We start from the raw sequence: 115,971 nt of genomic DNA, 5'->3' as shown, positions 1-115,971 counted from the left end.
CGTGCTCCGCCTCGCCTGCCACGTCACTGACTCTCGCCGCCGGCAGGAAGTGGCGTGTGTCACCTGCGGAAACCCCCGCCGTCGGGAACGTCACCGGCCGGGGCCGGCGCGGAGGGCGGTCGGGGCTGCGGGAGCCGGTTTCGGAGGCGGCGCTGACAGTTCCTCTCGGGTCTCCGTGGGGATGACCTGACCCGACGGGCGTCAGCGTCCCGTGCACAGCCAGCGCCTCTGGCCGATGAGCAGATCCACGTTTATCGTAGTATTTCGTTGCATGTTTCGTCATCATATTCCAGCTGTAAATTGTGAGGGCATGTTTTTAAAGCGGTGGTTCATACTGCAGGTGTGTTTAAAGTGTAAATCCAGTCGTGGAGGGGGACTCAGAAGGAGTTTTCATTTTGAAACTCGCTGATTCATGGCATAGTCACGCTCAAGTTCCCTTAACAGCGTACTGACAGCGCATTTAAATGGCAGTTTTATTTCCTCTTTAAAGAGTTTACAGTACGGTAAAACATTCAAATTTCCTTTCAGGGCAAGTAGGTTTGTTTGGGTTTTTTTTTTTTTTTTTCAGGTAGATTTTTTTTTTTTTTTAAAGGTCAAGGGAAAACGAGTGATTGGTGCATAGGGTGAATTGGAGTGAAAATGAAGTTTAGAAAACATAGCTTATTAACAACCTCAGTAATCATCACAGCTACCTCCATGCTACTGAAGTTTTTCCTGCTCTGAGCTGATGCTAAAGCTCTTGTTTAAATCACAGATCTGTACTCATGATTGAAATGTAATGCCTAGGGTTTCTTAGCCATGAAAGTATCGTGAAGGTTGAAGTACATTAGTCAGATGCCTGTTATGAAATGTTACATTAAAGAAACACAAAGCAAAACTAACCCACTGTCAGGTAAGAAAAACAAATGATAAGAATTCAGATAACTAAGTGTTACGTTTTTTCCTAACCCTGTTTTTATCATTAACCTCAGAATCTTACAGAAAAGTTATTATGTATTGATTCAACAACTCTTTAGTACGAGATAAAAGGACAAAGGGTTCTTAGGATGAACATATTTTCAGTCAAACTGTTTTCAGCTTAGTGCCCCTGTAACAAAATTCCAAATCATATCTACCAAGAAAACAGACCTTTGGATGTTTTGAGGAGAAAACTGACCTCAGAGAGAACTAAACGGTCACTTTTCAAAGGAGCAAATGTTTTGACCTGTTCTCAAATTTGCATTAGTTTAATTCTTTTTTTAATGCATCTCTTTCAAGATTGTGGTTTGTTGAACTTGGCATAGGAGTTTAACTTGTCTAAATCAAGCTTTCTTTGGACTTTGTTCTATTTAAGCAATATGTGTGCAAAGAAAAAATAATGGAGTCAGGCATTTTAAAAAGTAAATAATAAATTGATTAATCAGGTTAAGCCAACATAATTTGCTAATAAGTAAACAATGCTTTTTCTAAAATTTATTTTACCCCAAAGTGTCTCTGTTGCTATTATTTCCCCCCAAAATATGGTTATGTCTTTCTTTTTTATTTTTTTAAAGATTTTTTTTTTTTGCATACAAGAACTGGGGTACAGGCCAGAGGTGTGGGGGTGAGAGGATTCACCAGAGACAAAGTGGGGAACAGAACAGGCAGACTGACTGAAGTATACTGCTGAGGGGGGCAGCGGGTCAGTCAGGGGAGGTCTGCTGCGCCATGTGGGTCACCTACCTGGCTGGAGATAGAACTCGGCTGCAATGGCTGAGGATAGCTTCATAGTGCTGCGTCTTAACCCTATGTGCCACCAGGGAGGTCCTCTTTTTTTTTTTTTTTTTATATTTTCAGTGTAGTCATCTTTGAAACAATGAGAAGAAAAGGCAGCATTTGTCTTCTGCCCACCCTCAGGAGATAGTAGGAAGGTAAGTTTAAGTAATTAAAATAAGACAATATATTTTTTAAAAATGTTAAATAATTTTTCGGGCCTCCTTGGTGGCTCAAGGGGTTCAGTCTCAGCACTATGAAGCTATCTGCAGCCACTGCAGCACCAGTTCAATCCCCAGCAAGGAAGCTGACCCACATGGCGCAGCAGACCTCTCCTGTCTCACCGGCTGCTCCCCTCAGCAGTGTACTTAAGTAGATCTGCTGTTCTCCTCCCCACTCTGTCTCTGGTAAATTTTCTCACTCCCCTGTACCTCTGGCCTGCACCCCACTTCTTGTGTGCATAAATAAATAAAAATGCATCTTAAAAAAAGAAAATAATAACAAAATGTGATACGAAAGTGTTTCAGTAAGGAGAAAAAGCTATACAAAGACTTCCAATAAATTTGGTTATTGAGGCCTTCCTGGTGGCACAAGGATCCTATTTCAGTAGATTTAAAAATAAATAACAAATAAATTTGATTATTGATTACACTCCAAAACAGACAAGATTTCCTAATAAAATTTGCGGAGATGCAGAAGTGGAGTGATAGGTTCACACGAGGAACCTCTGTCTGCATGCTCATGGCTGTTGAATTGTCAGCTGATAAACAGGTTCAAGTCTTTTCGGTATGGCTAAAATTATTTAATTTTTTTCTATTTCAAACAAACAAAAAAAGGGTTTCAATTATAAACAGGTTTGTTCTGAAACTCTCTTGTGGTTCTATTTTAGGAGTAGTTCCTTTGGCCTCATTTGCCTCTGACAGGACATCTGCTGTATTTGAAGTTAGTAGCTCTGAAGCTCCATCACAAGTACACTCATCCCACACCAAACCAAGAACCCTTTGCTTTCTTTGAAAATTTCTCATCTTTATGTATTTCTTGCCATGATCACAGCCTACTCATCATCTTGCACTTGAACTATTGGAATAGTCTTTCTGGTTTCTCTTTACCCATCCAACAGGTTGAATTGGGCACCTAAGTAGTGACTCTAATTATCTTCCCATACCTATAAACTTAGAATTGCTAGCTGCCCTGTGCCTGCTCCATTAAGTTACTCTGCATGGCTTTTCCCTATTCAAACTGAGTAAATTCCAATGTCCTATTGACAGCCTTCAAGACCCCTCATCACCTAGCCTTGCTACTTCCCTGTCCTCATCATTTTCCACATTTCCTCTTACTTATTCCACTCCAGACACACTTGCTGTTTCTCCATGGTCCAAGACAAGACTGCCTTTTACACTTCCTCCCATGATCTGTAATGCTTTTCCCCAAAACACCCAGTTAGCTCAATCTCTCACTGCTTCAGCCTTTATTCAAACATTACCTTATCAATGGGCCTTTTGTGAACATACTATAGGACAGCTTACCCTCCCCACTCTATCTTCTCACCAGGCATATTTTTCTTTCATAACACTAATTATTATACGTTTATGTCTATATTTTTCTTCAGTGAAATAAAAGTCTATCCTACAATTTTAAGGTATTCAATTTGATTTCATGCATGTCTCCTTGTTTAGACTGTCAGAAAGCAGAGACCAGGGACTGTGTTCTCAGCAATCAGCTTGGAGTCTCACACTTACCACATATTCAATAAACATTTTTGAATGAAGAAATTCAGTGTCATCTCTTCCAATCTTCTTTTTCTTAAGATTTATTTATTTATGCATACAAGAACTGAGGTACAGGCCAGAGGTCCAGGGGGTGAGAGGATTCACCAGGGACAGAGTGGGGAACAGAACAGGCAGACTGACTGAAATACACTGCTGAGGGGAGCAGCGGGTGAGACAGGAGAGGTCTGCTGCGCCACGTGGGTAGCTCCCTGGCCAACATGGGATCAAACTCGTGCTGCAGAGGCTGTGGATAGCTTCATAGTGCAGTGCTTAACCCCTTGCACCACCAGGGAGGCCCTCTTCCAATCTTCTATTTTGACTATTTGACCCTCATTATTTCACTAATACAAGTTTATACTGCACTGATATAAACATATTACTACCACTTATTTCTAAACTATGCCAAATCTCTGATTCTTTGAGGTTCTCGATCATTGTGCTACAGTGTGTTTGGCATCTGATATGGACCTAATGGTATAGCAAAATAAAGTCAGCCTTTGGTCAGGCCCTCTCTCCACTGGACAGCACTAGAAGTACAACATCAAATGCTAACTCTTGTTCTTTCCTAATCCAAAATGAGTCCCTCTGCTCCTACCCACTCTACAAATACCCTCGTACCATCAGAGATATAAGATGCAAATTCCCCTCTAAATCTGTCTTTTCATCACACTTTCTGATGTGATAAATATCCTCAACAACTCCTTTATTGATTGATTAATTTGTTCATTCAATAATTAAATGGCTTCCATATGCCAGACACTGTGCAGAAGCAGAATAGGATAGACAGGTGTCTTCTGTAGAGTTTATAGTGGAGAAAACAAAGAAAAAATGTAATTTTTTTTATTTTAAATTTGGAAAGTGCTATAGAGGAATCAGTTTTGAAAACAGCAGTCAGGGACCTGATTTGGACAGAATGGTTAGGATAGGTGACATTTAAGTTGTGATCTAAAGGATGAGAAGATTTCTATACAAAGACTATGAGAAAACTTTGCTCTGAGCAAAGCAAATAGCACCTGTAAGTTGCAGAGGCAAGAATGAGTTTAGTGGGCTTCCCTGGTGGTGCAAGGGGTTAAGACACAAACTATGAAGCTATCTGCAGCCTCTGTAGCACAAGCTCAATCCCCGGCCAGGGAACAACCCACATGGTACAGCAGACCTCTCCTGACTTGCCCACTGCTCCCTTCAGTGGTGTACTTCTCTCAATCTGCCTGTTCTGCTCCCCACTCTGTCTCTGGTGAATCCTCTCACACCCCCACACCTCTGGCCTGTACCCCAATTCTTGTATGCATAAATAAATAAATCTTTAAATAAAAAAAGGATGAGTTTAGTAGGCTGGCTGGAGATAAGAATGAAAAATAGAGGGGCCCAGCATCAAGAGCCTTATAAGGCATTGTAAGGAGGTTATTGACTTTGAAAAGGAGTTGAAGAATTTGGAAGAATTATAAATAGATGATTAATTTGACCCATGTCATGCTTTATTTGATTATTTTTATTTTTTTTTATATTTGATTATTTTTAAAATCAGTCCAAAAGCTGAGAAGATAATTGATTAGAGGGCAAAGAATGGAGTTGATGCTATAATGCAGGCCATCCAGGATGATGGTGGCATGTAGTAAGGCAATCGAAATGGTAGAGATAAATGTAGACTCACTAATCCAACTTAAAACTTTGGACTTTGCTATCTCTTTTACTTCTGCTAATAACATGTCATCAGTTATGACATTTTCTAGGTTCCAACCTTTATACTTTTTTACACATGACTCCCTATTCTCTGTTCCCACTGACCCAACCCATGTTACCTCTCACCTACATGACTGCCGTGGCCTCATTACCAATCTCAACTTTCAATCTGACCTGTTCCAATGTAACCTACATGCTGTTGCTAGAGGACTCTTTCAAAAACACAGCTCTGACCATGTTTCCATTCTGCTCAAAGCCTCCAAAAGGCTCTATAATTTGGGAGTCAGGGCCCCTAATAAGTCCAACTTAATCTACACACACATTTTTTTTTTAACTCTGTTATCCATCAGTGGTTATTTAGGTTGCTTCCATGTCATGACTATTACAAATATTGCTGCAGTGAACATGGGAGTGCATTTACCTTTTTTTTTAAGATTTATTAATTTTTATACAAGAACTGGGGTACAGGCCAGAGGCACAGGAAGGTGAGAGGATTCACCAGAGACAGAGTGGGGAGCAGAGCAGGCAGACAACCGAAACACACTGCTGAGGGCAGCAGCGGGTGCGACAGCAGAGGTCTGCCACACCATGTGGGAATCTCCCTGGCCAGCCAGGAATTGAGCCCGTGCTACAGAGGCTGCCGACAGCTTCACAGCACTGCGCTCAACCCACTGCACCATAGGGGAGTTCTGCATTTACCTTTTTGAGTCAGATTTTATAAGTAGTTCTCTTTTTTTTAAAGATTTATTTTACTTATTTATGCATACAAGAACTGGGGTGCAGGCCAGAGGTGCAGGGGTGGTGATAAAAGAAAGCTTGACAGTGCTGAGACTTTAACCCCTGCACCACTAGGGAGGCCCTATGGTAATTCTATTTTTAAAAAGATTTATTTATTTATGCATACAAGAACTGGGGTATGGGTCAGAGGTTCAGGGGGTGAGAGGATTCACCAGAGACAGAGTGAGGAATAGAACAGGAGGACTGAATGAAATACACTGCTGAGGGGAGCAGTGTGCGAGACAGGAGAGGTCTGCCACGCCATGTAGGTAGCTCCCTGGCCAGCCAGGGATGGAACTTGTGCTGCAGAGGCTGCAAATATCTTCACAGTGCTGTGCTTAACCCCTTGCGCCACCATGGAGGCCCCTTCTTTTATTTTTTTTAAAGGTTTTTATTTTATTTATGCATACAAGAGCTGGGGTGCAGGCCAGAGGTGCGGGGGTGGGGAGGGGTGTGTGTGAGAGAATTCTCCAGAGACAGAGTGGGGAGGAGAACAGGCAGAGCTACTGAAATACACTGCTAAGGGGATCAGTGGGTGAGACAGAAGAGCTCTGCTGCGCCATGTGTGGGTTAGCTCCTTGGCCAGGGATCGAACTCAGGCCATAGTGGTGATAGTGCTGAGATTTAAACCCTAGGCCATGAGGGCAGTGCCTCCGTTGTGCCAATTTAAAGTCCCACCAGCAATGCACAAGGTTCCCCCTTTTTCCACCTTCTTACCAACACTTGCTGTTTCTTGTCCTTTTTGAAAAGAATCTGTCCTCAAGTTTCATTCCTGTTGTCACAAATAGTAAGATATCCTTCTTGTTTTATGGCTGAAAAAATAGCCATTGCCAGGGGCACCATATTAGAAAGACTATCCAGGATGATCTGTAATTTTGAGTTGTCCGGTGAAATGCCTCAGGCCACTTAAATGTGTTTATTAGACCAAACTGAATTCCAGATTAGGTGACTGGAAAAGAGAGTAGAAGGGAACCCAGACTGGAACAACAGGTTCCTCCAACTCAGACCAAGAGTCTCTAGGGAGATTCTTTCACTCTTTGAGGACAAAAATATATCTTCATGCTATGAATAGATTTTATTGGGTACTGAAAATGGATTCAAGGACGGAAAAGGCAGGTATGATTCTTGACATCAGGAAACCGATGGAATGTCTACTGGGGGAAACTTTAGAAAAATAATTGTACATAGTTAATTGTACAATTATATGCAAAATAATGTCAATGAGAAGGCAAATTGTATTGATACTGGGGGAACCAGTAATAGAGGGCTTACCCAAGTCTGGGAGGGAGACTTTGAAGAGAGAGGGCTATGTGCACTAGACTCAGGGTATAAGAGTAAACTGATTAGAGAGAAGAGATCTGAAGAAATGTTTCTGGCAAAAGGACGAGGAACTGAAGGATGAATGGAGTGAGGCTTTTCCTGAGGTGCAAGCAGGGAGGGGGTAGTTCCAGCAGAACCAGTTACAGGCTTTGTTGAGGCTATAGAAAAACATTTGCTTCAATCTTTAAACAGCTCCTCCTGTCCTTACTAAGAATACTAGGCGCGAGAGCTATCTTGGAAACACTAATCTTGCTTCCATTTAAGACATACAAGTATTCCCACTTAAACACACTCAAGGCTTTCTCTCCCCTTCTCCACCACCCATCATTCTGCATGAAGTTAATCATTCCCCACCATGTCTTCTAACAAGATTTTCAAGTGATTCCTGATCAAGAAATTAAAGCAGAATTATCCCTAGTGGATTTGTATGAAAACTGGGAATAAAATCAGATACAATTCCAAGAGGAGACACTGGAGAAGACAAGCTGCGTCTTTAGGGAATCCCGCATAAAGTGACACACATATTAATGCTATTATCAGGGTCACTAAGCATCTGTCCATATCATGCTGAAAACATTGCTACTATTAGGGCATTTTATTAATAAATGATTTTTCTCTCTGTATACTTCTGCACTACTAGGTTAGTTCAGTAATATATATGGGAGACCTTTTTGAAAAATATAAACACATGCTAATCCATTAGCAAAGAACAATGGAATCTTCATACCTAGCACCCAACACACATGGCACATAGTTTCATTTTATAAGTTGTGAATTCAAGAAACAGATGGCCTTTAAAGTGCTTTCGAAAGACATGTCAGAGGTAATTTCCCCAAACTAGGGACCAGTATTCCCTTCTTTGCATAGGTCTGTCGCCACCTAAAGACCCTTCGGGCAGGTGCCCAGGGATTGGCAGCGGAACCTCGAGGAGGCGGAACTGCCGACGGGTAGCTCTGACATACCGGGGACTATCGCCAGTGAGGCACCGCCAGCCCGGAAGGAGCTGAAGCGAGTTGGGGCCGCGGCAGCCATCGCGCTTTATAGTTCGATCTCAGAGGGTGAAGGGCCGACACCAAGCAAGGAATTACGTTCTCTCCAATCCCAGGTGAGTGGTGGCCTCGCTTCCAGGACAAGGGGCGAGCGGCACTGTGACCTCCGGGAAGGCACGCTTCGCGAACCTGAGCCCCGCCGGCGTCCCTGCCGTGGCCGGACCAGGAAGGGGCTCCTGTTCTCCGCCCTGGAATCGGGCGGCGCGCGGGCTCCTTTGCTGTTTTGCTGGGGGCCGCTCAGGTGATCCACGGGGCATGACACCACTGCTGTCAAATGGTGGGTTATTCCAGGAAGGAACAAGATGACTCGAAAACTGCAGGCAAGCCCTTCCTTCCCCTCGGTTTCCTCAGCCAGTAAGGTGAAGGCGGTGGGGATCATTGACAGCACAGGAGGTTGTGACGCGGTGTGTGGTTTTCAGTTCTCCCAAATAACGTGGGGCACATGAGCTCCCTGAGTGGTTGTTAACGTCCTGCCACTGCCCAAGTTTCGGTTGAGTGGGAAAAAGATGTACTTCTGGTGGGGAACTGCAAGGATTTACAAATTGCTTAAAGATTTTTCCAATAAGGAGTTAGTTTTGATAACAACTAGAACTCTGATATTGTTGTACCCCAAAAAGAAAATCTCCAGGAATTTAAGGTATTTGGTATGGGCAGAATGAGGCGAAGAAATCCTTTTAACTTGAAAGGTAAATCCAAAAATTACCGACATATTCTCTTTTAAAGTTCTGTATTACCACTTATCTTACGAGAATGTTCAATGCTCAATGTTAAAATACCAGTTAGAGTAAGTCACGATGAAGCAAATAAGGTAAGGAAAGGAACCTTGGTTTACTATGTATAAGGGGCTAGCTGTGTATGCAGCAGTCCACTGAAAAAGGTAGTAGTAAAACCTATGTTTTACAGATGAAGAATGAAGACTTACAACTTGTCAGTATTAGTGTTGCTGATATATCAAAACAACGTGACTATCCTGTATTGTTTTAGTGGATTTGCATTCCTCACCAAAATATTCTGAACTTTAAAAACTTTCAGACAGTCCTTTGGCATTTTTGGAGTTTGCTTCGAAAAAGGAAGGTGTTAGCTTCATTTTAGGAATGTTAGGGAAGCATTGTCAATAATAATGTCAGATTAGCAGTTTAAATAAGGTACATTTTGGGCCTCCCCGGTGGCGCAGCGGTTGAGCGCTGGGTTGCGAAGCTGCCCGCGGCCTCTGCGGCGCCGGTTCGATCCCCAGCTGCTCCCCGGCCACTGGAGGAGGGTCCCACATGGCGCGCAGACCTCTCCTGCCGCCCACTGCTCCCCTCAGCAGTGTACTTCGGTCCTTCTGCCTGCTCTGCTCCCCGCTCTGGCTCTGGTTAATTCTCTCACCCTCCTGCGCGTCTGACTGTATCCAGTGCATGTATAAACAAACAAACAAAAAAAAACCAAAAAACAAACAAATAAAAAACATGCCTCTATTAAAAAAAAAAAAAAGACTTAAAAAAAATAAATAAATAAGGTACATTTTAACCTTCCTTTGCCTTGACCTTCAAGCAAGAATTGAAACAAAAGATTAGACTATCAGAAATGAGCATCACTGCCACATCATTTGAAGCTTACAAATCAGAATTCTACAGTAATGATTCATTATTTCTCCACCCTCTTTAAGTACACCTGGCTGAAACTCATTTTTTTTCCCACAAGACATTACTGAGCAAGTAATTTTAAAATCAGTGTTGGAAGGTTTCTTTTCTTTCTGTATAGCTTTTATTTTTTTTTTATTTATTTTTTCTTTTTTGGTCTGTATAGCTTTTAGAACGATTTCTAAAGTATTGTAAGGATTGAATTTGTCATTGCTTGTATTGATTCTTGTTTTCTTAATTCAGAACTCAGATTCACAACACTTTTATTTTGTCATATAGAGGATTTTCCCCTTTTAAAAAAAAAAATTCTATTGGTCACAGATTTATCCTTCTGTCAGTGGAGTGTCACTTTTTCCTAAGGGAAATTTGAGTATGTACTTTTTGATTATAGGGACCAAAAGGTCTAGTTCCATTGCTATGAATTCAGTCCCAAAATGTTTTCTATTTGTATCACTGCTTTAAAACTTGAAAGCTAAAGAAAGAAAATCTAATAATATTAGGGGAGAATATTTATAAAGCACCGTTGTTTTGAAGCATTCAACAGTTACTGTCAGTCCTTAGTAATGCACAGTGCCTTGCCAAAATTCTACAAAACGTGGCTACCAGTGTTTGGCCTTCTTTATATTTCTAGTACTATTTGAGTTTGAGAAAGAGGAGTGCATAATTCCTAAATAACCTTACAGACAGCTTACATACCTTATGGTGTTTGTGCAAGGTTTCATCATAAACCTGAGAATGCATATTAAACCTACACTTTTTTTTTTTTTTTTAAAATTTATTTATTTATTTACACAAGCCCTGGGTACAGTCAGAAGCGCAGGAGGGTGAGAGAATTCGCCAGAGCCAGAGTGGGGAACAGAACAGGCAGACTGATGAAATACACTGCTGAGGGGAGCGGTAGGAGAGGTCTGCGCGCCATGTGGGACCCTTGCTGGTGGCCCGGGGATCGAACCGGTGCTGCAGAGGCTGCGGGCAGCTTCGCAGCCCAAGCTCAACCACTGCGCCACCAGGAGAGGCCCTTAAATTTAACTACACTTTTTATAGTCTAAGTTTAAGTACTCCTTGGATATAACCACAGTTCTACCACACTTTGCTTCCCAAAATTATTAATATATTGATTCTGTAATCCTAAGCTGATGTCAGATTTGCCTCTTTAGAATATTATAGCTTTTACTTTATCCCAGCACTACTTTGGAGTACTTCTATTTTTTTATTTTTAATTCTCCCCCTTTCCCCCATACTTTATCTTGCCATCTTACGTATTTTTTTTAGAAGTTCATACCTAAATAGTTCTGCTAATTACTATCTAAATAAGTTGTAAATTTATAATTATTTTATAATAGTAACTAAATAGATAAATATAATTATACTTGTAAAGTGTTCTTAGTGTTTTTAGCATAGTCACAATGTTGTGCTGTCATCGGCACTGTCAAATTTCAGAACATTTTCGTTACGCTTTAAAGAAATTTGGTACTCATTAGTAGTCATGCCGCATTTCCCCTCCCCCCAAGTCTCATGACCACTAATCTACTTACTCTAAGGGTTTGCCTTTCTGGACCTTTCATATAAATGGAATCATCCATATAAGTTAAATAGGACAAGGCTTTAAGAAGTTATTTGTAATCTGAGAGGTTCTGTTCCATTACATCCTTTGCACTGATTTTCACGTTACTTGAGTAGATCACTTTTCTAATCTGCATTGGGACTTTTCCTGTTTGGTGTTCATGCAATAAATAAATCTGCTGACGTGTATATGTTTCCTTGTTTCTTGACCTTTGCTCTTTGTCAGTCTTAGTGTGTTCGTGGTGTTGTGTAACCTGTTCTCAGAACTCAGGTATCTGCTTGTGGCTAAATAATTTTTATTCTTAGTTGGGCATTTTTGCTTTTACTCTAAAATGACTAGTGACTTGTAGCTTGTTTTAAGGTTCCTAGAAACTGTGACTTTATAGATCTATTAATATCTCATTATCTTCTAAAACAGAAACTGCTCTGCTCTCTTCCCCCCACCCCCCCACCCTTCACATTCTATGTAATTAGATTGTTTTTCAGGGCACAAATTTTACAACAATAAACTGGGACTATCTTTATGCAAAATTCCCTTTTCCTTGCTGCATTCCACCCTCTCCCAGTCCTCTTAGCTCTCATCTACCACAGTCACCTTCAGCAAAGACTTTGTATCTTCAGTCTTGCTTTTTATAGCCATACTTTCTATTCTTCTAGGTGATTCCACTGCCTGTCATTGTGGACCTTGTACCCTATAGCCAGGCTTCCTAATTCTTTCATCTCCAGTTCTCTTCTGTTCTGCATGCCACAATCACACCCTGAAACTTTGAAACTTGCCACCTTCTGATCATCATCTTTTTTTTTTTTTTTTTTGGATCCAATTTATTTTGGGGGGGGAGCTATTTACTTTTTCCTCTCTTAAATTGTTGAACTCGTGTTCTCCACTTTGCTGGCACAATTCCTGACCCACCTTTTACTTCTCTCATCCTTTTACTACATTTATATCTGCTTCTCTGCTCAACACTTTTTATATATATGTAAAGGGAATAGTACTGTGGGCTCTATAGGAGGAATAATAGCAGCTAACAGTGAATTGTTACTCCATGCCAGGTGCTAAATGTTTAGTGTGTAGTAATTTAATCTTTTTTTTAAAGATTTTTTTTTTTAAAGATTTACTTATTTTTATACAAGAACTGGGTACAGGCCAGATGTGCGGGAGGGTGAGAGGATTCACCAGAGACAGAGCAAGGAACAGAACAGGCAGACTGATGAAATACACTGGGGAGCAGTGGGCAAGAGAGGAGAGGTCTGCTTTGCCATGTGGGATTCTCAAGGGCCGGCCAGGATTGAATCCGTGCTGCAGAGGCTGCGGGCAGCTTCACCGTGCGGCGCTCAACCACCTGCGCCATCAGGGAGGCCCCTAAAGATTTATTTATTTATGCATACAAGAGCTGGGGTACAGGCCAGAGGTGCGGGGGAGGGGGGTAGTGATAATGAGAGGATTCACCAGAGACAGAATGGGGAACAGAACAGGCAGACTGACTGAAATACACTGCTGAAGGGAGCAGCGGGCAAGACAGGAGAGGTTTGCTGTGCCATATGGGTAGCTCTCTGGCTGGGAATCGAACTTGTGCTGCAGTGGCTGTGAATAGCTTCATAGGTTGATTTTTTTTTTTAGATTTATTTATTTATTTATACAAACACTGGGTACAGTCAGAAGCACAGGAAGGTGAGAGAATTCACCAGAGCGGGGAAACAGAACAGGCAGACTGACAAAGTACACTGCTGAGGGGAGCAGCAGGTGGCAGGAGAGGTCTGCGCGCCATGTGGGATCGAACCAGCGCTGCAGAGGCTGTGGGCAGCTTCGCAGCCCAGTGCTCAACCGCTGCGCCACCGGGGAAGGCCACATAGGTTGATTCTTTTTTTTTTTTTTTTTTTATCTTTAAATTTTATTTATTTATTTATTTATTTTTGCAAGCACTGGGTACAGTCAGAAGCACGGGAGGGGAGAGAATTCACCAGAGCCAGAGCAGGGAGCAGAGCAGGCAGAAGGACCAAAGCACACTGCTGAGGGGAGTAGCGGGCGGCAGGAGAGGTCTGCGTGCCATGTGGGACCCTCCTCCGGTGGCCGGGAGCAGCCGGGGATCGAACCGGTGCTGCAGAGGCTGTGGGCAGCTTCGCAACCCAGCGCTCAACCGCTGCGCCACCGGGGTGGCCCCCCCATAGGTTGATTCTTAACCCCTTGCACCACCAGGGAGGCCCAATTTAGTTAATCTTGACAATAACCATCTCAGGTAGCTATTATTATCCCTATTTTAGAGATGAGGAAAGTGAGGTAATTTGTGTAAGTAAGTGATAAAACTCTGGCTCCAGAGCTCCTGCTCTTTAACCTCTAGACAAAAATGCCCATAGGGGTTCAATAAACGATAGCTAGTATTTTTTGTAGGTTTTATGAAATCGGAAGACTGGTTCAGTATTGCTTTTTATATCCAAATATATAGGTAGCAAGCATGAAAAACAAATGCCTAAACCTGTTTTTCTTCTCAAACAATCTAGCAGCAAATAAACAAAGGAAGGTACTTCACTTGGCAGATACAAAATGACTTTTTGTCCCTGTGTCTGCATTTAAAACAGATTTAGGTTCCCCATTGGAACAAAAGGAAAAATAGACCAAAAAAGGAAGGGGAATCCTTTTAAACACATGCCCCTTTGCTACAGACCTGCAACAGATTTTTTTTTTTTTTTCATTTTTAATGCACTACACAAACTGTGATCAGGTTAGAAAAGGGACAAGGGCTCCTCTTGCCTTTTTTTAAACCATTAAAGTAAAATCCATATTTTTCTACACAGTAGAACACAAGTTCACATAAATGAAGACATTAAAAAAAATCAAAACAGAAAGGAAAAGCTCAAACAAGATAAAGGAAAAAGCACTTCTACCAGTGAATCTAGACTTTGAGTTATTGAATCCCAGTGCTGCTGGAGAACAGACTGTCAGATGCCTGGATTTAATCTCAGGTTTGTTATCACTCTGGCTCCTACCTCACTGTTTAGCACCCACTGACTTTTACTCTGTTTGCAGCCTCCTCACCCCAGCTTTATCATCTGATAGTACCTGACCTCTTGTATTCATTTGCTTTCCCTCCTCTGCTTATGGTATGCCCTTCACAACCTTCTGGCAAATTCTTAATCTTCAAGAGTCTGGCTAAACGTCATCTAAGAAACCTTTCCTCATCTTCTTGCCACTTAGAACTATGGAAGTAGGACTTCGGATGTAGAGATAAGCAGGACTGGTTTTCTCTATTTTTACACATGATATATAGTGCATTTGTGAGCATGTCATACCTCTTCCTGTTGCATTTTTTATATTGCTTTTATGTTTTTATGATTATTAAACCCCTAGTAGCTTATGATACACAGTATAGGCAATTTTTTTCTTTTGTATTTGTGTAAGTCTTAAAACTCTAATGGGTAAGTCATTACCATCCTAGATAACATACTACTCAGTTTTAATGTTTTTTAGTAATACTATATTTGTGTGAATAACTTATTACTCTTGATTATGACCTTTCTGAAAGAGTGAGCTGTGTTTATCATCAATATTTGTTTTCCATCTGAGTCTTCTACCTCAGGCCCTTGGACATAATATGAGTTCAGTAAATATACATTGACTTGAGTAAACTATTTTAGCACACTATTGCTCTATTTGATTCTCTACAGTAAAAATTAACAATTCTTTTTGAAAAACATACCATACTTAAAAGTCTTCAGAAAAGATGAGCAGGTCCCTTGTATATATTTTCTCAGACTACAGGTTTTAATTTCTACATGACCTAGAATGATAATAGATGGTATCATTTCCCATGAATAAAATAATACCTTCTTAGATATGAGATTTGTGTACATATGTTACAGTTATATACTGACACAAGAAACTGTTTATAATTTGCCACTCTTTTAATCATTAATTACTGGTTGCAGGAACAAAATTCTGCCCATGCTAGTCAAAAAAAATAGTGCGAGAAAAGGGGAGAAGGCTAGTGCCAGGATCCGGGGAGTTTCCTACTAAATACTGCTAGGCCTTGTACAGTCTGGAAGTAGGCTGTCTCTTTCTCTCAGTGAGTATCACAGTGACAGTGACACCTTATCTTCTAGGAATTCAGAGTATGGTGGGCCTAGCTTTGTCAACCTTGGCACCCTACTGGAGTGAGAGGTTGAACAAAGAAGTATTGTATCATACTGTCTAAAAACTATCAAACTAGCACAACCCTTTAAACTCTTTGGACTTGGTCCAAATTTTGGGCCTGGGTGCTTTTGTTTAGCTCTAGAAAATGAATTTAGTTGATTTGAATGTCTGTTTCTATATATATATGATCTTTCTTTTCTTAAGAAGTTTTTTTTTTTTCCCTTATTAACCCTATTTATTTATCTGGCACATGTCAAGTAAATCCTGAATTGGACTACAGTCACACAATACTTTAACAACAGAGATATATTCTGAGAATTGTCTCATTAGGCAAAATCATCATTGTGGGAACATCATAGAATATATTACACAACTTCGCTGGTATAGCCCACTACACACCTAGGATACATGGTGCTTCCTGTTGGGATCACGATTGCGTATGGGGTTTGTCGTCGACCCAAACACTGTAATTTAAGAAGTTTATTTTTAAGAGATTTAAAAAAAACATCCAGTAATATAAAATTTGAAAAAACTAGGGCCTCCCGGTGGCGCAGCGGTTGACCACAGGGTTGCAAAGTTGCCCGCAGCCTCTGCAGCGCCGGTTCGATCCCCGGCTGCTCCCTGGCCACCAGAGGAGGGTCCCACATGGTGCATAGAACTCTCCTGCCGCCCACTGCTCCCCTCAGCAGTGTGCTTTGGTCCTTCTGCCTGCTCTGCTCCCCGCTCTGGCTCTGGTGAATTCTCTCACCCTCCCGTGCTTCTGACTGTACCCAGTGCTTGTATAAATAAATGAATAATAAATAAATAAATCTTTTAAAAAAAATTGAAAAAACTAGAAAGATGACAAACCCATAAGTTTCCACTGGGTACCAACTACAAAAGACTGGAAGGGGGAAAAAAAGGAAAGAAAAAGGGGTTTTACTCCACATGGGTGTTATTAGACTTGGAAGCTTATTATTTCATTATCATAATTTTCCTTTCTTCTCTCTTCCCTCTGTTCTTACGCTTACCCTACTGAAGGATCTGGTAAGCCATATATACTATAATTTATTTAGTTTATTGTTGAACAAAAGTTATTTCCAACACTTAAGTAACACTTCAATACACGTTTTTATACATAAAGATTTTTCATACTTAGGACAGTTTCTAAAAGTAGAATTCTTGGGTCAAATGGTATCAACAGATATATTATTACCAATTTGGTTTTGAAAAAGAACTGGGCAATTTTGTTGTCATTAATAATGCCCCCCTCCCCCTTTTAACCTCTAGCCATGGCTCTTTTTTTTTTTTTTTTTTTTTTTTTTTTTTAATAGAGGTATGCTTTATTTATTTGTTTGCTGGTTTGTTTGTTTGTTTTGTTTATACATGAACTGGGTACAGTCAGAAGCGCGGGAGGGTGAGAGAATTCACCAGAGCCAGAGCGGGGAGCAGAGCAGGCAGAAGGACTGAAGTACACTGCTGAGGGGAGCAGCGGGCGGCAGGAGAGGTCTGCACGCCATGTGGGACCCTCCTCTGGTGGCCGGGGAGCAGCCGGGGATCGAACCGGCGCCGCAGAGGCCGCTCGCAGTTTCGCAACCCAGCGCTCAACCGCTGCGCCACCGGGGAGGCCCTAGCCATGGCTCTTTTAATTCCTTTTCATGTTTGCTACTTTAATGGGTAAAGCATGGTCTCTACTTGATATTCCAATCACTTTTTAATGGTCAATATAAACCACTTTAGATCATCCTGGATAAGAATGTTTAACTCTTTGCAATAAGACTGTTATAGGATTAGTTAGACTTAGTGTTTGATGTTGATTACTAAACTCAAAATACTTTTTTTTTCCAGACACTGTAAGATTTGGATATGTCCTTCATATTTGACTGGATTTACAGTGGTTTCAGCAGTGTGCTACAGTTTTTAGGTAATGTTGGCCCTATGTTCTCTATTATCCCATTTAATGTTATTTTAGTAGTGCTTATTTGTCTAGAGCCTCTTTTATATAGAAACAGTTATAAACATGGGCTTTGAAATCATACAGACATGTTCAGTTACTCATGTATAGGGAATTAATTATGTTAAATTTTGTAATCTTAGGCAAGTTACTTTTTCTACCTTAGCCTTTATTTCCTTATCTATAAAATGGGAATTGATTCCTGTATCATAAGGTTAATAGGACTATTACTAACAGGAATAGCTATCATTAGCATGCAGCTGAAGTGTACCCAGGGACTCGAAACTATTAAGGGGTACAGCTCTAAAAGGAATTTGACCATCTGTGTGCACAAAGGCAAAGGAAGCATATTCAATGTGAAGGATTTTTAATAGAATTAGTGTACACAGACATAAGCAAAGGAAGGATATGCACTGCTGGTGGGAGTGCAAACTGGTCCAACCACTATGGAAAACTGTGTGGAGATTCCTCAACCTACTAAAGATAGAGCTTCCATATGATCCAGCAATTCCACTCCTAGGTATTTACCCAAAGGACACAGAAGCATTAATTACAAAGAGCACCTGCACCCTTATGTTTATAGCAGCACAATTTACAATAGCTAAGCTTTGGAAACAACCCAAATGCCCAAAAATAGATGACTGGATCAAGAAGATGTGGTACAGGGCCTCCCTGGTGGTGCAGCAGTTGAACGCTGGGCTGCGAGGCTGCCCGCAGCCTCTGCAGCACCAGTTCGTTCCCCGGCCGCCAGTGAGGGTCCCGCAAAAAAAAAAAAAAAGATGTGGTACATATACACAATGAAATATTACTCAGCATTCATAAAAGATAAACACATGCAATTTGCAGCAACATGGATGGAGCTGGAATGGATCATGCTCAGCGAAATAAGCTAGAAAGAAAAAGAAAAATACCGGATGGTCTCACTCATAACAGGAATCTAGAAAACCTAAATAAGGGACCGGAAAAAGAATAACTATAAGAAAGAAAAAAAGTCAAAATCAACAACTATGAACCAGAGACACACTTGGGGGGGGGGGTGGCGGGGAAAGGAGGGATTGGGGTCAAAATCGGGGTTGCAATTGTATGGGGAATATAAAAATTTTTTAAAAAAGGTATTTTACTTTATAATAAAACTATCCAAAAATGATATTAAAAAAAAAAGAGAAGGAAGGATATTCGTAACACAACTCTGAAAATTACCCATCTCCTCATGGGCATATGGCCAGCTAAATCAGTTCAGCCCAAAGCAGGGCCATTGAAACCTGAAAGCTTACCACAAGTCTGAGTTACCTTCTGGTAGGGAAACAAAAGAAAGAACTTAGGCAGGTCCCAGAGAACTGGGACAGAAGGAAAAACACAAAATTCAAAAAGTACAAATTGAGGTAATGGCTGCCACTGTCTCTGCAAGGGACAGCTTCCCCACTTGTTTCTTTAACGTGCGTCTTTTCCAAGTATTTCTTCCAAGAGTCTCTGCAAGTCTCTCCTTCACGTGTCTCCTCCAATCTCCTTCCCAGCAGTAACAGAGATCAAATAGGGTGCAGAAGCAAAAGCGAGATGGGCCTGCCTCCTGCCTTTCATGTTATAGGTCCTCTTGGCCGCTCAATTCCTTCCTAAGTTCCCAGTAGCTCCCCTGTTCAGGAAGTCTGGTGCAAGGCACACTGGGACTTGTAGTCCAAGGCAGCTGCATGTAAGTGAAGGCAGGAAAGATACATCCATTCTATCCTCCTTCTTGTAGCACTACCATTTATTAATCAGTTTACTTAAGTCCTGCACAGTCTGTATTGGAGTCTTGCAATATACTTACAACATGAGTGTGTGGAGGCTTCCCCACACCAATAGGTATGGTGTCCTAGAATTTAATTAAATTCTGACACTGCCTACCCAAAGGGAGGGTTAGATTCCACAGGTTCCAGGTTTCTCAAACTCCAAAGGTCTCACTTCATCCTCCCTGGGGTGTTACTTGGACTTCTGGTAAGCCCTTAATAGGCTGGAGGTTACCATGACCTCTTCAGATTTCAGATACCAGCAGTAAGCCCACGGTGTTACCTGTGCTTCTGGTCACTTGGTTAGAAGTCAAGGGTTTCCATGAACCCTTCCTCAGGCTCAGTTAATTTGTAGGAACAACTCAACTCAGTTAATTTGTAAGTAAATAGGAGACCTATTTACTTACTGGATCCCCAATTTATTTCAAAGGATATTATTCAGGACAGATGGAAGAGATGCATAAAACAAGGTATGGGAAAAGGGTCCATGCCCTATTCCAGCATGCCCTTCTCTTCAAATCTCTACATGTTCACTAACTTGGAAACACTTTGACCCTCCTTTTTGGAAGCTGCAGTATGTAAGCATGGTTGCTTTACTCGCTGACCATTGGGGCCATCTGCAATTGAACGCAACCTCTATCTAACCCCTCTCCCCTCTCCTCCCTCAAGCACTGAGTGTTGGGATGTGAAATTCCAATTCTTCAATCCTAAGGGTAGTTCTCCAGGCCACCTTCTTAAGTACTTTCCAAAAAGCCACTTTCATTAACATAACTCTTCATTAACATATCACTCTCAGCACTTAAGAACTGCCAAAGCTGGGGCCTCCCCCGTGGTGCAAGGGATTATGACACAACCTATGAAGCTCACTGCAGCCACTCCAGCACAAGTTCGATCCTGGCCAGGGAGCTAACCACATGGCGCAGCAGACCTCTCCTGACTTGCCTGCTGCTCCCCTCCGCAGTGTATTTCAGTCAGTCTGCCTGTTCTTTTCCTTGCTCTGTCTCTGGTGAATCCTGTCACGCCCCCAAAACTCTGGCATATACCCCAGCTCTCCTATGCATAAATAAATAAATCTTTTTTTTTTTTAAAGAGGCATGTATATTTATTTATTTATTTGTTTGTTTGTTTGTTTGTACATGCACTGGGTACAGTCAGAAGCGCGGGAGGGTGAAAGAATTCACCAGAGCCAGAGCAGGGAGCAGAGCAGGCAGAAGGACCAAAGTACACTGCTGAGGGGAGCAGCGGGCAGCAGGAGAGGTCTGCGCGCCATGTGGGACCCTCCTCCGGGGCTGGGGAGCAGTCGGGGATCGAACCGGCGCTGCTGAGGCTGCGGGCAGCTTCGCAACCCAGCGCTCAACCGCTGCGCCACCAGGGAGGCCCAATAAATCTTTTTTAAAAAAAAAAAAAAGAACTGCCAAAGCTTTTGGGAACTGTGATCCAGGAACGGAATGAAGGCCAGATACGTAATATGAGAAACACAGTCTGGTTATTTGAATGACCAAATTTTTTCTTATAAATCACAATATTGCACATGCTTTATCAAATTTAATCTTCACAGAAATCCAGTGTATTCTTTTTATTATAAAAAATGCATGTTCCATAAAATACCTTGATAATATAAATGGCAATTTATAATATGCTAAATGAGACTTGCTCATCCAGCAATTCGGACTGGTGATTTTCTTCTGTAGGCTTTAAAGATAGGAAGATTCTTAGCTTCTCATTGTTTTACTGAAACCATTGATTTGTGACACTTTTCAGTGAAACAAGCTTTGGATTGGGATCTACACATTATTGCAATACTTAGTGAAAATATTCCCTTCTTCCTGGCTAATGTTGTCCTTAGTTTAGTCTCCATGTGATCATCATGTAGTAAACTGGCAGAAAAAGCATTCATATACTTAAGAGTGATCAGCAATTATAAACTGACTTACATCTGTACTCCTTTAATTAGTATTTCTTGCACTACAAATATAATCTTGAGGCCTCCCTGGTGACCTAGGAGTTAAGTCTCAGCATGCTGACATGGTCCACTGAACTGGCCTGAGTTTGATCCTCTGCCAGGGAGCTAACCCACATGGCTCAGCAGACCTCTCCTGTTTCACCTGCTGCTCTCCTTAGCAGTGTATTTCAGTAGATCTACCTGTTCTGCTCCCCACTCTATCTCTGGTGAATCCTCACATCCCTACCACTGGGCTACTCCCTAGTTCGGTTTTTTTTTTAAAGATTTATTTATTTATTCAAGAACTGGGGTACAGGCCAGATGCGCAGGAGGGTGAGAGGATCAGCAGAGACAGAGCAGGGAACAGAACAGGCAGACTGACGAAATACACTGCTGAAGGGAGCAGCGGGCATGATAGGAGAGGTCTGCGCGCCTTGTGGGACCCTTGCCAGCCAGCTGGGATTGAACCGGTGCTGCAGAGGCTGCAGACAGCTCCACAGCGCTGCACTGCACCACCAAGGGATGCCCCACTCCCTAGTTTTTCTAAGCAAAAATAAATAATTTTTTTTTTAGAGGCCTATTTATTTATTTATTTGTTTGTTTGTTTGTTTGTTTATACATGCACTGGGTACAGTCAGAAGCGCGGGAGGGTGAGAGAATTCACCAGAGCCAGAGCGGGGAGCAGAGCAGGCAGAAGGACCGAAGTACACTGCTGAGGGGAGCAGCGGGCGGCAGGAGAGGTCTGCGCGCCATGTGGGACCCTCCTCCGGTGGCCGGGGAGCAGCCGGAGATCGAACCGGAGCCGCAGAGGCCGCGGGCAGCTTCGCAACCCAGCGCTCAACCACTGCGCCACCGGGGAGGCCCAATAATTTTTTTTTTAAAAAAGGACCTTCCTGGTGGCGCAAGGGGTTAAACACTGCACTATGAAGCAGTCCACAACCTCTGCAGCACAAGTTTGATCCCCAGCCGGCCAGGGAGCAACCCACATGGCACAGCAGACCTCTCCTGATTTGCCCTCTGCTCCCCTCAGCAGTGTACTTCAGTCCATCTGGCTGTTCTGTTCCCCACTCTTGTCTCTGATGAATCCTCTCACCCCCGCATCTCTGGTCTATACCCCAGCTCTTGTATGCATAAATAAATAAATCTTTAAAAAAATTAAAAACAGGGGCCTCCCTGGTTGCACAAGGGGTTAAGTCTCAGCATTATGAAGCCATCAGCAGCAACTGCAGAACAAGTTTGATCCCTAGCCAGGGAGCTAACCCACATGGCGCAGCAGACCTCTCCTGTCTTGCCCATTGCTCTCCTTAGCAGTGTATTTCAGTCAGTCCACCTGTTCTGCTCCCCACTCTGTCTCTGGTGAATCCTCTCACACCCCACACATACCTCTGGCCTATACCCCAGTTCTTGTATGCATAAATAAAATTTTTAAAAAGTACCATTTCAGTGAGAGACATCAGTAATGGGACGCTGTACATGTGTAGGGATGGGATATATATACACACATATATATATGAGAAAACTGCTCTTTAATAAATGGATTTGAAAAATTAAATCTTGATAGGGAATTTTACAGTTCAGTACCAGTCTGCTGTAAATCAGTCAGTGCTGTCTTTTCTATTTATCAATTTATCTGTCGGTGCCTGGTTAGTATGTCTAAAATTATATGCTTGTTTTTTTATCTGTTGTTGTCATTTAGTGTTATGCAGTTATGTGAATAGTTTAACCTTATTCTCAGGCAAATTTGACAATGAAGCAAATTATTTATTTATTTTTTTTAAATTAATAAATTTTATTTTTATATTCCCCATACAATTGCAATCCCCCCATTCTGACCCCAATCCCTCCCCTCCCGCCCCCCACCCTCCAAAAAGTGTCTCTGGTTCATAGTTTTTGTTGATTTTGATTTTCACTTTCTTATAGTTACTCATTATTTCTGGTCCCTTATTTAAGTATTCTAGATTCCTGCTATGAGTGAGACCATCCGGTATTTTTCTTTTTCTTTTTGGCTTATTTCACTGAGCATGATCCCTTCCAGCGCCATCCATGTTGCTGCAAATTGCATGTGTTTATCTTTTTTGAATGCTGAGTAATATTCCATGGTATATATGTACCACATCTTCTTGATCCAGTCATCTATTTTTGGGCATTTGGGCTGTTTCCAAAGCTTAGCTATTGTAAACAGTGCTGCTATAAACATAGGGGTGCAGGTGTTCTTTGGAATTGATGTTTCTGTGTTCTTTGGGTAAATACCTAGGAGTGGAATTGCTGGATCCTGTGGAAGCTCTATGTTTAGTAGGTCCAGAAATCTCCACACAGCTCTCCATAGTGGTTGAACCAGTTTGCACTCCCACCAACAGTGCAGAAGAGTTCCTTTTTCTCCACAACCTCGCCAACATTTGTTGTTGCTAGTTTTTTTAATATGTGCCATTCTCACTGGTGTAAGATGGTATCTCATGGTAGTTTTGATTTGCATTTCCCTGATTGCAAGTGATGTTGAACATTTTTTCATATGCCTGTTGGCCATTCGCATTTCCTCTTCAGAGAAGTTTCTTTTTAGCTCCTCTGTCCATTTTTTGACTGGATTATTTTCTTTGTTGTTGTTGAGTCTCATCAGCTCTTTGCAGATTTTTGTGATCAGTCCTTTATCATTAGTGTTGGGTGCAAAAATGTTCTCCCAGTTGGTGGGGTTTCTCTTTGTTTTTGTTATTGTCTCTTTTGCTGTGCAGAAGCTCTTTAATTTGATGTAGTCCCAGCTGTTTATCTTTGCCTTCACTATCACTGCTTTGGGTGATGTGTCTGTAAAGATGTCTTTGATATGCAAATCACGTAGTGTTTCGCCTATATTTCCTTCTATGTGTTTTATGGTTTCAGGTCTTATGTCTAGTTCTTTAATCCATTTTGAGTTGATTTTTGTATATGGTGTGAGGTAGTGGTCAAGCTTCATTCTTTTGCATGTAGCGACCCAGTTTTCCCAGCACCATCTATTGAACAAACTTTCTTTGCTCCAATGCATAGTCTTTGCTCCTTTGTCAAAGATTAGTTGACCATAAATCTGTGGGTTTATTTCTGGATTTTCTATTTGATTCCATTGGTCTGTATGTCTGTTCTTGTTCCAATACCATGCAGTTTTGATGATTATGGCTTTGTAGTAGAGTTTGAAGTCTGGGAGTGTGATGCCTCCATTCCCTTCTTTTTTTTTTCAGGAGAGCTTTGGCTATTCGGGGTTTTTTGTGATTCCATATGAATTTCATCAATAATTGTTCTATTTCTTTGAAGAATGACATTGAAATTTTGATTGGAATAGCATTGAATCTGTATATTGCTTTTGGTAGGATGGCCATTTTAATAATGTTTATTCTCCCAATCCATGAGCAGGGGATGTCTTTCCATTTCTTTGTGTCTTCTTCTATTTCTTTTAACAGTGTTTTATAGTTTTCTTTGTATAGGTCCTTTACCTCTTTTGTTAGATTTATTCCCAAATATTTGATTTTTTTTGTTTCAATAATAAAAGGGATGGGTTTTTTTATATCTTCTTCTTCAGATTTATTGTTTGTGTATAGGAAGGCTACTGACTTTTGCGTGTTGATTTTGTATCCTGACACTTTACTGAACTGATTGATGAGTTGAGTTAGTTTTTCTGTGGAGTTTTTAGGGTTCTCTATGTATATTATCATATCATCTGCAAAGAGTGATAGTTTGACTTCTTCTTTTCCTATTTGGATTCCTTGGATGTCTTTCTCTTGTCTTATTGCTCTGGCTAGGACTTCCAGTATTATATTGAAAAGCAGTGGTGAAAGTGGACATCCTTGTCTTGTTCCAGATCTTAATGGAATTGCTTTCAGCTTTTCACCATTGAGAATGATACTGGCTGTTGGCTTGTCATATATGGCCTTTATGATGTTGAGGTACGTTCCTTGTATCCCAAGAATTTCAAGGGCTTTTATCATGAATGGGTGTTGCACTTTGTCGAAAGCTTTCTCAGCATCTATTGATAATTATCATATGGTTTTTATATTTCTTTTTGTTGATGTGTTGGATAACGTTGATTGATTTTCGGATGTTAAACCATCCTTGTGTCCCTGGAATGAATCCTACTTGGTCGTGGTGAATTACCTTATGGATACACTGTTGGATTCTGATAGCTAAAATTTTATTGAGGATTTTTGCATCAGTGTTCATTAGGGAGATTGGCCTATAGTTTTCTTTTTGTGTGTTGTCCTTGTTCGGTTTTGGTATTAGTGTAATGTTGGTGAAGCAAATTTTTTATTAAAAAATATGGTAGACTTTTATTGTTGAAAACAATTTATATTCACCCATGAGAAATCTCTTTTAATTTTTCTTTTGGTCTAGCTTCATTAATACATGGTATCAGGTAACTTGAGAGTGTTTATCTAATATTAGTATAGCACAGTCATTTACCCTAAAGAGTCAAGGAAATCAGAGTTTTGGCATTATAGATAAGTTAGGTAACATATATTCTGTTGATTGAGGCAGCATTTAGTTGTATAATGACTTAAATTTTAAAATCATATTAAAGTTAAAATAGCTCTTCAAAACTGAAAATAGATTAGAAATTCAAGCTTATTCAGGCCTATTAAAAAAATTTCAGAAGTCCAAAAGTTCAATAAGGGTTTCTTTATCAAAAATCTAGAGTAAGTAGGAAATATATATATAACTAAATGGTAAATATTATTTTATACTTTTATTTAAAGTAATTTTTATTTGGGTAATCTTTGTCAGATATCTCGTTGACTAACTGTAGCTTACTTTGCAGGGCTATATAAGAAAACTGGTAAATTGGTATTTCTTGGATTGGATAATGCAGGAAAAACCACATTGCTACATATGCTAAAAGATGACAGACTTGGACAACATGTCCCCACATTACATCCCAGTAAGTATATTCCTGGATGCAGTGTACTACTTTATCGGGTGATACTGATTATCAAGTGCTAATCAAAAGTTTTCTGTTTGAGACTTTTTATTGGTAGACCAATGATGATCGGGTAGTCTGACCTGTTCTGAAAATAGTACAGTAAAATAGTAAGTGATCCAACTCATAGGGAACATATCTATATCTTGAAATAATATTCATGTCTTCTTTTTTTTAATTCAGTATTCCCTTCTCCAGCTAGAAAAATTAAAAAATTAATATCTGAGGAGTTATGACATGATTGAGGTCTACCCAATCAGACATTGCTTAGGGTATAGTGACCATCCATTACCTTATTTATATAGCCTGAATTTTTTTCAAATTTTCAAATTGCTATTTTAGTTATTAATTCATAGGACTGGTTATTGTCTTACAGTTCATTGGATATTCTCAAGTTACTAGTTTTTTTTTTAAGTTTTAAAAATTGTTTTCTTATTTTTCTAGTCCTGATAACCTAACCAATATCTAGTATAGAAACTAAAGAATTATTTCAAAAAAAAGGGTAAACATTGATACACTTATAGAAAACTTTGTAAAAATTAAAAGTAATCTGATGTACTTTAAGAAAGACCACTTGGAAGACACTAGAAATCACTTAATATATACCATCCTGTGTATAAAGTTGTAGAATATATACTGTTTGAGAAAGTAAAACTAGTGTTAAAGGGCCTCCCCGGTGGCCCAGCTGTTGAGCGCTGGGTTGCGAAGCTGCCTGCAGCCTCTGCAGCGCCAGTTCGATACCCGGCTGCCAGGCGAGGGTCCCACATGGCGCGCAGACCTCTCCTGCTGCCCGCTGCTCCCCTCAGCAGTGTACTTCGTCAGTCTGCCTGCTCTGCTCTCCCCTCTGGCTCTGGTGAATTCTCTCACCCTCCCGCGCTTCTGACTGTACCCAGTGCTTGTATAAATAAATAAATAAAAATCTTAAAAAAAAAAAAGGCTAGTGTTACAGTGACAAAGTTATAGAAACAGACACATATCTTATAAATGACCTTACTTTACAGCTGAACACTACAAATCTGATAGGCACAGAGTTTACAGACAAGTTAATCCTATTTATTTATTTATTTATTTATTTATTTATTTATTTATTTATTTATAGAGGCATGGTTCTATTTATTTATTTATTTGTTTATTTATTTATTTATTTGTTCGTTTTGTTTTTTTGTTTTATACATGCACTGGGTACAGTCAGAAGCACGGGAGGGTGAGAGAATTCACCAGAGCCAGAGCGGGGAGCAGATCAGGCAGAAGGACCGAAGTACACTGCTGAGAGGAGCAGTGGGCGGCAAGAGAGGTCTGCGCGCCATGTAGGACCCTCCTCCAGTGGCCGGGGAGCAGCCGGGGATGGAACCGGCGCCGCAGAGGCCGTGGGCAGCTTCGCAACCCAGCGCTCAACCGCTGCGCCACCGGGGAGGCCCAAGTTAATCCATTTTAATTTTGAAAAAATAGTGCGGCCTTATTAAATGAGTAGAAAATAGAATTAGACCAAAAAGTAGGTAATATGACAATTATTCAGCAAATAGTCTAATAAAAAACAGAAACGATAAAACAAAGTAGCATTTATTCTATGAAACTACTAGTAAGTGAAGTTGGAAAGCAAAATTGATAAAATTGATTTTTTTAATATTAGAAGAGAATGGGGCTTGGCATGTTAAGATTCTGACACAAGAACAATACTATTAAAGGAAAAATGATCATATATGAAATTGTTTGCAAAACAAGCAGAATTGGAAGATACCACAAAGTGGTCTTATATTAGGTGTTAGTCATCTTTTAATTTTTTAAAGTTGCTTCCTTTATTCAGTCAATAGTTATGAGCACCTTCAATATGTCAAGCCTTGTTCTAAGTACCAAAAGTAAAATCAGTGGCACAAAATAAATGCTTTTTACCTTCTGACAGTTTGTACCCATTTCAAGTTACATTTTTCAGTTAATCAAAGCACCCTATGATGTGGTCATTCCACTCCTAGGAATTTATCCAGGAGAAATGAAAATGTGTTCACCAAAATTCTTGTACAGTAATGGTCATGCCCCTTTATTTGTAATAGCCCAAAACTGGAAATACCTCAGATGTCCATTTAAAAAATAATTCATAAACAATGGGATTCTACTCAACAAGAAAAAAGGAATAAACTCTTGCTTAAAAAAACTTGATGCATACTATACATTGCATGTAAGAAGCTGCTAAGAAAATTTACTATTTGATGCTATTTACATGAAATTATAGGATTGGCAAAACTACCATGAGGTGACAGAATTCAGATCAGTGGTTGCTTCTGAAAGTGGAGGGGGTGACAGACTGGGAAAGGGGAAGAAGAAATTCCTGGGATATTAACAGTGTTCTTTATCTTAATCAAATTGGAACTTTTTTTGTAAATCAGTGGGGATTTATAACTATAAAGGTAGTTTACCAATCACATATAAGCATTGTTTTTTCCTTATGAATAGTGACTTGGAACATAAATAATACTATTCATTCAGTTGTCAGGCCTGCATACAGATTTTTTTTTTTAAAGATTTATTTATTTATACAAGAACTGGGGTACAGTCAAAGGCGCGGGAGGGTGAGAGAATTCACCAGAGACAGAATGGGGAACAGAACAGGCAGATCTACTGAAATACACTGCTGAGGGGAGCAGCGGGTGAGACAGGAGAGGTCTGCTGTGCCATGTGGGAATCTCCCTGGCTGGCTGGGATCGAACCCGCGCTGCAGAGGCTGCGGACAGCTTCACAGTGCTACACGCAATCTGCTGCACCACCGGGGAGGCCCTGCATACAGATTTTTTTTAACAAGATAAATTATTCTGGGGCCTCAGGTAATATTGAATAGTTAACAATTACACTGAACTTTTCATTGTAGTTGTACGGCCTCTCACTTTTGGCCATGTATGATTGTAACAGAGTTTGGAATTATCCTCCCACTGTAAATGACCAGAAAACTAGACAAAAATACATACACAACTATTTTCAGATATTGGTAGTAGCTAGCATAGGACTGTTACTCTGGAGAAAAGGAAAACAAACCTTTCTGTATTCAAGCTTTATCACAGGAAATAATTTTCAGACCATTGTGCAGGGAGGAAAACCCAAATATAACCCAGTTGTCTTGATCAGATGAGATAGAAACTAGAATTTAGGGATATTGAAGTGATTATAAGTGATTGGGCTGGGTAAGAGAGGAAGGAGCTCTGCAGAGAAAGAACTCCATAAATTTATGTGACTGAAAATCTATGCATGCATAGGGTAAAACTCTACATGATCAGTCATAGAACAATTTCTGGAAAAAGATTAATTACAGGGAACATGTTAGCCATATAATTCCCAGAGCTCACATAGAACTGGGAATCATTCTCTTCTCACCAGCCAGAATGGAGAGACCTATTTGAATACATAGCATTCAAGAGAGAATCCAAAAGTACCCTAATACACTAATGAGGCTAGAATAACCTCAAAATAAAGGCTATGTTAGATTTGTCCTGAACTACAAATTTTACTACCTGACAAAACAAAATTAATCCCTCTTCAAAAGAATATAACAAAATCTATTATCAATCAAAAAGTACTAGACATGTGGGCCTCCCCAGTGGTGCAGCTGTTGAGCGCTGGGCTGCAAAGCTGCCCACAGTCTCGCAGCGCCGGTTTGATCCACAGCTGCCCAGCAAGGGTCCCACATGGTGCGCAGACCTCTCCTGCCTTGCCCGCTGTTCCCCTCAGCAGTGTACTTTGTCAGTCTGCCTGTTCTGCTCCCCACTCTGGCTCTGGTGAATTCTCTCACCCTCCCGTGCTTCTGACTGTACCCAGTGCTTGTATAAATAAATAAATCTTTAAAAAAAATAAAAAAGTACTAGACATGGGCCTCCCTGGTGGCACAAGTGGTTAAGCACAGCACTGTGAAGCTATCTGCAGCCACTACAGCACAAGTTTGATCCCCGGCTAGCCGGGGAGCTACCCACATGGCGCAGCAGACCTCTCCTGTCTTGCCTGCTGCTCTCCTCAGCAGTGTATTTCAGTCAGTCTGCCTGTTCTTTTCCCTGCTCTGTCTCTGGTGAATCTTCTTACCTGCCGCAACTCTGGCCTATACCCCAGTTCTTGTATGTATAAACAGACAGATATTAAAAAAAAAGTACTAAACATGCAAAGAAGCAGGAAAATGTGATCCATAACCAGGAGAAAAATCAACCAGTAGAAGCAGACCCAGAATTACAAAGATGATGGAATTAGCAGATATGTTAAAGCAACTGTGTATTTCAGAGGATCCACCTGTTCTGCTCCCCACTCTTATCTCTGGTGAATCCTCTTACCACCCCAGCTCTTGTATGCATAAATAAATATAATAAATCTTAAAAAAATACAAACTAGTATGTATATTGCTCAAGGATTTACATGTACATAATGAGAGAAGATATAAGACCAGAACAAAATGGAACCTCTGGAAATGAAAATACAGTATCTGACATGAAATTTTCATTGGTTAAGATTAATGACCAATTAGACGGTGCAACAGTACAGAAGGATAGGCCATTGAATTTCAGTGGTGATAATGGAAGCTATTTGGAATGAAGCACAGAGGGGAAAATGACAAAAATGAACAGACTCAGTGACTTGTGGGATGATATCAAGCAGTCTGACAAACTTAGTTTTGAAGTTCCGGTGGGGATTGGCAGAAAAAATATTTGAAGAAATAATGGCCAAATCTTTTATTATAACTGTCTTTAAAGGCTATCACCTGTGAAAATTGATAGCCATGAGAGGAAACTTATTTCATTGAACCTTTCATTGTAATTATAGATTTCTGCTTTTGGCCCTGAGGAAGTAACAGTCTGGAATTAACCTTCCCACTGTAAATGACCAGAAAACTATACAAAAATATATAGAACTGGGCCTCCCCGGTGGCGCAGCAGTTGAGCGCTGGGTTGCAAAGCTGCCCGCAGCCTCCGCAGCACCAGTTTGATCCCCAGCTGCTCCCCGGCCACTGGAGGAGGGTCCCAAATGGCGCGCAGACCTCTCCTGCCGCCCGCTGCTCCCCTCAGCAGTGTACTTCGGTCCTTCTGCCTGCTCTGCTCCCCGCTCTGGCTCTGGTGAATTCTCTCACCCTCCCACGCTTATGACTGTACCCAGTGCTTGTATAAATAATAAATAAATAAATCTTTAAAAAAAAAATATATAGAACTCTTTTTGATATTGGGTAATAGCTAGTGCGAGACTGTGATTCCTGAGAAAGAAAACACATCCCCCTTCACACAAGCTTTATCATTGTAAATATCATTATTTTTGCATCATTTCAGATGAAATACATGAAAAAATATTGGATTGGGCAGTTACTTGAATTCACAGCAAAGATTTGTCTGAATAGATTAACATTTCAGCAGGAGAAATAGAGAAGGAAAAATAAGTGTTGGATTTGTGGTAGGTAGTGAATGTTATTACTTGTGTTATAGTGTCAATTTGAATTAGAATATATTTAATAAAAAGAATTCTGAATGTTTGATTTGATCTTATTTGCAATTAAAGCCAAATATTAAATTTATATACCATGAATGAATTTCTGATTTTCATATTATAAATATGTTTGTATTATTATTTAGCTTCAGAAGAATTAACCATTGCTGGCATGACCTTTACAACTTTTGATCTGGGTGGTCATGTTCAAGGTAAGATTCTATTACTTTTATGGTTGCTTTTATTTCAGTAAAAAAGTGGCCATTATGATCCAGTGCTTGAAATCTCATTCTAGTCAATGAAGACCAGAATAGCCTTAAAATTTAGGATTTATTATTGCCTCACAAATGCTTTAGAAAGCAAAGATGATTTTCATGACCATCTTAGTCATTTTAAGTCTGAATTGCTTTTGGTGGTCAAATATTGAGTAAAATTTAGTTTTCACTCTCGACTCCCAATCTACCACTCACTTGTCATAATCTTGTTATGAACATATGTGCTCCTTATTCAAAACCTTCAGTGGCTAACTTATCATCTACAAAATAAAAACCAGAGTTACTGACCTGGCATTTGGCATCCCTATGATCTAATCCCAGTTTACTTTCAAGTCTTTATTTCCCATTGTTCCCCTTCCTATTCTCCACCGAAACCAGACCCTCTTCTTGTCTTCCATAAGCTCTTTGCTTTTGCTCATTCTAAGCCATCTGCACGAGTAACCCAGCTGCTGGGCCAGGGGCTCCCTCTCCTGAGAAGTCACTCCCAGCTATGAGTGCTCTCAGCTATATTTCTGTAGCACTCACTGTTGTGTGCACATGTCTACAAGTTGGGAAAGACCCCTATACTAAATTTTCTGGCACTAAAATCTTAATTATTTTTTATATTCCCAAAAGGACTTGATAGTAGCTAGCATGTAGTAAGTCATAACTATTGAATATTACCAAATTGGTGGGCCTTCTAAAAACCTAGTATTAGTTGAAAAGATTTTAAATTTAAATGGTTATGGCTAAAGCATGAGACATGTAATTATAGTTTGAAATAAACATAAATTTCTGGAATTAGCAATCAATGGAATGTGTCTGAGGCTTCATTTCTATATTATTTTTAGCACTGCTCATAAAACTCAAGTTAGAGAAAAAAATTGTTTTCCACTGGGGTACTCATAAAACTCTTTTCTCCTCTAACCAAAAAAAAAAAAAAAAAAAAAAAAAAAGGTGGTCATGGGGAAAATTACCTTAATGGTTTCACAGACTTTAATTCCTGTCATGAGTACAATCATTTGCTTTGATTATCTTATGTAACACACATGCACTTGGTAATAATTTCCTTCTGCCACTGACTCTTAAGTTTATCTGCCCCAAAACTGATAAATGAGAAATGTGGAAAAATATTTCTAGAGTGATCCTCCAACAATAAACTTAATATGCATCATCATCCATTGGCAGCAAATATTGTAACATGGGAAACTAGGGCAGAGTAAATTATTTGATCTACTTATAATTAAGGGAAGCCTGAAATTTCTTCTGGGAAGATTTTGCAATATTGGGTAAAAGATTAGCTATTAGTATGTATTGATCCTTCACTACATACACAAGTTAAAGGATAACGACATCTTATTGAACTCTTCCATCAAACCATCTACTAGGTTTGACCAGCAAATAAAATCTAACTCCTGATTGTTTTTGTTAGCTCGAAGAGTGTGGAAAAACTACCTTCCTGCTATCAATGGCATTGTATTTCTGGTGGATTGTGCAGACCATGAAAGGCTGTTAGAATCAAAAGAAGAACTTGATGTAAGTTAACTAATTAAAACTAAACAAAGTTGAATCACTCTGATAAGCCTAATAGGTTGGAAATAGTTTGGAGCTCTATCTATAGGATTGCAGTGTTTCTGCAGGCTTAATGTAACTCCTGGCAATTTGTCTACCTCAGTGATTATGTAGAATACAGAGGAGTAGCTTGGAGTAATTATAGCTATTGAGGAAGTGCAAACAGTCTTCCTTCCTGAAGACTTAAGGAGCTCACTCTGCAAGTGCACCCTTGAGGTAGATTTCATGTCTGCTCCATCCCTCAGTGATTGGTCTTGAGTCCCTGGTCATCCTAGGATGCCAGTTTCTTCAGGAGTTGGCCAGGACTTGGAAATCTTTGTAACAAACCATCTTTGTGAATACTGTCAGAAGACAACAGGGCTATGTGGAAACACCGCCTCTCCTCTCCCAGGTCAGGTAAAGGGAGCATCAGGCAAGGCCAGTGTTAGAGCTGAGACTACGGAAAAAGTTGGTCCATTATTTGACTGAAGTTTGGCCTGATCATGCCTCTGTCCATAGGAGATAAATACTGTTTCACTTGGAAAAGTCCAGGTAGGTTCTGTGGTCATGAACAGGGTTCAGGTTGTTCCTGAATTCTTAGTGTATACCAGGCACCGTGCAGTTTACCTATTTTAATTCTTGAGTTAGCTCCATAAAGTAGGTGCTACTATTCCAAATTCTCTCCCACCTCTAGTGAAAATTAGGTGTCTTACGATCTTGCAACTTGGTAGCAGCACAAGCAGAAATGAAACCAGCTCTGCCCACCTCCAAGGTGTTGGTTCTAGTCACTGTACCTCACTGATTCAGAGTGAGCATTTACAGATGGAGCCTTAGGCAGGAGAACTGTGTTATGTCTGCATTGGACTCACTTTAAAATGTAGGGAAAGTATGCCAGAGGAAGTTGGTAAAACTGACATAATTATAGGGCCTCCCCCGTGGCGCAGTGGTTGAGCGCTGGGCTGCAAAGCTGCCCGTAGCCTCTGCAGTGCCGGTTCGATCCCCGGCCACCGGGCTCTGCCTGTTCTGTTCCCCATTCTGGCTCTGGTGAATTCTCTCACCCTCCTGCGCTTCTGACTGTACCCAGTGCTTGTATAAATACATAAATCTTAAAAAAAAAAAAAAACCAAAAAACTGACATAATTATAAAGTAATTGATGCCCATTTGGTATCCCGTCAGATGGTTTCAACCTCTAGATGGTTTCTTATCAACACCTGCTCTTTCGCTTTCAGTCACTAATGACAGATGAAACCATTGCTAATGTGCCTATACTGATTCTTGGGAATAAGATCGACAGACCTGAAGCCATCAGTGAAGAGAGGTTACGAGAGATGTTTGGTTTATTTGGTCAGACAACAGGAAAGGTAAAAAGAAATTTTGCTTTTGACAAATGTATTTCCTCCAGTAGTACAAATGTCTTTTAAAATCACTATTGTTCATTTACAAAAGCTCACTACCTTTTTCTTTAAAACAAAGAAAACCAAAAACTGATTTATACACTTGGGTCTTTATGTCCTAATTTGTTTTCTTTTTCCCACTTTTGAAGCCTTTTCTTGATTCTAAAATGTCAAAGTTCATGCTTAAGGTTAACTTAATGAAAGCTTTCAAAGTTTCATTTTTCATAAATCTTCAGAATTAGCTACCAAATGGTATACTTTAATCATAGCAGTATTTATGCCACAAGCTCTGTATTTAGGCACTGAGTTCACCAGAAATATAAATGCAAAAATAGGAGTGGGAGGGATTTCTGAAACTTTATATTAAGTTCCAAGATACATTTTCTTTATTCATTTTTACTGGGACTTGTTTGGGAAAGGCCCCTCAGTGTATTGAAAAATCCCAGATAAGCAGTGGAAGAATTAAAGTTACAACAGATTTTCTGTGGTCTACATACACTCTCCGAGGAGAAAAATTCTGCAGCCAGGACACTCTTCTTTAGACGAGGTTGACTTTGGTGTGTTTTCTGTCTTCTTTTTAATAAATCAAACACATTATTTTTTGGAATTGCCTTTTAGTTTAGCATAGACTTACTCAGAGAATGTGAAGCAAGTCTGTGGACTTTAAATTTTTCTGAATCAAAAGTTAATTTTGTTCTTGTTGCCTCACAAGCTCACCTCTTTCCCACTGAGTGGACATCTGACTAAGAAAGAAGGCGGCTTTTTATGTTTAGGGGTCTTGGATGCAAGATAGCCATGGCTTTAACATAGTCCCCATGTGTTCTAAGATGTATGAGCTGTGATTCTACTGGAATGGAGCTTTTATTTCATAAGAGGGCGATCCAACATCATGTCTGTTTTCTTTTCTAGGGCAGTGTATCTCTAAAAGAACTGAATGCCCGACCCTTAGAAGTTTTCATGTGCAGTGTGCTCAAAAGACAAGGTTATGGAGAAGGCTTCCGCTGGATGGCGCAGTACATTGATTAACACCTACTGGCACTGGTTCCAGGGCTCACCGTTCAGGCCTACTCAGAGATTTGATCACTCAACATGTGTAACTTGAATTCATAGACTTTGGTTGGTTAGAAAACAAATGTTTTTTAGATTATTAATATATCAAGTTAATTTGAGTGAGAATTGAAAACTGATTCAAAGAAGTGTGAATATCATAATGTTAGCTTTCTAATTCCATAAAAATAATTAGTTTTTACAGTTTATAATCTGATGTGACCCCAGCGCCATTCATGAAGAGCAACTTTCCAGCAGTACACTTGAAGCACTTTTTAACAACATGAAACTACAAATATGAACCATATTTCAAAGCTCATCATGTTCAATTTTTTATGTACTTTTTGGGAACTAGTTTTTAAATTTTAGATTATATGTCCACCTATCTTAAGTGTACAGTTAATCAGCTTATTGATGATTGCATGATGCCTTACAGTTTCCAATTAATATTTTTTCTTATGCAAACGTCATGCAATAAAACAAACCCTAATGTTTGGCATCCTTGTTGGGCAAATGTTTCATTTTAATGTGTCTTATCTAGCTAGTTTGATCTGGAATTTTGAGTATTTAATATTATACATGTGAGGGTGTTGTTGGGAAAAGATACTTACTTCAGAATATTTTGACTAATGTTTAAGTCCCCAGAGGCTTTTGCATTTTCCAGGAGACAGTTGTGTTTGGTTGCACCTTATACCACATTTATCTCTGAATCATGTGTATTTTTATCAGTAACACTATCACCAGAGCTGATGGGGTCCATTTCCTAGTCCCCGTAGGATCAGCCTTCTAAAAAACAGCATGTCTCCTGGTACAACACAAGACTGATCTTTGTTTGGTAGGCACTGTAGCTCCATTCCAGGATTCTAAAGTGCTCCAGTCTTGTGCCTGGGTTGGCAATATGTGTGTCTTTACCAAAAGTAGTGGCAGGTACCAGTCTCCCCACATTTAGAGGTACTTCCCAGGGCAAGCAACAAGTAGGATTTTGTGAGTTTCAGGGTAGAGACCTGCATATCTGAGGAAAAAGCCTATTCTGCTTCAGTTGTCACTGAGACGTGCGGATTGTGCTGCTATTATTTAGTAGGAAGAAAATGAATGCTTATATTTACATTTCTTTCCTTTTAGTTGCTTTAGCTGGCTTTTACTTTACAGTATACACAAAGACTGTTGTCTTTAGGTACAATGCTTGCCATGTGATAGTGTCTACAGCCTTATTGATAAACTTACTAATAAAATTTTAGCTAACTTTTTAAGTATTTTAATTTCCTAAGAAATTTTCTTTTTTCTCATGTTGGAGAATCCCATAATTAAAATAGTAAAATAAAAAATAGTAAAATAAAATGAAAGATAAGTGCCAAATATGTATTTTTAAAGACCTTCAAACTTGGTCATTAATCAAACTTTTGTAGTTTATTTTACCAATTCCATTGGATTGTTGCAATTCCATCAATAATTTTACTATCAAAATTAGTGTTTTCTTTAGCCATTGTCCAAATCAGAGTTGTTATTATCCACTCTGTCATCAGTAATGTAACATACAGAGCAAATAAGGGTCGAGGAATATTACTGCCTCTAGTTGATGGTATCTGTCTGCAACACCTTGGGTATTTCCTAGTGTATCTATTGTGATACTTGAGAAGTTAAATATTTGTGTCATAAATTGGTACAAAGGAACTGGTTTCTCTAGAAGGGAAAAATGCTTTGTAAGACAAAATGATCTTACTCCAGAATTCTCATTCTAGTTCTGACACTGAGATCAAAGAAACAAAGTTACTTTGTGGACCACAGCTGAACTGTGGAGATTTTCCCAATTATTTATAATTCTCATGGCCTGAACCTTTAGAAATGAAGCTGCACTTAGCTACGACCAGCTTTCCTCCAGGGAGATGGGCCAGTAGAGTTCCCCAACCACTGGGCTTGCGCTGTGGTTCTGAGGGCTTCTCAGAGCACATGCACTGAGTCATTGATCCCTTCAAAAGAAGAAAAGTAAGAAAACGTCAAGAAACAGAAGCTCTCGGAGAGAACATCTACCCTGTATGTGCCTGTGAGTATGTGGACCTGCGGGTAAACATTAGTGTTGGGGACATAGGTTAATTTTGTACCTTTGAGACTGTAAGGTGTGAAAGTGTAGCTGTTAACACTGTTGTATACAAGTGAAGATTGGATTTCACATAAATCAAGTAGGCACTGTTGTTCAAAGATATCTGAAAATCTTAAGTCCATACCTATTTCAATGACTGCTGTTAATTGTAATTTTGTATAACTAGTTAATAGACTGCAGGTTATCTCAGTGAAATTTTGTAATGACGGTAACAGCATTTAAGAAGATTGGGGCATAGACATATCCTTAAGAATATCCTTAGGATATGACAAATCCTAAGACCCTGGCTTAGTTGACCCAGGGTCTTTGAGTGCCAAAGATGTATGAATTCAGATATTGCCTACACAGATCTAAATTTTAGCTTTGTGTGCCTATGTACATAGATAAATTCACTGTGGCTCACAATACATAAGCAAACTGCCCCCCCACCCCCAGTTTGCACACTTCTCTTGTGCTTTTCAGCACTATTGGAAACTTATTTGTAAATCATTAAAATAGGGTAGTCACTATAAAATAGGGCATGTCCTGCCTTCTGCAAAATGATTGATCAATCAGTCACGTTCAAAACCCAACATTTTCCAAGTTTCATCATAGAAAACAGTACATAGCTCTAGTTGACATGATTTGAGAGTTTCAGGAAAAAGGTTTACATTTTCTGAAATTGTATTTGATATGTGACTCAATATTGACATTTCAATCTCTACATGACGGATGTTTTGAAGGATTTATTGCCAAATAAATTTTGACCAGCATAGATAATTTTGACTGGGCATAGATAATATAAAGGGGAGTCTCTCAAAAATATCTTGTGTTCATTTTATTTAGAGTATATTGTTTGGATTATTTTAATGGGACAAGTTAGCGAAGCTTCAAAAAAATCTCTCAAAAAATCTCTCACTCAAAAAAAAGACATTAGCAAATAAAAAGTCTATAATTTAAATTAATAAGGAATTCATCATTTTCTGTAAGCCTTTAATTTTTTGGCTATAAATATAAGAATTCAGGAAGCAGTATTACTGTCTTCTATCAAGGACTAAATGTTCAAAGCTATATGTCAATGCTTCTGGGCATTTCTATCATTGTCCATCTCCTTTTGAAATGCAAGGTAGTTACTTTTAACAACAACAAAAAACAATTATGGAATATAGGACTAAGCCCTTGTGGCTGGGATTTTATTAAAGCCATTTTTCCACTCCTAAACCCTGCAATTGTGCCTCTCACACCTCCACCCAACACCGGGATAACAAGATCCCCTAAGTACACAGGGAGCCTACAGTCTATTAAATATTAAAGATGCAGTTCTGAATCAACTAATTTTTGCCCTTATAATTTAGAACATAAAGTAGCTAATACATTTCATAACACTGATTTTTCAGGGCTTGACCACATTTTTAAATAGCATCCAAAGTAAGCAAAATAAGCAATCTTATCCAAAGTAAGCTGTTTCAGGAGTGTCTCCCATTCCAAACAAATTTTAGGGCAGAAATGGGAAAGGATTTTGTGGGATTTCATGCAGAATTAGTTTTGGAAAAACTACACTGCTGTGGATGAATTCTTCAGCGTGCATGGGAAGATTTGATTTTAGTTTGAAATATTTCATTGAGTAAGAGGAGTGACACTTCTACAGTTACAGACATACAGGTTGTCTTCATCATCAGGTATAAAGAATCACATCAGAATGGCCAATGTCATGTGGGTTTCTGGTACTGCTCCTAACCTGAACTCGTGAGCAGTTCCCACAATGAGTCAAGAACACTCGGGGTGAATGTGGTGAAGTTAGTTTTAAAGGTGAGCAAAGTATTTTTCCATGACGCCTTCAGTATTAGGCTGAATGCAGAGTATGTTGAAGTGGTAAGTTGGTGATTTTCGTCCTAACCTTATTTGCACTTTTGTACACCACTGCTTGCACTAGCATCTTAGTGCAAATTTTAACAATTGTTTTACAGTGTATACACATTGTTAAACATAATTTATATAAAGATGTTTCTGTTTACCTCTATGTATTTTACAAAGAACAGCTACAATAGGTGGTTAAATGTTCTTGAATTGTTTGTATGTTATTTTGATTATGTTCTATTTTTTGCCCCCTATGAAACTGAGTGTCAGGATTAGAAAAATAAAATGCTAACCTGGTCTTTGAAAAATTCTCATGTCGAGTTCTATTCTTACCCAGTTATAATTTTCTTTTGCTCATTACAACTTTCTGGGATTTCAAAATCACAAAAAGAACACAACTTCCCATTTGCACAAGGATTCCAAGGAACCTCTGCTTAAGGCCTAATTTGCTCTTTAAGACTGAAAACAGGGCCTCCCTGGTGGTGCAGGGTTAAAGTCTCAGCGCAGTCAAGCTATTGCCAGCCACTGCAGCATGAATTTTATCTCCAGCTGGGGAGCTGACTCACATGACGCAGCAGGCCTATCTCCCATGCTGCTCACCTCAGCAGTGTATTTCAGTAGATCTGCCTGTTCTGCTCCCCATTCTGTCTCTGGTGAATCCTCTTACCCCTGGCACCTCTGGCCTATAGCCCAGTTCTTGATTGCATAAGTAAATAAAATAAATCTTTAAAAAAATGACTGAAAACAACTTCTAGGCAAACTGAAGTGGGACTTATATGTTCCAACACAGCTGAAATGTGAAAAATAAGCTGTCAGTTTGGCTTTATCTACATTTAAGGTTCTCTAGTTTTAGTATACATCATAATCTTCTGGAGAGCTTTGAAAAGAAAAAGTCACCAAAGACTGATTTAGTAGATCTCACCTTGGGGCTAGAGGGCAAGAAATGCAGTATTTATATAAGCTCCTGAGGTTTTTCTGTGTCAAAGTGTGTGGATTTTTCATGAAAAAACAGTATGTAACAACACTACATACCAATAACATTACATGATCAGTAGCCAGTAGAGGGAAAAAATGATTCATTTTATGATTCTCAAGCTACTTTTTGAGCCTTTAACCATCCCACTCCCGATATACAGAAAGAACATAAACTTTGTGTTTAGCTCTTTTAACATAACCAAATCATGTTTCTTTTACAATTGGACCCATCAACAGATTATCGACAAATTATCTGAGTTGAAACTAAAAAGCAGAGAATGGTGAATGCACTGAAAGGATAAAGGAAAAGAAAATTAAGTCCAGTTTATGTAGTTAATGTTCTTAAATTTACTTCCAAAAACTTTTATTTGTACTGAAAGGTACAAGAAATGCAAGAATTGTGGTGCACAGTCAAGGTGAAAGGTAGGGACATCCCAGGAAACATGAAAATGAAATTTGGGTGGTGGCCGCAGGCCTTCCACTGAAAGATGAGAAAAAGCTGAGAAACATGATTGAAAATAAACGTCCTAATACAGGCCCCTTTTCGCCTCTAGTCCCTTATACAGGATTCAACTGGGGATTCAATTAAGTGGCAAAGATTAGGGCTTATGTTTACAAAGCCTCTTCACTCAATTTATTTAAAATTAGACACCAAACTCAATGTTGGTGCCTATTATTTAGTAAATAAGCCTTTGGAATGTGGATTTTGATTTGGGAGATTATGGAGAACAATTTAGTATGTTTGATGAAAGTCTCCATGACTTCAGGGGTGGCAATTTGCCACTATAAACAAGAATATGTTGCAAAAAGAAACTGAGTTTTCTTCCTGCATTGTACTGAAAGGGTTTGACTAATGGGTAACACAAAAAGCTCTGTATGAGCCATATTTTGTGCTGTTTAAAGAAAGGGACAAAATAACTGCAGGTGAGGTACAGGTGAACTGAGAGAGAAACACTTGGGGGTTAAGACAGATTTTTGTTCACTGTTTTCTTGAGCCAAAGGGAACCGAATGTGACATCTGACAGAAGTATAGTCCCATTTCATGCAGGATTAGCAACATTTCTGAAACTAGAGCCATTACAAACATTACCAAGTTACAGTGCCACCTTTAGGGTTCTCACCTAGCCCTCCGGTTTGGGCAGCAATCTCTAGACATACCTCCCATGTGGGAAACCAAAGCAGATCTGCAGACTAGGGAAGGCAAGTTGACTTTCTTCCAGAGACTAGGGGCTTCTCTTTGAAGAGACTGAGGGCCAAGAGCTTCTCTTTGGGTCTGGGGCCTAACAGAAGAGCACTAGCTCTGCTGTGAGTGTGAAGCAGGTGGGAGCTGGTCGGTAACTCAGGACTGCCCTGTGCAGGGACATGTCCCAGGCAATGCAGCTTTCTCTCCTGACTGCCTGGCAGCAGATGGCAGGACATGAAGCTATTTAGAGAACAGCCTGAGTTTGTCTCCACCTCAGCTTCTATTTGGAGCTGGGCTCAGCTCAGAATCATCAGTGCTCTGGCAGAGAGTGGGTAGTGCATTCTCTGGGGTCTCAACTGGCCTTCCTTCTTGCAGATCCAGAGCCCTGACCCAACCAACTACCTGAGAACTGGGCTGCCTTTGCCCATCACCCCATATGCAGGTGCTCTGTGGGGCAAAAGGGGCAGCACCCTACTCGCCAAGGTCTCTTTTTTATGTCTCACACAAAGCTTTACGAAACTGTTAGCACCAGGCACTTAGCTAGTATGCTGGGGTTAGGTTCAGATTAGGGCACCTGGCCTCACTTTCCATGCATTTTTCCTTCAGTCAGTTCTTGTTCAGAGTATCATTTGGAGCTCTTAAATATTTACACATTTCATGTATTTCAATTGTTATCTGTCATTTTTCTTTTTGATACTCAAGTTTTTCCCTATTTGGACAGAGGAATCTTTTTCAAGTTAGCCCCAGTTTCCTTTTGACATAACCCTACTAGTCCGATTATTTCCTTACTTTCAAGCATAAAGTCCAGTCCAAATAATGTGTTTAAATATCACTTTAAATAATTATTCTCGGGCCTCCCTAGTGGCACAGGCGGTTGAGCGCAGCACTGTGAAGCTGTCCACAGCCTCTGCAGCACAGGTTCGATCCTGGCCGGCCGGGGAGATACCACATGGTGCGGCAGACCTTTCCTGGCTCGCCCTCTACTCCCGTCAGCAGTGTATTTCAATCTGCCTGTTTTGTTCCCCACTCTGTCTCTGGTGAATCCTCTCACCCCCTGGCCCAACACCTCTGGCCTATACCCCAGTTCTTGTACATATAATAAATCTTTAATAAAAAATAATTACTCTCTGTGGTTAGGTCACTCATGTGATACTCATTTTTGTTAGCTTTCAATTTTTAAGAATTGCTCTTTTTGGGGCCTCCCCGGTGGCGCCGCGGTTGAGCACTGGGTTGCGAAGCTGCCCGCGGCCTCTGCGGCGCCGGTTCGATCCCCGGCTGCTCCCCAGCCACTGGAGGAGGGTCCCACATGGCGTGCAGACCTCTCCTGCCGCCCGCTGCTCCCCTCAGCAGTGTACTTCAGTCCTTCTGCCTGCTCTGCTCCCCGCTCTGGCTCTGGTGAATTCTCTCACCCTCCCACGCTTCTGACTGTGACCAGTGCATGTATAAACCAAACAAACAAACAAACAAACAAATAAATAAAAACATGCCTCTAAAAAAAAAAATTGCTCTTTTTCAAATTTCATTTTCAAGTTATATAGAGTATATGCATAGTTTCAAAGTTGGAACTATAAACCAAGGCTTATTTAGATAGGTCGAGTTCTTCCATAGTCTCCCCTTTTCCAGAGGTAACCGTTTTTATTAGATTTGGTATATTCCTCTACTTTTTCAAAATGTTCAGTCAGTAGGCATTTCCTGAACATATGCCTGCTGGGGACTGGCATTGCATGACACAATGGGGTGAAATCTGTCCAAGGCACCAAGGGAGAAGAAAGGAAAAGGCTCCCCAATACCACTGAGGTTTCCAGGAAGGAGACACCAGAGCTGGAACTGAAGGCCATGAGAAGAGGATATTTTAAGTATACAGCTCAGCAAAGACAACCATGGAGGCAGAACAGGGCACTCAGCAATTTGGGGGGCAGTAAGAGTACAGAGCCTCTAGAGCACTAGAAGGAGGTGAGAGTGGAGGATGACAGGATAGCATGAGGCCTGAACAAGGGTAGAGGCAAGAGAGCAAGGGCGCTCTTCCCCCATCTTTCAGCCTGTTTCTCACTCATAATGTGAAGTAGGTTTTATCCAATTGCAATGCTAACATTTCATGATGTCGACGGTGTTTTCCAACCCATCGCAGTAACTCACCAGGATAGGTGAGTTACTGCTCATAGGACCATCTAGCTAGACATGTGTCCTCCAAATGCCACACTGACTATGGAGCACGTACCCCAGAATGTGGACACTGACAACAGGGAAGATGCTGGTTCAGAGTAAAACTAAAAAACAGGCCCAAACCGTTGAAAACAGCAGGTTTGCCACCCTACAAAGCACCTGGCTCAGCACTGGGGTATGGGACTCACAGAGGACCCTGATGGGAGGGGTAGCTGGCCAGCCTCTGTCCCCTCTCTCCACGAACTTCTGACCTGGGCCTGGCTTTTCCTGAACTGTTTGGGGATCTGGTGGTAAAGAACAGAGGAGGGAGATACCCTACATTCTGAACCTCTAGGGAAGTGCTGAACTTGAAAAGCCAGGCAGACAGGGTATCTTAATTCATCAGATAGCCCACTGGCCACCAGTAAACACAAGACTGGACTTGATCTCTGTGGCTGTAGGGCTCGAGTGGACTAGTGGTGGTATCAAGTTTTGAGGAGACATGTACAGTTAAATTTAAGGAGACCTTTCAACACAATGTATCAGCACTGTTGCTTTAAAAAGAACAGGCTGACTGTCACTGGCATTTGGAGGCTGTCCTAGATAAGGTGTCTGGGTAAGATGAACTTTCTTGCCCTCCTCACACCCTGCAATCCTATCACTCGAGCAGGAATCAGGATTGTGGTGCAGGTTGGGGCCAGTCCCACAGCTTATCTCAACTAGAAGGAGGTGCTCCTGGAGGGGAGGGGGCCCCAAGATTTGCATTCTTCTTGAGCATCCCCTCTAATTCCTGATTCCTCTGTGTGTGAAGGGGGGGGTGTCACTGTCCATTTTGATACTAGCTCCTCTGTGAGTCTCCCAGTGGATGAGTGGACATCAGCCTGCCCACCCAGCCTTCCGCCCATGGCTCCTGGGCTTCCTTCTGGAAGCTGACAGGCATTGATATTTAGACTGCCCTCTGGGAAGCAAGACTTTGTACACCAAGCACCTGTCACTAAAGTGGACAGTCACCCAGATCCTCCAAATAGCCAATGGGATCCACAGATGGTTTATTTTGCTGAGTCACTTTTCCCCTTTGGTTTCACCTACAAACCCTGCCTGCTCTCCAGACTCACCATTATTACAACACTCAATGCTAGCCATGGACTGTTTCATCTTGCAAAAGCGGGTGGGTGACAGGTCCTTTCCAGCTACCTGCAGGCTCTTAGGTAAGGTTTTAAGTGTACAGGGTGGACACAGAAAAGGGACCCAAGTAACCCAGAATGCTGACAAGTTGGGAGTTTTCCAGGCCCAGGTGGCTGACTTAGTGACAGGTGTCATTTGAGCTGCTTCCCTGAAGACCACCAGGTGCTGATAACCGGTTCACCCCAGTCCCTGCCCTGCCCCCAGACCACTGCTATCCTGGCTGGATGTTGGCAGGCCCCTGAGAACATGTAAACAGACAGACAGGGCTTTGCAGGCTCAGATTCCAGAAAGTGACATTAGTAAACAAATCCCTCTGGCCTCCTGCCTCTGGTCAGTCTGCCAGCGCTAGAGGTTCTCAGACCAAACCCACCGCCTACCTTGTCCTCCACTAATGCTTTCAGGGGTTCCTCACTTGACCACCTCATACCCATGTCCACCTTGTGGCTCTCAGTCACCCTGCATGGTGGGCCCAACAGGAACTTTCAGCCTCTTTCACACGAGGAAGCTGAGACTCAGAAGGGGCCAGAATATAGGTTCCACATTATCTTGAGGCCCACAAAATTCCATTTCTAGTCACTTTCTCCTTCATAATGCATTTATGAATGAATTCTCTGGGTCTGATACTAATGTAAGCTGAGGATGGAGGCAAGAACAAGGCAGGTCACCCACTAAACACAAGCTCCTAGATCTGAAGCAAGCCCATCCTGGAATTGATATTACCCAGAACACAGAAGCCCCCAGTCCTGTTGCAGGGCCCAGGACACATCCCCAAGCCTAGAGGTTCGGGAGTCATGGGTGCCCCAGGAAAGGCAGAGGCCCAAAGTGATTTTATTTATTTATTTTTATTCTCCTGATGCCACTGCTGTGACTTATTTTTAATGTCTTAGAATGACTTCTTTTTTGCTCAAGATTATATTTGTTGCTCTAAAAAAAAAACCATTGTATATTATTGAATATAGCAGGGTTTTTTTCTGTACAGGATTTGTTTTCAAAAATTGTGGCCAAAAAAACCTATAATATAAATTTTAGCCTTTCAACAATTTCTAAGCATACATGTCTACTGCTTTTGTGCATCAAAAAACCCTGAGCTGGGCCTCCCGGCTCAGGTGGCGCAAGGGGTTAAGCACAGCACTATGAAGCTGTCTACAGCCTCTGCAGCACAGTTCGATCCCCGGCCAGGGAGCTCCCCACATGGTGCAGCAGACCTCTCCTGTCTCGCCCGCGGCTCCCCTCAGCAGTGTATTTCAGTCAGTCTGCCTGTTCTGTGCCCCACTCTGTCTCTGGTGAATCCTCTCACCACCCACCACCACCACACCTCTGGCCTGTACCCCAGTTCTTATATGCATAAATAAATAAATCTTAAAAAAAAAAGGATCTTAAGGAGGATATTCAGAGTCTTTGTCTGAATAAAAAACAAGCCCTGAGTCCCCCAGCCTAACTCTGTACTCACCAATACCTCCTACCTCTCTGCCCCCAGACCCCAGCAACCACCACTCTATTTCCTGTTTCTGTGAGTCTGACTACCTTAGATATCTCATATAAGTGGAATTATTTCACTGAGCATAAAGTACTCAAGGTTTTTCCATGCTGAGCATGTGTCAGAATTTTCTTCTAATACAGGCTGAGTAATATTCCACTGCATGTATTTACCACCCTGTCTTCATCCATTCTCCTACTGATGGACACGTGGGTTTCTGCCCCCTCTTGGCTGTAGTGCCAACCAACTCCTTAAATGCTGACCTGAGACAGTCAAGAAACTGGAAGAGCTTAGGGAGGAGGAGCTCTGAAAGGACACCTTGGAGCTCTGTTCAGCCTTGGGTTGTGATGTGAGATGCAACAGGGGCTGCTGCAGCTAGGAAGGTTGGGCTCTGTGTGTCCCGGCTCATGGCTGCAGCCCCCTTTCCACTGCTCCCTCATTGCAGGCATGAGCTGTCAGGAGGGTCTCAGATCTGCTCCAGTTTACACAGCGTAAATTGTTCACCAGCACCAATCCTTTGCACTAGGCCCCCCACAGGAATACCAGGTAGAATACTGGATATGACATTTGGAACATACATATACTGAGGAAGACTTTGTCTCTTGCCTGAAATTCTAATTACACTGTATCCTGTATTATTATTTGCTAAATCTGGCAACCCACCCTTCTACTCACTGAAGGTCTCACTCGCCAGCCAGCACCAGAGCCTCTGCAATCTGACCCAGGTTCCCTCAGATAGAGCTGGAGTGGGCACTTCTGAACTCCAGTCTGGCGTGGTGCACCCCCTGCTGTACTGAGCCTGCTGCTCTAGTCACCTCTCTGACAGAGCCGCCACGCACGCGTTCCTCTTTCCCTTTGACTCTTGGCAGTGAGTCTGCCTGAACCTCAAAAGGCTGCCCTAAAATCTGTATTTTATAATTGCCTTTTCTTCTATCAGGCATCTCCCAAATGTTTACCCAGAAGCCTCTGCCTATCTCTCATCAAGGGAATGAAGAATGGGAAGCTAAGGTTCAGCCCCCACAGTGTCAAGGGGTTAACTTTTTTTTTTAAGATTTATTTATTTATGCATACAAGAACTGGGATACGGGCCAGAGGTGTGGGGAGGGGGCAGTGAGAGGATTCACCAGAGACAGAGTGGGACACAGAACAGCCAGAATGACTGAAATACGCTGCTGAGGGGAGCAGCGGGCGAGACAGGAGAGGTCTGCTGCACCATGTGGGTAGCTTGCTGGCCGGGGATCGAACTTGTGCTGCAGCGGCTGGCGATAGCTTCAGAGGCTGCATCTTAACCCCTTAAGCCACCAGGGAGGTCCAAGGGGTTGACTTTCAAGGATGTCCTCAAATATCCAACCAGATGAGGTTGAAATGTTGGGGGTTGTTCTGGCAGGGGGAGTGAGGGTAGAGACTGCTTTGAGCAAACTGCCTCTCCTAGCTGTGGTCATTGGCACCTCTGAGAGATGTGAAAGCCTTATCTCCCAGAAAAGGGGTCTTTGCTGTCTCCTCTGGCAGTCTGGGGATAAACAGAGGTGCAGTGAGAGACTGAGGATGGCTCAGCAATACTCCCAGCCAACTCACCCTTGACTTCCTCTCTTTGTATGCCAGTTTCCAGAAAGCAGGGACTACATCTCCTTGGCCTATCCACCCCAATCTGGGCCTACCCACCCCCAGCAGTCACCAGCCAATGCCTTATTCTCCCAGGAGGCCTTTTGTCCCTTAACTGCCACCTGGTTGCTGAGGGCTGACAGAGAAGAGTCTTTTCTAGGCTGGCTGGCAGAGTGCCAGGGGGAGGGAGGTGCTGGCATGTAGGGGTATCAAGGAAGACCCCGAACAAAGGAGGTTTGTGTTCTGAGGCTGTTATAGGGCAACCCCGATATTGAACGGGTTGCCTGGCTGTGGGTCCTCACCCGCGTGCTTACAAGGGACTTATTAATACTCCACTACAGGCATACACAAAAGGTTAATAAAAGGTTTATTTACAAGAGAAAAGGAAATAAGGAAAATGTACAACTCAGGGAGAAAATAGGGAAATAAAGTCTTTAATGCGTCCTACCAGATCCGCCGACCTGGAAACCCAAAAAGCACTCTCAGAGCTGGCTGGACACTGCGAGCTGGCGGAGAGCCAAAATGGGGGGGGCCCTCCAAAGCCCACGTGTCGGCTTTATACCAACCTGGTTGCTTAACCCCACCCTCAGGTCCCAGCCACCTTCCCTTTGGTGGTGATGGGATTTGGAGTTACCAATGTCTTTGGCTTTGGCCTGGGGTGGGGGTAGAGTCCATAAAGCCTGTACAGAATTAGCTTTAGGACATCCTTTTCCCCCTAACAATTCTGGGGAACACAGGGTTGGCCCTGGCCTAGTGGGCCTCGGCACTGGAGTTGGAGGCACCTGAGCTGGCAGCAGATGGCGCCCCAGGCTCTCCTTTGCAAAAGTTTAGCAAAAATGAGAGTACAGGGCCTGCAGGGGACACCTCCACCCAGCAGCTCTGCACTCACAGGCAGCTCCGTCTCAGTGTGTGAAGGCACACTGTTCCTGGATTATCTGATTAAAGACTGTCTCTGTCTTGGGCCTGACCTCTCCATGAAGGACATGTGTTCATCCTGGTGTCCTCAGTGAGTGCTGAATCAATGCAGGCAGGACGGCTGGTGGGGAGGGGCGTGGGACAGAGGGTGAGTGGACACTCCTCTCCTGGAAATGCCCACACCTAGCCTCCCCTGGGATTTCTGTGCCATTGGCTCATTCACAATTATTTTAGATTGCTTAAATGTTTAAGTGATTGTATTTTGGATGTAATGCAGTAAATAAAATATCTTATGAACTCATTTGATCTGTTTCTTTTTACTTTGTAGACATGTGGCTACTAGTATCATGTGTGTGGTTCACACTATTGACCACACTATGACCCTGAGGACCTTGGCCTCACCTGCCTGACACTCATTGGCTGGGCCAGCTCTGCAGCTGCTGGTGCTGCAGTGGGGGCCTCACTCTCCTGGAACCACTGAGGACACGCGGGCCTGGCTTTGGCCATCGAGGAGGGAGAGGCTGATGTGTCCAGCCAGGGCAGCTGGCCCAGACAGCTGACAGTTTCAAGCCAAAGCTAGGTGGGCTGACCTCACAGGAACCTCTCAGGCCTCTGATTTCTACCAGCACCTTCTGCAGACCCCACAATTGAGGAAGAAAGCCTTTCCAACTCACAGCTGAGCTGCTGGATCCCTGGGGGTGTGAAGCTGGAAAGAAAACCCACATTTTCATCAATCAAAGTTCCTTGGTTCCCTCAGCAGGATATGGCCCATTAGTGAGGTAAAACTTCCAAAGGGGGGCCTCTCTGGTGGGGCAAGAGGTTAAGACGCAGCACTATGAAGCTATCACCAACCACTGCAGCACGAGTTCGATCCCCAGCCAGGGAGCTGACTCACAAAGCACCACAGACCTCTCCTGTCTCGCCTGCTGCTCCCCTCAGCAGTGTATTTCAGTCAGTCGGCCTATTCTGCTCCCCACTCTGTCTCTGGTGAATCCTCTCCCCACATCTCTGGCCTGTACCCCAATTCTTGTATGCATAAATCTTTTTTTTTTTTTTTTTTAACAAACCTTCTTCCATAGGCGTCCAGAGCGCAAACACTCCACCCCACCTTTATTTTCTATGCCTCTGCTTCAGGGAGTGTGTAAGGCAACTGGCAGCGCAACTCCTGTTGTGTGTGGGGCCTCCTCACACCATCAAGCAAATCCTAGACACCAGCAGGCTGTCCAGAATACAACTCAATTCAGCTCCACTCTGACACAATCTACCCGAGATAGCCTCACCTTCCACAGGTAAAGGGCTGTCTCCCAGGTCTACCTTCCACTTACACGCCAGCCTCAAGCCCGGGGTAACCACCATGCCCCACCCCATCAGTTTCCCCTAATCTCCTCCTCCGACTCCAGGCGCTTCTCAGAGGAAGCCCACCTCAAGTTCAGTCAATTTGCTAGAGCGAGCGACTCACAGAACTCAGAAAAGTAGTTTACTCACTAGATACTCAAGAGGCAGATGAGAGGAAACGTCTTGAACCAAGGGAGCGTTTGCCTTCGACGAACTCCACACGCAAAGCGGCACGTGACAGCGCGGAGGCGCCCGGCCGGAAGCTCCCTGAAGCCCCGCCTCTTATGGAGACGTCGTTAAATCATTGGCCGAGCCGCGGCCCCGCCCAGGAAATAGAGGGGCGGGACTGAAAGCGCCTTGCCCTGTTCAAACTGGCTTCCCCGCCCAAAGCCTCCAACCCCGGGTCTGTGTGAAATTACCTTTACTGACCTAAGAGGAGACGCCCGTGAACACTCTACAGGCACTACCAGCGCTTTTGGTAGCTGTGAGCTGGGAACTATGAAATATTTATGTGGAATAGATTTTGGTCATCTAAGTGATGAAATCACAGGGCCTCCCCGGTGGCGCAGCAGGTTGAGCGCAGCGCTGTGAAGCTGTCCTCAGCCTCTGCAGTGTTGGTTCGATTCCCGGCCGGCGGGCGAGAATCCCATATGGCTCGGCAGACCTCTCCTGACTCGCTCGCTGCGCCCCTCAGCAGTGTATTTCGCCAGTATGCCTGTTCTGTTCCCTGCTCTGTCTCTGGTGAATCCTCTCACCCTCCCGCGCCTCTGGCCTGTACTCCGGTTCTTGTATTAAAAAAAAAAAAAAAAAGATGAAATCACAGTATCGCATGGAGTCTCAGAACCTCGGATCTGGAGGTGCCCTTGGAAACATACCTTCTATTGCACAGATGAGGAAATGGAACGATTCTCAGGGGGTAAAGTGATAGCAATCATTAACTCCAGAAGAGACCTTGACTTCCTGCCCCTTTCCACATCCTGAGGCTCTCAGGGTCCCTTCAACCACAGCTTGCTCCATCTTTGCAGAGGCCCAGCTTTCTACCAGGGAAACGATTGTCGTTCCTCCCTCCTATCCAGGTCCCACTGGGCAAGCTTCTATATCCATCCCCTGACATCTCTTGGAGGCAGGGGTCTGGGGCCATCACGGTGTGCAACATACAGGCAGCATACAGGCAGAGCAAGACTATGGTCATAGGCTCGTTAAATGAGTGAATGGAGCTTTTCCTCAGAGAACTCCTTCTTGAATACTCCCACTCCCAGATCAGTCCAGGCTTCCACAAGAACCCCATTTTTTCATTGTCTGTGTTCTTGCTGAACTGAGGGCAGGACTCAGAGACTGGCACAGAATAGGGATTCAGGAAATAATAGAAAGCAAACCTGGGCCCAAATCTCCCCTCTGGACAGATGCCTGCTTCTTCCCAGTGTCCGGTAGGTGGCTCAAGTTGTGGGAGGAATCCAGCAGGACTGCCTTTGATACTGACCTTCACCTCTTACCAGAAGTGTGGTTTTGGTTATATCCTTCACCCACTCTGAATTCCAGGGGATGACAACAGTGACAAGCACACACAATCCTGCCCTTAAGCACAGCCCCCAAGCCCATCGCTGTTACATCTCCCTAGGTGGTAACAGCAGTTTCCTTGGGATACTGAGGAAGCACTTGCTGCTGTTTCATGGAATCCATAGCTGGGTGTGTGCAGAGAACAACCCTGAACCCTTACCCCATTCAATGCAACAGTCTCAGGCCAGCCAGCACAGAAAACATTGCTTTATTGACTGCGTTTGCCAACACACGAGGAGTACAGGGCTCCTTAAGACACAGGCCCGTTAGGGGCCAGGGTCCGGAACCCCCATGAGTGAGCAGGACAGGATGGGACTGGGAACTACGCAGCAGTGGCAACACAGAATCATGCAGGGCACAGCGGGCACTGGCCACATGAAGAGGCCATACATTCTATTGCTCGTTAAGGGTAGCGAACATGGACAATGTACAAAAAGGAGAAATAGGTCTTTGCGGTAATGAAAAATACATTTTTTTTCTACAAAGGAATCTTTCTAATACAAGAAAATAAATATTGCAACATAAGCCAAAAATAATTTAAAATTGCTCTTTTCAATATATTTTCAATATTTCTCTTGTATATTAACAAATGGCACATCACTTTCTTTGAAACAAAGACAGAAGGTGTCTCCTCCTGTGACATTCATATCATCCCCCCACCCCGAGCCGATGTGGAGCACAGAGTGCAGTGCGCCTGAGGGACTAGGTGGCAGGAAGCGCCTTAAAGAACAACCAAAGCTCCCAGACTCCAGCCCTGGCTCTTTGGCCAATGTGGCCAGCTGGGCCAGGCGCATGGCAAGTGGCCTCCCTGACAGCTTGGCTACAGGCATCCAGACCATTCTGCAGAGCTTCAGGCATGGACAGAGGTTGGCCACATCTGGCTGTGGGCAAGGAAATGCCAAATCCAGCCGCTGCCAAAGTCAGAATTGGGCAGATGATTTTCTAGGAATTGCCCCAGCAAGTCCCGTAGCGTGCCCATACACAACACACACAAACATGCATGCACACGGACACAAGAGATGTGCCCTGGCACACACCACACATCCACAGTGCAACACCTGTGTCTGGAAACCTGGGTGGCTTCTCCGAGGAAACCGAGAGCCTTCCATAGCAAATGTTTATACACTGTCACAGAGCCGGAGCTCATTTAGTAAAATAAACCCTCTACCTTTCTTCTCCTTATTTGTTTTAAAATACATTTACAATCCATAAAAATACTATCCTTGCACATTATCCTTTTCTCACTGTGATGAGGGGAAGAGGTGACGGGCAGTCAGGATTGGGAAAATGGTGGTGACAACCAGAATGAATTACAGAGCAGCTTCTCCCTCCCAAAGGAGGGTCAGTGAATGTGGGCAGATGGGGTTAAGTGAAAGGTTGGCCTCAGCCTGGCCTGAAAAGGTCATCTACCTTTTCCCCTGCTTCTTGCCTTAATCTTGGGGGTGGCAGACCTTCTACTCTGTGGACTCTATAGGCAAGAAAGGGAATAAAGGGACTGTGGCTAAGGGGGAAAGGACAGCGGCAGGAACCGGCATTCTTGTCCTCCTTGCAGTCTGCTGGGTGGACATCCTGGAGGTGGACAGCTGCTGGTGAGGACAATGCTGGAGCCTGGCCTGGAAGTGACGGGGCCGCAGCCAGCTAGTCTAATGAACACCTGAGCTCCATGCTGGACACAGGCCCCAGGGACAGCCCGGTCCTTAGCAAGAGCCGATTCAGAGAATGGCGGGAAGCCAGAGGCCCACGTGAGCAGAGGGCCGTGAGGAGCGCCGGCTACCCGTCTGGTCTGCCCGGTCCAAAGCCTGGATGGACCCACTTCTCCCTGGTTTCTTGCCTCACTCCTACCCCTCCCAGGGGGCCCAGACTCTGCCTCAGGTCGGACGAAGGGGTAAAGGGCCAGTGCCCAGTCTACCAGAGCTGAGCAACACCCAGCACTTCCTCCCCACCCCATCCCAGGCAGAGTTGGTTGTTCTTTAAGCTCATCCCTTTGTTCCCTCTTCCAGTGAGGTCAGACCAGGCGATCCAGCATATAAAGGTTGTGACCCGAGGTGACCTGAAGTACGGAGAAGGAAGGGCTGTTCAAGGCAGTAAAGAGAGTGGGGTCAGGACGCCACCACTGCCGCTGCACTGGCCACTGCTACTAAGGCGGGCAGCTGGACTGAGCTCTACATGTGGCTCAGGCCATCCCGACGCCCCAAATCCTTGAAATCCAGGCCAAGTCCACTCCGACTGGACACATCTGTCCGATCCTCGGAACTCAGCCATTATCTTTGTTTCCTGTTTTACTAAAATTCACATGAAACTGAGTGTTGATGACAACGCCACTGTCGTACCTTGATAATTTCGTTGGAGTCAGTTGGAGGGGTGTGTCAAGCTGCACCCCATCCCACTTACTTGCGCTTTGTGTTTTGCGTGGGGGGAACCACATGGTAAAGACTTGCCATGCTGGTTTCGCTGTCAGTGTTCATCCGTGAGACTCAGAGTTCAGGAGATCTCACAGTGGGCCCAGCCCAGAATCTGAAATCCAATGCCCGGTTCCCGGTCCCAGCAGCTCAGCAACAGGACAGCCTCCTCTTTCAAGAGCCTGGGTTTGCTCTGTGGGTGTGTGCAACGCGCTCCATGGGTGTGTGCAACAGACGTGTTTCTAGACTTTGTTGCTAAAGAACTCCATGAAGAAAAAGTCCAAGTGACAAGTTGTCGGGTCCAGGCTGTGCTGTGTTATGGTCAAAATATTCTTTGGCATCCATAGAATGATTCGACTGATACACTGGACTTTTGCAAGGTTCTTGTTGGAGAAGTTCTAGCTTTACCAGTGGCGGAAGTGACCCAGCAGTAATTCATAAAAGAAAAAAAAAAATGCTTTCACTGAATTCCTTTTTGTTTGTTCCCTGAGCTATCACCCTGGGGCCACTCCACTCAAACTTTTTAGAGCAACTATCTTGGACCTGGGGGGTGGAGGGAAAGGCAGGACGGAGTGGTGGGGAAGGGAGTGGCACAGCTGGGAAAGGGATTAAGGCTTGAAGGGACGGAGAAACCAGGAACATCCAGCAAGACTCAGAACAGCCCCAGCAGGCCACTGCTGGCCCACTTTGGGCCCCGGGATCCCACCGCTTGTTGGAAGGAAGAGTTTCCAGAAGGAAACTGAGGAAGAAGCTCATCTCTTTGCAGGACTGGGAAACTTGAAAAGGCAAACGGTCTGGCCTGGTCAGCTGTCGGGAAGTGACCAGACTTTGGCCGAGACTGGCCCCGAAGGAAGGAAGTTGGAGCCCCAGAGTGATTCTCTGCAGTGGGCGAGTTTGAGCCCCACGCCCCTGTCTGGGCACTGGCCCTCCCTTGCAGCCCTCCGCCGGCACTGGCGGCTGGCTGTTTGGGAGTCCCCTGAGTAAATGGCACTGCTCAGGAAGGATTCTGGGAACCCCTTCCCAGAGCCGCCGGGCTGGGCGCTGGCAGGGGAGGAGCAGCAAGGGAGTAGAGGGGCGCGGGGTAGGCGGGCAGGCCTCGGATGATGTGGGTTATCAGCAACCGCTAAGGTTCCCCTGGAACCGGCGGGCCCTCAGCGCCCCCTCAGTGCTTTCTTGTATAAGCTCGTTGTGCTTGTGACAGTGAGTAGACTCTGGCTGGGTGTCACTTATTATACTTCCTTGGGGATCAGTGGAGTGCAGCAGGACCCCCCAAATGGACCCCAGTGGGACTTGGGGCAAGGCGGGGCAGGCCCTGGGCTGGCCCATCTGCCATGAAATAATGCCCTAACGACAGTCTGTGTCACCCAGTGGCAGCAGGCTGGAGTCCTGAGCGCTCCTTCACCTCGCCTACATCGAGCCAGGAGCCCAGTGACGCTGCTTGGGCCGGGCAGGGATGCTGCCTTGGTGGGGAGGCTGCACAGGACCTGGCGTAGTCCTTGTGGCCAGAGCCGTGGAAGGAATCCTAATGTCCTAGGCCAGCACAGAGGAAAGACAACAGTGTGGAATTCAAAACTCTCTCTATATTAAAAATAAAACCACAACAGAGTGGCAGCCTTGAGGGTCTGGGACACTCAGCAAAGATTGGAAATGGCAGTTGTGACTGGGCTGAGGCCTTGTGGGGGAACCAGGGCAGGGCCCGGGACAGGGATAGGGGCGACTTAGGAGGCCAGAACCCCCATGCGGACCACCTCCTCAGCCCCTGCTTCCCGGGGACCCCGCTGTACCCCACTGTCCTCGGCCTCCACGTCTGAGTCGCTCATCTCCCCATCAGAGAAGTAGCCGTCAGTCTCGGTGTCAAAGTGCAGGCTGACCTTTGGTCTCTCGGCCACAGCAGAAGGCGGTCCTGTCCCAGCATCAGGCCTGGTACCCGGTGACCTCCGGGTTCCCTTGTTCTCTCGAGGCAGCCGGAGCCGGCCTGAGGGCTTGGGGCTCGCCGTAGGGCCAGGCACTTGGACATTCGAGTCGGCTGTCACTGGGGCTGCCTCGTCCAGGGTCTCAGGGGCCAGCGGTGGGGGGCTCTCGGGAGTGGCTGGGATGGGGCAGTCCCCAGCTGTAGGACTGGAGAGCAGGTGAGAAGGTGTTCGCCTCGGTGGTTTCCTGGCAGGTGGCCCTTGACCCCCCTTGCCGCTGCCTGCATCCTGGCCCCAGGGCTTCTTGGGGAGTTTGTCTGGAGTCGTCCGTGAACCGGGCCCATCCTGGGGTGGTTTCTTCTTGGCTGGCAGGCGGGTGCGGCCTCGGGCCTTCCTGGCAGGGTCACCAGGTCGTAGTGAGGGGTCCCGCATGAAGCTCAGCAGCGTCTCCTCATCTTGTAGCAGCTCTTCCGACAGCAGCCCCGGAGCAGGGTCTTCACGGTGCCCATTGTTCAGTGACCACTCGCTCATGGCCATGTTCTCCGCTGTGATCTGCACAGACTGCGCCAGCCAGCTGTTGAAGAAGGTGCCATCGATGGGGAAGGAGGTGGACAGGCCTGGCAGAAGGGAGACAGGAAGCAGGTGAGATGCCAGCACAGCCCTCTGAGGAAGCACCCCCCAACACACCAAGGTGTGTCTTTTCCTCCCACTTGGCCTCTGTGCTAAGCCCAGTTGAAGTTATGTTGTTTTGTCCAAGCCAACACCACCTAAGAGTGGAGGCCACACCACTTGTCCCTCCCCCTAGAAGGATGTCCTCTCCTAGAAATGGCTTCAGAATTTGTGGAGTAGAGCACAAGCTGATAATGCAGGCCCCCTGTTCAAAAATTATTTAAGAATTTCAAAGAGGCGACAGTAGAATATTAAACCATCGGGGTCCTTTGAGTCAGCATGGGTGCAGAAGCTGGCCCTGCACACCCCCCAGCCCCCCATCCTAGGGTCTCAGGGTATCAAGAACGGAGGAAACCGCCCCTGGCCACAGGGGGAGCTGGATTTTTATGAGCATAGCCTGCAGAGCAAGGAGGCAGGAAGGTTCCTCTCTTGGGAGTCAGGATCAGCTCAGCTCCTGCCTCTTTCTCCTCTGTGGGAGGTTGTGGAGGGGGCAGCTGGCAGGACTGGGTCTCCCATTACACACCCAACATTGTCCTCTTCTCTCAGACAAAGGAAAATAAAGGATGACCTGGGGCTTCTGTGCTAGAGAGGGGTTCTGGAAGGGAAATCCACCACAGTCCTTGAGGAACACTTGAGAGGACACGTGACCTCCTGGGAAATAGTCCAGAGCTGGGGCCCCTCAAGTGCTGCTCTGCTTACCGCAGTGGCACTGCACAGGTCTGTGACAGCGAAGACAGGGTGGCCAGAGCCCGTGGTCACTCTTGGGTCTCCCTGGATGACTTCAGAAAGAGTCCCTGCCCATTTGAGAAGATTCCAGCCAAATGGGACAAGAAAGAATTGACAGATCCTTACCTCCCAGCACAGGAATGGGTTACTGGAAAGGCCCAGATGGCCTAGAGGTCTGTTGAAGGCCTCTGGGAAAATCTAGCATTCAGGACCTTGGCCTGGGGAATGACAAATAGTTCCTGAACTCCTAAGCCCAGCTTCCACATCTATAAAAGAAGATGCCAGGTGGGGCACCCTCAATCTCCTTTATGGTTAGTACTTGGGCAAGGGTCTGATCCGTCCTCTTGGGTGTCGTCCTCTATGCAGCAGGGGTGCAGGTGGACCCTGCCAGTCCTACATAGAGGGCTTCAAATGGATTGATGTCGCGAGCCCCCAGCATGTCCTCCAGGCCACCACGGCCACTCACCCAGCTGCCCCAGGACTGAGTCTGGTCCTGCCTTCACTTTCTCTTTCTTTTCAGGACTGCCTTTCGGGCCCTCGCGACCTTTCCTTTTTGAGTCGCTCTTCTTGCCCTTTGCTCTCCTTCCAGATCGTTCTGTGTCAGGGAAAGAGAGAGCAGGAGGTAGGTGTTTACCAGTGCAGCCTCAGCCAGAACCAAGATCACTGCATGTCATCCCAGGACCCCCTCACCACCCAGTGCCTCAGCCCCCAGGCTCAGAGCTGGAGGGAACAGGGTAAGTGGGGTACCAGTGGATCAAGGGCAGGACAACTGTGGAGTCACTGCCCACTGCTGCCTTGGAGGAGCCTGGGAGGGCAGAAGGCTATGTGGAGGATGAGGACCACTTCCCAGGGCCAAACTGCAGTCTGCTCTTTAAGGCCTACAGATCTGGGGAGTCCTGGTGTGTGGGAGCGCTGTCTGAGGGTGAGGGTGCTTAGGTCAGGGCCTTGAATTCCAGGCCAAAGAGGTCTGCATGAAGGTGGAAAGCACACCACGTGAGGCGTCAAGAGGCTTGTACTCCACGCCAGACACGGCGCTCAGTCCCTTTGAACAAGCCTCCTGGTTCTGCTTTCAGACCAGAGAGCAGATGGGAGGTTTTGTACACACCTGGCCCTCATTTCCTTTCAGTGCGTGATCACATAGGTGTAGGGAGCCACAGAGGACACTGGAGCTGGGGAGGGAGGTGCGGTGGGGGAATTCCAGCTGCCAAGAATCTTTTCCCACATCCTCAGTGAAAAACTGGGGCTTGGAGGGCTTCCGGGATAAGGGTTTAAGGAAAGGTTGAGGGGTGTGTTTCCAGTTTCAGTTATCTTCCCAGCTCTGCTGTTTATTCTTTCTGCAACCTCAGGTCAGGCAGCATTTCCTCCTCTGTAAATGGGACCACTGCCTAGATACCCTGGAGGGGGGTGTGGCGAGCACTGCCCTTAGGCTGGTCTGGGCTCCTTCCGCGGTACGAATATCCGACCCTCCCCACTCTTCAGTCTCACTTAGACTCCCTTCTGCTCTGGTGCAGCTGTACCAGTGTCCTTCCAGCTTCTCTAACAAAACATGCTCTGGCCTCTAGGACTCCAAATATGTTCTTTCCTTGTCCTTCACCTGTTTCAGCCCCCAGGCCAGAGAAGAATTTGCTCACGATACAAGTCTCATCGCAGGGACGATGCATCACAACTCTGAGGGTATCAGCTTCTGGCAGACGCAAACAACTCATCTCTCCAAGTGCCCCAACCTGAACAAAGGACCACCGGAGCTGCCACGCAGGTGGTGCTTCGTATGTCACCAGACTCAATGTAGGGCTGTGGACCACCAGAATCTTGACCAAGTTTTTGGTATCCTGTGCCCAAGGACACTCTAGACCTTGCCACTCTCTACTGTCTCAACTGTGGGCCTCTTCTGCAGCTGGATATGTGGCCATGTGAGGTCCTAGGAAGCCTGTCTTGGCTCCAAAATCAACACCACTGGGAAGCCATCCCTGATACCTTTCCCTGAACTGGCACCTACTGTAGCCCCTTGGGCACCACTTTCCTTTGTCTTTCAAATCAGATGGTGAACTCCTTGAGGGCAAAGCCTTGTGCATTCCGTCCACAGTACTGTGCCCTGCAACGCCCAGGATCCTGTCTATGCTGTTACTGCTCACTGTGTGAATCAACAGATGAGAAAATCTGACAAGCCCTGGCAGCCAGAAGTTGCTACAGTCTTGGGGGTGATGGCTGTGACCCACTTACCCAGGACCTGTACTTGGCAGTGTTGGTTTTTGGGGCCAGAGTGGGTGGTGATCTCAAAGAAGGTAGCTCAGTGCTTAGGCAGGTGTGGGACAGAACCAGGACCCCAGTGCTCCCTCCCTCCATTGTTGGCCCTGCAGCTGTCCTTCCTGTACAATCCAGGCCCAGCCTGATTCAGAACAGAGGGGAGGAGCTGCAAGGGGAAGCCTCTAGCTCAAAGTTCTCTTCATTGATCTCTTTCTGCTGCATGTAAATCGGCATTAGAGCCCCATTTTGGAGTTTAAGTGTTGCAATCCTCAACATTCAGAAGATGGTCCTGTGTCCAATAACAACTTCACAACTGACAAAGAGCAATGTCACAACTGGAAAGAGCAATGTCAGAGCTTCCTTGGCCTTTGATTTCCAGGTATATTGGTGCATGTGATGGCAAGAGAAGAAAAAAGGAAAAATTGTTGCCACGGAGCCTGAATCCTGCCAGGCCAGAAGAACACACTGGGACCTCTTTCATCACAGGAGCAGCAGCCTTCTTTAGGATCAACACGCAGCAACAAAGGGGATCAGGGAAACCTGCCAGTTTCAGGTCTTTCTTGCCTCAGGCTCTTGTTTATTTTGCTCAATGTTGTTTTGTTATAAATTTGATGAAAAAAGCAAAAAAAGCAACAACAAAAACATCCCAGGAGGGGTTGGAACGATGTCCTAGGACCTGGCTTCATGGTACGTCATTCTGTTTAAAGCGGGTTTCCGAGAATGTATCGATGATGTCAGATAAGGACTCACTGGACTGGCATGGAGCCACTAGGACTTCTGGTCTGCACCTGATACACATGCTATTTGCACCTGAAGTGCTGTCGTCCTGGCACTATCTAGATGGCTCCAGTGAACTAGAAAGCTCCCTGAGGGCAGAGTGATGCCCAAATTCCAATCTCTGGCTCCTTGCCTACCAACACACAACTGGGACCCTGGGGTGTCCCCATTTTGGCCAACTAACCAAATGACGGCGGGGAGGGCTGGGGGCCAGTGGCCCCTGGCCCCATATACATGTCCCCACCGGGCCCCAAAGACATACCCTCCTTGGGACCCAGCCCCGCAAGTGTGTAACTGAGAGGTAGCCGGCGGCGGCAGGGAAGCGCCTACCTCGACACAGATCCTGTTCAATAAGTTTCATCTGCAGGTGGAATATCTGCTCCTGGAGTTTGCAGATGGCGTGTTTCGTTCTCTCGCGCCTTGTCACCATGCAGCACAGATTTCTAACCTGAGGAAACACAAGAGAGATTTTCCACCTTACTCATAAGCAACCATCCCTGACTTCCCAGCTCATGTCGATAGTGAAGACAGCGCCTGGGGGAAGGCCCCACAGCCACTACTGCCTAACCTGCCCAGGACATCCGGGAATCAATTCCCAGATCCCGAGTGTGTCCTCAGCCCTCAGTCAGATTCTCTGAGCCAAAACATGAGGCCAAGCACAGCCTTGCACTGCAGCCCCTGCAGGGCCAGTGAGCAGGACGACCAGCTGGCCAGCTTAGGCCGGTGACTCCACCGTTAACTTCCTGGTCAAGCAGCCACGCTGCCTCCCAGATCCTTCCAATGTGGCTGCTCTTCCCTGTATACACAAGGACCTCATGAGGAGGCCCAAGTCTGTGGACACCACGGACACCAAGTCCACGCCGCTACCCTATCCAAGGCTCTTTCCCACCAAAGAAACTCTTCAGCCACCGGCACCATGGCAAAAAGCCAACTTCTCTCCTCAGCCATGAACGGCCGTGGTACTGGAGCAGCCAGCACTCCAGCACGACAGCTTCAAGCAGATAGGCAGTCCCCGACCACCTGGGTCCGGACTGGCTGACCCCTGTCTACACGCTGCACTGGGACCTGAGCCAAGACAAGCCTGCTTTGGTCAAGACCCCAAGTTTCTCAGTTACTCAGCCAGACAGAACTCCGCAGAAGAGGGCAAGGTGCTAGAACTCCCCTACGCTAGCTAAGAAGTGCCTCTGAGATTAGTTTGCTCAGCCCGTGGGACGTAGACCCTCCTTGCATCTGGTCTGGAAGCATCTGGAGATGGACCATGATGCTTCCTGTCTAACTGGCATCATTCCAGTCCGGCTGCTTTCAGGGTGCATCATGCTCTGGAGTGAAAGACACTTCCTTGTTCCCCCAGCATCTTTAGCTCAGGTGGGAGCCTCCAGCAGCAAGGACAGTTGGCCAGGAACACCAGGTCCCATCAGGTCTTTCCAGCTGAGGCTAGTACCGCTGTGTCTTGCTGGGCTCCATTTCAAAGCAGAGTTCACTCTTCATATTCTTAAGCTGCTCGGGGCTGACCTGTGGGTTCCAGGGTCGCCACCTGCTGTCTTGAAGACCATTTCTTCAGGCCGGGGTTAGTAGTGAACAGAATTTTCTGCAGGCGTGGGCATCCTCCTCTCTTTCCTGAGGGGAGCACTGAAGGAGCTCTCACAACTCTACCTCAGTCTTAGGCCTCACAGGATGGCTCTGCATGAACTTCCAGTGGCACTCCATTCTGGACACCAGGCCCCCTGGGGCCAGCACCACACAGGCCTGAGTCCTTGCTCCAGCATCCCGGCACCGTCAGGCTCCCTTCCCACACATCCCAAAGCACAGGGCTGTGGCTCTGTGAACACATGTTGGGTGAGACCTTGGGCTCATCAGTGAGCAGCACCTTGTGGGCCCCTTTCTCCTGAGGGCTCGCTGATAGAAGCTGACAAACACTGATAGGGCCAGGCAGCCTTGGCCCAGACTTGGGGACGCTGATGAAGACTTCCTGAAGAAAAGGGCAGCTAGACCACAAGCTGGGGACAAGGACACAGAGTAAGACCAGGCCCAGGTGGTGTGTGGAGGGACTTGGGGAGGGGCTGGTGGTGTAGGGTGTGTTTAAGTGTTGAGACCTGGGAGTCACCCTTAGCACCCACTTTCTTATCTGACCCCATAACTGATCCACCAGAATGGTCCATCAAGTCCTTCCATCAGCTCCCTTCACCTCCCAGTCAGCCCATCATTTTCACCTGGACAACCAGACATTCTGATCCTGTTATCTCAGAATAATCTTCCTGAAACGTAAGTGTAAATCCTTATTCCCTTAAAAACTTCGATGGCTTCTGTACCAGTCGAAAAGGATCCTCATCCAACTAGAACATCAGGTGTAATTAAGATGAGGTCACACTGGATATAAAAGAGCCCTAAATCCAAGACTAGGGCCCTCACAGGCCATGTGAAGACAGAGGCAGACACAGTAGTGAGCCATGTATCATGTATGAACCAGGGAGCTGCCAGGCATCCCCAGAAGATAAGAGAAGGGCCCGGGCCACGTTCTCCCTTGCAGCCTTGAGGCGGCAGCACCCTTGCCAACACCGTGATCTTGGACTTTCTCTAGAACTGAAAAAGCAAATTTCTGTTGTTTAAAGTCACTAAGTTTGTGGCTATAATGTAGTGCTAGGAAACAAATATACAGCTTCCTTCCCATTACACTTAAAAAACCTGAGTCACAGTCCAGTGCTTTGTCCACCCTGGCCTCCCACGGCACCTCAAAGCGCACCTCATCCTGCCCTCCAGCACCCTTTGGCCTGTGTCTAGCCCCTTCTGCCTTGGGGCCTGGGTCATATTCACTCTTGCCCTGGACTTCTTCACCCCCGGCTTCCCAAGGCTGCATCTCCCTCAGGCCTTGGCACCAGAAGGCCTTCCCTGTACACCACATCTAAGCAATAGAGCATCATTGTCCCTGTATCTTGGTTTTTATTCTTCCAGCCGTGACATGGCCTAACGTGAGGACAGAAGGGATGAAGAGAGACGGGTGGATTCATGGCAATTGTGGAGGCTTCAAAACAAAACAGTCAATGTGTCCAAATTAAACAGTCTGTCAAGGCCCAGCTTTTAAAGAATTTCCCCAATATGCCCTCCTGGAGTTTACTCAACCCTTAACCCTAACGTCTAAAGGTAAGGAACCAGGTAAAACGAGGCTCAGAGTCACAGATTTCTTCCCACAACAGTCATGTCTAATTACTTCCTATTACAATACAGGCTCAGGGTTTTGAGGGGAGGTATGGTGGGGGACATCTGCCAACTGAAATTCTGAAGCAGTTTTATAAGTCATTCACAAATGAATCGCTGGCATTAAGATCCCTAGGGTGGCTGGCTAAAAACACAGATTCCCAGGCTCAGGGGAAAAGGTGGCTTCCTGGTTGGGCAACCTCGAACATGCATTTTACATATTACTGTTGAGTCGGAGAATCCTGCCGCTTGCCAGAGGTCTCCAAGTGACTGCATAGGCTGCTGAGTTCCAAAGCCCATCACAGTACAGGAAGAATTTCTAGTGGTAGTTGAACCCATCAGAAATTCTGATTATGCTTATTTTATAATGTACAGTGGTAACTATGGCATATTAAAAATGCAGTATGATGGAGGTAAATGTTCACTTTTTTTTCGTAAGGATACACAACACGATCAGTGATATGGGGATCTCCTGCCCTAAAAGTAGGCGTGCTGCCTTTTGTGAGGCCCCCAATGATGCCCACATCTTCTATGGCTACACTGGTGGCACCGTGATCCCTCTTCCCACCGCACCTTGGAATCCACAACTACTTCTCTAATTTCTCCCAACACGCTTGGTGACACTGCCATATGCTACTGAATCATGTGGAATTCCACTTCCGGGAGGGTTTGGGGGGACAAAGTATTGATAGCACTTTAGAAGAGCTGGCCCAGGCAATCAGGTTCCTTACACTGTCATTACTGTTTTTCTCTGATTATAAAGATAAAACGATCTCTCTAAAAATCAAGTCAGAATACAAATATGAATCAAATGGAAAAGTGCCCAAACTAGGGCAGGGACTGGTAATATAAGCAGGTTTTTCCTTGTCGAAGTTGTTTTGGTATCAGCATGGGGTGAGGGGAGCAAGGGGAGGACACATGTGGGGGCTGGCAAGGCTGTGGGAGGAGCAGGCTGGAGTCAGCCTCCCGATGGGGATGGGGGGGCAGATGCGGCCGAGGGGGACCAAGGAGCACTCAGAGGGAAGCCCAGCTGGGGTACTCAAGGGGGATCTGGTCTGATACCCACAAGGCATGTGTGACTATAGTGAGAACTGCTGAGAAGGCTGAGCCATGACAGAGAAATGGCCCCGGAGATAGGGAGATGGTAGCCCTGGCAGGAGATTCTAGAATATGGCGATGGCCAGAGTAGGAAGGAGGGAGGTAGGGGTGGAGGGCAGTTGGTAGGTACAAGGTCCCAGCTCCTCCTTTTCTCACAGGGATGACAGAAAGGCAGAAATGGGGGTCGGGAAGGGGACTGGGTGGAAAAGCCCACGGCTAGTGAGCCTTCAAAGCTGGGAGACGGTGAAGGATTTCGAATGCTCGTACAATTCTGGAGCAGGAGGCAGCTGTGGAGAATAGACAGAGACGTCCCCATACCGCACAGTGTGGCTAGGAGCTCTCTGGTAGGGAGGGAGGGGATGAAAGGAAAGAGACCATGGACAGAGAGGGCACTGCTAGCAACAACTGGAGGATTCTGGTCAAAGGAACAGGAGGGGAGTTATCTGCTTAGAGAAGAGGGAGCCCTGAGGGAGGGCAGGAGTACGAGAGTGGAGATGGGGAGGGGAGCCCAGAAGGCTGCTGATGTATGTCCTGCCAAGGCTGGCTGGCAGGGGCCTCCTCACTGGCCTACTCTATGGGGTAGCTCCTGGCAGGCCTGACAGCCCCTGGGCACCCTGGTATCCCTGGGTAAGTCTCCACCAGTGGCACTGGGCAAAGGCATGGGCACTGACTCTGTGCTAACCGGGGTAGAAGTGAAGGAACAGGGAACAGTTGGGGCTGGGGAACCAGGGAGGCAGCTAAGCAGGGAGAACAGGAGCTGGAGTTAAGAGGGATTTGGGGTGAATAACCAGGGAGTAGTTCAAGGTGGCAATTAGGTTTGAGGGAGGGAGGGGCACTAATGGGGTGAAAAAACCCTAGAGATGGGACATAGGGGAGTTGAGGAGCAAGAGCTCCAGAGGCAAAGGCCGCCCAGGACAAGGTGGGCTTTGGTGAGAGGCCAAGGAGACCACAATCCAGGCACTGAAGGCTGAGTTAATGAGGTGTGACCAGAAAGCAGGTGGCAAGTGTGGGGGAGGGCAGGCGCTTCCTCTCCTGCCTCCAGAGAGCTATGGGAAAGGAGGTCTTGCCTGTCCTCTGGGTATGTGTCTGCAAGTGGCCCTCACCCCCGGCATCTCTCAGACCCCCCTCTCAGACCGAGTAAGGTTCTCAAATAACCTCCTGGTAACCAGATCCAGAACCATAGGCAGCGAGGCCCCGTGCAGCCCAAGCAGCCAGCCCGGTTGCTAGGGGACACCAGCCGGCATTTGTCAGGCTGATGTCAATGCTGCAATTTTTTTGTCAGCTGTGAATTACTCTGGGAGGCTGCAGTGGCCATGCTTTCCTGAGCTGCCTGCCAGGGCCGAGGCCGGCGGCTGAAATTTTAGGAAAGCACATCCAGGCCAACCATAAAATAGGATTTCATGCTGGTGGTGGGAGCAAGGCCCCAGCTCCTGCTTCGCTCAGCAAAACCCTTGACTGGCCTGGGGGGAAAAAAATAAGCAGGGAGGATGCCCTGTGATTCCCTGGCCCCTGCCCCTACCAGCCCCCATGGAGCTCAGCCTCTGAGCAGCCCACTCTTCCCAGAGCCAGACTGCTTGTGGGGTCATGCAGCAGCAACAGCCACAACTAAACGCAGGGCACTGTGCAGAATTGTCCCCCATCTTCACTGTGACCTCAGGGTCTTTTTGAGCTTACTCCCATTTAACAGAACAGAAAACAGAAACTCAAGAGACTTGGAAACCGAAACTCAGAAGCGCAGAGATGGGAAGTGCTGGAAGTGAGAACCGAGCCAACCAAGGTCTCGATCTCAAGCTCTGCCCTGCCTCCTTGATGCAGGCAGTCCGACTGGCCTGGACATTCACAGCCACTGGCACTGGGTCTCAGCCAGACTGGGCCCATTGGCCAGGCCACCAACAGTCACGAGCCATTGCAGAGAGCCTCCCCACGGCATAATTATCAGTCCAGTTCACTCACTCAAATCACTAACGTGTGGCCATGAAAGGCCCCCAAGGCTGGACCCAGTGAGGTCAACCTGGTCCTGGCTATCTCTGACTTTCCTCTCTGCAGCCTGCCAGTACTGTGCACACGTCCTTGTCTTGTTCTCGGCTGGTGCCGGAGTCCAGCTCGGTGGCTGCTGGAGAAGCAAGGCAGCGTTCTGACAGGGACCTCCTAAGAAGCTGCACAAACCTCAAGGCTGGCCCTGCCTCCTCTTCCTGGAGGAGAGGGTTGGTTCACTCCTGATTTTGAAGGATCTGTGCCCCGGAGCAGAGGGGACTGGAGGCAGCACTGGTTACCTGGGAACACTGAGCCTGCCTCAGCAAGCTTGCTGCCAACTTAGCACCTGACAGATTCGGCCCCTGGCTTCACCTGCACATGTGAACAAGGGCTAAGAGGTTGGGGGACTGTTAAAAGGATGCTTTTACTGGGAAATGTACAAAATTCATAATAAGCCAACCTCTCTGGCTCTGGGACAAACCCCTTCCCCTATTCAGGTTCTAATTCCACTCAAATCCTGAACACACACCTTTTAAGGTTTCCTTAAACATGCTTTGGTCCATGTCATCTTTCTGAGGTGGTTTCCTCATCTGCTCATTAGGGCTGGGAGTACCTTTTCTCAGGAAGATTGAGTAAGTGACCCCACTCTTGAACTTCCTACCCAGACAAGCCAGGGTCAGACTTGTGGGCTAATGAGCCCAGACCAGGGAGGTCAGATCTACTGGGTTATTTGGAAACAGGAGTAAATGCAGCGTGTTTGCTCTAGAAACCTTGGAAGTGGGGACACAGGGCAGACCTGAGGATGACTCTGGAAGTTTGTACCTGATGCTGCTGCCACACATGGCAGGAGTCTCGGCTGACCAGGAAGCGGTGGCCTCAAACCTCTCATCTCCCTTCTAACCTGGGGCTGGCTGGCTGCTAGGGAGTAAGCTACTTTCTGGGCCAGTGGAGTTGTTCCCCTGACCAGGCCTCAGGACAGATACTCGGGTAAAGGAGAACAGCGAAGCTGGGTCCAATTTCAAAGCTCCTACCTCAAGTCCCCCCATCACACATAGCGCAACACCTGCCAACCAAATTGTTCTAACCACTTTGCAGACTTGTCAGTCCAGATGCTCAGAGTTTGAAAAAGCAGCTGCCTCTGGTCACGCAAAGCTCCTAGATGCTTCCACTTGGGTTGCTTCCTAGCACCACCTGGGGAGAGGGTGGCATGTGTCTTTGGACCCATCCTATTGGGACATGATCCAATAGTTCTGAAATCCTAGAGTCCAGTGTCTCAGAGAGGTGGCCAGAACAGCACCTGAGGTTCAGAATACTGCATCAAAGACCCAGAACATCCTACTCATCCTTGGGTTGCCCCCAATTTGGGGGTGGTATTTTTTTTTTTTTTAAAGATTTATTTATTTATTTATACAAGCACTGGGTATAGTCAGAAGCGCAGGAGGGTGAGAGAATTCACCAGAGCCAGAGCAGGGAGCAGAACAGGCAGAAGGACCAAAGTACACTGCTGAGAGGAGCAGTGGGCACAGCAGGAGAGGTCTGCACGCCATGTGGGACCCTCGCCCGGTGGCCAGGAATCAAACCGGCGCTGCAGAGACTGCGGGCAGCTTTGCAGCCCAGTGCTCAACCGTTGCGCCACCAGAGAGGCCCTTTGGGGGTGGTATTTTTAACAGCTGGCGATTGCAAGGCAAAAGAAAAGCCAAATTCAAAGGCAGGAGCCCCTCGTCTTTCTGGGAAAGTATAGGAGAGGCTGGAGACTTTGGGGGAACTCCATGATCCAGGAAAGGAATTCAGTGACCCTCAACATCCACAGTCCAGTCCAAAACCATGACACCTGTACCCACTTCTCATCTCACTCACTCTCCTAGCTAGCACGTCTGGACTAAGCTAAGATCACCTATCTCCCAGCACAAGGCCTGCCCACCCTACTGCAGGCTTGCAATTCTTCTAGGGTTTTGGGAGGTTGCAGCCCTACCAGGACAGTCTAAACTCACATGTTTCTTTGGCTTCCAAACACACTGACCTAGTCCCATTCTTCCACTCCACGTTGGCTGCTGCTGGTCTCGAGACCACCTGCGCGCTCCAACCCCACCTCAGCGCCTGTGCTCATGCTGGTCCCTCTGTCCAGCACCCCCAGGAGTCACATTCACACCTGTTTTCCCTGCACTGGCCTCCCACAGGCTCGTTGGGTTGATCCAGCTCACCCAGGATTCCCAATTCCTTGGCTGCCTCCAAACCTACACAGAAGTTCCTGTGCTGGAACCAGGTAAAGACCACAAAGGCCACCAGGAACTGGAAGCCCAAGTTCCCGGCGACGGCTCTAAAACCCTAGCCACATGACCTTGGCAGGGCCCCAACTTCACCAGGCCTGCAAAAGGGGTGGAGAGGCAAGCACGACTCAGAGATGCAAGAGCAGGATCCTTCCCTGTTGTGCAAAGTATAGCGACCCCTGCCTGTCAGAAACCTGGAGGCCACAGCTCAGAGTCCTGGTGAGCCATGGTTGTTCCAGGGCAGGAACATGGGATGCCCACAGGCAGGGAGGCAGGGCAGCAGGTACTCACCCTCTCCAAGTCCTGCCTCAGGTGTGTGAAAAGCTTCAAGCGGCGGTAGAGGACGTCCTGCTCCTGCTGGGCCAGGTTGTCCACCTCATCAGTCTTGGGGGTCAGCAGCGGCTGATTGGCATTAGCTTTCCTCTTCAGCTTCCAGTACTGGTAGATGAAGTCAACTAGCGCCTCCGCCAGGTCCAGGCGCTCAGCCACCTCGGCCGGCTCCACCAGCTCATAGAAGTCTTCCTCTAGCTGCTGCAGCCGCTGCTTGCGTAGGGTCACCTTTTCTAGGTCCTCACCGGCTGAGCTGGGCTCCATGGGTTCAGATGTGGGCTCACCCTGGGGTCCCCCATCACTGTGTTCTTGGCAGAAAGATTTGAACTTGACCTCGTCGTTGTCTGCTAATATAGTCCGCATTTCCAAGCCATGGTCAAAGGCGCATGTGACGTGGAACGCCGTGACGCAGGAAGGCATGGAACACTGGAGGGAGGAGAAGGGCAGTGTCAGGCAGGAAGGGTGCTCTGGTGGGAGGGAAAGATGTGGAGCACTGCCCAGGGTTCCCCCAAGAAGACAAAATGCTGCTGAGACCCTTAAATAAAAAGATGTGGGCTCCCAACATCCTGAGGGGAATGGTGGAAAGGAGATGGGGTTCAGCACCACTGAGCCTGGGGGAGTCAACTATCGCATAACAGGGCAACCCGTGGGGACAAGCAGCATCTCTGGGTGAGCGAAGTGACACCAAATCTGAGGCATCGAAAAGAGGCTGTAGATCACTGCCACCTTCTGTAGCAAAGTTATCTAGATGGGAACTGAGTGTCCTCGTCCTGGCCTCTGGGTAGCGGGCCTCAACTAGAACCCCTTCTCCTCTTCTCTGGGCAGCTAGGGCCGCCACCTCCCTCCCAGAGGATAGTTGCAGGCAACTTGTAACTGTCTCTGTCACAACCCACCAACCGTCACAGAATATTTATGCTGCCCTCACAAGTCACCTTGAGAGTCTCACACAGGGATGGAGGCACACCTAAGGTTTGCAGTGACAACTGTTCCTAAAGATGAGGGACAGAAAGCCTGACCTCAACCCCCCAACCTGGAGACCAGCAGCATAGTATTACCTGCTAGTATTTGGGTTCTCAGACCCACTCCAGATATGGAATCAGAGCCTTCAGGGTTAGGCCCAGCTCTGATTTAGCAAGCCCCGTGGCTAAATCTGATGCACCCTAGAATCTAGGAACCACTGTTGTTGACAAACTAGTGCAGCCCCGCTCAGTATCAGGACATTCTATTTGCTTACTGGAGGAAAAGTCCCACTCCTACCCCTCCTTCATGTCAAGTTTGATGTCCAGGGTGGGAGATCAATGCATTTATTAAGTACAGAGTCACCTGCTACTGGGGAAAGCCAGAGTCCTCAGCACTGCCAATGGGTGTGAGCCTCAGCTCCCCAGGCCAGTCCCCTGAGTAGAGAAACAGGATAGCAGAATGCAACCCCCAGGTGTGGTTGTGGTTCTGGTCCCAATCCCAGCCTCCTGGGTCCATCAGTGGTTTTGTATGCATCACCATGGGGATGGGTGGAGGGGGCATGGCAGTTGCTTGTTTTCCAAATGTTTCCAGATGAGCCTTGCTATTCAACTGGCTCCTGCATGAGGTCCCCAGGCAGGAGGGAAGTGGCCGCGTATGTACCTGGATGCAGGTGCCAGTGCACTCCTTGCAGAGGCTGCAGGACAGAGCCCAGCGGCTGGCTGGGATATGCGAGATCTTGGTTATGGGCTCCATCTTCTCGGGGCAGCCGATGCTGACCTGGTAAGGACACAGGGAGCTGCCATCAGATCCCTTGTCCAGAGGCTGGCTCCAGGGACTCCCCAAATGGGGGGCATGGGGTGGGGCACTGCCTACTGATACCACGGTGTGGGCAGACAGAGCAGTGGGGGAATACCTGAATGGTGACTACCCCTAACTGATCACTAGGCCAGTGTCAGTGTGTGCTCGCCTGTGCTGGTCTGAATGTCTGAGAATGTGTGAGAGCACACACCAGTGCATGAAACCGACTGTGTGTGCCTCCCAGGGCTGGACTCGAAGTCTGAGGGGTGTTGCTGGGAACCACGATGCAGGCTTCTGCGATGATGGTGGTTGATCAGTGATAGCTGCTTCCTCCCACAACAGCATGTAACATAATTGGGGGACACACTGGTGTGGCTGCGGTTGGGTGGGCTCGGATAAAGGTGTTCTGTGTGTAAACACGTGTGTGCAAGTGGACAGGTATATGCGAAGTCTTCCTCCCTTCTATACCTCAGGCCTCTGTTAATCACATCTTCACAGTTATTATCATCTGTCTGTCTGCCTGTCTGTCTGTATATATTTATTTTGATGGGCTCTAAGAAAAGGTCCTAAGGGAGCATCTCCTTCTGGGGGGCTTCCAGAGCTTTTCTGGTCAATGGGGGTGGGCTCTGTTTAACCTCTCCTTCCCTTCCGATGGGGGACAGGCCTACAACCATGCTCAAACCCAAAAGACAGGGCACATTTGCCTCCCACAGCCCAGGCCTGATCATGAACAAGTTCCCTTGTCCAGAAGTCCTGAAGCAAAAGGCCTCTGTGGTGGGGTGCTCATTAGTTCTCTCTGTCCCTGCTCTACCCTGCCCACGGTATACTCAGAGGGAGACCCAGACTTCAATGCTGATGTGGGAGGAAACTACTATTGCTGATTCAACCATCTCACCTCAGAAGTCTGCAACATCCTTCAGACCTCGAGTACAGGAAGGGGAGGCCACCGGGCGCAAGCAGCAGTGTAGTGCAGCCTCATTGTCAGGACACACAGAGGCACCGAGGCTTAAGCTCTGGTGAATTTTTCCATTTCCCATTCCAAATAAAACAAGATGGCCTCCGGGGAGCCCAAGGCCTCCTCTAACTCACTGTGAGCCTTGTCCATCACCCACGGTCCCCCTCACCTGACCAGGACCGCCCCTCTGTCCCAGTCACAGCAGCAGGCCTACCATACAACACTTAGTTGGGCCTGATTTCCTTTAATTTGTTGAAATTATTATTATTTTTCTTTTGTTTTCCTTTCAGGTGACAGCGTTTTTTTTTTGTTTTTTGTTTGTTTGTTTGTTTTTTCAGTTGAGGTAGTTGGCTTATTTTTGCTTTGAGCAGGTGGCCTGACCGGCTGGATCCACTCTCCAGGTATGGATGGACTCAACACCTGCATTCCCCTGTAGTCAGCTGCCCGACTTCTGTCCCCACTCAGACCTACTACCTGGAGCCCGAGGGCTCCTAATCCCATCTTCCCATGAAATGCACACCTGAGTTCTGCCCAGGTGCATAGGCAAAGGTTTCTGTGGCTGCTGTCGAGTTCTTCCCAGGCTTGCCACCTGAGAGCACCCCGTTTAAACATGGGCCATCACTTCTCTTCTTAAAACTCTCCTGAGTCCTGAGTTTCACGCAGACCCACTTCCCAGGGCCGTCCCACCCCCACATCTGCCCACCTCAGGAATCCAGAGAGCGCAGCTCACGTGCACCCACTTGGTCCCACTTCTGGTGGGCTTCAAAGCTCCTCCTCGCTTTGGGCAGAGCAGGCACTTTGGCTGGACACCCAGGGCACATGTCCGGCACAGCCAGCTGCCCGTGGGTACCTTGAGGATCCCGTAGCACGCCTGGGGAGAGAGCAGGATGGTCACAAGAGCACTGTCTACCTGGTCTGGTCAACAGTCAGCACCAGATGGTCCCGGTCCCAGCTCCAGCCCTGAGCTAAGAGACGCAGGGCTACACTGCCACTTGCCTCTGCCAAGGAGACCCCTGGAGGTATTATAATGCAAGGGCTCCTGGGAAGCTCTTTGCCAGCTTTGTGTGGCTAAAATGTCACCATTTCAGTCCTTTCTGGGAGGGCTCAGGCCTGCCCTCTGCTGGGAGGACAGTTGCTTTAACCAAGTGATGTACTTCAGGGATTCCCTTTAGTCGAATACCAATTTGGGTTTGTGTACTGCCTGAAGCCAAAGCCCACAGCTGTTTTATTTTTTCCCAGGGATTTGTGAACCAGGCTCCTCCTGGTCATGCCTAGGGCTTAAGGATCTAAGTGCTGCTGGGCATAAGGTATGTGGATAATGGTGGTTACTACCTACACACCTGCCAGCCAGGGGAAGCACCTGGGTTCCCCAGAAGCAATTCCAGAAGCAGTGGGCAAGGGGCACTTTAAAGTCAGAGCCAGAGTGGGTACACTGGGTTCTGGTCAGGTCTTCTGCAAATAAGGCCCAGAGATGACCGAGATCCACAGCCTTGAGGCCCAAGATGAAGAGAGGGCCTGGACACCAAGGATGGAGACAAATAAGGAAAACCCTTACTGCCAATCCTAAGCATGTAACCCCCAGGAAGTAACTTAAGCCTCACTACAACTTACTTTCATTTTATTTGAGAAAAAGGTGGCGGGAAAATTAAGAAACTTACCCCAAATCGCATAACTTATAAAGGGCAGAGCCATGACTTGAAAATCTGCAACCTGGCTTTGCTCTCTGTCACTATACCATTGCCAATTATACTTCCAAAGGGCAGGAAGAGGGTGTGTAGAGGGGAGGTTCTGAGGGAGGCTGACAGGAGAGGACAGAAAGACCATCCACAGGGCTTTTACTCAAGTCTGATGAACAGGGCTAAGCCCAGGGGCCCTGGCTGCACAGGGCACTCCTGCCAGCCCCCTGCCTCATTTGCCCTCCCCCTCTGCAGGGGAAGTTGTGCCTTCAGTGCCCCTGTACTCCTGCAGTGAGATGACCAAGCCCAGGCAGTGTGAGGACACAGCATGGGGGAGGCAGATCGGGGGCTGCCCACCTGGTGCACACAGACGTTGCACTTGTCACAGAAGACCATCTCGTTGCCATCCTCACCCTCAGGAGAGCGGCACACGTCACAGACGACGTCCTCATCATACTCGATGCCCAGCCCCTCCTGCGTCTCGATGGCCCGTGCCATATTCTGGTGGCACAGCGTCTCCAGCTCCTCCAACACACGCTCTAAGGTCAGTTCATCCAGCTCTGGCCTCTCTGTGAGGACAGCCAGGCAGCAAGTTGAGTCAGTCTCTCAGGGTGCACAAATGGGGAGGGTCCCCTCATTCGCTATGTGACCTGGGAAAACTCATTCCCTGTCCGGCCTTTGCTCCACCATCTGAAAATTAAATAGGCTGGACCACCAAATCCCAAAGCCCTGGGGCCTTTTGTGTTGACTTGAGGCAGCATGTTTGTGACCACACACTTGCACATGCAGAGAACATGGAAGTGTGTCTGGGATGTGGCTGGCTTCATGGGGAATCTGCTGCTTGCGCTGTGTATGGGAAGAGCCTCAAGAGAACAACCCTTCCTAGGAAGTGTCAGTGGGCTCCAGCTAGGAGCCCGACGCACAGAACCCAGTCCAATCTGTTACCCTAGAGTCACTTGTGTGCTTGCTTACTTTACACATAACATTCACACTTACTGCAATATTCCCAAGAATTGTAAATTATGTGCTATTATCACCTTCATCGGACTGCTACAGAAACCAATGCACAGTGGCACCAAATAATTTCTCTGATCAGTAAAGTAACAGGGACTTTCCCCCAGAACCATGCCATGCCAAAGCCCAGTTGTGGCCACTGCCCTGCAGAGGGTGAGGACCTTGGGATTCAGATGCTGGGCTCCCCATCCCAGCCAGCTTGTCAGGTTACTCACCCATCTCCTTGAGCTCTGAGTTGATGAGCTCTAGCCAGTAAGCGTCAATCTCATCCAGGTCATAGCGGCTGCCCCCTGGCCAATCAGGCTGGGAGCCCTCGCCAAGTTCGTAGCTGCTAGGGGATACCTGGGGGCCTTCAAGTGGTGGCAGGAGCCTAGGAAATCAAGAGGGGATGTCGTGAGTGAAGCAGCACTCAGCCTGGCATCCTCACTGGGTCCACGAGCTCCCAGTGAGTTGGCCTGTGGAGGGGGAAGGATGTCCTGAAAAAATGCCACAAGCAGGCTTTATGGACCCCACTCCTATCCCAGACTAAAGAGATCCAAGACACCAAAGACTACAGATCCCATAATGTCATCACTACCAAAGGGAGGACTGCTGGGAACTAAGAATGGAGTTAAGCAGCCAGGGTTGGTATATTACCAGACAGGTAGGCCTTGGGGGTCCTTGGTTTTTCACCAGCTTTCAGCATGCTATTGGGGTTCCAGCTCAGCGGAACTGGTAAGATGCATTCACCAATTTATCTCTCTTTTTCTCCCTGAGTCATTCGTTTCTTCATTTCCCCTCTTAGTAAATAAGCCCTTTATTACCCTTTTTACGTGTACCTGAGGTTGGGTCTCATTATAAGCCCCTTTTAAGCACACAGGTGAGGACCCATTCAGGCCACCCCATTTCACATTGGGGTTGCCCTGTAACAGGCCTGCAGCTGAGGAAGTAGTGGACAAGTGAAGTATGCACTTTGACGCCAAATAGGGTCCACTTCTAACCTCAAGAGACTAGACCCTTCAATCTGTTCTCCTTATACCTCCTCTTCCCACCTGCCCACCCCGCAGACGTAAGAGGCATTCCAAATGCTGTCCTAGGCACAGTCACCTTGGGAAAAGTGGAATGAGTCAGCTCAGCTCTAGGTTGTTCAGCATATCCTCCAGGCCCCTGGGGAAAGGCCTGGGACTGTCCCCTCACTTGCGATACTGTGATTTAAGGATATATGTGTGTGCATATATACGCGTATAAATGTGTGTATGTATACACACACACACATTTGGTTATTCCAGTGACAAGCACGTATTTGTCATACATATTTGGACTTCATCCGGTTCTTGTCTCACAGCATCCCCCCCAAAGGCCTTGGAATTTCCTGAGCTGTTAGAACATGGGAGCATCTTTTGTAATATTTGGTCTCAGGTTCTCAGTCCCTGAGTAAACTTCAGAGCCATAAAGGTGTAAACTAGTGTCTTGTTTTTCTTCATGGCCTATGTTAATGAAGGTAACTTTTGGAAAACACCTAAGAAGAGGGGGAGGGATGTCAAGGAGATGATTGTCAGTAAAACCAACGAGAATAAATGTGGGACTTTCCGTCCCAGCCCGATTTCCTTAGCAAGAATATGTGTCGTTCAATTGCCAAAGGACAATGGTTTAATTAGCCATACCTAGGTAATGTAGCCCTCATAAGAGCCCACCAGGAAGGGGCGGAGGATTTTGAATGCCGCTCCTGGAGAGGGTACGGGCGCGCTGCGCCTTCCCCATACATTGCTCTATGTATCACCTCCATCCGGTTACTGATTCCTATTCTTTACCTTTGTAATAAATCAGTGATCTAGTGAGTAAAAGGGTTTCCTGAGTTCTGTGTACTGATTTATTAAATTAATTGAACTCAGGGAGGGCATCCTGGACACCTCTGATTTATAGCCAGGTGGTCAGAAGCACAGATAATAATCTGGGGCTTGCCATGGGCACCTAAAATCTGAGGAGGGGGCATCCTGGGACCTCAGATCTAGAGCAGTTGGCCAGAGTGCAGGCTTGCCAGGGCCTGCAGCTACTTTCTAAAGCAGAGGGTGGCCTCAGGAGACTGAGCCCTTGAACCAGTGGAAACTCCAGGTACAGTGTCAAAAATGAGTTGAATTTTCAGGTACCCTGCTGGTATCAGAGCATTGCTTACTGGTGTGGGGAAATATCAGTGCCCACATATCCACTGGGAACTGGGTTGCAAGACACACTACTAACCGCATTTGCCCTGACCCCCTTTTGCACTAGCTGCCTCAGGCACAGAGGCTAGGTGGCCTAGTCTACTGCCACAAAGGACATAGTGTTCCCACACAACTTGTCCTTCCCCTACACACAATGTTAACTGAGCAGAAGTCTCTCTCTACATTGCCCCTCCATCTCCATACAAATAGGTGCCTTCTACAGTCCCAGACTCGGGCCAGGTCTCTGTCCCTGAGGCAGTTTGGAAGGGTCCTGGCTTCAGAGTGGACTCAAAGCCCCACTTCACCATTTAATGTGAGACTCCAGGGGGCCACTTAACTTCTCTGTGCCCTAGAAAGCTCATCCAAAAAACGGGGTAACAATAAATGTACCCATCTTCTATCACTGATATGAGGATTAAATGGGCAGATGTAAAGCTCTTAGAATAGTGCTGGGCACACAGTCCAGCACTCTGTGTGTCTGGTAAGATCACTGGAGTTGCTTCGCTCCTTCTGAAATAGACTATGAGGGCATTTTGCCTTAGGAGGGCACAGTTTCCCCTTTGCTCAGCTGTGTGCTGCCCCTCAGGTCCTGATGCCAGTTTAAAATGCCAGCTCTTCCCACCCCCCACTGGTTGCCATGGTTATTGTTGTGGAGCCTGGCTTCCATCTGGCCAGTCCTGCCAGGGCTGAGAGGCCCCTCACTTGCCGGAGAGGCCTCCTGGGGTTGGAGGCAGAGCTGCCAGGGGCTGTGACTCAGCGCAGACTGTGGAGGGAAGGGCAGGGCCCTGGGTGGCACAGAGACATGGCCCAGCTGTGAAGAGGAAGTACTCTGGGTGAGCAAAAGGAGCAGGAAGGATGGAGAAGCAAAATGGTCTCTAGGCCATGCCAGGAGGGACGCCCAGGGGTGGTGGAGGTGGGGCAGCAAGGAGGAAGGGAGAGCATTTAGTGCCACCTTTTCCTACACAAAAGGCTGCGATGAAGAAAGCCCTTAGATGATGCTTAGATGAGAGCCCCTGAGGTCATTCCCATGAGATGCAATACCAATACTCTCATAGTCCTACAGAACTCTGCCTTTCCCCATCAGTCTCTTGTTTGAATTAAAAAACAAAACAAAACAGGGCCTCCCTGGTGGCGCAAGGGGATAAGCATTGCACTACAAAACAATCCACAGCTTCTGCAGCACAAGTTCAATCCCCAACCGGCCAGGGAGAAACCCACATGGCGAGGCAGACCTTTCCTGTCTCGTCCGCTGCTCCCCTCAGCAGTGTATTTTGGTAAATCTGCCTGCTCTGTTCCCCACTCTGTCTCTGGTGAATCCTCTCACCCCCTGCTCTCTGGCCTGTACCCCAGCTCTTGTATGCATAAATAAATACATCTTAAAAAAAAAAGCATTGAGAAATCAAGAAATAAAGAAAACCTTTAAAAACAAAACAAGACAAAACAAAATAGTGTTGGCATTACCCTGCTTTGTGCCTCAAGCATGTGCTTAGTCGGGGTTTTCAATAACTCCCATCTGAAGGACCACTACCTGCTGACGTAACTGCCCACACCTGTGTGTTCAATCAGATGTCACCTGGCCAGACCACTTGGGGCCAAAGTCACATTCCTTTCTCTGAGAAGCCAGGGTTAAAGGGAAACACCAGAAGAGGTATTTCCTGCTTCAAGGGGTTCTCATTTTGACCTTGGGCCTCTTCTCTCTCCGGCTGCGAAGGAAGCTCTTTTACCAAGCATAGACCCATCCCACCCTACGTCAAGACTGAGGATCTGAGGCTGAGGATGGGACCCTAGCCCTGAAGATCAGACAGAACCCCTGAGGCTGGTTTTGCCCTGGGCTGAGTCTTTTGGCCACTTCAAGAGAACAGCACACACCTATACTCAATTTTAACGATCTGGGGCAAGGTGGGTTCTCATTACCAAGACAAGTTTAGGATAGTGGGGATCAGGTAAGGAGGAAGGAAGGGAGGAGGGAAAGAAGGAAGGAGTTAGGGGAGCGACTGGGGAAGGCCAGTCAGCACCAGCATGCAAGGTTGATCTGGGAACATGACTGTGGGCCTCACTGGGGCAACCCAGGGCTTGTTTTCAAGGTCTGTGATTTCCTGGCCCAGATCACTCTGGCAATCATGCAGGGAATTCCCCAGAACCTCCCAACTTCCTCATCTATAAAGTGGGGATAGTAACATGTACTTCAGAGAACCGATGTGACGAGAAGATGAACACAGACTCAGCACAGAAAGTTCTCAGTTCCTGTAACAATCCTTGCTGTGCTAGATTTCCAGATGACGGCCATCAGTGGGTGGCAACCAGTGAGAGGGAGGAACAGGGATGCAGGGAGACAGGGAAAGAAGGGGCACAGAGCTCTCCGCAAGGGAGCAGCCCTCTCCACTTCAAGTCTGTACCCGGACAGGCCAGGAGAGCCTGGCTTCTGTTAGTTGCAGCAGCCGTGCGTAGGCTGGGAATGCACTTAGTACAGCCAGTGCTGTCTGAACACGTGCTTGATGCCGGCAGATAAAGCACCAGCAAGCAGACTGAAGCCAAGCTACTGGTGTGGAGGCATCTGCAATTACTCAGTCCAGCAGATGTTTCCAGAACCACCTGACACTGATGTCAAGGGGAGCAAACAGACTGCTAGGTCAAACTTAGCAGGACATTCCTCTCTCTTTGCCCAGATATTGGCCCACCCCCCTCCTCCTGGTCACCCCGGGCCCTTGGTGTGTGAGTTCTGACCGAATCCTCATTGCTACACCATCAGGTATTAGCCCCACATTGCTAGGCCCTTCTCTCAATATGTCAGAGTTGGAAACAGGGTCAAAAAGATCAGTGATAGGCCATCCCCAGTGGCACAGCGAATTGAGCTCCATGCTGTAATGGTGTCCACAGCCTCTGCAGTGCGGGTCTGATTCCCAGCCAGCCAGGGAGAATCCCAGACCTCTCCGCCTTGCCCGCTGCTCCCCTCAGCAGCATTTTCGGTCCATCTGCCTGTTCTGCTCCCCACCCTGTTTGTGGTGAATTCTCTCACCTTCCAGCACCTCTGACCTGTACCCCAGTTCTTGTATAAATAAATAAATCTTTTAAAAATAAATAAATAAATAATGTATGGTGAAAGCAATGGGCTGTCACTTTAAAAAAAAAAGAAAGGTCAGTGACAGTTGTGGGGATGAAATGGGCTAGGAGTGTGACCCACACCAATAGATGTCAAGAATAAATTCTTTGTCCACATTCTGCATATCCTCCCTTCCAGAGAGGCCTGGAGCTTCCCTGATTCTTGGAGTGCCTCAGACAATGGTTGGTAGGCACTTAGCCCTCAGGAGGCACAGCACGGCCAGCATGCAATTCTCTCCAAGCCCCCAAGTGTGGCTTCATGTCAGCTTTGTCTAATTCCATGCCTAGCACAGGTCTGGAATCTAGTGAGCACTGAGTGACCACAGACCAGTCGAAGGTATGGTTGCCGGGAACCAATGGTGCCAGCTTCGAGGGAAGGCACTCTGGTGATCTTTGCCCCAGGCATGGTCAAAATGGACCAAAGAGTCACGGGGATGCCAAGGCCAGGGCGCGACTGCCAGGAACACAAACTGATGAGTCCAGGACAGCAGGCCCCTGTGCCTGAGACATGACTTGGAGGGCTTCCCGAGGTACAGAAAGCACTTAGCTGAACTCTGTCTCTGGAGGCAAGGCCTATGGCCACGAGGCCACCTCCTGACAAGAGCACCCTGGGGTCTCTCTGTCGCATAAGACCAGAAGGCTACAGAGCCCAGAAAAAACTTAACCCTGAGCCAGCCTAATAGGGAGCCTCCTCAGAGGCTGGTCACTACGGTTGGTTCCAGAGCATCTGCTGCATGCCAGGCACTTGACTCCCTCCCACTAAGAACTCCTTAAAAAGGTTTAAGAAACCAGAGGCATGGCTTATCCCTGTGTTAAGAACTAGTGGAGCATCCAGAGATTTCGCTGACAAGATTTGCTGTGGAACCCGCTCTGGACTGACATCAAACGAATCCAGTTTTAACTGAGTACTTGTAAGTACCAGGCCCTTTGCCAAGTACCTGCCACACACCGTTCCCCTGCATCACCTCCATCACAATGAGAGGTCAGGGTCATTGTTATTCCCAGTTCACGGGTAAGAAAACAGAGGCCCAGGGAGATTTTGTTTCTGGTTCCAGCCTCAAAGATAAACTGCCAGTATTTCTGGGACATTTCAAAGGCTTAAGAGACAAAAGAATCAAAGACAGACTAGAGACAGGTTAGAAAGAAATCCTGGACTAGTGGGTCCCTTACCCAATCCTAGCTTCCTCTTCCTTTAGGCCTATGGACCCCAGCTCACCTCACCACGGGCTCCGGAATGGCCTCGGCCCCGGCGGGCACCTGCACACCTTTCTCCCACTCCTGTCGCCACGGGTCAGCCAGGATGTAGTAGTCATCCGGGCTGAGCTGGTATGAGTCTGGGATCTTCATGGCGGTGATCAAGTCTGTCCGGAAAACCTGTCAGGAGAGAGAGAGAAAGTAGAGTCAGACAACCCCAGGGTGGTCTCCCCGCCACAGGCAAGGGAAACAAAGGCAAATGCAACTCTAGTGGGCAACAGACAAGCATAAGAACAATGAAGCAGCTTCTCTAAACCCACTTGCACGCAGTAGGTGTTCAATAAATGTGCCAAATTTAGTTCCCATGTATTCTGATTTGTTACAGAGTGAGTGATGATGGGAGTGGACTTAAGAGGGAAGAGCAAAGACTTGCCAAGAAAGGCAAAAAGAGGGAGAAAAGCAGATGGCAGGAAGGCTCTGTGAATGCAGTACTGTCATTAAGTGAATGTTCAGGGAATTCCTGTTGAAGGTTTACAGATGAAGTTGATATTTGCAACCACACGCACGAGTGGAGCTAGGAGAGTGCAGGGCTCCAACCCCAGGAAATGAAAAGCCAGGATATTACCCAAAGAGCTGAAGTTTGGGGCACCCCAGAAAAAGGCTTCCCGTGGTCAGGGTCTATGAAGAACAAGCATGATCCCGGATTGGCAGGGGCTCTGCACTGCCACACATGTGAGGGGATACAAGGAGGACGGGGCTGCATTCCTTCTTTAGTCCACCCAATTCCCTGAGCCAGTTCTGACACCCGCTCACTGAAGAGGAAACTGCTCTTCCTAATGGGTCTACTGCCCCCTCCATGCCAGCTGGGACTGGCGATGCCTCTCCCACCCCAGTTGCTGACCTCCCCATGGCCTTCTCCAAAGGGCAGCTGTGAGACTTGGTGGCAGATCCAGACGTTGTATGACCTGCATAGGTACTAACTTCCCAGTGATAATCACATGAGAATCACAAGTTAAAGGAGAATTCACGTTACTGTGTCAAGAGAAACCACTTCAAGGAGTGTTCCAGGCATCAGCCCAAACTCTAAACTCATCCCTTCTAGAAAACGCACCTACTGGCCTTCAGACACTCAGTGAAATTATTCAGTGGTAACCTCTGCCTGTTGGGGACCGAACTCACTAGCTATATGTGCTTCATTTGAATCTAGGGCCACAACCACAAGAAAACAACTGGAATGCAGGCACTAAAGGGGCTGGAGGCAGCATCTTGCAGAAATCTAATTAATGTCTGTATCTAGCTAGAGATGGCTCTGGCTTGAAAAAGGTCAAGTTTCTTGAAGACTCTATTTGCCAATATAATTTAATTGTTAAGACTAACACCCTAACATTTAATTAGGGTGCCAGTGTGAAAAAAATTAAAATGAGATTACGATTAAATGCTAATTAAACAGAAGATGGAATGTGGTGAAGATTTCACAGCCCAGATCATTTGCATATCTTATTAGCAAGCAGTAAGATGGCTAATATGAGAACAGAAACTCGAGCGCTGGGTGCTTTTGTGGGGTCCTGCAGTAGCCCCCATTTGCTGGCTGGGGCCTTTCCCAGCTGAAGCCTCTACCGACACTAGCAAGGCTGGCCCTAGGTCATCTCCCTCTGAGCCTGACTAAAGGACATGGCAGGGGTGAACTGAGCCCAAAAGGGCCTCACGACAGCCTTCAGTTTGCCCACCCCCAGCAGCCAAGTGGCACGAGATCTGAAGCTCCGTTGCTCTGATGCCAAGAGGCACACAGACCTAAGTCAGCCTGTCATCTCACCCCGGAAATCAACTCCTCAAGAGCTTAGAGTCATGATATGCCCCTCCGAGGAGACAGGGATGAGCTTGAAGCCTCTTGTTCCCTCAGCCTGGGCTGCAGTTCAAATGTCACCTCCTCTGGGATTCTTATTCCAATCACCCTTGCTTGGCTTGGGGAACAGCGGCAGCACAACAGAACCACTTCCCTATCATCCTCCTGCCTCACTGCCCGGCCCTTACACTCTAGAATGACTACGTGAATGAATGAAAGGGTCTCTGGGGAATTATCTGATCAGTCTGAGGTTGCCAGCTATCTCCTTGGCAGTGTTTTTTGAGCCCCCGTTAACGGTTAACAGAGGAAGATAGCCACTGGATGTACCCGAAGCGGAACTCCCCAGCAGAGGGAACCTGAAGAGAGCAACACACAGCCTTTAGCCTGCAGGCCTTAAAACCCAAGGGCCAGTGTGCTGCCCAAGCTGGAGGCAGAGACCAGAGGGGGAGAGGTGGCCCTGACCCAGGCACAGGCATATCACTACGAACCCAAATGACCCTCAGCTAGGTCAGGGAGAGTCAACAGAGAGAGAAAGTCTGGTTCCAAGAGAGTTCCAAGTTTCATCCTAAGACACTCAGACTAGACACCAGCGGCCCTTTCAGGCAGAAGCATTTAAAGAGCACTGGTACTGGGTCTAGTGCCAGCCTAAGGACTGCCTTGAATTTATTATTAGTCCCTATACTAACTCTGTAGTGCTAGTGCAAATGCTACCATCATCCCTATTTTACTCTTAAGTAACCTGGGACTCAAGTTAGTTAAATAACCTTCTTGAGGTTCTACATGTGGAAGTGGCAAAGGAATCCAGGCCAAGACAACTCCAGAGCTATCCAGCATTCTCCCACAGTCCCCGTGCCATCCCGCTAGGTCAAGTGCTCACTGCCAATGGCCTGAATCAACCTGAAATTAGGCGTCTTCTGAAACAGATGGAATATGCAGGGGCCTACATGGTGGAGCAAGGGGTTAAATCTTAGCCCTGTGAAGCTAACCGCAGCCACTGCAGTATGAGTTCGATCCCTGGCCAGGGAGCTAACCCACATGGCACAGCACACTTCTCCCGTCTCGCCCTCTACTCCCCTCAGCAGTGTATTTCAGTCAACCCACCTGTTTTGCTCCACACTCTGTCTCTGGTGAATCCTCTCATTCCCCCCCCTCCCCTGGCACCTCTGGCCTATACCCCAGCTCTTGTATGCATAAATAAGTAAAATAAATCTAAAACAAACAAATAAATAAAAAGCTGGAGTATGCAAATCAGACATTGGTCTTTGCAAGTTCCAAGCCTCTAGTAGCTTTCCAGTGTCTTCCTTCTGCCCTCAGGCTGAGCTGCAGGACCTACCAGGGCTGTGGTTACAGAGATGTACTTGCAGTCTGCTGGGCACTTTCACCCAGGAAGGACCCTGCTGGTTTACTCTTCTCCTTTGCCAAAGTGGAACTGTTTACCCATAAGATCTTGGATCAGCCCACAGCTACTCGGGGAGGCCTTCCTTGAACTCAGGTTAGTTTTGGGCTTTCTCTGAACTCTCATGGACTGGAACCTCCTGGTTTCCTACAGGGTGCCCCTCATTAGAAGGTAAGCTCAGTGAGGTTTGGCCAAGCCACAGGTATGGGGCCAACTGTGCACACAAGCCTGGCACATGCTAGGTGCCAACACAGGCTGAATGACTCAACATCTTCCGTGGACTTCCACCCTTCCTGGGTTGCTGCCCAAGGCTACAGCTGGGTACGGTGTACCTTCCAAGGGATTCTCTGTACACTTACATAAAACCTGTTCACAAATATGGCAAGCTGATTGTGACCCAAATATCCTTTTGTTTTGAATTGCCAGAAGTTAGGCTTGAAAAAGAGCTCAATTATTCTGCTAAAACACCTCTGAATTATTTATGAAAACTAAATAAAGAATAAAATGGACACTGATGAACTGGAGGGCTTGCTGTGGCAAGAAAGTTGGAAGCTGGAAAACAAGCAATTTTCTAAGAATGTGAATGTTTACTATTTTTCTCTCTTTTGGCAGAAATTGACAAATTGTCTTTAAAGGTCTGCTGCCTAGCAACCTAGTTCCATTGAATTGCTTAGGAGATGTTAACTGTGGCTTCCTCAAACAGTATGAAGAATGTTTAAAGGTCTAAAACTCCAATTTAATAAGCTGACTAAGCACTAGAGGAGCCAACGCAGCTCTGGACAGAGCCGCAGACCCTACTGTGCCCAGGAGGAAGGACAGTGCACATGGCTGCACCCTCCAGTTCCTTTTCCCCAATGCTGAAGACCACAAGCATTGAAACTATCTAGTTTCCTGCGCCTACTTCCGGATTTAACTCTGTCATAATCTCCGAAAACAAAGACAATGACGACAAGCAAATTCACTAAGTGCTATCCTAAGAGTATCTCTATCTGATCACGTGATTTGTGAATGTAATTCGAACGCTTCATCGGGGACCTTGGCCTCTATTTCCTTTTCTCAAGGGTGAGCTACTGTAGCATTATGCATTTTAGGCCAAGCAGTACCAAGAGGAAGTTCAGTTACTTTAAGAAAAGGTTCCAACACTTATCACAATTACCAAAGTTGACCGTTTGTGTAATTATTTGTTTCACGTCCAGCTCTTTTAATATTCAAGCTGACAGAGGCAGAGATGCCTGTCACCTGTTTATGTTTGTGCCTCTTTGTGGCACAGTGCCTGGGACACTGATATTCAGGAAATGCTTGTGGAGTAAGGGAGCGAAGGAATGAATGAACCCCAGGATCTATCTGAAGTACCAGCAACTCTTGATACTTCCTGTCCTGCCCAGAAGAAATCTGCTGTCCCCACCTAGCAGGGAGAGCGCGGGGGCAGGATCTAGCCCAAAGCACTCTTCCAGTGTCTTCCAGGATCTGGCCCAAAGCACTCTTTCAGGCACTGCATTACTCACTATCCCAAAGCCAATCAAAATGAACTGCCAGTCCCTGACCTCTGTCCACATCAGCAGTCTCAGTGCAAAGGTAAGAGTGATCGCCTCCCCCTCATGCCCCAGGGAGTCAAGTAAAACCACTACTAGATACTTCATTCTAAGACAGTTTTTTTCTGAGCACTTCATCTTACTAGAAACAACAGTGAAAAGTCATGGGTGCATTGGTGAAGGAAATTCTATGGGACTACACCTGGGGGTGGGGAGAAGCAAACATTGTTTAAAAATGGGGCCTCCCTGGTGGCGCAGTGGGTTGAGCACAGTGCTGTGAGGCTGTCCGTGGCCTCTGCAGCACGAGTTCAATTCCTAGCCGGCCAGGGTGAAACCCGCATGGCACGGCGGACCTCTCCTCCATCGTCAACTGCTCCACTCAGCAGTGTCTTTGGTTCGTCTGCCTGTTCTGCTCCCGCTGTCTCTGGTGAATTCTCTCACCCTCCCATGCCTCTGACCTGTACCCCAGTTCTTGTATAAATAAAATTTAAAAAAAAACAACACCATTGTTTAAAAATGAACGATGATGTAAAAAATATATAAATAAAAGGAAAAATTGTGAAAAGTCATTACCTTGCTCTGGCATGCCAAGAGCTGTGCTAAATGCTAATCTCACCTAATTCCGATCACCCCCATTTGACAGGTATGGAGACAGAGACTCAGAGAGGTTACACTTATTTGAGGCCTGCCTTGTCATACTACCTACAAACCAGCCAGTTATTTCTTCTTTTAAAAAACTTCCCTTCTGAGTTGGAAACTAATAGTGTCTCAATGAAGAGCAAATTCAGATACTTGAACTTAGGAGCAGAACACCAGAAGGGCTCTGAGACTACAGACACCTCTATCCATCCCCTTTTTCAAGCCTGGGCTAAGTTGGTTAGACACTTAAAACATACACACACTGTCTCTCTCTCATTCTCTCAACATCCTCCATCACATACTTTCACAAGGATAACAGCACTTCCTGCTCTTAAAGAGAATTTATTACACATATTCTTTTGCAAGACAAGTCCCAGAGGCCTTTCCAGCTGGCAGGAGCAGCGATGTTCCGACTATACTAGAAGTGGATTCTGCCCCCTACCCCAGAGGAAGGCAGTGTGAGTCTCCAGCAAGCAGGCACCCTGCCCGGAAGAAGGGCTCCCCCTCACCACCTGCCTGCCTTAATGGGGAGCAGCGGCACTGCTGGCTAGAAACAAGGCTCGAACCCATAGAGGCAAGCACAAAACCTTTTTTTGGCATTCTCCCGTTCTCTCTCTCAAGTTTGTGGGCATTGTGCATTTCACCCCAACATATGCTATCACGGTTTTTATATAACTTATGTTATTTTAATCTGGATAACACCTCTGCTTCTCCAGGAAGGCATCTTACTTATCCGGTGATTCTGAACCCTATACAAACTGACCACCCCACCTTCATCTGGGGAAGGAGGGTTCCATTTTAAAAAGCAACGGGTCAAACTGATAATCTTCGGGCCTCCCCGGTGGCGCAGCGGTTGAGCGCTGGGTTGCGAAGCTGTGCGCAGCCTCTGCAGCGCCGGTTCGATTCCCGGCTGCTCCCCGGCCGCCAGAGGAGGGTCCCACATGGCGCGCAGACCTCTCCTGCCGCCCGCTGCTCCCCTCAGCAGTGTACTTCGGTCCTTCTGCCTGCTCTGCTCCCCGCTCTGGCTCTGGTGAATTCTCTCACCCTCCCACGCTTCTGACTGTACCCAGTGCATGTATAAACAAAACAAACAAACAAATAAATAAATAAAATAAAAACATGCCTCTAAAAAAATAAATAAATAAACAAACTGATAATCTTCACTTGTTGCCTTTTCTGGAGGAAGGCCATCCTCACATAGGAACTTTCAGGGCCACTGGGTGTGAGGAACACCCCACTGGGCAGAGATTATTCTCTTTCTCCCGGGTCCGATCCCCAAATCCTACTCTCTCATCTAGAAATATACTACATTGTTACCAGGACCCACAAAGGAGTTAACTGTTTGATCCCGGGACTACAATATAAGAATGAATGAATGGATGAGTGAATAAATAAATAAAGCAAAACAAAACAAAATAAAAAAACCAGTTGGATCCCACCTCCCCCCTTTCTCCACCATTGTGGGACCCTTCAGGCTTCCATCCCAGTAGGACTGCTTCACTCCTCAGACCTTCCTTGCCAGCCAGGCTCCAAAGGCCCCAGGAGAGGACAGTCACATCTAGTAGGGTGTAGGGCAGGTCTCCACACATGAGGACCCTGAAGCTCAGAGAGAAAGTGTCACTTACCAAGGTCACAGAGCTCACGAGAGGCAAAGCTGGGGGGACCTCATATAACGGACTCTTTCCTGTGTAGCACCTGCATCCTGCTAACAGTGAGAGGACAAGCTCCCCAGGGACAGGGCTCACATTTTCTGTACCCCTTGCAGGAGCACAGGCTGTATCAGATGCTGTAGTGTGCTTGCTGGGTTTAATCAGTATCAGTAGCTCTTCAGTCCTGAAGACCCATGCCTTTGCCCCTAGCTGACTTCAAGGGGATTCTAACTTTTTGAAAATACAGCTTTCTCCACCTAAAGACAGTCTGCCAGGGGCCGACTTCCATCCTGGGAGGACTGCTCTACCTTCACTCACCTGAGATCACGGCTAGGCCTGTCCTCCCATCTGCCTCTCTGCTCTAGGCCCGAGGAAGACACAGCCTCAAACAGTAGCCTCTAAGCCACGTTGCTGGCCCCCAGGTCTCTTCTTGAACAGCCCTTCACACCCCTGCTAGGCCAAGGGTTTGGTAGAAGAGTCAGTCCCCTGCACCTGTGGTAGTGGGACCTTGAGCCTCACCCACATTCCTGCCTCTACTTACATCACTGAGGAAGTCTGAGAAAACTCCCTTCCCTTCTACAACCTCAGGGTCTTCCAGGGAAAATCAAAGCAGGACCTCCTATCTTAAGAAAATGAAGGTACAGGTCTAGAGCAGGAGTTAACCCTGGGTCCCAACAGGAGGGCTTTTAGTAAGTACAGGCCCCTCAGGCCCCACGCATGCTCCACTCCAGACCACTTAAGTCAGAATTCCTGGGGGTGAAGAGGAATGGGGTTCTGGTACCAGTATTGACAAAAAGTAATCTCCAGCCTTTGGTGCCCATGAGAGTCTCAGAGATATGTCCTACAAAGGGTTAAGCACCAATAATGGTTATGCCATTTAGTGTGACAAGCCAGACCAGAAACCCCAGGTCCCAGCCAGGTTTACACACTAATACCACCTCCCCAGGCTAGGCTAATCCCTTCCCCTCCCCTTCAGGACTGGCCTGGCTCACTTAAGCTCCAAGTGCCAAATCTCAGCTTTGTTGGGAACCAGCAGGCAGGCAGAGCAGAGGAAGGCAGGAGCCTGTCTTTTGGGTCAGCCCCCTTTCCTTCCACAGCCAAAGGGAATCTTTGGGCACGTCCATCAAAAATCCTAACCCAGTCTCCTAGGATCCCAAGGTCTGCACGGATCAGCCCCCAGTCTGGGGCCCTGCACTCCCTTCTCACTCTGGCTGAGAACAGCCATTCACTGGGGAATGGCCAGAAGGGAAAATGGGTCTCCAGGCCTTGGCTCTGTCCAGGGTCCTGACTCCTAGCCGGAGTACTTCTTTTCCACCCTCGGCACCTCATTCTGGTGTAAAGGGTGCCCCTTGATTTACACCTTCAGGGAGCATTGGGAAAAGCGGGACCCTGGAGGTCATCACCTAGAAAACGCTCCAGTGCCACCTAAACCCCATTGCAGTCCTTTCCATAGCTGTTGGGTTCACTATGTGCCAGTCCTTGGCTAAGTACTCCTGGTCATCAAATCCTCTATGCCAACACTGTTCACATTAAGGCATGAGGAGTGAAGTGAACCACAGGTTGTGTGGCTCTACAGTCATCAGGGAGGGGGCTTCTGCAATACATGTCAAGTAGCAAGCACTCCCCCTGGGAACTCTGGCAGACAGATAGCCTGCCCGGGTACACACTGAACCGACAACCATCCCACAGGTTTCTTGCTCCAGGGGACTGGGCAGATGTGGCTCCCACATCTCCTTTGCCCTGGGCATCCAAAGCCTTTGGCCCCCAGGCCCAGGAGACTACCAGTCCCAGAAGAAAGGATATTTCTTGCAAACCCATCTGCTGCCAAATCCTCACTTTCATCTCTGCTTTCTCATGTGCCAAATAATTTGGAAGCTTTCATTGATGGTTTCCTCCCTGTCCTGCGCTAACTTGGAATTCATGCCTGTTATGGCTCAGCAGCCTCACTTAGGGCATGAGGGAAACCTCGCAGGCTGCTCTCCAGCCTACTGTGGGAGGAAAAGCTTGTCTTTGGCCACAGTTCAAGGCGGGGAAGACTTTCTCAACCCTCAAGGGGCCCAGGACTTGAGGCAGGTGTCTCTCCTGTCAGGCCTCAGAGACCCTTGGGCTGTAACCCCAGCAGGGCCAGGTGGGCTGTAGTCACTGCCACCTGTAGAGTGGCTTGACTCTATTTTTAGGTGGGGAAAGGTTCAAAGCCTCTGTGTTGGAAAACCCAAGAGCCAGGGGAATTTTCCGCCCCATGCAAATCACTCTTTCCCCTCAGCCTTCACAGACACCTGTTTCCTCCCAGCCACAGATCCTGAGTATAGATGGCAGGTCGGCCCTTGGCATCTCTGCCCTGGCGGCCCCTCCTCCCTTCCATCTTCTCTCTCCTCCTGCATGTGTTTGGAGGGAGCAGGGAAGGGGGAGTCAGGGGAAAGAGCTAGTCCCTGGAGCTCCCCAGAAAATCTCCAACTTGAATAGACACTTGAATAATAGGTTCCAAACTGCAAAATGGGCAGGCCTGCCTCCCAGGACCAGAAGGTACAGAAAGGGGGCTACTGTTTCACTAACTCTGTTTAACTAACTTAACTAACTCAGCAGCTTAGCTAACTTAACTATCTTAGCAACTAGGGAACAGCAGCGGGATTCAAGGTGGGGGATGGGCAGGGTCCCAGTGGCTTAGCACACTTGCTTTCCCACTTTGCAGAGCACTTGAGTACATCCCATCCACTCCCAGGCAGGGCTGGTCTGGTAGGTAGTAAGAGCATCCTCCCACCCCCAGCTTTTGTCCCAGCCCTCACAGCATGCCAAGAGATACTCCATCCTGGAGACATCTGCATTCCACGCCCTATGAGGTCAGGGGAGGATACCAGATTGAGGGGTGGGGAAATAGGAGTCATCAGGCCTCAAAGGTCCTGCCCTCCCAAAGGAAGAAAGTCCTGGGGTAGGCCTGCTCCCAGAGGCGGGGGCAACCTTTTTCAAATGCAAGATTCTGCGGAAGGACCCCTGAGGGGCTGGCTCGGGACGGATGGGCCTAGGAGAGGAGCAGGTGAGGTTCAGAAGGAAGACATCCTCCCTCAGCCCATGCCTAAGGCTCTCCCCCAAAACCCTGGGCCTTCTCACACTTGGGGAGGGTGGTGCCAATATATAATTTTGGGATCATCTATTTCCTCATTATCACAGGGGAACTTTGGGCTAGTTTTAAGAATTAAAAAAGTGGTATGTCTAGCCCAGTACCTGGTCACATTATAGGCTGCAAATCAAGTTTCTGAAGAACCAGATTCTTGGGCCTCCCTGGTGGCGTAGGGGTTAAAAACAGCGCTATCTAGCTATTGCAGCCACTGCAGCACCAGTTCAATCCCCAGCTGCCCAGTGAGGCGACCCACATGGCACAGCAGACCTCTCCTGCCTCGCCCACCTGCTGCTCCCCTCAGCAGTGTATTTCAGTAGATCTGCCTGTTCTGTTCCTCACTCTCTCTGGTGAATCCTTTCACCTTCCCTCCCGGTACCTCTGGCTTACACCGCATAAAAAAAAAAAAAAACCAAAACAGATTCTTGAGCACTCAATGCTCCTGCAGCCTCTTCAGTGCCCCGTGCAGTGGTGAAGGGAAAGCAATGAGACCTAGGAAGTGATTTTTCAGTGGCTGCAAGAAGCAGGATCCATCCAATGTCCTTTTTTTACCCACGCCCCAGTGCTCTTCTTCACAGCTCCAAAGGCCACCAACACCTCTACCTACCATGAGAAACATCCCAGGGCAAAGAAAGGGTGGGTTAAAATGCAGATGCATGTGAAGTAGGCACACAAGAAGCAAATGACTTAACTAGATGTCTCTGAGAACCCCCTCTTGCTCCCCACATTGGCAAATCCTGTCACACCAGGCTCACTCTCCAAAAGGTCCCAAATTCCGCATCATACTCCATTGCCACCACCTAGCTCTAAGCCACCATCATTTCTTGGACAACAGGGACAGAATCCTCCAGACTTCCACTCTTGCCCCCTGCATACCCTTCGCCTCACAGCAGCCTGTGGGAACATCAGACGATGTAAGTACCCCGCTTATGAACCCCGACAGATCCAACCTCTGGTCAGATCCATAGCAACATCTTTACAACATACAAAGTTGTGAGAACTGGCACGCCAGTCCCTTCCATTCATTCCACTCAGCCACACTGTCCTTTTGCAGTGATGGTGCCCTTTGCGAGAAATGCTCTTCCCCAAACAACTGCAACTCGCAGTGCCTCACTCCCCAGTGGTCTTTGCTCCTGTGGCCTCCATATCCCCACTTTATCTCTCGCCAAGACACTTGTCACTACCCACCTCGGAGGGCTTCTTTTCGTTCTGCCGGGGCCAGCCCGACTTGGTGTTGCTGGGCAGTTTGGAGCATCTTGATGCAGACGTAGCGTGACCTGTGGAGAAAGCAGTCCATTAGGAATCGCTCCAAGGCCAGGAACACAGGCCACCCACCTCCAAGGACAGGAAGCCTGTAAGGAAAGCCCTGGCTTGAATATTCACGAAGTACAGACCTCTGTGAGCACCTGGTGGACACTCCTTGCCTAGCTCCGGGCTTCTCTATGGATAAATGGCCATGACACCTCCTCCCTCATCAAACAGCAGGGGCTTGTGAAAGAAAAGGCAGCTGACCAGGGCTCAGAATTAGCTGGTGGTGTGACCCCAGACAAGTCTCTTGCCCTCTCTAGGTCTCTACCTGTTCCTTGGTGAAGGGGGCTAGAGTAAGTCTCCCGTAGACCCTCTCCACCTGTGTTCCATGTTACACCGCTGGGATGATGCCCAGTGGGTACACAAAGCAGGACAGGACAGGACAAAGCATGGAGAGAGTGCTGTTATATAGTAGACTCAGGTTTCAGCCCTGGCTCAGCCATTTACTAGCTTATCATCTGGGCAAATGACTTGATCTCTCTGAGTCTCAGTTAGCTCTTCTATAAAATGGGCACAAGAGAATAACAGTCTTCAAAAGGCAGTTGAGAGAATGAAACAATATTGTGCCTGCAAAGTCTAGGCATGGTCCCTGGCAAATAGCACTTCCTATAAACCGTACCTATTCAGGATTAGGGTCTGCACTACAAGGTGGTAGTCTCCATCCCCAGGATCAAAGAAGCAAGAGTCAGGAACGGGTGCGCTGGTGAGAGCTGGTGGGAAGGGAGTTGCTTCAGCATGGCCCACATCTGTTGCAGCTACAGGGCTCCGCTGCCCAGTGCCCATTGTGGGTGCCTGGCCCTCAAGGCTCGTCTGCAGGCAATAAACTTAGAAGCAGAGGATGCGGTTCTTTTTGGCTCTACCAAGCCAGGCCACAGGCAGCGTGGTTACAGCCACAGTCGGCCGGATGCTGTGATCTCCTGCCACAGGGAGGAAGGGCTGGCCAGGTTAGACACTGGAGCCAAGCTGAGTGAGCAGACCCCAGAGGTCAGTGAGTGAGACCTGGAGGAAGTGAAGGGGGTGGGACCTAATCAGGTCCCTGGATGGCTGTGGAACTCTGGGCACTCTCAGGATCCTTGGAGCTCTAGCTAATCTCAGCTGCTCTCCACTTATGTGAGCAAACAGAGGTGTAGAGTTGCAGGGCTCCAGGCCCCACCTCCCTCAGCACAGCCTCTGCCTCTGTCAGGGCCTCCAGCAGGCACACTGCCCGGTGGGAGCCTCCTCGGTGGGAGCCTCCTGGCAGCGTGTCTTTCCTGCACACGGAGCAGAGAGGAACTCCTTACTCCCACCAGCTCTTGCAGACCCAGTTTCCTGGGGCATCTCAAAGAGCTGCCTTCTAGAACCAGAGAAAAGCTCTTACCTTACACAAACCTCCCTTTTCATCCCCAAGTTTCAGAAGCTGCATCTTAAATCCCATTGTCCCCTTGACAGTTCCCTCTCCCCTGGCATCCAACGGACAAGTCCAGTCCATGCCCCTGGGGTTTCTATTGTCAAGAGTGCATGAAGGTCAGACTTCATTAATTTCTTCAGCAAACATTTACTGAGCACCAATTGTGTACCAGATTGTGGCTGGGATAAGGCAGTGAGCAAAACATGACCTCTTATCAAGAAGCTTACTGCTGTGAAATACTTATCAGGTAATTATAATAAGGAACAGTTTTCAACCTGTTGTTGGAGACCTCCTATAGGGCCCTGACTCAACAGGAGGGCCAGAGGGTGAGGGATGTGTTCTTAGCAGCTGGGAGCAAAGAGCAAAAACCCCTTGGTCTGAGACCTAGAGGGGCAAAGGGAGCGCAGTGAAGAGGCCTGCCAGACCCTGGAGACCATGTGGTGTGGCGACTGACTTCCTTAGGAGCAGAAAGACTTGATCTGCTTTAGCGCTTTCCTCAACACTGAGACTATGGGGTAGCTTCCCCCCAGCTGGGCCTATGGCCTGATAATCACTCAATTGCTTTCCCTGGAGGAGCCCCAAATGGAAGGCCTTACTGTCAGTGGTGTCAGAGTTGTCGCTGCTGATGGAGTATTTTCGCCTCTTCTCTTCCATCTGCAAAAAAAGGCAGGCCCCATTATACTCACGGGTGGCATGGGAAATCCTCTCTCAGAAAACCGCCTAGTAACCTACCTCCCCACACTCAGTCCACTACAGCAGAAGAACGAAACATGGCCCTACCCTAGCCTTCTTAGCCAGCCTCACCCTGTCTCTACCCACCCATGGGAGGCTGCGCCTCCCACCACTGGCACAGGAGTCTGGCCAAAGACTACATCGAGGAGGGCCAGGGGCTCAGCACATCACAATGCACAGCGCCCTCCCTGGCCCTAGCTTCCTCTCAAGACTCAGGCCCACTCAAGAATCAACTCCCATCTCCAAGTCGCAACCGATGCCCTGCCAGCTAGCTGTTGAAGGCTTAGAAAAGAAACCACATAGATTTTTCCAAGAGGATCATGCTATCTGAGCTTAGGGACAGGATGGCCAGGACAGCACTGAACTCACATGGTGGCCAGAGGGGTGTGGAAACAGGGCAGGGGCAGCGAAGCTCCAAGCTGGGTCCCTGAGACACACCAGGTCCAGGGTCACTGGTCCTGGGCTGGGCTGCACACCACTCCCCGCCATGTCCCTCTCCAGACAAAAGCACAAACCAAGTCTATCTGCACTGCAGTTTTCAACTTCAAGGTAAGAAGGGCAGCTCTCCCACCTTAAGCTCATTTCTCCCTCCGCAGATCTCAGCTATCACAAGTTTGTGACAATCCAGGGAGTTGTGAGCTATTCATGTACTGGGGAAGCTCCGAGTCATCCTGCTAGTAACTGGCTGAACTGGGATTTGAATCCACATGGTCTGATCCCTGAGCCCACACTGAGCTGCCTTTGTGCCCAGTCAGCTCCTGCCAATTGGAAGTGCTTTCTATCCACTATTTCCTCGAATCCTGCAGAGCTCAGGGTGGCAGAGGCCACTCTTGTCCCCTCCTGGAGGGGAGGCAAGCTTGTTAACCTGCCCTGGGTCTCACAGCCTGCCAGTGGCTAAGTCCTAATGTGAGAACAGACCAGAGGCTCGGGGTCCAGAATGCTAACCACCATGTTCTGCAACCTGGAATGCCTCTCGGCCAGCCTTCAGGGACAGGGAGCCAGGATGAGTAGGAAGCCTCCTTGCCCAGCCCAGCCACAGGCTAACAGGCCACCCACTCCTGCCTGAGATCCCATTCGCTGCCCACTGCTCCCCCCAAGTCTGCTCAATGAACCCTAGGGTTCCCCTTATCTTATTGTGGCTGCACAGAGACCAGGAAGCATTAGCTTTCTAAGGTAGGGATGTGACTTCCCAGACCTCTGAGCTGACCAGGAAGTCCCTCTGCCCTTGGACTTGACCTCAGTCAGGAGCTTCTCTCCATCCCAGTCCCCAATGGTGCAGGATCAGGATGACAGGAGGGCTCACAGGGTCAGGTGCAGACCAAGTGCTCTCCAGAGGGTGCAGAGATGCTGAGGGAAGCCTGGTGGTGCAAGCAGCACCCATGTCAGGGAGGCAGGAACAATGAGGGCTGAAACTGCTAAGCACTCATTGCAGCAGGGGGTAAAGGAAGTACAGGGGTGGGGTAGGGGTGGGGACACAGGTCCCAGGGCACAGGAATCTCACTACGCCTCAGGTTACGTGACTTTCCCCAGATCACAGCATTGCTAAGAATTCTGACTCTGGGGACCTTGCTCTTGACCTTAAGACTTCCCTGCCTCTGTGCAGCAGAGTGCAGGCAGCCCAGTGGCTCAGATGAGGAACTGAAAGGAGCAAAAAGGCTTTGCTGCCTCCTCACTGTCCTCCAGGGTCTAACTGTGGTAAAGGTCCCAGAGGCAGACCCTGAGTCTAGTCTACATCTCGCCCTCCCAGCACTGTCGCGGGTAGACAATGAGTAGTGGCAAAGGACTATAAATGCACCCCCACCCCCCACCCCGGGCCTTTTTCTCCTGCAATCCTGTACCAGAATTCCATTTCTTTTAATTTCTACCCCAGAGGGCACTGCCAAACCAGGGTCTTCCAGAGCATAAGAGCAGGATTCAGGAGGGTGGGTTCAAATCCCCCTGGACCTTGGGGAAGGCACACCTCCCAGAGGACACAAATTGGATCTGAATTTGTATATAAATCTCCTGAACTTAAAATGTTGGCAAATGATTCAGAATTCTAACAACACTTTAAGAGGGCCAAACTAAACACATCTACGGGCCAGAACCAGCTGGTGAGAAGAAATGAGAGCAGCGTAAAGTCCTCAGCACAGTGGTTGGCTTTCCATATAGGTGCCAGTCATTAATACCATGGCAGCCTCAGGCCAGCTGGACAGTCCTCCAACCAACGCCCACTCAGAGAGGGCAGTGACCCTGTTCACTAAAGAAGGACCCCTATAACTAAACTCCATGATTGCTGAATACCTCTATGATCTCTCGTCGCTACTCCCTGCTGCCCAACAACCAAGAAGTGACAGGTCAACAGCAGACCTGCACCGGCCCTCAGCTAGCTCCCCGTCCAACCTGCCCTCCTTGAAACACCCAGGGTTCTTGTGGGCAGGTTGTTATTAAGGGAGCAGATTTTGTGGTGGCTTAATTAGAGTAATAACCAGGCTTCAGAGGGAAGCCACTGTTGTGAGTGAAGCTTCTTTGCTTTGAACCAAGTCTGTTCCAAAAGCTTTCCTGCCTCGGGTGAGCCTCCACTGCCAACTGCTAACGAAGCCCCAAATAGGCTCGGGTTTCCCTGTGGACAGCCATCTGTCCCATGAACCCCCTCTCCAACCCAGCAAGGGGGTCAGGGAGAGCCCCTTCACCAAAGCTGAAGTCCAGGGCTGCAAATGCAGGTACGGCCAGGGGTGTTGAGATTTGATCTTGGCCTCTGATTTTCCCTCTCCCCACTGGCTTTTTCAGTCTCTACCAAATCAAGGTCTGCTCCGGGAGGAGAATACCTCAGTGTCACATCGCATTTGCTTTGGAATTCCACCTACCAAGGAAAAGTAACGAAAGCAAGTGTCCCTCCTTTCCTGCCCCACCAGTCCATCTGTACCCCTCACCCCATCCTCAGCATGGACTATGAGAGCCCTCCTTCAGGGATGTGGGAATCCCAGAGTCTCTTCAATAGAGCAGCAACCCATAGGCAATCCTTAGCAAGCCCCACGGGATCTCCCCAGAACATATCATGCATCCTCCCACTTACCCCCATGTCTGCTGCTACCACACTGGTCCAAGCCAGTTTTGTCTCTTGTCTGCACCCCTCATTCATAAATCAACTTCCACTATTGCTCTCCCCAAATCCTGAACCCACACAGCAGCCAGAATGATAGTAAAAAAGCATAAATCAGATCACATCATGCCCCTATGTTAAATCTTTCAAAGGCTTCCTGCTGATCAAAGGACAAAACACAAGCTTCTGACCACAAGACTCAACATGATCTGGCCCCTGCACCTCAACAAGTTCATTTCTACCACCGTCCGCTTCCCCACCACTTCCCAGTCATACCAGTCTCCTTTCACTTCCTCAAACAAGCCAAATATTCCATGCTTCAGGACCTGTGCACAAGCCGTGCTCTGTGTGTAGTGTTCTATGCAACCTATGCATGTCTGGCTTTCCTTCCTTCGGGTTTCAGCTTAAATGTCACAGAGATCTATACTGGGTAGCTTATCTACAGAAAGTTGCAGAGCATGCATCTCAGTTTGGTTCTGTTGATGTACCTGTTGAATGCCCTTCTCCTGGGGAATGTACACTCCATGAGAGAAAGGTGCATGTCTATCTGGATCCCTGCTGGAGCCCCAGTGTCCCCTCATATTGCACCCACCACAGAATGGGGGCCCGATATATGCCAAATGCTGAGTGTGCTCTTGTCCTCTCCACTCTGCACCTCCTGAAGTGTGGGGACCACACAGCCCAGCTGGCCTGCCTGCCTGCAGCTTGCAGGAACAAACACCCCAGCACAAGATTTTGCCCTGTTTTCTCAGCCTGCCTTCCCCATCTTAACCTCACACATTTTCCAGGAGACTTTATTTGGTCGGGCTCCTGGCTAATGATCAATGTCAACTCAGTAATAGGGCAGCAATTTGGTGGCAGATGTTTCTTGGCAGCACTAGCCATTGGTTTTAGTGGGGGCCTCAGGCCTGGACTTGAAACACCAATGCCCAACGCCAGCCCCCTTTAAAGACCTCTCCGCAAATAAACTCAAATAAACACCCCGGGCCTCCATTAACGCCCTTCCAGCTGACCCTGGGAACAGTGGGCCTTTCAGGCCTGCGACTGCAGCTATTCCCTGGGCAGTTAAAACACCCCAACCTGGCCTCCGGCCTCTCCTCTCTGGGGGCCACCAGGCCTGTCCTGCTCGCCACCACACACAGCAGGATTTCGTCTTCCTCCTTAAAAGGGGGGTGGAAAAGGCTTTCAAGCAGGCAATTTACAATTCCAGACACAATCTTTCAAAGAGAAACAAAAACTCTCCCTGTCTGAGGCAGACCACTAAGGCGTGTGTGTAATAAGATGCTAATACAATTTAATGATATTTCGGCTGGAAAACCTGTCCTCAGAGCCTCCTTCTGTCGGGAAGGCCAGACATTCAGAAAACAAGAGCTGTACACTCTTAAACTGCTTTAAACGGGGGTCAGAGCCCTACTCTTTCCTATCTCTCATTAACTTTAATGCCTTCTCAGGGACAGTAATTGCCGTTACAGAAATGATCTTGTACACACAGATCCTCCAACTTGCTTCTCCAAGCATAGGGGAGGCTGAGCGCTACCGACACCCACCACCACCCACCTGCAATTCCAAGTGTCCCAGGGGGCTCCCAGCAACCCTAGAACATGCTTCCCACACCCACCCTCCGGACCCAGATCTGGGGACATACCAAGGGGATCCTGGGAGAATGAAAGGGGCTTTGTCTACTTTGTCCTTCAGCACCTTCTCACCCTACTCTCCACCTCAGAGAGGGCAAAGCTCAGTCCGCTTGTTCCCACAGATGGCTGCCCATTGGCAGCTGCCGGGTCCTTCTGATCCCTTCTTCAGAGAAGGGAGCTGGCTCTTTGGCCTAGCCTAAAGGGGGAGAGATGAAAGGTCAAAGCAGCATTTGGGCGCTCTCCGGGTCATTGACAATAACAGAACGGCTAATACTAAGCAAGGGTTCACTGCATGTCTGGCTTTGGGCGTAGTGTTCTTTCTGCAATACATCACTTAACCCATACACCCACCCTGAGGTAGGAACTGCTATTAACCCTATTTGTAGATGAAGAAACTAAGGCACAAAGAGATTGTCACAGCTAGTAACTGCACAGTCACCATGAAACCTAGGCTACCTGGCTCCAAACAGTGCATCCCGTCCCAGTGGGCTACAGCACAGGCCTTCGACGCCAAAGTGTGGATGGGGTGATCCAGATTCCTATGGGTTGTCTGAGAACCTTCCTGGGGTTCCTAATCTTTGAGTCACAGCTAGATGGGGGTCGTATGTGGAGGAAAGGGCAAGTGAGAGGGGGACAGCCCTCTTTCTAAGAATTCTGAACTGGTCTCTCCTCAGAGAACCTAAAGGGATAAAAGACCCCTCAAAGCTTGCTAGAGGAATTATGAAGAATTTGGACTGGAAGCCTCTCACCTGGGTCTTGGTCTTAAGAAGCACTTCTTAACTTGTTAACTGGAACACCACTGAACCAGATCCCTCTGTGCTCTCCCCGCCCCATCCTCAAGGATGCCTAAGTCAGTGTCAAAGGTTTAACTTCAAAACTGGAGTAGTACACCTGGGAGGTGGGGACCAGCAGTCCCACCTCACCTGTCAATGGAAGCTAAGAGGTGCTTTCTGTCAGTCTTTTGGATTAGTGTTACTAGCCATGTAGCCAGGCAATTTAGGGAAAGGAAAAGCAGGTTGGATGGGAAATGTTCTGGAAATATTTCCTGCATCCTGAGCCCAAATAACTCTATCCTGAAACACTCCATCTCTCAAAGTGCTGGGGAGACCCCTGGCCAAACAGTTTCAAAACCAACATTTATAGCAAGTCCTGCTGCCTGAGGCGAGGACTTCCCTCTGTGAGGCATTTGCTGTGGAACCAAATGCTTTCCCACTCTAAACAACAGCCAACAGCACTTGGGACAACTGAGAGGGCTCCAGATCAAACAAACATCCCTTTTTTCCCCTACCATGCAAACTTTCTCAATAAATTATTTGCCCACTTCGGATCAAAGCCTGTTTTTGCAGCCTGTGACCTAAAAAGCAAATAGCATCTCTTAAACATGAAAGCCCTCCTCCCTGCCCCTGTCTGCTTTATTACTCATTCCTTCCCCTTACAGTTATTCTGTTGTTATTTTCCTCCCCTGCTTGTTAGATCGCTCTGCGAGTCCTAACCCGCCTGAGGAAGCTGGGACAGGAGGGATGGTGTGTTTAACTTGGGGCCCTGAGGTGAGAGAGGAAGTTAGGGTAGGGGAGAAGCCAGCACCCTGGGAACCCAGGAAACAGGGCCAGGCCGGGTTGGCAGCTCCCTGCCCTGCCTTTTTGCCAAATGTCCTACTGGGAATTTTACCAGTTAATGCCACCTTGGGAGGAGGGACCAGGCTGCCCTACCACCACCAGGGCCAGGACTCGGTCTGCAAACAAAAACTTGAAGGGGAAGTCCTGATAATTTGTCTGGACTCAAAGCTGAGGGTTCCTCCCTCCTCCAACAAAGGCAAAGCAGCAGGTCAGCTGTGCCAGCTCAGCCTCTCCCCATCCCCTTTGGCTCTGGTCTGAGAGCAAATATGATGCCTTCTGATGATCCCTGCAAACTCAGCCCCGATATAAAACTTTATGTCTCAGAATCCCGCAGTAGACATGAGGGAGGAGGGTTCTAAGCGCGGGGGCAAGGTTTGAAAATATGCAGAGACCAGAATCGCCGGTTGCAGAGTAACCTTGGCACCCGCAAAGCGAGATGCAGCACTTCCTGCCCACCCCCGCACCGGGGTACAAGACCCCTGAGCAAGGCGGTAAAAAAAAAAAAAAGTGCCCGGCCCGCAGCAGTAGCCAAGGGGATTGGGCTGAGGGTGGCGCGCGCCTCCAGCCTGCCCCCGGAGGCAGTCCGCGGGAGCGCAGCAAGGAGGCGCGCCGGCGTGATTCCAACCGCGGGAGCCGGGAGGAGGAGCCGGAGGTGGCTGCGGGGGGCTCTGGCCCAGGCGAAGGAAGGGCAAGAGGCGGGCCGGGCCGGGGGCGGCGCCGGGAGGGAAACAGGACGCCCGGGACGGGGGAGGGGTTTAGGTGATGTGGGTGTGGGCAGCCAAGTCCGCTGGCGGGCGGGCAGCTGCGCGTAGTGGGAACAAGGAGGTGTGTGGTGGGGGGTGGGGAGAGGTGTCCTGGGCCTCTGGAAGGTAAAATGAAGCCTTCCTGCCTGGCTAGCAGGCTTCCCCATTTTCCGATACAACAGCTACGAATCACCAAGCTGACCGCTCTCATCCTTCGGCCTGGAGAAGTGTCTCGAGGCCCGGTGATAGGCGGGAAGGGACCAGAGGGAGCCACAAGTCTGCACCCAGCGGGGAGGAGGCGGGTAGGAGCCGCTCCGCAGGCGCAGGCGAGTGGGTGGGGAGGAGGGAAAGAGAGAGGGAGGAAGGAGGTGAGGCCGGGAAGATGCCACTGCCGGGGGCGGGGCGGGGCTGGGGATCCGGCAGAGGGACTGCAGCGAGGCTCGGTGGGGGCGGGGGCTGCAATGTCACTCATTTGGGGGTCAGGTGTGTACGTCCCAGGCGAGGCCCGCCACTAGCCTACGTCTTCCCGCTACCACCCAGGGCGCGGAGGCGGAGGCGGAGGGCTGGGGACTGCGGAACCGTCCCTGGAGCGGGACGCGAACCGACAGAGTTGGGAGAAGGTAAACAAGGGCCACGCCCCCTGCCGTCGCCCCGCGGGCGCGCACCCGCCGCTCCGGCCGCCGCCGGTACATTTCCACTCTCCCAGCGCTTCTCCCCCGCCGGACTCCCGCGCAGCCCCGGAGGGGGGGCTGTCCCCGACCCCAATCCGCGCCCCCAGCGCCGGAACTGCTCACCCTCCATACTCACCTGGAAAGGGTGTCCCCCGCCCCTCCAAAAAACTGTTTAAATTGTGCAGAGCCTCCGCGCCCGGGTGCTGAGCATGCTGCCCCCGCGTGCAGCGCCCGCGTGCAGCCAGCCCTAAGAGGGGGCGACAGGGCGGAGGCGGTGGCCCCCGGAAGGTGTCTGGGACCGGACCGGCTGCACGTGAGCCCAGCGCGGGGTCATGTGCACCGGCTCAGCCCGGTTCGGCGCCCGGACGTGCTGCGTATCAACAAAATGAAACTCAGGGCGACAGGAGGGCAGATAGCGCCGGTCTTCCAAGCCCCCGCCCCCAGCCGCGCGACCTCCCCTCGGCACAGGTCTCCCGCCGCAGCCCCTCCGCCCAGCCAGAGCCCGCGGGGCAAGTTGCAGCCTCGGCGCGCCCCCGCCCGCCCGCGCCCCCTTGCCGGCCCAGGGGCGCTTTGCCGCAGTCATTAATAAAAAAGGTCGCCAAGCTCACCCTTCCAAAAGTTGTTGTTGCATGCGCCCCTCTCAGCCTCCCCGCAATGTACTCTTTAAAACACGACTGACCAACATGCGCAATCTCTCTCCCCTGTGCTGTGCATCTCCCCCCCCCCCCCCCGCGCGCTGGCTTCCTAGAACAGGCAGCCAGCAGGAGAGAGAGGGAGCGAGCGAGCGAGCGAGAGAGGGCGAGGGAGCGAGGAGCGCTGGCAGATCTGTTGCAAAAACACAAAATAGCGCCGTGGAGATGCACAGGGCCCATCGCCGGAGGCTGGATCTTACCTTGCTCCGCTGTGCCCTTTCGAGGGGCGCTGCCCTCGGCTACGCGCCGCGGAGGGGGCGGGCGCGGGAAGGATGCTCCCGAAACCCCGAGCTCCTGGGGCCGGCGCGGGCGGGCGGGGGGCGCGCATCCATCCGGGGTCGCGGCGAGGGAGGCGGCTGGGCCCGCGGCTTCCCCAGCCCCGCACCCCTGCCGGGGCCGGTTAACCGGTCGGACCCAAGCCCGTGCGGCTAGGAGTGGGCGCAAAGTAACTCCATGGACGCTACGCACCCCCCAAAAAAAATAGCCTCCAACTGCGATGGCCGCGGTCGGCACCATTCACCAACCCCCCTGTGTATGTTTCTGTTTCTTTTTAAACCAAGACTTCCTTGTGATCTCTTTAGAAAAAAAAAAAATGTGTTGGGGTGGGGGTGGGGTGGGGGCGGGCGGGAGGAGCGAGGGAGGGGGAGTAGCCACTTTTTTCTTATTCACTCGGATCTCCACTCCTGACACCCCCCAGTCACCCGCCCCCCCGCCCCCCGCAGTTGTTTGGCTTCAGCGGCGGGTCCAGGTAGCCTTGCAGGCCCCGGCGTGAGGGTGTCCTGCCGGGCCGCCCGCCTGCCTGCACCTCGGGCCGGGACTCTGCACAGGCTCTGGGGCGCCCCCAGACCGCCCAGTCCCCTGGGCCGGGGCTGAGCGGCGGCTGCGCCCGTGCAAGTCCCATCAGGTCTGCTCACACTTCACACACTCACACACTCACACACACACCCCGCCCCTCCACTCTCTCACTCACACTTTCTGCTCACACCCCGCCCCCTTCGCGCCCCAGACCCGGGCGGCGCCCCCCGCAACCTTAAAAAAAAAAAAAAAAAGGCTTACACTTAAAAAAATCTTTTGGCGCCATATTAATGACGTACTTAAAATTTGCCATTTCTCCCTGCGTCAAAAAGACGTTTCTTTGCAAATAACAGCCTGGAGGCGACACTCGCGGAGGGAACGAGGCTTGCACTGAGCACCCCGCCTCCCGGGGCTCCAGCGCTGGAAGACCCTCGCCCTAGGCCCTGCTTCTGAATCGGTGGTTTAAAAAGGCGAACCGAATATATCGCGTGGCGTTTTGCAGCGCCAGAAGTGAGCAGAAAGTGCTGGCAGGAGCAGAGGGGAGGGGCGCGCTCGAGTCTGGGGGAGGGGGCGCGGCTCTCCTCCCCCACCCACAGCAGATGGAAACTAACGTCCCAGGCGGGGGAAACTTGAAATTGTGGGCGACCTCTAGAAAGGGGGGGGCGGTCGCTAAAGAGGGTGTCTCTGAGTTCGCCGCCCCCTCCCCCCGCCCGGGTGCCTCCTGGCGCCCAGCTCTGCCCCGCATTTCCGGGGGATGAGGAACGCGGTGATGGGTGGGTGGGTGGCTGGCTGCACGTCTTGGCCGCGGTAGGAGTTTGCCCCGGGGTATCTCCATCCCCCTAGCTCGTCCTTCCCACTCCTCCTAAAGGGTTAAAAACCCAGGGGCAACTTCCACGGGCTGGCACTTGGCGAGGAAGCGGGGCGCCCCTCTCCCCACCCTTCGCCTCCTCGCCCCTCCTCCTCCGGCTCCACTTCCCGACTTGACCTTGTGGTGCACAAACAGTGCGCTCGGATCCTCGCAGTTTCTGGAAGAAGAGCTCGCGCTCGCCAGGCGGGCTGGCGGGCGGGCGGATCGCGGGCGGTGGCGGCTCTTGGGTCGGTTCCCGGAGCCGCCGGCCACACCCACTCAACCCGCTGAGCCCGCTGTGCTCACCTTCTCTCGAGGAAGGAGTGAGGCTGGTCTCCTGGATGGGGAGGTTTAGGGGGCAAACTGCAGTCTTCTCTGGATGCCCTCAGCAGTGCCGAGGGTAGTCTGGTCTCTTGTGTGGTTTACTAGGGGAGACCTGTGAACCTGGCCCAATATCCCCAAAACCTCATTGCTAACTTTTCTCAGACCCTCTCCCTTTTGGTTGTTCCTCAGAGATGACCCAATAATTTTTTCTGCTCACCTTTGGCTTTGAAGACACGTGGGTGAGTTGTGAACTGGGACAGGAACAGCCTTCCCTCTCCAAGACTGAAGGTTGTTTATTCTTCCTTTCCACTCCACCCCTTCCATGGAAAGATAAATATTCAATTTACATAAGATGACATTTATGTGACAATTAAGAAGATTCCCCGATGGAATGTTGTGAACACATTTGCTTATAGGAGAAATAAATCTAATAATAAACAAACTCATAATAACAGCACAAAATCTCCAACAGGGCGAACTGTCTACACAACAAAGAGGGAGATGATGGATGCTGAAATAAGCACTTTTTGCAACCAGAAAGAAATATGAGCTCAAAGGGAGACACTGCAACGTTTCTCTTCCTTTGCCTTCATTCACAAAGTCTAGGAGGCTTGTCTGGCAAGATTGGGGGGCTAAGCATCACCTCTCAGTTATACCTGGTGCTAGGTCTCAGTGATCAGTTGGTTGGATTTTCCCAAACCCAAGCACAGTTCCTAGAAACACATAACAAAATAGTTCAAATACCTGGGTCCTAATCCTTGCTCTGCAGGTGAGAAGTTGCATGATGTGGTCAAGATAATTCATCTCACTGGGTTGTCTTCCTTTTCTGTTGAATGGGGAAGTTGGAGGATTCTTGAGGCCATGTGTGCACATATACATATATGATTGAATATAATATACACGTGCTATGTGTGCAAAGCAGGACCTGGCGCTCAGTGCACATTAGCACTTTCCCCAGTGCTTGCCTTTTGGAAGGGTGAGCTCATAACACTGAAAAACTTGTGAGCTCATAACACTGAAAAAACTGGGAGACAATGATTTCTGCCTTGCTCTATGTGAGGGTATAGACAGACCTCCCAGTGTGGGCAAAAGGGAAAACCAAAGAAAAAACTGTGATAGATGGTGGGCTTCAAAGTGAAGGTCCAAGGCCTCCCCGGTGGCGCAGCGCTTGAGCGCTGGGTTGCGAAGCTGCCCGCGGCCTCTGCGGCGCCGGTTCGATCCCCGGCTGCTCCCCAGCCACTGGAGGAGGGTCCCACATGGCGCACAGATCCTCTCCTGCCGCCCGCTGCTCCCCTCAGCAGTATACTTCGGTCCTTCTGCCTGCTGTGCTCCCCGCTCTGGCTCTGGTGAATTCTCTCACCCTCCCGCGCTTCTGACTGTACCCAGTGCGTGTATAAACAAAAACAAAGAAACAAACAAAACAAATAAATAAAAAAACATGCCTCTATAAAAAAAAAAAAAAGCCAAAGTGAAGGTCCAGATGGCAGCCTCAGCCACACATGTAAAGCCATAACAAGGCATCAGTTTACAGTACACAGTCCAAGGAGACTGCTCTGGTTGGGTCTAGTTTAAGGTGTTTACAGGCCAAAGAGGACTGGTCAGGCTCCTCCTAGCCATCAGGACCACAAGGACTCTGCGAGCCGTTATAAAATAACCTAGAAAGCTGGGAAAGGGAGGGGATAGCCATTACAGAACACCTGCTCTGTGCTTTGCGCTATTGGAGCCATCCCATTTCATCCTCACAAAACCCCCCTCTTACCTGTAGAGAAAGGTTTAGTGACTTACCAGAAGTGGCAGAATTGGCACCTAGTCCAGCTGACCCTGAGACCTCTGTGTTTATCATTTTACCACACTGCCAGAAATAAAAAGTATTAGTATTATTGTTTGATTGGGGGTGGGGCCTGATTTCTATTTGAGCAAGAAAGAAATTTAAGGGCAACACTGCCTGAGAGGTGGTCCTGAGTTTGGGCAAGACCCATTTCTTAAGAGGTCCTTAGCAGTAAGGAGTTGTTTGGGACCAGAAGCTCCATCAGAGCCCTCATGTTCCCACAGTTCTCTGCTGCTGTTTAAGGTTAACCTTGGAAATGTTAACAGAATGATAGCAATAAAGCTAATTATAGCTCCTAATCTTTTATTAAAAGTCTCACAAATCATTAACTTTTTCCACAAAAGGATAAGAAACATAGAGTTCTTAAAGATGTAATCATTCAGTTTTTTCAACAGATATATTTATTGAGTGTCTTCTATATGCCAGGCGCCATTCTAGGTGCTGGAGACACAACACAATATGATAAACAAAAATGCCTACTTTCCTGGAACTCACTTATTAGCGAAGCTTTTATATAATTTTTAAAAATAAAATAAATATTTTTGAAGGTGAATAAATGCTATGGAGAAAAAATAAGTAGGAAAGGGACATCTGGAATGTGGAGGCCAGTGGTGATGCAATTTTAAAAAGTCATCTCAGAAGAGGTCATCAAGAAGGTGACTTTTGAGTAGAAGGGGAGGGAGTGAGTTTTGAGGATTTATGAGGGATGAACATTCTAAGCCAAAGGCTCTTAACCCAGGATCCACAGACACCTCCTTCATAGGTCTGTGGATAAGGTTCAGGGGCAATTGACCTTAGATGAGAAAAAAAAAATCATATTTATTTTCACTAATTAAAATGTAATGTATTCTTCAATTATGAATGCACATAACAAATCATAGTGATATTATCAGCACCTGTGATATTGTTGCTAGTATAAATCAGATATTTTCATATCACATTACAGTTGTTGCAAATATCTTAAAATATCATTCCATTCATCACTACTTATGCTGTTAGCTCTTGTAATTTATATGCCATTATATTATGCATTTTAAAATATTTTGAGTTGTATTTCAATATAATTGGTTTTGTTTATAATTTATGTAACTTATTTTATATGAATTTAAATAAATTGTACTCAGAAGGCATTCATAGGTGTCAGACTGCCAGAGGGCTCCATGGCACAAAGTAAAATGTTAAGAATCACTGTTTCTAGATGGAGGCCAGCAAGTACAAAGGCCCTGAGGCAAGAATGTGCTTACCAGGTACACATATAAGACTGAGATTTTATAGGCATTGTTAGAAATTTGGCTTTTGCTAAGAGTAGTATGGAAGGTTTTCAGTAGAAGCTCTGCTAAAAGATCTGATCTGATTGGATTTTACAGGTACACTCTGCTGCCAGTTTGTCAATAGACTGAAGAGGGCGAGGCTGAGGAAGGTCAGTTAGGAGGTCATTCCAATAAACCAGGTAAAAGATGATGTTAACTTGGACTGGAGTGGTGGCCGTGGAAGGGCCAGATTTTGTACAGAGTATGAAGATATCTCTCACACATTTTTTTTTTTTTTAATAGAGGCATGTTTATTTATTTATTTATTTGTTTGTTTGTTTTGTTTATACATGCACTGGGTACAGCCAGAAGCGTGGGAGGGTGAGAGAATTCACCAGAGCCAGAGCAGGGAGCAGAGCAGGCAGAAGGACTGAAGTACACTGCTGAGGGGAGCAGCGGGCGGCAGGAGAGGTCTGCGCGCCATGTGGGACCCTCCTCCGGTGGCAGGGGAGCAGCCGGGAATCGAACTGGCGTCGCAGAGGCTGCGGGCAGCTTCGCAACCCAGCGCCCAACCGCTGCGCCACCGGGGAGGCCCTCTCTCACACATTTTGATGACAGGGTATGAGAAAACAAGAAGTCAAGGATGACAATAAGAGTTTGCCTTGAACCAAATGAAAGATGGGTTTCTATTAACTGAGATGGAGGAAACTGAGGAAGGAATAGGTTTTTGGGGAGGATAAGAAACTCAGCATGTGAAGCTTGAGATGCTTATTAGACATCCAAGTGCATCAGTGAGAAATGAAGCAAGTTCTGGGCTGAAGATACCATTCAAGAGTGGTCATCAGGCGGACAGTACTTAAAGCTATAGGGCTGTTTGAGATCACTAAGGAAGTAAGTGTAGAAAGGGAAGAGTTTCAATAAAGATGTCCTTGGCGCTATAAGGTTAAGAGGTCTGAAGATGAAGAGGAATCAGCAAGATGTTGTTAAAAAAAAAAGAGCAACATCCCGACATTTCTCCAAAGAAGAGACACAAATGGGCAATAAGCATAAGAACAGAGGCTTCACATTACTAATCATTAGGGAAATGAAAATCAAAATTATAAGGAGATACCAGCTCACATCTATTAGGATGACTACTATTTAAAAAAAAAAGTAACAAATGTTGGTAAGGATGTGATGTGGAGAAATTGGAACCCTTTTGCACTATTGGTATGAATCAAAAATATGTATGACTGTACTGTTAAAAAAAAATGGGTGTTCCTCAAAAAATTAAAAATAGAATTACCATATGATCCAGCATTTCTATTTCTGGGTATATACTCAAAAGAATTGAAAGCAGGGTCTTGAAGAGATATTTATATGCTCCTGGTCAAATATCAGCAGTATTACTCACAATAGCTAAATTGTGGTCAACCTAAGTGTCTGTTGGTGGATGAATGTATAAATAAAATGTGGTATATACCTAGAATGGAATATTACTCAGTATTAAAAAGGAAGAAAATTCTGCAATATGCTACAACATGGAGGAACCTTGATAAATATGCTAAATAAACTAAGCCAATCACAAAAAGACAAATACTGTGAGTCCACTTGTATGAGATGTCTAGAGGGATGAAATTCATGCAGACAGAAAGTAGAATGGTGGTTATCAGAGCCTGGGGGAAGGGGGAGGGAGGTTAGTGTTTAATGGGTACGGTTTCAGTTTTACAAGATGAAAGAGTTCTGGAGATGGCTGTGGTGATGGTTGCACAACCATGTGAATGTACTAGATGTCACTGAAATGTGCACCTGAAAATGGCTATGTGTCTTTTACCACAATAAAAAAAAAAAAATGTAGCAGCAGCATCCAGAAAAATAGGAGGAATGTTCTGGAAGCCCAAGTGAAGAGCATTTAAGGAGGAGGAAAGCCCTGTGTTCAAAGGTGCTAAGGCTCCAGGAAAGATAAAGACCAAGAATTGATCAAGTTCAGCCGCATCGGGCTCACTGGTGATCTTGAGAAGAGCCATGTTGATGGGGTGGTGCAGCCATTCAGGAGAGAAAAGGAAGGTTTGCAGTTGTGGCTGTTTCTTCTGACATGCCTCCTGAAAAGATATACCCTCTGCATGTATGTTTATAGATTTGGAGAATCACGTATGTGCAGGAATTCAATTCAATGGACTTTGGTTGGATAGCTTCCAGGTGCTAGGCATGGTAATGGATGCTACAGATACTGAGAGAAGTAAAACACATTCACTGCCTTCCAGAATTTCTCAAGAGATCACAATTTAGCAAACTTTGTGGACACCTGAAATACATACAAGATGATAGATAATGGCTAAATACATACAGTCAGTTGGGACATCAGCTTTTTTAAGGGTAAAGGACAAAATGGTTAAAACTGTGGATTCCAGATTCAGTCCTGGGTTTGAGTCCTGTGTCCACCATTCGCCAACTTCTGTGACTTTGCACCAGCCAGATAACCTCTCTGTGACTCAGTTTCTTCCTCTGTATTGTGCCTTTGATGCCATTACAAGTACAGAAGAGCCTCATTCGCAAAGGTTCTCAATGGGAAGGTATGGGGCAGGGCCCAGGTAGTTGGATTTTTAGCCAGAACCTGTTCATTCTGCCTGTTCTTGATCTTGAACCACACTTTGTAAAACACCGAGAGTATATCCATTTGGTACCAAGCATTTGCTTTTGCACTCAATTGTTTATTAGAGCAATAGCTGTATTCCAGGGGCTCTTAGTGGGGGTACAAAAATTCTTTAGAAGAACTTGCAGTTTATGTCCAAAACAGAGCAGACCCAAAATTGAGAAAATAGCTTGAAATTCATTCAACATTTATTCATTTAATTTTATAGAATGTCTACTATGTTACCAACAGTACTCACGGGCTGGAGAGACAGAAAATATCTGACTCAATTTGAGTCATTGAGGTAGCGGAAGCCCCAGATGTACTTAGCTATGCTGTCCAGCAGCTCACCTCTGTGTCAGGTGATAAGTCACATGTGGGTTCTGGGCCTGTGTTCACTTACTAATTGTCTGATGATAACACACATGAATCACCTGGATCTTGTTCAAGCACAGATTCTGATTCATTAGGTTTGAGGTGGGGCTGCAGAGCAGGCATGTCTTACAAACTCCCAAATGAAGCCGATATTCCTTGTCCACACTCACACCAGAGGGTTAGGAAAATTGGGTCACAACACTTGCCCTGACATTAGCGTTCCTAGAGGACTCCTGGGAATTCTGCAGGGAAAGAATGGAATCTGGGTAGATTGCACAGAGGCAGGTGAAGTTTACCCACTTTCTTCTGTCTCCTCTGTTTCTAGAATCTAGTCCTTAGCCCACCACGTATAGTCAGTAACATTAGGTGGCCTCCTTTAAGGGAGGGTAGATAGTCATTCTGTTAGTCATTCATTCATTCAGTAAATATTTCCTGGCTGCCTACTATATGCCAAGACCTGTGCAAAGCACCTAATTTGGCATTCTTGAAGACAAATCTTGAAGACAAATGCAGGCATCTGCCTCTGGGGCTCCAGGCAGAGGTTGCAACTGGGGCTTTGGACCAAGGGAAAAGCTGCCCAGCACTGTGTCTGTGGCTGAAGACACTGCCCTGGCAAGATCTAGCCTTGGCTCTTTCTGTGGTGCACTACAAATGCATGCCTGGGAGAGGCAGTCCTCTGGAGCCTTTGCCAGCTGGTTTAGATCTGGTAGTGACCAGCCCCAGGAGATGTCTGGATGATATGCCAGTCAGGCCACCTGTCCCTCTTCAGATTCTCAGATCAGCCCAGAGGCCACAGATGGCAGAAGGCAGTGATGATCCCTTGGGCCTCTAAACACATCTCTAGAAACTGGCAGCAGTCAATAAAGCCAGCCAAGTCAGGGACCAGCTTGACCAGAATCAAAGTGTGAGACACTTCGCTCAGAGCTGAGGGCCCTGGCTCAATCTAAGAACCCCCAAGAGCCAAAGGCATTGGCTAAAGTCAAATTGAACAAGGTAAACAAAATCTTTTCCCAGGATTTCTGATAAACAGCAGCAAATCTCCCCCCATCTGGCAGACTATCAGTGGCCCTTGCATGCATTTACTGATGATGCATTCATTGCCCTGCTGGAGTTAACTTGGTTTTACTGGAAATAATATGCATTTAACAAGCACCAACACAAATAAGACTCTCAGGACTGTGAGTTCTTGGTTCAGATGCTCTTCCCAAGGGATTTAAAGGAAGACATGTGCAGGATGGTCAAGGTCAAACAAGTCATTGGGGAGCCATTGGGGTGGAATGGTCAAGAGAGTTTCTTCAGAAGGGCCTGCAGTTGGACCTGCATACAGATGGTAATTCAGATGAACCTGGCGGGGGTTCTAGCGAGGAGATGGCTTCTGCCTGACCCACAGCAATGCAGTGGGCTATAGAATAACATGCTGCTAGCTAGCTCCAGGATTCTTCCTGAAGTGGGTGCTGCCCTTAGTATAGGAAAATATACTAGTAAACCGCTTGGGGGTTAAAGATGAGAGCCTCCAGTTGCCCCAAGCTGGAAGAAGGAGGTGAGAGTATGCAGTCTACCTCCAGGGATCTCTCCCAGGTGATCCTCTGGTATGGGCACTGTTTAAGAATGTCATTACAGCATTGATCATAGCAGTAAAAAACCAAAAAAACAAAAAACTGGAAACAGCTTGAATGTCTATTGTTACAGAAACAGCTAAATAAGCCATATTAAAAAAAAACAAAAAGTAGCACAGGAAGTAGTATCCTACTGTTTTTATCTATCTTATATAGAAAGCGTCCTAATAAAAGTGTTAAGTGACAACAAGTTTCAGGGTGATTTGTACAGGATGACCCTCTTCACATGAAGATATATGGAAATCTACCTCTCATCTGAAGAGTCATGCACAAGGATGATTTCATAGAAAAAAGGGGTCTGGGAAGATGCCCATCCAAATGATGAGAAGTTGTTTATGTTCAAGTACAGACAGTGAGCTTGGGAAGGGATGGTGGGTTGAGGTGGAGGCTGTGGAGATGAAGAGGAAGCCTTGACTCTGGAACTGTTGAGGGAATCCCAAGAAGCCCTTTGCATTTGGGCAGTGCTAGTGGCCCTACAGGTACTTAGAATTCTCTAGGATGGATGCATTGTTGGGATAGAGGGCCAGAGTATGATCCTGGTGGGCAAGGCAAGAAGATTGCCCTCTGGGTGCCAACCGCTGGGTGGCCTAGATCTTTTTGACCTTCTCTGGGTCCCACTGTCAGGGCCTCTGAGCTCCTGTAGCTGGCCCATCCTGAGATTCCAAGTCCATTCCAGAGCCTTTTCATGCAGGTTGATGCAGCAAGAGCCTGGAAAAGTCTCACTTGCCCTTTGCCCGGCTGAGTCTCAGAACCAGTATGGAAAGAAACTTCTGAGTACCAGGGCCTCCTGGAGGAACTCCTTCCTTTAACACATTTAACTTGAGAATAACTGACCCATCCTGACTCTTTAAGGAACAAACGTGGGGATTATTCATTACTTGGAGGGTCCGAAACAGTTCATGAAATCCACTGAGTGAGGTTCTGGACTGGATGAGAGAAGAGCCTGCTTGAGGCTGGGGCATGGGCTCTGGGAGGCATTGCAGTCAGCTGTGCACAGGTGCAGCCTGCTCTGCTACAACTCCTTTGGCTGCTCTGGCTTTAGCTACAGAGACATGCAAAAGGCACACACTGTACATTTAGATGGGGTGACATGTATACACAGGATGAAAGCTCAGGGTGTGACCAGAAGTTGCAACGCCCTGAAATCACCCAGGTCTGCCTTCATGAATAGCGTCCAGGTCTTGACCAGTCTCTTACTAACAGGAAATGCTCTGAGATACAAGGTGCCTGTCTTGGGAACCTTCTGTAGGCACTAGCGAGCAAGCTGCTCCTTCCTTAGAGCTGTGGACAAGTGAAGTGTGAGCCTGGGCTGGCTTGGGGCACTATGATTGCTGGCCATTCAAGACCTATAGCTGTGGCAGGTGGCAAGCGGCGTCCACATGTGCTGCATTGCCAGCCAGGGCCCTGGGGAGAGGTTTAGACAGGAATTGGCACTGGATGCTTGTGCCATGTAGATGCTTGGAAACAGGGGAATTCTTGTTGAGCTGATCCCCAACTAGTCCAGCTCCAGGCTGATTATCCACCTAACACAGCTGCTCTAGAAGAGTTTTATAGGAAGAGACCCTGTATTACCCTGGCATTCAGCTGCGGGAACAGAGAGGCAAATTTGGGAGGCAGAGAGGACAGTGTTATGCAATGGAGTATCTTCCTGGAGAGCCTATGCCACTGGGCATCTATAGCTTCTTACCTCCCTGATCCCCAGCTGCCCTCAGCATTCAAGGAAAGGCAAAATGCTCCTGGGTATTTGTCCTCGGTTGCTCAGGCTAGGAGCATATGCCCAAAGAGGGGGAGGCACCATTCTTGCCTGGAAAGGCCTCACAGCTGAGGTGGAGAGGTGAGATTCCTAGACTGGAAACAAGATGAGGTAGGACATGAGTCAGTGCTGCAGTGTCTGCTTTGGCCCTGTGTGTGCGTGGGGGGAGGAGGAAGCCAGGAAGGAGCAACTCTGCGGGGGCAGAGGGAAGAGGGAGGGTGCACATGTGCTTGTGTGTGCACGTGTGCAGTTGTGTGAACGCACGTGCATGCATGTGCTGTGTGTGTGTGCCCACACACGCCTGATGCCGTATCTCTGGAGTCCCCCCATCATCTGTGCTATTTGCCCAGACAACCTAAAAATAATTTCCATTTAACTTTAGGGCTTGTTATTTGCTGCTTAAGATGCTTGCCCAGCAGATATACTTTTCTACCCACACTTTATCTAAGATCAAGTTAAAATGAGTCTGCATTATTTATGCATATACAGGATGACTAGTGAGCAAAATGCAGACTAGAAAGCCTGGATTAGGCTGGAAAGTTCATATAAAAATGGTGCCCATGAAGATAACAAAATTGCACTGTGTGTGTGGATTACAAACGATGGCACTGGTGATGATGATGATGATGATGATGATGATTATGAAAAAGGATCCAATATGGCTACTGGGGTGTCATCAGCCCATTATCTCACACATACATGAGGTACAATTGGGCCATGGCAAGCACTCAGTGAATATTTATTGAATCTATTAATAGACACTGAGGAAGAAACTCCACATATAGGACACATGTGCAAATATGGAGCCAGATGATTGATAATTCGTCATGGATAGAGTACAACTAAATGATAAATTGAGTCTAAAAGTCAGTTTC

General features: G+C 47.3%; 2 protein-coding genes across 4 annotated transcripts; one reads left to right on the top strand and one right to left on the bottom strand.

The window, feature by feature from the left end:
• Window positions 1–17,482: 17,482 nt before the first annotated feature.
• Window positions 17,483–35,873, top strand: SAR1B (secretion associated Ras related GTPase 1B; the record flags this gene model as incomplete). Of its 3 annotated transcripts, XM_084251901.1 has the most annotated exons (6): window positions 17,483–17,540; window positions 26,050–26,169; window positions 31,794–31,859; window positions 33,334–33,437; window positions 34,683–34,814; window positions 35,757–35,873. In XM_084251901.1, 6 exons carry the CDS (start codon window positions 17,483–17,485, stop codon window positions 35,871–35,873), a joined length of 597 nt encoding a protein of 198 aa, XP_084108027.1. The 3 variants fall into 3 exon arrangements, with proteins under 3 accessions (XP_084108027.1, XP_084108028.1, XP_084108029.1); XM_084251902.1 differs by lacking the exon at window positions 31,794–31,859; XM_084251903.1 differs by lacking the exon at window positions 34,683–34,814.
• Window positions 35,874–56,316: 20,443 nt separating this feature from the next.
• Window positions 56,317–104,215, bottom strand: JADE2 (jade family PHD finger 2; the record flags this gene model as incomplete). The annotated part of the gene is given in 14 exon segments (XM_084252562.1): window positions 56,317–57,125; window positions 58,370–58,498; window positions 61,255–61,372; window positions 69,747–70,211; window positions 71,406–71,522; window positions 73,202–73,369; window positions 74,532–74,743; window positions 75,404–75,558; window positions 81,684–81,841; window positions 93,021–93,109; window positions 95,124–95,181; window positions 101,438–101,506; window positions 101,508–101,517; window positions 103,898–104,215. Coding segments are annotated over 14 exon segments (2,685 nt in total). The 5' UTR covers window positions 104,026–104,215.
• Between the last annotated feature and the right edge of the window lie 11,756 nt (window positions 104,216–115,971).

This window comes from Talpa europaea (assembly GCF_964194135.1).
Source record: "Talpa europaea genome assembly, chromosome: 13".
Classification (NCBI taxonomy): Eukaryota; Metazoa; Chordata; class Mammalia; order Eulipotyphla; family Talpidae; genus Talpa; species Talpa europaea.
Note: the sequence above shows the minus strand (reverse complement) of the source record. Positions and strands in the feature narration are given on the sequence as shown.